The following is a 142,120-nucleotide window of genomic DNA, read 5'->3' as shown; positions in this document are numbered from 1 at the left end:
CTTTATGAAATGCAAGAATAAAGACAATGGCTGGGTTTTGTGATTAAGAAACAAAGATCCGTCCTCCCTCCTCCCCCCTTACCCCACCAGATCATCCTGAGGCAATAAGAAGGGAAGATTGGTTAGGAGAAAGTACTCAAAGAAGAGGGAAAAAATACAGTATAATCACACCTTGGTATAAGGCAAAAGATGGTTGAGAAAAATATCAACTAGAAGACGAAGAGCAAAATCTTAGCAAGTTAGAACTTGGAATCAAAATAAGGAAGATGCTGGTTACTGTAAGAAAATGGACATATTAAGGAATAGCTGCATTGTGGAGTTACATTTGCATTCATTGGGTGGTTTAGAAACCAAATGGCAACATTCTAAACTGCAAATAAATGAGGTTTTGGAATAATCACTGCAGACTGTACACACATGTAGACACTTACTATTTGTGCTGTCTTGCCAAGTGATTTTACCTTGCTCTGATAGGTGTCCCTTTCGCTTAGGTTTCCCCTGGAAAACAGGCATCATTTGTATTCAACAGGTCATGAACAATGAAACACAATAGGCACTTACATTTCATTCAGAGTATGAGAATGCATGGTAATTTCTCAAAGGAATGATCTCAAGTTTTTAAAAATATTTATTTGCAAGGCATAGTTATAGAGGGATGTGGAGGGGGGAGGTGAAAGATGGGGGAAGGGAAGGAGAAAGAATTTTCTCTCTCTACTGATTCACAAAATGGATATAATGGTCAAGGCTGGGTCAGGCTGAAGCCAGGAACCGGAACTCCTCCTGAGTCTCCCATGTGCGTGGCAGGGCCTAAGCACTTGGGTCATCACCCACTGCCTTCCCACGCACATTAGCATGGAGCTGGATCAGAAGCAGAGCAGCTGGGACTCAAACCAGTACTCTGATGGGATGTTTGTATCACAGATAATGGCTTAACCCACTATACCACAATGCTACTATAACCCTAAGGGTTTGTTTTCAAGAAAAAGCATCCCTTTGGTTCATTTACACAGAGCATGGATGTCAATTACTCCGTACTGAAAACAAGTAAAAAAAAAAACTGAGAAGCAACCAGGGAACTTTGGTCAAGGGCTTCTCTTCCCTGTGTAGTGGAAAGATAGACGTGAAGGAGAGAGCTAAGAAGAGCTAGGAAGAGACGTGCAAGGGAGTTTTAAACCCCCTTAACATAGAAGCTGAAGTGGGGGGTCGCTTTGGCTCTTGTAGGATGGGGAATATTGGTTTGTGTCTGCCACTGGTGCGGCAGTGACCCCGTTACCTGAGGGGCGCGCCAGAATTCCACTGTCCCTTCCGGGTGGTAGCTGGAGACCGGGCTAGAAGCGAGCTCCGCCCTCCTTAGGTAACGGTGACAACCATCACAGTCAGCTCTAGCCTTCCAGCTGGCAGAAGAGAAATACCTAACTGTGTTCCACTCAAGCCCTCGTTTCCCACCTAAGGCAGGAAAAGAGACCCACTGACAGAGCCACACCTGTTATCACGTGCTGAAGAGTCTGCTTAATCTGATATGGCCATCAAGTAAAAAAACCATGAAGGAACCACAAAGGTAAAGAAACAAATGCCACCAGAATCTGCAGAGATTACACAAACATCAGAACCAGACCTGGCAAACAAATTAGAGTTACCCAACCAGAAACTGAGCAGAACTTTGATGAATCAGTTAAAAGGGCTCCTATAGCTTTTCAAAAGGAAAACTAGAAACAAGTTTCACAGATTTGCATGGTGCACAGAATAGTTCTCATATTAGAAACAAATGGGGCCCAGCAGGGTAGCCTGGTGGCTCAAGTCCTCACCTGCATGCCTTATGGGTGCCAGTTCGTATCCTGGCTGTTCCACTTCCCTTCCAGCTTCCTACCTGTGCCCTGGGAAAACCATAGAGAACGGGCCAAAACCTTGGGACCCTGGACCCGTGTGCGAAACCTGGAAGAAGCTCCAGGCTTCAGATCAGCCCAGCTCCAGCCATTCCGGTCATGTGGAGAGTAAACCAGTGGATAGAAGATCTTTGTCTCTCCTCTGTAAATCTGACTTTCCAATAAAAATAAGGAAGGAAGGAAGGACAAACAGAAGAGATTCAGAGGATCTGGGGATGTAAACCAGGCATCCCTGATGGATGGAAAATAAAAATGAGGGGCAGAGACAGCTTTGATGGGTTACACCTCAGTTTATGTCATTTGAACAATACGTTATGAGTGGCTGAAGTTCAGCTGTTTGGTACGAAAGTATGTGACTAAGCTAGTCTGTATGTATAATGCATTACAATCCAACTAAAAAAATCGTATCAATTGGTTTAAGAACCATTCAACAAAAAATCCTTTAGGGCCCTGTATGGTAGCGTAGTGGCTGAAGTCCTTGCCTTGCATGCACTGGGATTCCATATGGGCATCAGTTCTAATCCCAGTGACCCCACTTTCAATTCAGCTCCCTGCTTGTGGCCTGGGAAAGCAGTCAAGGATAGCCCAAAGCCCTGGGACCCTGCAACGGTGTGAGAGACCTGGAAAAGGCTTCAGGCTAATGGCTTTGGATCAGCACAGCACCGGCCATTGTGACCACTTGGGGAGTGAATCAACAAATGGAAGATCTTCCTGTCTCTCCTTCTCCCTGTATATCTGACTTTCCAATTAAAAAAAAAAAATCAATCTTAAAAAATCTGACCCTTGGGCCCGGCGCGGTGGCGCAAGTTGGTTAAAGGTCCTCACCTTGCACGCCCGGGATCCCATATGGGCGCCGGTTCTAATCCCTGCAGCCCCGCTTCCCTTCCAGCTCCCTGCCTGTGGCCTGGGAAGGCAGTCGAGGACGGCCCAGGGCTTTGGGGCCCTGCCCCCGCGTGGGAGACCCAGAAGAGGCTCCTGGCTTCGGATCGGCATAGTATCGGCCCGTTGCGCTCACTTGGGGAGTGAATCATCGGACAGAAGATCTTCCTCTCTGTCTCTCCTCTCTGTGTATCTGCCTTTCCAATGAAAAAATAATAAAAATAAATCTCTTAAAAAAAAATCTGACCCTTATTTACGATGAAAAAATATTCTCAGGTAAATAGGAGTAGAGAAAAACCTCCTTGAGACACAGAATCTAAAAATCTACAGCTCAAACTTGATGGTGAAAAACTTCAAACTTTCCCAGTAACAAGGTAATGCCAGGGTATTCCCTTCATCAGTTGTTATTGTACCAACAGTCCTTATTTATGCTATTATGAAAGAAAATGAATAAAAGGCTACATAGATTAGGAATGACAGAAAGCTTTTTGCTTACAGGTGACATGACTGGAAAATCTAAAGTTAAAAAAAAACACAATAAAGTGATTGTAGCAAGGTTATAAGTTTCAAGATGAACATGAAAAGTTACTGCTTCTCTATATCGGCAATGAACAAGTAGAGAACTAGAATTACTAATTTATATCAGTACTTCCCTCCCAAATGATGTATTTCTGTATAAATCTAACACATCAGTATGAGCATAAGTCTAAGAAAACATAGGGAAGAAATCAAAGAACTAAAAAAATGAAGAGGTTTTTCACAATACCTACAAGATTCAAGTTCTTTCCAACTTAACCTATAGATTCAATAACAGTACACTTTTTTTTTGCGAATATTAATTCCAAAGGCTATCTTTGCTCCACTGTGTTGCCCAATTTGAATCCCAACCACTCTGCTTCTTATCCAACTTTCTATTGATGCATTCCTGGCAGGCATCACATGATGGCTCAAGTACTTGGGTCGCTGTCACTCATCTGGGAGGCCCAGACAGAATTCCATGCTCCTGGTTTGGGTTTGGCCCAGCCCTGGCCATTGTAGGTATTTGGGGACTGAGCCAGAGGATGGAGAGGCAGACAGAAGCATTTTCAATTAAAATAAATTTAAGAAATAGTTATTTTTTAAAAGCACAAGCGAACATGCTCTATGCTGTATTTTAGGGAAATACACAATAAAACATCTCTATTAGAATAGCCAAAATCCAGGACATAGGTAACAGCGAATGCTGGCATGGGTACAAACATAGAAATGCCCATTGAGGACAGACAGGGATGCGAAACCATACGGCCATTATCATGACAATTTGTTTATAAACATTTACATACATTTAATCATGTGATACAGCCATCAAACTCCTTGAAATTCACACAGAAGTGAAAAACCTGTGTCTACATAAAAAGTCTACATCATAAAAACCTTGCATTAGCTTTGTTCATCATCACCCAAACTTGAAGCAGCCAAGAGATTCTCCAAAAAGCAATTGCATAAACTGTAAAAATATCCAGAGGGACTCTTTTTTTTTTTTAGGGATTCATAGAAGTAAGCTCCCAAGCCTTGAAAAGTCAGAACAATCTGAAATACATCCGACTAAGTTAAGAGTGCCACTCAGAAAACTGTACATGCTGTTCGAGTCAAGGACATGAGTTTCTAGAAAATTCAAAGCTGTGGGTTTGAGTGGTGTTAATGGGAAGAAATGATAAAAGAGCACAGATTTTTTTTTAGGACAGTGAAGCCTCTGTGGGATACCATCACGACGGATGACATGCCACATACATGGAACCAAATCCCAAGGATGGACCATACCAAGAAAGGGCCTTGGCGTCAATTACGGAATGTCACTTTTTTGGGGTTTTTTTTTTGTTTGTTTTTAATGCAGGTTCATTCGTTGTAATGAGTTTATCTGGTGGAGAATGCCAGTCAGGGAGTACATGGAAAATATTTGTATGCCTTCTTACTAATATTTTGAACCCATAACTTTTCTGAGTAAAATAAACTCTCCTCAAAAGACAAGTGAATTTTTGGAATCCTGAATGGGAACTAGCTCTTCATATCCCCCAGGGATCATATAAAGTTGTTGATTCCTGTGCCTACTTCCATAGCTACTCCCAAAGCCATAAATAAGGTCTTACAGCAGCCTGTCTTTAATACAGGTGACAGAGAACAGCCAATCCCTGCATTAGAGTATTTCTGAAGCTCCCCTTTCATATTGTTGACTAATTTTCAAGTTGAAGTCCACACTTGATCTTAGTCAAAAGGCTGAGAAGCGATCAAGATGGAGTCCATTTTGCTATACTTACATTGTTGGTGCCTCTACCGTCATACCCATTTGAGATGCAACATTAATTAGTCTAGCAGATAAATAATTGGCTAGAGATTCACAGCTTGCAGCATACACTATTGCCCAATGCCTCATTTTTTTCGCACTAAGTAATGTTACGTTTTTCGACCATTCTGCATGTTTTCTTTTAGCTTCACACTGGAAAAGAATTAGGCATAGTTAAAAGTTTATACCTTAAAAAAGGTCACTTTCATTCAAGGTCCTTTTCACTGTAATTTTGTGCCATTTCCTATTTGATTATTTTGTGCCATTTCCTATTTGATTATTTTAAAATTTTAAGTAATGGCTGAATCATATCTTTTTATTAAAAAAAAAAAAATAAGCAGAGAGCTGGATCAGAAGTGGAACAGCTAGGTCACGAACCAGCTCCCATATGGGATGCTGGGTGAAGGATTAGCCTGCTGGGCCATGACACTGCCCTCCAATTCTGTCCTGAGTCTTTTTATTTTTAATGTGAGATTGGAATTGTGCCATAAGCTTTTTTATTTTTAGTTCAGTGATGGGCCCTTGACCTAGCAATTAAGATGCCAGCCCACATCCCATACTGGATGCCTCAGTCTGAGTCCTGTTGTACTCCAGGGTTCATGTTTCTGCTAACATGTACCATAAAAGGCAGAGGTAATGCTCCAGGAGTTTGGTTTCCTGTCACCCACAGAAGGCTTGGGTGGAGTTCCTACATCCAGGCCTGGCCCAGCTCCAGCTGGCATAGGCATCTGGGGAGGGAATGAGTGGTTAGGAGCTCTAGCCATCTGCTTCTCTGCCTCTCGTGAGACTGGGAATGGCTCTAGACATTCAGGTTCTTAAAACCTAGCATGGGGACTGGTGCTACGGCTCAGTGTGAATGGAAGGTCCAGGTTGAGGTCTGGCTGTTCCACTTCTAGTCCAGCACCCTAATGTGCCTGAGAAAGCACAGATAGCTCAAAGGCTTAGGCCCTTGCTACCTTCATGGGAGGCCACGATAGAGTCCCAGGCTTCAGATTCCAACCTGGCCCAGCCATGGTTATTGCGGTCATTTGGAGACTGAAGCAGCAAACTTCCTTTCAGTTAAATATGTAAACAAAAAAATGAAACTAGAAATTATCAATAAGAAATGCTGACAGACCTCCAGCTAGGGTCTTTTCACCCATATAACATTTTTCATCTTCCTTCTACATCATCTTATAGATGTTCGCTGCTCTTCCTGTTGCAACCTTGCCTCCAGCGGTTCTAGAGACTGCACAATTCAGGACTTGTTCCTTGCTTAAATGTATCCTGAATTTTACATTCTCTTAATTTTTTCTTTCAACCTTGGTTCCTCTGGATAATTCTTACTCTGAGAGATCGCTTTAAAAGAGCTTTCAAATTGACCCTGGAGGCCATGAGCACTTGTCCACGATATTAATAACATTAACTAAACATTTACATGAGTTCTTATGGGATGTCTGCATCTCCTCTTCTATGGGAAAAGCCAACAGCTGGCTAAGAGTGTTGCCATCATGAACACGGGCTGCTTTTCGTGTTATTTCTTTTTTACCACACTAAGAAATGAAAATGTTGACACTTATCTCACCCATGTTTTGCCTCGGAAGATTTTAGTATCCTCCAGAATTCTTGCTGGGACTTTCAATAAATTGCAATCAAATTTCATATCCCACATTTTAAACTCCTCTTGCACACACCGATATCTGCAAGTGAAAATATTTCCAACATGATCAAAACCAAAGAAAATAAGCAAATACTAGTTAATTCATTTGCCCAACACAGGGCACTCGCATTTCCTCTAATCCCAAGTTCAGGACTGTGTTGTCCTCAGTCCATGCTGGGATGCTGCAGAGATCCCCACTGTGTTGCTGAAATCATCTTGTCTTGGCTCTCACATATATATAGGCAAGTCAGAGTCTTCCCGTAAAGACTTACATATTTTTATGTGAAAGGCAGAGAGAGGAGAAGAAGAGAGTGAGCAAAAGAGCGCCATTCAATCTGTTGGCTCATTTGCCAAATGGCTACAACAGCTGGAGCTAGGACAGTCTAAGGCCAGGAGCCAGCAGCATTCTCTGGATCTCCCACGTGGGTTCAGGGGCACAAAGACTTGGGCCTTTCCTCTGCCACCTTCCCAGACTTGTTAGCAGGGAACTGGATCAGAAATGGAGCAGCCAGATTTGAACTTGTGCCCAGAGCAATGCTAGAACTGCAGGTGGATGCTTAGTTTGCAATGCTACATCACTGCCCACCCCCCTATCTCAGTCCTTTTTTTTAAAGCTTTGGACCATCCTTGACTGGCCCCCAGGACACAAGAAGAGATCCAGATGGGAAGCAGGGCCACTGGGACACGAACCGGCACCCATATGTGATCATGGTACGTGCAAGGTGAGGAATTTAGCTGCTAGGCTACTTGCGCTGGACTCCAGAGTCTCTTTATCTCATTCTTCCCCCAACCCCTCCTTGGCCTCAAAACATCAACAGTGACCAAAATATAAGAGATACTCCTCCAAAAATACCATTTTATTACTATTTTTCTTCTTGGAAAGGTAGAGCTAGATGGAAACATAGACTGATCTCCCATCTACTGATTCACGTCCCAAATGGCTGTCCAGCCTGGGGCTGGGCCAGGTCATAAAACTCAATCCAGGCCTCCCATTGGGTTACAGGGATCCAAGTGGTTCAGCCACCCCATGCTGCCTCCTAGGGTTGACATTAGCAGGAAGCTGGAATTGGAAATGGAATCGAGACCTGAATGGAGGTATTCTGATCTAGGATCCTGGCACCCCAAGGGTTATCTAAACTACTGAACCTCCAATTGTCAGGTTCAAAGGGAAGAATCTTCCAGTGTCCCTGGCTCTTCCCTGTGGGTGCTGGGGCAAGTAGGAGGCTGGGGGTGTGGGGCTTCATCTCACGCTTGGTGGGTGATGTAGAAAGTTCTCTGTCCTGCCAGGAATGCACTTAGAAAGTTCTCTGAATGAAAAAAAAAAAATTTTTTTTAAGTGGTGGTGGGGGGAGAATCTGAGGTGCTATGGGACACATAGGGATCTCCACTTCGGTGCCAAATTACACACATGCAGAGAGACTTAGAAAATTCAGCACTCACCTTCTTAGATCAGAAATGAAGTTTCTCACTTTATTCCACCTAGTCTGTGGACTCAAACGTGTGTATGCCGAGAGGTTTTGCATCACAAGGCGGTTTCTGCGCACCCATTCTGCTATACCTTAAAAAAATTCAAATGATACAGCTGCAACAAAAGCAAGGATCAACCCATATTAGAGAAGACTCGGTTGTGGTCTTTAGCTGGTCAACAGCGATCTGGGGAATGCGATGCTAGGTTCTCCGTGAACCTTGTTGTACAACACTACCACATCCACTTTCTGAGAGGGCTTTTCTTCTCTGGGGACTGTGGAGGTGAGCAGTACCTGTGAGGGCGCACAGCTGAGGGATGAGCTTTATACGTTCACATTGTGTTTTTTCTTTCCCCTTTTTCCATTTTCCAAAGCTCACCAGCATCGGCTGTTCGAAGTCCGTGACAATTTGTTTATAACGCTGCTCAACAGAAGCAAGAAAGATGAGCGGGACTATTGGCAAAACCAAAGGAATTTCATATGAAAACAGGGATGAAAGCACTTGTTCTCAATCAGATGAGGCTTTGAGGCATGCTGCTGACGACCTTCCCCCAAGTGCACGAAAGCATTATACTCTTAATTCTGATCCAGAGCTCATATCATCTCTAGAACATCAGAATTATGTGGGAGTAGGACTCCCAAAAAACATTGCATCAGAGCCTTTGTGATACTTCTAAGAAAACTTTGTGTATATTTGAGGGAGAGGCCAAGTAGTCTCTACCAGTCATGCCTTTAAAATTCTTGAGTCGAGCCCGGCGTGGTAGCCTAGTGGCTAAAGTCCTCACCTCAAGTGCACTGGGATCCCATATGGGTGCTGGTTCTAATCCTGGCAGCCCTGTTTCCCATCCAGTTTCCTGCCTGTGGCCTGGGAAAGCAGGCGAAGATGATCCAAAGGCTTGGGACCATGCACCCATGTGGGAGACTTGGAAGAGGCTCCTGGCTCAGGCCATTGCGGTCACTTGGGGAGTGAATCATCGGACAGAAGATCTTCCAGTCTGTCTCTCCTCTTCTGTACATCTGACTTTGTAATAAAAATAAATCAATCTTTAAAATTCTTGAATCATCTGGGAAAAAAAATTTACTGTTTTATTTATTTGAAAGAATTGCAGCAGGGAGGAAGTGAGATGGGGAAGAGAGAGATTCACCTTCCATCTACTGGCTTACTCCCCAAATGATTACAACAGGCAGGGCTGATTCACGGGGAAGCTAGGAGCCTAGAATACTTGTCTAGGTCTCCTATGTAGATGGCAGCGACCTCAAGTACTGGGGTCATCTTCTACTGCTTTCCCAGGTGTATCAGCAGGGAGCTGGAGCAGCCAGGACTTGCCACCTTTCCTCTTACCCAATCTGGCAAAGCCTTTGGATCTGCTGTTCTTCCTGTACAACGTACAGGAACTTTGTACATGGTATTCCTCATTTGTTACAGCTTTTGGGTAATACCCTATAAGGTCCCTGATAACACGAACATCTAAATAAGAATCAGTTCTGTTGTTGCTTATTTGGTCAATAGATCTTTTGAAGGCCAGGTTCAAGCTTCTCTAACCATACATGGCATGAATTCAATTACTTTTCTGGGTCTCATGATAATGCAAAATGTCAATGGTTACCTTTTATTAATTTGAATCCCCAGTGAGCCAGTTCTGAAAATAGTCTGAAATATCTGAGTGATAAAGTATTTAATTTTTTCCCCCAAGACTACTACCAGTCAACACACACCAGGAAAGTAGTTTGCCTCAGTACACCAAGCTCTTATTCTCAACGTAGCTCCCAACTGCAGTACTCTGGGCTGCTGGCATGCACAAATCAATGACTACAGCCTATAGAGGAGCTGCTACGTTGTACCAGGCACAAGGTGAGGCATGAGAGATGTGACAAAAAATAAACAAACAAAAACAAAAAAAACAATGCTGTCCTGTCCCTCTGGCAATTCATTAGCTACTGGGGAGAACAACAATCAAATAAACAACCCAACATGTAGTTACAGGGGCTGGTGCAGTGGCTCAATAGGTGAATCCTCCACCTTGCAGTGCTGGCATCCCATTTGGGCATTGGTTCTAGTCCCTGCTCTTCTGCTTTCAATCCAGCTCCCTGCTTACGACCTGTGAAAGCAACAGAGTCCTTGGGGCTCCATACCCACGTGGGAGACCCAGAAGCAACTCCCAGCTCCAGGCTTCAGATCAGCTCAACTTCAGCCATTGCTGCCATCTGGGGAGTGAACCAGTGGATGGAAGATCTTTGATTTCCTCTTTGTAAAGCTGCGTTCCCAATAAAAATAAAGGAATCTCAAAAGAAGAAGAAGAAAGAAAGAAAGAAAGAAAGAAAGAAAGAAAGAAAGAAAGAAAGAAAGAAAGAAAGAAAGAAAGAAAGAAAGAAAGAAAGAAGGAAAGAAAAACCAGCACAAAAGTGCCAATATGTTTTGTAGAAGTCCTACTCTTTGTTTTTCTTAAAGCACACACATGGTCAAAGGATGACTTAAATAAACTTTAAAATTAAACCTGTAGTTGCAGATTGGGATGCAGGAGATAAAAACAAGGTATGTAGCAGAATAATATTGACTTCTTGGGGGTCTGGGGTTACAGATTAGCATCTGTGTTGCGTGTATGTGTGTGGTGAGGTCTGGGGATGGTTCGAATATCCAGAATGTCTACCGATTCAGTGACCTTGGAGACAATAATTACAGGACACACAGATATCAGCCAGGTACAAGAGTCAGGAAATTTAGGAGGCAGGAGCAGCGGGGAGGCCCTATGTTACATCCCAAGCTTGTATTTCCTGACTAGCTGTAATCACTTCTTCATGCATGTTATTAACTCCTTACTACTCTATGCCTTTATCAAATGATGTTGACCAGTCTCTAATCCTGGTAAACCTACCTGCCTGGTCCATGCCTGAAACCAACCACCAAATGTGGCTAAGGCTGCTAACAGAGTTAGTCTTTGCCACAAGTTAAAATGATTCCCTCTTTGCAGTAAATGATGCCATATCATTTTATACCAGAACCACACCATTGCCGAGCCTTGACCATTTCCATTCACTTCTCCAAACTGAATGCAGGCCACAGCATCAGCATTGATCTGAACTCCTTCAACAGCCTCCTCTCCCATCTTTTCTGCCTTTACGTCCATCACCACACAGCCCACACTCTTTTCACTAAGGTAGTCCAGACAAACAATACTTTGTCTACATGAGACCCTTTAAGGGAAGTGTCATCCCACGTTTTTGTCCTTGTATACAAAACTTTTCAGAAGGTGGCTCCTGCACCACTGTTCAATAATGGTACAACCCCAGCCTGTTCATGTAATCTCCACTGCATTCTCACCTTATTTAAGGGACACAGCTATCTGATATATGAATATAGCAGGCTCATTCTAAAAAGGGTGCCCTTGCACAATGCCTGCGGTTCTCCTTTCCCTGATGTGTGCACAGCTCATTCTATTCTGACATTCACATGCCTTCATGATCATCTGATCTGATTGGCCACCAGATACCTGCCTTAATACTTCCACAGTCTGAACGACCCGCATGCTCACCTTCTTCGTCTCTAAGTTCCTGGAGATCAGGAACTCAACTGTCCTGCTTATGGATGCCCAGGCTAACTTAATAGGCACTTCCCAAGTGCTTTACAGCTTGATGAACAAGCAGAAAATGTGGTGTACACACAAAGTATGGCGTACAGATGAGGGTCAAACTGCAGTTGAAACATCCCCTTGGAAGTCAGCCAGATTCTGTAGACCCTTAGAACTTTCTAGTAACTAGGTGTCAAATTCTCACATGAAGATGTAACAGCCATCCACTTTTGTTTCTAGTAGCCACAAACAGGAATCATTTTAGTAATTTAAGTCTTTACCATATTTTAATTTCTACCTAGCCATTCATTTACATATTTGAAACCAATACAGTCACTTTTAAGCCTGATAAAACAGGACTTATTAGTTATGTAAGACTGCCCTATATAAAAGGCATTTAAAGACATGGACAATAGAAATATTCTCTTTGGGAATTTGACTTTACTTGTATTCATTATTATGTATTATATTTCTATATAGAACAGGAGTATATACACACACATTCGGGCATTCAAATTCATCTTTAGAATTATCTATATAAATAACATGAAAAAAGCTTTTAAGTTCTGTATTTTAAGAAATAAAATTTCATACCTCTTTGCAATGGTCAGCAAAGCTGATGAAGCTGCCATCTGATTTCATAAACTTATGTCTAGGATTTTCATCCCAACTAATTTCATTTATTCTGTAGGTCCTGTTGTTGAATCTGTGGAATAATAGTCACACCTGGAATTATGCCAGACTGCAGTCATTGCATGAAACCATGTAGGAAAAAAGCTGTTGAAAAGCCTACAAAGATACATATTTTTTTAATGATGTAAATCAAGGACTATGTAACTTACCTACTTGTATAATCCAAGCAGTTTTAGTATGGCCACAAAGTTGTGTATCAGTTTTAGAGCATGCTCATCATACAAGGAAGAAATATTAACCTAAGTAATCCCTCTATTTCTACCCTAATTGTCTAGTAACCAATTCTATGTATTTACCTACTGATCAACTTCATAGAAATTAAGCTACACAGTATGGGATCTTTCCCAACTGACTCCTTCCATAATATTTTAAGTCCCTCCATTTAACAGCAAATGTTGGCGCTTAATGCCTGTGAATTTCCGAGTCCTAATATTTCATTATATAGATAATTTGCCAACTGATAGCATTACCATTGGTTATACTTCTGGCAAAATATTTATGTTCTACTTTTGGTGGACAAATCTCTTCATTTCTCTTGGGTGTATAGCTCAGAGTGGAGTGCATCCCTTGGTCATGCCTTTTTTGGGGTTGGAAGGGAGTAAGCAACTGTCATTTCCACCAGTAGTGCATGTAGATTGGTTTTGATTTGGCCACATCCCAAACCTGTTAACAAGTCTTTGCTTTAGCTGTCCTAGTTGCTATGTGGTGGTATCTCATTGGGGGTCATCATTTACTTGAAAACTTTGTGTATTCATCATTAGCACATTTCCTTAGGAAAACTATCTTGAAATGTCTCCAATTTGAAGAACTGGACTGTCTCAAAGCAACAACTAATAAATGTTGAATGTTTTTACCTTTAAAAGAACGTTTTATACTTGAGGAGACATGTTCCACCTGAGTGGGTATTGCACAATACCCATAGCAAAACATCACATGGAAACCCTTACACACATGTTTTTATGCAGCCATTAAATTTAAAAGTAAATCCTGTCATCTCAATTGTTGCCCTATACATGTGTCATGTGTTCTAGATGCAACTTTTTTCTAATAAGTTGCAATTCGACCTTTGGTCAGCTTTCTTTTGAAAAAAAGTATTTTGACAAATGTTTAATTTGGAGAAGTCCAGTTGGTTAATTTTTATTATTACTTATGCTTTTTGTTTCCTATTTTATTTTTTTTTATGCAGGTTTCACCTGAAGACTTACCACTACTTCCCACCACCTGACTCCTTGCTAAGAATGATACTTTAAGCTTTCACATTTGGAGTTATTGAGTTTGAGTTCATTCTTGAGTTAAATTTGAGTCTGTATTGTGCATGAGGAAGAGGGTAGGTGAACACTAAGTTGCCCCAGCAACATCACTGAAGTGACTATTACTCCTCATTACAATCATCTTGACATCCTTGTCAAAAGTGACTGGGTGTGAGGCTTAAGCCAGGGCCTCTCAACTATCCTGCTGAGCTGTATGTCTCTTACACGAGTAGAGCCCACCTGAACTACTACAGAATTATCACTAGTTTCAAAGTTGGGCAACGTGAGTTCTCCAACTTCATTAAAATTTTTGCCAAGCCACTGGTTCTTGGAATTCATTCTCTTACTGAATTAATATCTTTTACATAGAAGTTAAAAATGCAACTATTTTCAAATGAAAGTTATTGATGGGTCACAAGTCAGCTACACCCTGTTATGAAACCTGGGAGAAGAGACGTTCTGTTATATGCCAATAGCGGGTTACAGCAAGTCACATTAGGGGCTGTAAGGACAGCAGCATCTATATCCAGGTAGTGCAACCAGAGCAGAGTGTTGGATGACGCTATGATCATACCAGGTTCCTGCACCTTTGACTCCCAGACTGCAGCGGCACTTAATGATTACAAAGCCTTAGGGCCTTCTCCTGTGAGGAAGCAATCCAAGTGGTTTGGACTTACCTTGTGATTACAACACATCCCACTAGTTCTTCCTCCACTTTACCCCTTACTCTATCCGGTGGCAAGGAATGACGTAACCGGCATATTACATCGTAAGCAGTTTCAAATCGGACAACTTTGTGACATGCATCAACACACAGGGTAAGGCCGTTTTCATATGGAAGAACAGAGGTGCTATAACCAGGCCAGATTTCCATTCTGTAAACCACAAATGAGAAGACTGGCTTCATATTGTAAACTTGGACTTGAACGCTAACATTGGAGGGGCCTGAGCTCTCTATTCTAAGGAAGAATTGGTCTTTCAAGAAGCGTTTAAAGATTGACCAGATATGATCTTTCTAAGGTTTCATCCTTGTTAGATCATTTTTATTACTTTTTACAGGTTTAAATCTGTCTGTAAAAAAAAATTAAACTTTTATATTTAATCTATCTTTATACATCCATGCGGAACACAGATACACATCAATTTAATTGCTATGATGGAAAATATCTTCAAGAAATTTATTATCTAGGCTTTTCATTCAGGCTACCCATGATGTTTATAGGACAATTAGATGCCTTATGGTTCACAACTAACTTATCATGCCAAGATTTTTTAAGCCTGTCTTTTTACTTTACTTGAAACGTATATGAAACTGAAAACTTAATTGTTGTTCATGTTTTGTGGGTACCATTTAAAAGGCTGCTTTTAAGCTACACCACTTTACAAGAGTAGCTTCCCAAAGTATAGGTTTGGGACTGGAACCATAGCACAGTAGTATGCACTTCATTTGCAAGCACTGGCATTCCTAAATGAGTGCTGGTTTACATTCTGGCTGTTCCATTTCTGATCCAGCTCCCTGATAATGACCTGAGAAAGCAGAATAGGATGGCTCCAGTTCTTGGGCCCCTACACCCACTTGAGAGAACCCACATGAAGCTCCTGGTTCCTGACTTTGGATTGGCTCAGCTCTAGCCATTGCAGCCATTTGGGGAACAAACCAGCGAATGGTACATCTTTCTCTCCCTGCCTCTTTCTGTAAATCTGCTTTCAGAAAAAAAACTTTAGAGAGAAAAGCATATGCCCAAAATCTGTGTGACGTGAGATTTTTCCATTCTATACGAACCCATATTCCTGGAACACACAGCCATGATTATGGTCGAAATAGTTGCGACCAATCTGTTCAAAATTCATCAATTTCAGAACTCTAGAAATGTAAAGAATACGTCTTGTTGGAAACATCTTCATTATGAAGCACACATAAGAGTACACTAGGAAAAATAATCTCCCCGTGAGTTCGCTGTTACTTCCATTAACACTACATATTAGAGAAGTACACTACATGAGGTATTTTCATTTGCTCTCAGAACTTTCTGTCCTTTCATGATAAAATCTTACGTTCATGTCATCAAGACATCCTTCCTAGCAGGAACTGACTATAACATCTCCTACAAACTGTCTCACATTTTAATCCTGAGCATTTGGTCATCACAATGAGTCACAGCACAGGAAACCAAAAATGTAGTTGCACCATAGAGAAAATATGAACAGATGTACACAGTTGGTGCCCAGCCACTCCCTCTAGCTAAGTACCAGACACAGGAAAAGAGGATGAGAAAGGATCAAGTACATATCTGGGAGAAGCTGCTGAACCTGCACATTCTACTGAACTCTCAAGGATCATTTGCATCACAAACAACTTTACTCACAATACAGGAGCACTGTTAGCAATAGAAACTGTAGAGCTGGCATGGTGGCATAGAAGCCTAAACCTCCACCTGTGGTGCTGGCACCCTTATCTAGACACTGTTTCAAGTCCTGGTTGTTCCACTTAAATCCAGCTCCCTGAGAAAGGCCAAGAAAAAATACAGAGGACGGCCCAATGCCTTGGGACCCTGCACCCATGTGGGAGACCCAGAGAAAGCTCCGGGTTTGGACCAGCCCAGTTTTATTAACTGTGGCTATTGTGGCTCTCCTCTATTTATGCCTTTCAAATAAAAATAAAAATTGATCTTAAAATGTAAATGTTAAAAGGCAATGGCCTCTTCCCTCCTCACCGGCACACATCAACACGACACCATCCCACAGAAATGGACTATGGTGAACGTACCTTCTCATGATGATATTGTGGTAGCGGATGTAATCGACAGAGGTGGGCGGGACTTCTGCGTTAAACGTGAGTGTAATCTCCACGAAGCTGCCGTCCTCATTCCGGCTGATTAAATTCATGTTCTGAGATGCAGAAAAACCAATGTCCACATGTCCTTCCACACATCGCAGTTTCCATTGCATGACAAGCCACACATCAGTTGGCCATCCAACACACCACATAGCACAATTATTTTTCACATAGAGACACATGCTCAGAGAACCCATGTTTCACAAAGCATGTGTACCTAATACTCATAATGAGAAACATCTCCCAATCCTGCAAGTTATTGATGTTGCAGAAGAATCAATTGGAGAAGATAAATCCTATGAATGTGGTGTGGTTTTTTTTTTTTTTTGAGGGGGATGGCTAAAGTTTGAGGAAATATGAAAATAGCCAAAATGATTTAGCATCACACAGTGCTCAAAAATTCTAAAATTTCATAGAAGCATTGAAAATTGAGACATTCAGTATCAGGGATGACCAAATATGGCGTGTTGCCTTTGTTGCAAGCTACATGGGTAAAAGGCCTTCAGGACATCTGTACAAACTATTGTAGAGAAACAGTGTTGTTACATACTATACATTCAATATATAAGCACAAATGGAAAAGCAAGTAAGGCCAATGAGAAATAGTGTTACTTAACCCTGTTATCCAGTTTCTGGAATACCACTAATGAGTTTCCATCCAGCAGAAAATGCTTTCCAATCTTCGTCTTCTGCTGACTCAGTAAAATCATCTGCGCAGCTGCACCTTCTACTTTTGGGTGGTAATACACATGGTATGTATAGGCAAGTTTCCGGAGCTGCGATGTCACACGGATATGGTTTGTACAAACCTCTGTAGATTCACCTGCTGAACCTGAAAAATTGGTCTAGATTGCAACCATGAAACAAGACGACTGATTCAACACTCCCTACCCCACCTCACATCACCATTTCCCAAGAATCTTGACACAATTCTCTGGGCAGTTGAAGTTACCTGTAGCAAGGATCTTGGTAAACCAGTCAGTGTAACGAGATTCAACTACTTAACAATGAAGACAAATCAAAAACAAAGGCTTTTGCGCCTTCCAAAAGGCCAAACTGAAAGCTAACATGTATAACAAATTTTTTAAAAAAATGCATACTACATGTATAACAATTACTAATCTATTATGATTATACAAAATGCAGTATAATTTATGATTATACAATGCATGTTATATATAATTAAAATATATATATATCATGTAGTATGTTAAATATATACATCAGCACAAAGAACTAGCCATTCTATTTAAGTGGAGAATTCATTCAAGACCTTGCAAAAGTCATTCCCGCACAAATGCTCTGACAAGCAGGTGCACAGTGAGGGTATGCCTCCATTCACTCACAGGAAGTGCTGGAGAATCTGTTACCCACTGGTGTTCCTGTTTGTGACCCCATGCTTACAATGAACAGCTCCAAGGAATTAAGCGGCCATTGGCCAGCTTACCTGCTTTTGACTGCCACACATGTTCCAAGTTCTGCATAGTATTCAACGAGTAGTCGTCATACAGCCCTGAAGTCTTCCCATCAGTCTCCTTCAAATCCTTGGAGTCTCCTATGGGGAAAGCAGGGTGAACTCCACGGATCCCAGTGAGGAGGGATCCCGAATCAGGAGCATGATAGTCATCACCCCCAGCTACCTGGGCAGCCCAGGTTGTTTGAATCAGCAGCAGAGAGCTTGATCTTGGTCTGTCTTACAAAATAAGCATTTGAAATCTGCACCGTTTCCATCATACACATTCCCATAAACTCTAGGACTTTTGAACACGCATTTTTTTTTAATTTGCTAACTTAAGATTCTTCTGGAGAACGTTTTGAAGTACCCTGTTTCATGTCTTAATCTGATGTATTCAAGTGTGTAACTTCATTGTAAGGGTTCTAGATTGTGTACTGTTCTAGTTTCATGATTAGAAGCCATATTGCTGCGAGCAGCAGAAAACTAGTTCTAGCTGTGTCATCACCTTGGACATATCCTCAGCAAGCAACAATGCCAGAGCCTGTCTTCTCACTTGTATCAGCAGGATGAGGCTCACCTGTGACCCAAGAGGATGCTACACAGCAGGTGAAATACCCAGAAAGGCAAGGAGCGGGTCAGCTTTTCAAATACAGCAATTTAAGAAGCCAAGGAAAGGATGTACCTAGAATTCTTAACAGTTACCGCAAAGATGTGACCCAAGTGGGAACAGCAATTCTATTGAGTTGGCTTATGAAAAATAACCTCTTTTCCCTAAGCTTTCAGGTCAAAGGCAAATCAAACACTGACAGCCCGATAATTCGCTGCAGGATGGGGGAAGAATTGCCAACCGTAACTTGTCCATTCTGCCAAGACTCAGGAGAGTAGTGAGGCTGTCTGTCCAGAACTTTCTTCCACTGGAGTGCATCTGCTTGCATGAAGTGTTTCCCTGCCCCTGCCTCCACTCCCACCTGGAGCTGCAGCTTCTCCTTCTGCTCCTTGTGGTTTCTCCTCCGCAGTCACTGGACCACTCTCTGGTTCAGGGGCTTTGGCTTCCTCTTGTGGTGGCTGGTGTTCACGCTGGGGCTGTACGTTTTTTCAGAGATCAAATTAACAGCTAGCGCTGTCCGTACATCCATTCACCCTCCCAAAGGCATTCACGATCAGCCAAGCACCTTTTTGGGAAGGGCGCACATTCCCAGGATAGAAGTCAGTTTGATAACTAGTGCATAGAGTGCCATGCGCCTGAACTGCTAGGGAAATGCAGAGAGCAGCACCACATGCAGTGAGGAGTGTCAGGAGGTACAGGGTTACGGAGAGGAATTGGTAAAGGGGCAGGTGGCACTAGTTCAAGGGTACCAAAGGAAGCTGACATTGAACCAAAGGCTTGAAGCAGGTGATGCACTAGCAAAGTTACACAAACCATACGTGGGGGGCGGGGAAAGCAAGTAAGAAATGTCTCAGGTGGGAACATTGAAGCAAGGAGGTCCATGGCTGGAAGATGAATGAAGGGGGCTTAGCAGGAGAAGCCAGCAAAGTGAAGGGAAAGTAGAAATCTTCGCAGGGTGATAATGCGGGGACATGGAAAGAGAAGCTGCTTAAACTGATTTGTCTGGTCTGCCTTAAAGATTTAGTTGAAAGGTTATGAAACACAGGGGAGACCGATGGAATGGGGGTCAGACATCTACCAGTTGGTTCACTTCCCAAATGGTCACTATGGCCAGGGCTGGGTCAGGTCAAAGCCACAAGGGCTGGGTCAGGCCAAAGCCACAAGTCCAGAATTCCATCTGGGTCTTCCACTTGGGTAGCACGAACCTAAGCACTTGGGCCATCTTCTGCTGCTTTGTATCAGCAGGGAGTTGGGCTGGAAGAAGAATAGCCAGGACCATGTTCATAGGGGATCCAGCATTTCAGGTGACAGCTGCACCCCAACATCAGCCCCTCTCACGTTCTAATTTGGAGCACACTCAGAGGTGGGGACAGAAGCAAAAGCCAGGAAACCACAGGAGGCCACAGCATGTCTGCAAAGGTAGATGTGGTCTGGACCAGAAAGTAGGAGTATAGGTTATAAGAGGGCACCAGCTATTGGATAGTTCTTGAGAAAAAAAAAAAGATTAAGATAACAGTATTCCCTGGTTGTTTATGCAAAAGCTTACAGGGGACTTTGAGATTAATTCAGAGACTTGGATCAGAGCAAACAAAAAGATGCAATTCCTTGCAATGCAACAGAGTTAAACAGGGAAACTGGGAATGCAAGGCATCAGGTAGACATCTGGGGGCTGCTGAGTAGTACATGAGAGCAGCTGGCTGGAGACTTAGGCAGGGGGCCTTGTCCACCACATTCAAGACAGCATCTGAAACCATGGCACCAGGTGATAGTGCTGAGGGAGAGGCTATGCACAAGAAACCCATGGGCTGGATCCAGGGCAGAGAGCCAGGAGAACCTAGCCAAGCAAAGAGAAAGCGTGGTCAGCAGGAGGCCAATCAACGAGGAAAGAGGGCTCCATTCTCCCGAACACAGGGTTAGAGGAGGAAGGAACTCATCTGTGGATTTGGGAATAGTGTGTGTGATGGGGGATGGTACAGGAGTCTAACAAGAGCAATCGTAGAGGAGTCACATGGAGAGAGGAGAAGAGAAGGGATGACGAATCAGAGCAGACAGAAGACTTCAGCCACAGGAAGCAAGCAAAGCCAACAACAAGCCTCAGTCACTAGAAAGGAAATGGAATCCAGGGAAGGTTCCCATGCGAATAGGACAAAGCTTGGCAGGTTTGTAGGACAATGCCCACCATCCAGGTCAGCAGGCTCAGGCAGGAGAGAGAAAGGACCTGTTCAAAAACCGATGTTTTTCTCCAGGCCAGGGCACAAATTGGTGCCCTAGGGCCTCAGCAGAGGACTTGTGGTCAGATGCTTTACCTGTCACAGGTGTTGAGGTAGGAGTCGCTGTCAAAAGCTCAGGATTAAGAGCAGGGAAGATGGGGTTGAGCTTTCAAGGCAGAAGCGAAGGAGAAAGGAGCAAAATCAGCAGAGAAGGGCTGGGATGACGACACAGATCCCATTAGGGGTTGGCAGGCAGGACCCCAGGAACAGACAAAAGGCAGACAGAAGGAACTCCGAGTTTTAAACACAACCAGAAATCTCATCTACTTGAGGCTGTGCAAGTTCCAAGGACACTGCAATCATTTTGTGGAACATGGAATCGGCACGTGTATTTTGGTGTCAACATTTTTTTTAAGTCTATGCAGATCAGGGCTCTGCCACAAGCTCATGAAAAATGTATAACAGAAAAGCAGAGGGACTTTTTTTTAAAAGGCATTGATCACCGTAAGAAACACATGTTTTAATTCCATTTCCCTGGCGAACTTGTTGAGATACCCTTTTTCCTTTAGTGAGCTTGTTTTTAAAAACACTTCCCACGAGGAATTATTAGCTGAAAGCAAGACACGGGAAGAAACTACGGCCACCAAGCTGGGTGGAAAGCAAGCTTGTTTGCAAACGAGAGCAGGAAGCCACGAAGGAGGACCCAGGTGGGTGAGCCCTCCCCCCTGGCCAGCTTTGATGGAATTCCGACTTTCCTTGGGAAGGTTTATGATCGCCAGCCAGTAGGCGATCCTGTGTCTGAACTGTACTAGCTCAACAATAGGTTCCATGTTCCTTGCTGTTCCTAGCACAAAGGAAGCAGTAAACATTACAACACTTACCAAAGCCATAGCGGATGTCGTGGGTTGATTGGGTGACCTGTTTTGGGCGTGTTTCCTGGCCTTGCCCCTTTTCCTGCCCGACATTGCGGTCCTCAAGAGGATGTTCCTGCAGTCAGAAAACCCCAGTAGACATCCTTCTAAATCAACCCACACTCCTCCCAGTCCCTGACTACTTAGACTCAGATAAAGGTGTGGGTTTTGTTTTTCTTCCAACCTGGTGCTTCAAGCAGAAAAGATTCCTGTAGCAAAAGCTAGCGAACTTGGTCAAAACAACCTCAGGAACTTAAGAAGTGCGTTGGTTGCGATTTTCTTCCCTCTACGCACTGCGCTTGCCTGGAGGTCTCCGGTGGGTATGCCTCCAAGTTCTCTTTTCTCAGGCACCCAAGCCTTGGGTTCCCAGCTCTTCCCTTACACCAGGATGGGTTCTCCCCCTTTGTTCTATCTCCTTGGGCCTTCAGGCTCTCGGGTCACAACAGCTCACCTATTTTCTCAGGAAATCAAGCTGACAACCACGCCGTGCACGCGGCGACGCCTAGCAGCAACGCCTGAGCACCGGTGTTCACCAAGCCCGAGCCGCCAAAGCTCCTTTTCTGGGGGTCTGCAGTACTCCACGAAGGGGCTGCCGGGCACTGAAGTGCCGAGCAGCCCAGCTTTCCAGCGAGACGTACCGCACACAGGTGCCGGGCTCTCAATCTCGGCCCAATTTGAATTTAACACGGCCGGCCTGGCCCTTTGCTGGCACCGCCTACCTCTCCGCCCTCCTCCTGCCTCCGCACATCTTCTCTATTAACCATCACGGATTTCTGTGCCAGGTGGCCCTGTAAAGCGCAGAGATTGGAACCCTGGAATTGCAGTGGTTACTGCGGAACAGCTGCTCGGACTTTCTTTGGAGTCTATTGGTGAGGTCCGTTTAGCACCGGGCTGGGCAAGTGGATTCGCTGTGCTTTGTAAACCGATAACGTATTTTGAATATTTTTTAAATTTTCAAATGATCTTTTACTTATTACTTCGATTGAGTTGGCGCAATGGCTAAATTGGTTAATTCTCTGCCTGCAAGCAACTCATGTACCAGCTCCCCGGCCAGCTTGTGGCCTGGGAAAGCAGTGGAGGATGGCCCAAAGCTTTGGGACCCTGGATCCGTGTGGGAGACCCGGGAGAAACTCCTGATTCCTGGCTTTGGATCAGCTCAGCTCCCGACATTGCAGCCACTTGGGGAGTGAACCAGCGGATGGAAGCTCTTTCTGTTGCTCCTTCTCTCTGTAAACATGTCTCTTTAAAAAAAAAAAAAAATTTTTTTTAAGTCCATCAAGACTCCGAGAAACTCAGGGATATGAATAAATGAAAGAATGAAGGGCTCTGCAATTATTAGGGTTCTCCAACTACTTCCTTCTTACCCAACATTGTTTTTTATTTTTATTTTTATTGGAAAGGGATGCCGAATAGATGACACCAGTCCGAAAAGCTACTCCCGTGAATGCTTTTCTCATCAAGGATGGGAGAGTTCTCATTGAACACACTTGTACTTAAGAGGCAGCCAAGATGTATAAAACATCAGCAATGTGTTCAAGTTCACAGGTGCAGAAGCAAAGGGCAGTGACTCCCTGGGTCATCGGTAAAGACAAGGACTTCAACATAAAGGGGCATCAGGGCTTCTCTAGGCTGGCTACTCCCCTTCTTTTCTTGTGAAAAGATACCAATCCCCAGTGCCAGCTCTGGAATTTCTTGCTTTAACTGGCCTAAACGGGAGACAAGCCAGCCACCTGGATTTATGAAATCCCACAGGTAACTCTGAAGCCAGATGAGGTCAGATCGCTGACCATGAGTCCTGATCCACTGGTACAGACAGGACTTAACACCTGTGGTTAAAGACCTGCCAGAACATCTGCCACGAGCTTCCCTCCAGACCTCACCATTTGATGGAGCTCAGGCCATTCTGAGCACAGGAAGGTGGGGTAGCTCTCCCACTTGAACAGGCACCAGAGTTATTCAGTAGAGCTTCTTTCAGTGCAGATCCCCAGACCTGGCTCTCCCCAGCCTCTAATGAAGCGGGTTGAGATCTTACAACAGAGATCAACAAAATGAAGAGATGCATCTGCAGCATTTTTTGTTTGTTTTGTTTTTTTAAATAACTTAATCTCAGAAGCTATACACCATCACTTCTTCTGTACTATGTACCTCCCAGCCAACCCTGGTATGATGTAAGAGGGGACCATAGAAGGATGATTCTTGAGGGGATATTTAGGAAACGGGATCCCCATCAATGTTCCTGTGCTCTGTTTTTATTATGGTTCTCCAACTATTTCCTTCTTTTCCAACATTGTTTTATTTTATTTTTATTGGCAAGGCAGGTCAGATTTATGGAGAGAAGGAGAGACAAAGATCTTCCCTCTGTTGGTTTACTCCCCAATTGCCTTCAACAACCAGAGCTGAGCTGAGCTGAAGCCAGCAGATAGGAGCCTCTTCTGGGTCTCCCACATGGATGCAGGGTTCTAAGGCTTTGGGCCATCTTAGGCTGCTTTCCCAGGCCTCAAGTAAGGAAGTGGAGCATCCAGAACATGAACCGGCACCCATATGAGATCCCTGTGCTTGCAAAGTGAGGATTTAGCTAATTGAGCCATTGCACAGGGGCCCTCAACCTTGTTTTCATGACTTGGGATCTCTTGATATTCCTGAGGGAGTAAAGGAAGGGTTTGTTCATGTCTGCAAAACACATGGGGACTCTGACAGGCATCGACTGTAGATTATTTTGGGAAGAGGGAAAGGAAACAAACATTAACTCTGGGCTCATCCCCCAGGGAACAACCAGCTGGATAAAACACACAGCAACAGTATTTGAGGAGCCAGCAAGTCTGCCCCTGCTGCACCAGGGAATGGGGCATGATACGCAGGTGAACGAAGCCATCACATGGTTCTCTCTCTTAAACCAAGGTTCCTTGGGCCCCAATACCCAGCCCTGCTTGCCTGCTGACCCAGCACCCTCCTTCACTGTGACTCACGTCGTCCCTCCCACTCCTTCTGTCTCAAACAGGCCGTCTGCCCCTTCCCCACATCCCTAAGGGACATGACTGCAGTCCCTGATAGGTTCACCTCTCCAAGGAGAATGAGGAAGAAAAAGATAGTTTCCAGCAGTTCTTGAGAATACAAACATTTGGAAATCATGCACTTTGTAAGAACACACAGGAGATGGTGTCAATTCAGGGAGGCCTATAAAGTATTACGCCTTCTCCTCCCCAGTACCATCCTATTTGATCCTCCCTAGAAAACAGCCTCAGATTATCCTGCAGAAATGGAAAGCAATGGTCTCAGGTAGTCTGCTCCAAAGCCTGCCAGACTACAGGGTTTCCATAGTGACCGGTGGATTCCACAACGAGGCAAATGGCTCCTTAGTGGTGGGGAGATGTTGATGATGATGTCTTCGATGGGAAGGGCCCAGCTTGAGCATGCAGGCACGCAGCTGGCGAAGAGGATCAACAGAGCGATAGATTTGCTGGTGGAGAAGGCACAGCCTGGCCCGCAGCCCAGGAGTTGGGACCGTGTTTCAGCAGTTATTATTCACTGATGCCTGTGTGCTAAGGGTGTGATACACATTATGCCAAATGTTCCAGATGTAGCAGGTGAGAACCTGTTTCTGAGATGAGCAACCTGAGACCCACAGAGGCCAGACACCAGGTGATGGGGGCAGAAGTTCAGACACCACCCTGCTGCCAGAGGGTCCTTCCTTCCATGAGTCATGGAATCTGTTCCTATGGGAACCTTCATCCATCCCCTGGCCAGAGAGCAAGCTCAGGTTGTTTCCTGTGTGTTGGGATTGCCCGGCAGCTCCCTTGCAGTCAAGGTCTCACGTGAAAGCCCCCTGTGTCAAGCATGGGTACCTGAAGTGATCACCATCCACCTCAGTGGAGGTGGTGGGAACGGGCAGCCACGCTGTGTATGCAGGCAAGCCCTGAATCCACATGCTCTCACTCCTGACATTTGAGTTCTGAGGGTCTCGTCTCCCCAGTGCATGAAGAACTGGTATAACAAGACAACAAAAAGACAAACACTCCCATTTAAAAATGGGCAAAGGACTCCAGAGAAGACAAATGACTCACAGCCATGTAAAAAGATGTTCAACACAATTAGTCACCAGGAGAATACAAACCACAAGGAGAGACCATTTCACACTGACTAAGAAGACAGATTTTTAAAATGAGAGTTTGTGGTTTGTTTGTTTGTTTGTTTGTCAGTAGCATGGAGAAATAAAGCCAGACCCCAAAGGACAAACATCACATGTCTTTAGTTCTCTTATTTGTGATGGTTAATAGAGAAACAGCACAAAATGTGTGGATGTAGGACCTTTGGTATATAGCTATAAATGGTGTTTCACTGAATCATACTATGAAAATGACAAAATACTCTTATGTTACATGTTAAAAAATGAAAGAAATGGAGAAGAGAGGAATAGTGGGGAATCTTGGGGTACTACAAATGCTTTGTCCTTTTTTGAAGATTTGTTTTTTAAAGGGCAGATGAGGAAAAGGAGAAGGAGGAGGAGAGAGAGGGAGGGAGGAAGAGAGAGAGAGAGAAAATCTTTCTTCTGGTTTATTCCCTCAAATGGCCACAATGGCTGGAGTTGGACCAGTTTGAAGCCTGGAGCTTCTTTCAAGTCTTCTCTTGATGGACGCAGCGGCCCAAGGACTTGGGTCATTTTTCTCTGTTTTCCCTGCACATTAGCAGGGAGCTGGATTGGAAATGGAGTAAGGGACTCAAACCAGCACCCATATGGAAATGCTAGCACCACAGATGAGGCTAAACGTATGATGCCACAGTGCCAACCCCAGTGCTTTGTTCTTAATTGGGGCATTGGTTATGTGTGTGATCAGATGACAAGACAACCTCGCTTATCTGTACATTTGTGTACATTTCTTGGTGTGCAAATTATATTTCAATAGACTGGTAAAAAAAATATGGCACATAAAACTCCACATTTAAAAACACTGTTGGTAGGGTACAAAATGGTGTGGTCCCTTTGGGAAAGAATTAAGAGTGCTCAACATGGAGCCAGCATATCACGCACCGGTGCTACTCCTAGGTAGATACCTGGGCTAAATACACAAGCGTGTTTACTTAGCGTGTTTAGTATATTCACAAAGGACCTGCACCCAGGTGCCCATCACAGCAACATTCACATCAATGAGAATGTCTAAAAGCATGCTGCCTTTTTTTCCTTGTTTATGTGCGTGGAAGCAGGCATACATTACAAAGCCCTGTTGCATCAATAAGATGATTTCAACTGCATGGCAGAGAAAAACTCTAGCCCAAAGACTTCACAGTGAGAAAAATATTTTCTGAGATCAGTGTTGTGGCTTAGCGGTGAAGCTGTCACCTGTAGTGCCAGTATTCCATATGGTACCAGTACCTGTTCTGGCTGCTCCACTTCCAATCCAGCTCCCTGCTAATGCACCTGGGAAAGCAGCAGGAAGATACCTAGGCCCCTCCTGCACCTGTTATGGGAGACCCAGCAGTTTCTGACTCCTGACTTTAGCTGGGCTTAGCCCTGGCTATTGTTGTCACTCACAGAGTGATTTGGTGGATGAAAGGTGCGTTTCTCTGTAATTCTGACTTTCAAATAAGTAAAATACATACTTTTTTTTTTAAAAAGGCATTTTCTAATATAACAAGAAATTCAGAAAACATGGACAACTCAGTAGAGCTGAGAATGCAGAAGTAAGTTCAATCATCTGTATCAATTACTTTTCAAGGGATTGGCAAGACCAGTGAGGGTATTCAGGCGCTGGTGGTCTGTGATGCTCCTGGTTCTATCAGCCATGTCCTTGCACTCTCAGATGAGCACAAGTACATCGTGTGTCAATGTCCAGATGCAGGGGTTCTCTTCCCCCTCCTCCAAGAGTAGAGAGAATGTTTGCCCGCCTCTCATTGGCCAGCAAGGCATCAGATGCTCCCGTCTAAACCAATCACAGATAAAGGAAGCAGGGCCATCTTGGTGGGCCTGGATCTTCCCTGGGAAGGGAAGGACTTCCTTCAAGATGTGTGGCCAAGGGGAGGAAGGTGGATTTCTGGACAAACCCGCTGTTACTAGGAAGAGGGGGAAGGGAACAGATGCTGAGGTTGCAAGGGTAGCAGGGTTCTCAGGAGAAACAACAAGAATTCTGTGTGTGTGCACATGAATCAAGAGTCATCCCTTGCTGCCCGTGGGGAGTTTGTTTCAGGATCCTATGCAGACACCTATGCAGATACACAGGTGCTCAAATCCTTCATATAAAATACATAGTATTTGCACAGAAGCTATGCATACCCACCCTCAGAAATTTAGGATAAACTCTGGCTGTCTTATAATCCCTAATTACAATGTAAATTGTTGCCAGCCGCATCTGTATGTACTGGCCACATGCCGTACCCAAAATGGCGCCGGCCAGAGAGGCTACATCTTGGTGTCTGGTGGAGAGTCACGTAGCTTTCGCGGTACTGCGCAGGCGCCAGTGAGCTGCGGCGTGGCCGGCGCATGAACACTGGGACTGACGAATCCAGTCGCCCAGGACCCTGCATAATCATGACGCCGACCTATCATCGGCGGAGGCGGGGCCAGTCAGCACATAAGAGCAGACAGCCTGCCGGGGTCAGGGCCCTTTCCTCCTCATCTTGGTGTGCACAATAAATTTTACCGCAGAAGGCTTCACTCGCGTCTGCCTCTTATTGTGGGGCGATAAGACACGTGGGCGCGACAGTAAATGCTATGCAAATTGTTGCTATACTGTGTTGCTTAGGGGACAGGGACAAGGGGGAAAAAAGTCTGTACAAGTACAGATGTAAAATTCAACAGTTGGTTGAATCCATGGATGTAGAACCAGAGGATCAAGTGCACACACCTACACACATGCGCACACACGAGGACATGCAATTGGCTGTAAACATGGTTCATGCAAGAGCATCTTCGAAGAAGTTCCAAGATTTGTAGTCAACAAACTAGAGACCCAGCGAGATGGATGCCTTCTCTGAGTCCGATAGCCTAAGGCCTCGGAAGAGTCAAAGTTTCAAGTCAGGTTCCAAACCAAGAACAGAATTTCAAACCACCAGGCACTTAGTCTACTCAGATCTTCAGATGACTTGGTCACAGCTCAATCATATCGGGCAAGACCACCTGCTTCACTGCTATCCATGCCATCTAGAAACAGCCTCACAGCATACCCAGAATGTGGCCAAATATCTGGGTGCTTCATAACCTAGGCAAGTGGATGCACACAACTAAGTTTCATAACCACAGGGCCCTCTGCTGCAAAGTACCCACAATGCAACACTGACTAGGGGTCCTCCGATAAGAGCGCCCAGCTTTGGATGTTGTCTCTCTCTCATGCGTGCTCTTTTTTCTTTTTTTCTAGATGCATGTCTTTGTTCAGACTATTTAAATTCTCCAAGTCTCTGCTCCAAAATGCAGATTACAGGCAAATCCTATGTGACAAGGCTCTCTGGTATAAAGAACTGAACAAGATATCACATGCAATGTTTTTAGCATACATTAAGTGCTCAATAAATTGTAGCTATTATTGTTAATTATTCTTTGGGAGGCCATGTGCTGTGCCAGTTATCCATGCCTCTTTGCTCCAAAGTAATTCTTTCATGTTGGCGTCTTTGTAAATAAAGTAAACCGGTTCTTTCCAAGACTCATTGATGATGAGTGCAAAGCTGAGCTTTCCCAGTAGAGGGAACCAGAGGGACAAGGTAGGAGAATGCAGACTTACTGCTGTTGGCTATGGTCAACCAACAAGGGCTGAGTTGCAGCCAAAAGGGTAGCATGGCCCAGGTGACACAATTCCCAGACCCTGGGGAAGGCTTTGGGACTCACTCAGGTGCGTTTTCTGGATCTGGAATAAAGGAGGATCCAGGCCTTTGAAAGCTGCTTTTAGGTAAACATACCATAGTGTTGAATGCTCCAGGGTACCAGGCCCTGGACTCAGAATCATGGCACTGTGTGGGAGCCCAGTCAGGCCCACCTTGCTGTCGCTGCTGAGTGCTGTCAGGCCCTTTATCCTGGAAGCAAAGTTCCAGACGTCCCAGGAGGCATAGTATAGGTCAATGGCTGTCACTCAGTGATTGGGATGGAAAGAAAAAAATAAAACCCCACCAATTTCAAAGATTGACTTGCTAAGAGCAATTGCAGCCAAGGGGGGGGGTGGGGGGTGGAACTCCAGGCAGGACAAGGCTTTGTACTGTGGCGTTTGCTCCCTGCTACCCAGTCTCCAAAGGAAGAAGGAAGACAAGTGCATCCTACTGAGGCCAATCTCCTGGGAGGATTCCATGCACCCCAACGACCAGCACGAAGGGGAAGAGGTCCTTGACCTGTGGCCTCTCCTGGATGACAGCTGGTGTATCTTGAAAGCAACACAACAATTAACAATGATAACAATAGTCGTAACCATGGCAGCCGCCATCCATAGCGTCGGCCCCTGGTTCCCGGGTCTGCGTCCCATGCTTGATACCCCAGTATTTCATTTTACACCACGTCATATCCATTCTAAAGAGGCAAAAAGTGACAGTTCTCTCGTCTCTTCCTACGGCCTGGCCTAGAGGTTCCAAGTCTGATGTCCCCAGGCAGGGAGAAAGATAGCTCCAGGGGCTGAGGGCGCGCAGGATCTACCTAGCCACGCCTGGGCTGCCCAGGGGTGGGGCGGTCGCGGCCGGGCTTGACGTCGTGCGCCCTCCGGCCGTCACTCGGTGCCCGGCCCCGCCCCGCCCGCCGCACCGGCAGCAGCAGCAGCAGGAGGAGCAGCAGCAGGAGCTGCCGCCGTCGCCATCGCCGCGCCAAGCCCGGGAGCCGGAGCCTCCGCGCCGCGCGCAGCCATGGCTTTGACCCCCGCCGGTGAGGGCCGTGGGCGCCGGGGGTGCGGGAGCGGCGGCAGCGGGGTCGCCCCGGGCTCAGCTCCTGCTCCTCGACTGACCTCGCTCTCGTGTCTTCTCCCTCAGAGGCCGAGACCCGCCAGAGGCTGCTGCGCACGGTCAAGAAAGAGGTAGGCGCCACCGGGCTAGGGGTAACGGGCCGCCATCCACGGGGAGGCCACCGGAGCTGAGAAACAGCGCAAGAGGGGACAGGGTGGCGCAGGGAGGGTGACCCCTGGCGGTGGGGCGGGGCGGTGACGTTTACCTCAGGTGCAGGGTTGGAGGGGTGGGTGGAGTGGTGAGCTGGCGCGGGAGGGTCGGCAGGGCTGGGGGGGATGTTTTTCAGAGCTGTGTGCCCAAGTAGGTGCTGCAGCTTGTGCTCACCTCCGGGTGGGAGTTGGGGGCAAAGCCTGCCGCATCTGAGCAGGACCCCTCTTGGGTAGGAGGGGGGGAGTTGTGTGCGTCAGAGAGGGACGTGCTGGGGGCTGGAGTTGAGGAGGGGGGCACGAGCAGGCTGCGTGGAGGTGATGGGGGAGGCGGATGAGGCTGTAGAAGAGGAAAGCAGTGGGAAAGCGGGGGCTTCCATTTGGGAAAACAAAACCTTCTCCCCCCTCCCCCCGCCCCCCGCCATCCCTGCGACCGCCAAGAATCAGGGGCCTTTGGCCTCCCTGCCAGCCCCTGGGGCAGCCGTGCCTCAACCAGAAGGCAGTGTCCCCTCAGCACCCTGTCCTCTGCTGCTCCCCAGCCCCCAACATACACGCAGGAAGGTGAGAATCAGAGGGACACTGCCTGCCCCCCCCACCCCACCCGGGACCTTTAAGGTTAACAGCAGCAGCCTCGCAAGAGGGGAGTGCATGGCATCCGGATGCCTGGAGGGTGTGTGGTGTGTGTTTGGGTGTGTGCACGTGTGTGTGCATGTGTATGTGTGCGCCTACACACGCCCACGCCTGTGTGGGGAGGACCTGAGGCGGTGAGTCTGTGAGAACAGGTCCGTGTATTGAGTGTCTGCCTGTCTGTGGTGAATCTAGGTCTGTGTGTGATGCGTGAGTTTGTGTAAATAAGATGGTGGTTGTGTGTGTGTGTGTGTGTTGGTAGATTTCTTAAGCTCTGTTACTCATTCCCCACCACATCGCTCAGCTGCCTCTGAACCTGAATCCTAAAGATCTCATGAGCCAGCCTGACCCCTGGGCCTCACTTGCACACATGCATGTGTGTTGAAAGTGGGGGTGTCTGCATGGGGTGGCAACACCTAGTACCCTCGGAGGAGCCCTTCTCTATGTGGTGGCAGCTGCCAAGGGCAGCCTGGAGGCAGGCACCTGTTGCTGCCCCACCCTCTGGTGTGTGTGTGTGTGTGTGTGTGTGTGTGTGTGTAGCAGGTCCTTTTGTGTTCAGTCTGTCAGCCCAGGGCTAGATGCACAGGCTAGAGTTTTCAAGTAGGAAATGCGCAGGATATGCAGGGTCCCTTTCCAGACCTGCTCAAGAGACCCCCGTGGGAGACACAAAGATCGCTGTCTAGTCCCCGTTTCCATCAGAACTTTCAGAGCCCTCCCCACCCTCCCGTGCTCAAGATTGCGACAGGTCGGTGTGGATCCTGGAAAAATTATTTGATTTAAAATAAAACAACACTGCCTATGTTTATCACTAGAGATGGCATGGCTGTTAATTAGCTGATTCCCCTCTTCTGCATAGCAGTCACTTGTGAGGTGGGTGGAGTTGTTCCCACTTTATAGACAAGGAACCCAAGGCTTTGGTGGGGTGGAGCAACTTGCTCAAGAGTAGCCAGCTGGCAAAGGGCTCACCAAATCTCAGGTTGATCCAACGTCAGGGCCAAATTCTCACTATCTCCTTTCCAGAAACATGTCCATCTGTGTCTACCACAAAGTGGGTGGTACTAGTCTCATGGTGCGTATGACAAAATTGTATGGTCCAAAGAAAGGACTGGATGTTTTGGAGCCAGTGAAGGGGAGTGGGTTCGAGTCTTTGGGCATTGAGCCCCCTGTTCAGCCAGGGTGACAAGTTCATGCCCTTTGCTTGCTTCCTTCTCTCCCCGCAGTGGGAGCGAGCCTGTGTGCAGAGAAACAGGAGGGAGAGCATTTTGTCTGAAATCCGGAGGGTCAGATCTGCCCTCTCCCCGTCCCTGGCTCACAGCCTACTGAAGGTGCCTCCTAGCCTTCCAGAGGGCTGCCTTCCCCTTTTGTAAGGCTGCAGCCACCGCGACGCTGAGAGCTCTATCCAGTGCTGACCTGGGAAGCCAGTAGGACCCAGCATCCAGCAGACAGGGGGGGAAGCAGCACCGAGCCGAACCAGAGCTGGTTTCCAATCCCAGACACTGAATATCAGACACTGGGTTAGGGTCTGTGGGTATAGTGGTAAACAACACAGGCCTGCTGCATGACCCGCAGGGGCTGGCACACCCACTTGGGAAGATATGGAAGATAAATACAGAGGTCTGAGGGGGGGAGGTGCTGAATGGAGACAGCTGAGCAGGTGCAGAATGAGATGTTAAAGGAGATCTGTGGAAGATGAGCAAGTTTTTAGGGGAAGGCTTGGGGCCGGGCGGGAGAGAAGGAATTGGAGCAGGGAAAGGGAGAATGGTGCCGGGTGCAGAAGGGCTAGCATCAGGTCATAGCCCACAATGAAGGGCGGGTGTTGGGGAGGACGGGGGTGGGGGATTGGGATAAGGAGAGACTGCAGCTGGACTTGTTTAGCGGCACCACCTTGGAGACGAGGCAGTCTTACTTACACGTGTCTGCATGGCAGGGTATTCATAGAGAGAGATGACGATTACTCACCTGGCAGAGTAAGCCGTGTGGAGACACCCACCACCTTAGCCTGAGCTTCTCCGGGGCGGGGGGCATGCATCTTTTTTATTTTCTTTCTGTCCCCCAAACGCCACTGGGGAACAGCATGGCCACTGCGATATTTCCTCCAGTGAAACCCAGCTGACTCTATCCTGGCTCTCGCTGCCCTCTCAGCTACCTCTTAATTTTGTTTTGGTTTCCAGAGCTAGCAGGAGCTGACTTCCTGTTGCCATGACAACTTCCATTAAAAGGAGCTGGCCACGTGATGCCAGTGGATAACGGAAGCAAAGTGACTAACTGCCTTGTTTTCCTGCCTCTGGCTGGGGCCTTGGAGGTCTCTTCATTGGAAAGGGTGCGGGCAGGGGCCTGTGGGTGGCAGATGAGACCCTGGGAAGGAGGCGGGGGGCAAGGTGGGGGAGTGATGAGGCACATCCTGGAGGGGAAGCTGCATTTAGCTGTGCAAATGGGAGCTGATGTCACAGCTGCTGGGCACAGTCTGGGGAAGTGGGTCCGCCAGCCTCCAGGTTGGGGAGATGAGGAAACAGCAAGGTGGATTGCACTGAGAAGGTCAGAGGAAGCTGAGAGAGACACCTGCTATTACTATGACTTCATTGTAACCCAGAATTTTTCATTCAGGAGGGGCCAGGTGGGTTTTCTCCCACCAGATTGAGTTCGAATAGGCTGGATGTCATCCAGTTACATCTGTCACCACAGAGAAGGAGCCAACCCAGAACCGACTGTAATACCCCTAATCCAAAATGCGTGGCACCCAGAGGTGCTTTGGGTTTGAGATTTGGGATACTTACATCTGCGTAAATATAGTGTCTTGAGGGTGGGACCTGAGTCTAAGCATGAAATTAATTTATGTTTCATAATCGCTTTATGCACATAGTATGGAGGTCATTGTATATGATATTTGTAGTGCACCTGTAGTTTTAAAAAACATCTCTAGACACCACTTGGGTTGGGTGCAGTTAGGGGAAGCCTGAGGAGGCAGGGAAGGTCTGTGCACCCCAGCGTGTGCAGGCCAGGCTGTGGCACTTGGCCTTGCCGCTGTCAGAGTGGGGAACTCTGGAAGATACAGATTAAAGAGGGTTCTGCTTAGAACTGTACTTGACGCTGTCTCAACTGAGGAACCCTCCCTGCCTGCTGTCCTTTCCTGCCCGAACAGCTCAGCACCTGCCCTTGCCCGAGGTCCCGCTTCAGAGGCTGTATCACATGAGGTCATATTTGGTCAGAACCTGAAGGAAAAGAGGGCGGGATAGCGACATTGGCAGGAAGGCTGTGCCAGACAGAGGGAATAGCAGCATATGCAAAGGTTTAGAGTTGAACAGAGAGTAGCCAAGTAGAGGCTGGCATGCAGTGAGCAAGAATGGAGATCCTGGGGGCTGGCATGATAACTTGATAGGCTAATCCTCCACCTTGCAGCACCGTCATCCCATTTGGTTGCCGGTTCTAGTCCTGGCTGCTGCACTTCCAACCCAGCTCCCTGTTTATGATCTGGAAAAGCAGAGGAGGATGGCTTAGATCCTTAGGTCATTGCACCTACATGGGAAACCTGGAAGAAGCTCCTGGCTTCAGATCAGCACAGCTCTGACTGTTGTGGCTATTTGGAGAGTGAACCAGTGGATGGAAGACCTCTCTGTCTCTTCTCCTCTCTGTAAATCTGCCTTTGCAATGAAAATAAATACATTTTTTAAAAAAGGGAATAGCCAGCCTGAGGAAGAACAAGAGGCCCATTGTGCCTGTGACAGCTTTGACTTTTACTGCAGATGAGGGGACAGCAGGGGAGGAAGCTAAGATACCACTCCAACAGGTCAAATCAGGAAGGAGAAACCCTTCTTGCTCTTTGTGGAGCTTCCAGTTCTTGACCTGGAAATTACACTGCCTCCAGCTCCCACTGTGCCTAGTAGAGGTTTCAAAGGAAAAAAAAAAAGTGTTTGCTGATCAGATGCTAGGTGGGATATTTTTGGGCTTTCTGTTGCCCTGTAGGGTCAACTCCAATCGGTGGGTGTGTGACCTATTTGCAGACAGAAGTTCTGATTGGAAATAACCCAGTACTGTCTGCCTGGTGGGTTTGATTGCTTTTTTACGTCCCTGGCTTCCAGCGGGAACTTTTGAAGGTGGTGGACATCTGTGGCAGACTCGGGTGTCCTCGGGTTGCATGGGACAAGGGTGACAGGAGGACCCCGGTTGTCTCACTCCTTTTCCTGGTTAGGGTCTCTCCTGCCAAGAACCTCTGTGGCTGAGGCTAGCCAGGCCGAAGCCAGGAGCTGGGGAACTCAATCCAGGTCTCCCACTTGGGTGACAGACACTTGCATACTTGAGCTGTTACCTGCTACCTCGGGGCTGCGCAGGAAGCTGGACCTGAACTCAGGGGCTCTGATGCAGCATGCCCACGTCTTAACTGCCAAGTCCAGATGCCTACCCCAGGTCTCGTCTTGTGGTCTCATTCTCCTTGCTCTCTGAGTGGATGAGGCTGATCAGTTAGTTCCAGGATTCTAAGAACCTCCGCTGATCTAATTTTGGCTGGCGCCACTTCCTGGGAGCCAAGTCGCCCCTATTTTCTCTGAGTTTGCCAAGTCTGTGTTTAAGACTCCTGAAAACTAAGTAGCTGACAAAACATTTTGTAAAAACCAAGGTTCAGTCAGAGTCATTCTACTGAGATAAGAATTTAAAAATGCAAAACAACCCAGTGTGTAAAGAGCTTGTTTTAAAGATGATCCCATTTGATTATCTCCATGAAGTGGATCAGTCACTCTCATGGACAAGCAAAGGGAGGCACAGGAGATGACAGTGAACTTGGCTAAGGTCATGGAGAGTATCATTATTAGGTACAGCCTGGAATTTGGCCACCAAGCTCGCATAGACATTACTCTACAGCTAAGCCCAGTGCCACACACTTACTTAGTTAACAGTTGCTTTGACAGTGTGGAGCTGGGGAGAGAGCCAAGCTTTGGGGTCTCACCGCCCTGGGTTTGAACTGTGGTCTTGTCCATGAGTAGCTGTGTGAACCTCTGTGTCCAGCAGTGAAGGCAGCATCCATCCCACAGCAGGGCTGCCGGGCTCCCCACTGCACCATTTATCCTCTGGCTTCTGAGCGAGGCTAATCTGTTTGGAGCACTCTGCACCCTGTTAGATGGGTAAATTTAAGCACAGAGAAGGGATATGAACTTGCTTAAGATCACACAGCCCTAAGAGGAGGAAATAGGACGTGAAGCCAGTGATTTAGACACAGTCTGGGATGCTTTTCCTCCTAAGATCAGAAAGAGGTGCTAAGTCCATTTTATAATCTGCTTGTGTACATTAAAAAAAAAAAAGATTTATCTATTTGAGAGGCAGAGTAACAGAGAGATTGATCTTCCATCTGCTGGTTCACTTTCCAAATGGCTGCAACAGATGGGGCCTGGGACAGGCCAAAGCCGGGAGCCAGCATATCCATCTGGGTCTCTGACATGGGTGGTAGCGGGGGGGTTAAGCACTTGGTCATCATCTTCTGCTTCCAAAGGGCATGAGTAAAGAACTGGATCCTAAGAGAAGCAGCTGGGACTCGAACTGATCACTCATGTGGGATCCTGCCATCATAGTTGGTGGTTTAACCCACTGCATCACCATGCCAACCTCCCACACTCCCACCCCCATCACCACCACACACACCCACCTGCATGCATTCAGTTCTTATTTCTGAGAATTTCAGTTCTTATTTTCCCAGAGCTGCCAGCCTCTCCAAGCTGTGGGCAGTTTTACAGAGAGGCAAGGCTTACTCTAGAGCCAGCATGCCCCTGTGGAGCCAGGGTATGTTGCCAGGGGGATCCCAGGGGAGCCACGTGCGACAGGCAGGGCAGCCAGGGGAGGAAGTGGGCTGGTTTCCAGGGCGTGGGCTGGGAATGTGCACTGTGGTGGCCAGTTTTCCTGGGAATGGAAGGAGACCTTGATGCCAAGATTGGTCCTTGGGGCAGGGGGTAGGGGGGTGGCCCTTGTTGTGAAGGGGGTCTGAACAGGGCAGGCAGGAGCCCCAGGGCTTGTCCTGGCCACATGCCTCCTTCCTTCCTGGTTGGGCCAGGCTGATGCACCCCACAGCGCTGGATAACAGTAGCTGGCACCTGTTTTATAGCGAGTCCGTCAACGATTAACTGGAGCCAGGTTGGCAGCTGCTCCAGGAGACGCATTTGCTTCTCCTGGAAGCTCTGACAGCCAGGTGAGGGGAGGGGAGTGGGGAGGAGGCTGGCCACAGGGCTTTACTGGGGCTGTAGAGCCGTGTGCCACAGCCTTTGTCGTTTCTGATCCCCAGTCCCTACTTACACCCAGACTCTGCAATGTGGGACCCACCATCCTTCCCCTTCTGAGCTCTGCCTTTATCAAAGCCTGTGCTAGGTGAAGGGGCTGGGGAGCAGGGTGTGGGGTGGGGACAGGGTTGTCCTGGCACTGCAGGTTAGAGTTGGTCTAGGCCTGGAAGCGTTGAGCTGCTGGCCCCTGCGGTATGCTAGGCTCCATGCCAGATGCTGGGGCAGTTAGCAGCACAGTGGAGGCCTCTGCTCCCCTGGGGCAGACGGTCTCAGCACCAAACAGCAGACTCGCAAGTTAAGAATCATGAGGGATTCAGAAATGGATGGAGAAACAGCACTGCGGGGTGTGGTAAGGGTAGACCAGGGTGGCAGTCAGGGTGAGCTTCTTTGAGGAGGTGGCATCTGAGCTGATCCTTTAAGGATGAAGAGGAGTGGCTGGGCTCCAGCCTTGGTGGCAGGAAGGAAAGAGGAAGAGGTGGAAGGAGAGGGACAGAGACGGAGTGGGGAAGGTCTCCCAGAGTGTCCCCTCTGGAGGTGGCAGGGAGGCCTTCTGATCAAACAGCCTCTCCTTTGCGGCAGCCCTGGAGGCCCTTGCGGCAGAGTAGACTGCTTGGAGGAAGGCACCGAGCCCTGACGGCAGGTGGCTCAGGATGTTTATCCTTGACGACAGAGCGGGGGGAGGCCATTCCCCCTTCCTTTGCTTCCACTGGCGAACCTGCGTGGGCACATAGTTACCAGGCAGGGTCTTCTGTGTGCGTAGTCTCACAGAATGCCTGCACTGCCCTCAAAACCATCTGTGCCCTCTCTGCTCATCTCTTCCTCCCCAAACCCACCCCAAACCTCTGGCAGCCACTGCAGTTTTCCCCCAAATCTCTTTCTTTTAAGATTTGTTCATTTTTTTTTGAAAGGCAGAGTGACAGAAAGAGAGAGAGAAAGACAGAGATCTTCCACCTGGTGGTTCACCCCCTAAATCGCCACAGTGGTTCAGGGCTGAACCGATGTGTAGCCAGGAGCCTGGAACTTCATCTCTCATAGGTGCAGGGTCCCAAGCACTTGGGCCCATCTAACACTGCTTTCCCAGACACATCAACAGGGAGCTGTGTTGGAAGTGGAGCAGTTGAGGCTCCAACCAGTGTTTAGATGGGATGCTAGTGTTACAGGCTTAACCCACTGTGCTACAATGCTGGCCTCTCTTCCCAATATTTCTGACTTGACATCTGTTTGGGACATTTGTAGGTGGGGGAGGGCCTTCAGATGATCCTATGTCACCAAGGCAGATATTGCTCATACCCATTTCACTGACGGCAGCTTTGAGGTTCCAAAAAGGGACCTGATTTGCCTAGGATCAGGGAGGCGTACTTGGAATTCTAAAGCCCGTCCTTTTCCAGTGCCTTGAGCTGTGTGGCAAGCATCACCCTAGTGGTCTGGGAGAGGAGTAACTGCCTCATCTTGCCGTGGAAACCAAGAAGGAAAAGAGGAGCAGGTGCATAACTTAGCCCTGGAGGATGGGGGCTTTCCCAGAGCTTAGATGGGTGGGGATGGCAAGCGGAGGGGCTCCCCAGTGGTGGGAGTCACAGGGTGGCACAGGAGAGGCACGCGGGGCCCTGAGCTCCAGGTGCAGGGCCAGAAATGACAGGATTCAGCAGGAAAGGGAGGATGAGCATGGCAGCGAAGGGAAGAAATACCTGGCAGAAGGCACCGGATGTACATAGGCACCAGGGTGATCTGGGGCAGCGGTCCTGGTGAGGCTGGAGCTGCGGGCACCTGCGTGTTGTCTGTGAGTCAGCGACAGGGGCCTGCAGAAGAGGCACGGAAGTGCCCCTTGGCTGCAGCGGTGGCTAAGGGGGCTTTGAGTCACCCCCTCTCATCTCCTGCTTGCCTTTTTGAGTCACTTGCAGAGGCCTTGCAGGCATCTTGGTTTACCAGTGCTCTCCAGCGTGGGGTTTTTATACAGGTTCAAGTCCACAGACCTGGGGGACTACACGCCGGCTCAGACCAGCGCTGCACATCACCACCAGCATTCTTCTCTCATGGGTAGCATGCCAACACCCCAGGACACATGCAGGAGGCAGGATGCCTTGGAGGAGGAGCAAGAGGCTACGCCAACTATTTTTTTTTTTAAAAAAGAAGTCTTTACCAAGACTGGTGCTATAGCCTAGTGGCTAAATCCTTACCTTGCATCCACTGGGATCCCATATGGGCATCAGTTCATATCCCAGCTGCTCCACCTCCCATCCAGCTCCCTGCTTGTGGCCTGGGAGAACAGTACAGGATGGTTCAAGACCTTGAGACCCTGCACTCATGTGGGAGACCTAGAAGGAGCTCTTGGACCCTGGCTTCAGATCGCCTCAGCTCCTGCTGTTGCAGCCATTTGGGGAGTAAACCAGGGATTGGGAGGTGTTTCTCTGTGTCTCTCCTCTCTGTTTATCTTCCTTTCCAAAAATAATAATAAATAAAATAATTCTTTAAAAAATATTTACTTATTTGAGAGATCCAGAGAGTATGAATGTGCAGGCTAACATTTCCTGGGTGCTTGAAATAGCCCTGCCAAGGCCAATGCAGTCTGGGCTGTAACTGCCTGAGCTTTCTCTGCTGATTCCCATGGGCTGTGTTAGCGGGAAGTTGGAGTCAGGAACTGGAACTGGGCATCGAACCCAGGTATGTGTGGTATGTGGGTGTTGTAACTAAGAAGCTCCATGCCAATTTTGAGGTGAGTGATTTTTTTAACCACTGGGTACCACAGATGTTGCTTTAGCCAATGGCCCATGTTGACCACATCCAAAGGGAATACATTGGTGCTCCACCCAAGAGATGAAAATATTTTTAAAATCAGTTTTGAGGAGAGGTTCTATGCAAACGAAAGGAGAGGTTATGAATCTACACTGTATGGAGTCTGCAAATGGGTTTTCCAGATTTATCAAATGAAGATGAGCAAATCACTCACCAGATATAGCCAATGGGACTTCAGAATACCTAGTCACATTGGAATCGCAGAGGAATAACCAAGAATCCACATACAGAAACATATGTAGTATTTGGGCCCTTGTCCTGTAAAAGCAGTGCCCGGAAGTTAGGCATACCTGGACTTGATGGTCCTCCCCTGAGCCCTGAACTAGCTCACTCTTTGCAGGAAGGAGCTTGCTAGCTTTGCTCTTGAACTCTACAGCGTGATTAGGAGTGCCTGGAGCTCGGTGAGCATTCACTACCGCGTTCCCAGCATTAACATAACCGGGATGTTTACCAGCGTATACTGGGCACCTGCTGGTGTGCTGAGGCAGTAGGTCTTTGTAGGAGACACTAGCCGGGTCCACATGCAGGTATATAGTGAGAGGCCAAGGCAGGGTACAACCAGGGAAAAGGGTCAAGCAGAGCAGAGGACCAGACATTGCCTGCAAGGTCATATTTAGATAGGGTGGTCAAAGGGGTCCCTCCAAGGAGATGAGCTGACCTAGCCTGGATGATAGAGTGGGAGGTGCGGCTAGGGGGGAATCCACAGCGCTCATGGTATGCCCAGGCTCATTCTGAACATGGTGTCTGTCTGGTTCATGGAATTCTCACACCCATCCCCATTTCACAGATGAGGAAACCTGAGACCACCTGGCAAATGGCTGGGTTGCAGCTGCTGGCTCTTCTTCCAAGGGTTGTGTTTCTTAGCTTTTGTCACTAGAATGCCTGCCTCATCTTGACACCTGCTGTGTGCAGGCAGGGAGAGGAGGTTTCCCTTTGAGATCTTTGCCTGTAATTTCCAAGATCCCCAAGGCATCCCTGAATGCTGAAGCACAGGGCTGTGGGCACAGTCTACTGTGAGGAAGGCAGGCAGGGACTGGTTCAGGTGAGCGGTCTGAGGGTCCCTGGCCCTGTACAGGTGGCAGGTATGAGAATGGGAGGAAAATAGCATTGACCCCAAAGCCCTTTTCTGGCTCTCTGGACTGGTTCAAGTGTCCCTGCTGAGATCAGCGCTGGCTCCCTCTGGTGATTAATCCTTCTGTTATTGCTGTTTAAATATTTGCAGGTGAAGGGAGAGAAGGAGGGAGAGCGGGGCTGGTTTCTGAGTGGCTGCAGGGTGGGGCGGGAGGTGGAGAGAGACAGGTGCGTGGAGACCTGACGTGGAAGGGGCGGGGCTGGGTCTGCCTCGTGGTTGAGAGGCTCTGGGAAGGTGGATCCGAGCTGAAGAGTTCCTGGCTGGCTCACCTGCTGCCAAGTACCTGCTGTGGATCAGTCTTTGTCATCTCAGCTTCTGCTGAGTCCCTGTACCATGTCAGGAAGGAGGGAGCTATGAGCATGATGGCCCTTCTTTCGCAGAAGATGCTGGAAACTTGTTCAGCTTACATAGAGTGGTGAAGGAGCGGACCCAAGGCCAGTGACTCAGCATGCTGGGCTCAGAATGAGGGCTCTGCCGCCTCCTGACACCTGACCTTCATGCCGATAAGCCAATTCCAAACGGAGTAAGCTCCTCATCATGCCTGGATGTCACAGCGCCCGTGAGAATGGACGGTCACTGTGTCCTTGGTTACTGTGACCATTTAGGGGGTCCCTCTTATAAAAGCCCCCCACCAGGTTGGCAGAATCTTGTCTAGGCCACCCAGGGCTCCTGATCCTTTTTTGGGTTTCCGAGTTGGGACAGGCCGAGGAAGCCTCTTCTCACAAATTTCCCAGCACCTGGGGTTTCCAGATGAGCAGGACTGGATAGGGTTGAGGTCATGGGACAGACCCAGGTCCAGGTCCTCTTTCCTGGGTCCTGTGACCCTGAGAAAATGCCACAAACTCTTTGAACCTTTGCACGTCTTTAAGATGGGAGTAACAGTACTCGGTGTGGAATGGTTCATTTATTCTCTTCCTAGCACCCGGCATACAGTAGGTGCTGAGTGAACATCCTCTGGGCCTTTAAGTGGGGGGTTAACAATGTCTTGGGTTAGAAATGGCCCTTCAAATTCTGCCCTTGAGAGAAGGAATCTGTGAGAACAAGGGCCCCTGGCTCTGACCCCTGCTGCCTCTTTATGACCTTGGGCTGCTTGCCTATTTGCCCCTACACCTTAGTGTCCCCACCTGTAAAATGGGACCATTTGAGCACTTAACCCTACTTGGACTAACCTGACTTAGCAGGTGCTCCAGAAAGCGAGCAGCAAGTTTTCTCACTCTAATGCTCCTACTGTGCACGAGGCCTGCCGGTCACCCATCACATCTGTGTGATCTGCTACTGCAGCCTCAAAGGGTGGCAGGCTCTACTGCCCAGGAGGAAAGAGGGAGGCGCCAGTGGGCACAGGACACAGGGAGGTTATCCTCACAGGCTGGGATGGGTGCCCAGATTCACCCAGCTCCCAGGTGTTTGTACCAACCACAGTGACTCCCCTTGGTACTCCCCAAACCAGGCAAGAATCTGGGAAGCAGCTTAGAAAGTCACACAGGCCCAGGCCTGTTCTCCCCCACCAACAACCCCACCCTAAGAATGGCGCCCTCCCACCCTGCCCCAATGAGTGGACAGTGTCCTGCTTACAGATGGTGCCCTTGGCTGAGGGAAGCTTCCAGTTTCACTCCAGTGCTAAAGCACTGACCTTTTTCATTTCCTCTCCTGGCTTCAGGCTGTCAGCCTGTTATTAGCTTCTGAGGGTGGATTTTCTAGCTGATGGTTGGGAGCCAGTGGGATGGGGCATCTCCACCAACAGGGAGTCCCAGGCTCCTCCTGGCTGTGTGACATCGGGAGAGGCTTTTGCCCTCTCTGAGTATCAAAAGCCACTGCCGTGTACAGACAACCTTCTCCACACCGAGGGCTTGCACTTGAGACTGCAACCTGTGCCCTTTCTCGTGCCACACACGTTCCACTCTCTTCCCTTCCCCACCTGCCAAGCTCTCTAATCAACTCGTCTTGCCCGAGAGTCACCCGCAGGGCTTGAGAACGTCCAAATTTCAGATTCGGTCATTCTAGAGAGGGGTCCAGAAGTGTCTAACCAGCTGTAAGTGGTGCTGCCTTTGCTACGTCACACAGCCTTGGATGTGGAGCCCCTGGCAAACAGCACTGACTAACCGCCCCATCTCTCTTTGCACCTTGCACTCAGCATCCCATAACCAACAAGAGGGGGCTGGCCTCTGCCTCCTGCCCAGCTGAATTCGCCATCATTTGCGCCGTTTGCGTTGGGTCCCTCTTCATGGCTGCTGCGATAGGTCTTTGCTCAGTCATGCTGGTGGACAGGCAGCAGTCAGGAGGTGAGGAGGAGAGAACAGCGAGGGAGAAGAGAAGCCACTCCCAGGGTACCAGGGGAAGCCTCAGCCAGGCGTGTGGGGAGTTCTAAGGGAGAACTTGGGATGCTCTTCAGATGCATCCAGCATTACTAACCCTGGGAAGGATTTGATCACTTCTGCCGAGGTTCAGAGGTGTAGGGAATTCTAACGCAGCTCAGCCTGTAACAGTGGGAGAGGTGAGGAGGCCACGGGACCTGCTGCCCAAGGGTGAGAGAGGAAAGATGAGAGGAAAGCAGGTGCAAGAGGTGGTGACATCTTAGAAGTGGGAGTGTAGCAGGGCAGGTCATAGGGGGTCAAATGGGGTCTTGAGGGGCATTTGCTGGTTGGTGGCAGAGCTAGAGCTGCCTGAGGCTGGCTTCCCTGCCCCCTGCCCGAGTTGAGAGAGAGCATGTTCAGACTTTACCATGTATCCTAAGGAAGTGTACGGCTTCCTTTTATGGACACAGAGCAGATGGGGCCTTGCGGTGGCCATGCTCACTGCGGGAGAGGACATGGGCAGGTGGCCAGGCCCCTGTGTCAGAGCATCTGTCTCCCATGTGGGTGGCAGGGACCCAAAGACTTCAACCAGGGTCTGATGCCTCCCCAAGGGAGCACATTAGCATGCAAGTGGAACTTGAACCCAGTCACTGTGATGGGGATGCAGGTGTCATGAGTAGCATTCCTAACAATCTCTGACTCCTGCGTATACTTGAAATCGTCTGAGTGGCTACAATGTCAACTCCATGTAAAGAGTCGCTGTGTTAGGTCAAAGTCAGCTCATGTCCATTATAGATGTAATTTTCCTCCAAATATCGTCCATCCAAAGTTGGTGGGACCCAGGGGTACAGGACCTACAGGTTCTGAGAGCCAAGTGTCTCTTGTCTGCATTTTTGTGCCGCCATCCAGTGTTTCAAGGGCATACTCCTTTAGGTCGCCCGGGAAGGTACCATTTCCCATGGAAGGCTCATTTTTGTGTATTTCTTTTTCAGCAGAATTCACCTGCAAAACAATGCCTGATGTGCAGGGAGGTGGGCCAGGAATGACTTCCGTCCAGGGCAGCAGGGGCCATTGTCCTGGATTTGGTCTGGCCCAGGCTGGAATCTGAATCCACTTGTGCTGGATTTCAGGGCTGATTTTTAACACAGTCCTTACTGGATTCCTTGATCCGCCTGATCCACTCATTCATTTGCTCATTTGGAAGGTGTTTCTTGTGGTGAGACCTTGGCCTTCATGGGGTTCCTAGAAAGAAGGGAGGGAGTAAGAGACAGATGACCAGTCGTTAACATGAGAAGGGTGATAGATATTCGAATGAGCTGCAATAGGGAATGGTGTGGGCAGGGCTGCTTCTGAGAACGTGGGCAGCAAAAGAGATGGTGTTTGTGTGACATCGGAAGAAAGCAGGGTTCCACCATGCAGAAGAACCAAATGGATGATGAAGTGGGAAATGGGTACCCACTGAGTCCCAGGCGTCCTGACAAAAAAGCTCATTGGGGGGCAGCCCAGCCCTTGTGGGGCATGTGCAGCCCAGGCCACGTCCATCCTCTTCCCCTCTCCCTGCCTCTGTCTGACTTCCAGGTGAAACAGATCATGGAGGAGGCCGTGACACGCAAGTTTGTGCATGAGGACAGCAGCCACATCATCTCCTTCTGTGGTGAGTCCGTGACAGGGGAAGCTCCTCCTGCCCCCATCCTTCTCTCTCTCTCCCTCTCTCTTTCTCTCTCTCTGTGTCAAGGTGGGGCTGCCTCGGGGAAGTCCTGGCTGTCTCACCATCGCGTTTGGCTTTGACACCATCAAGTTCATTTCTGATGGCAAAGGGACTTTGTGGGTGACTGTGGAGCCAGGGGAGGGTACAGAGACGCAGTGAGCACCATTACAATGGCTTGCTTGGGGCCAGTTTGCCCGGAAAGGCGCGCTGCAGCCCAGAGAGGCAAAGTCGTAAGCCTGAGGCCCTAGACTACAACCCAAGTCTCTTTTCTTCTGGAAAACACTGGGCAGAACCTCCAGGAGAAAACCCAGAAATGGGAAGTCCTTGTAGCAAGTGCACGTGTTAGGTGGGCTCAGAACTGGGCTTGAATCCCAGCGCCCTCCATGGTGGAGTAACCCTAGAAAATGCACTTTCCCCCTCTGAGCCTCAGGATACACGTCTGATCAATGGGTATGGTTTTTCTTTGTCCCCTGTCAGGGCAGAGTCAGAATGGCAGTCATAGGTGCCAGTCTTTCCTTTAATAATGATGTGACTCTTCCACCCAGAGAAAGCCCAGCAGTCACATGGCCCTGTCTCCCCTCTGTCCTTGCCACTGTGCATTCATAAAACATTCGCTGAGTGTCAGGCTTTGTTCTAAGCAATTTTCCCTGTGGATTTCCCACCTTACCCTGGCAGTAATCCTAGAAGATTAATGCACCTGCTGTCCCCAGTTTGCATATGCAGAAGCTGGGGCCCAGAGAGGGGAAGTCGCTGTCCACAGTCACACAGCTGCTAAGTGGCTGGGCGAGAGCGTGGGAACGGGGAGAGACTGACCTTAAGCCTTATCTGTGCGTTCAAAGCTCCCTCTCACTTTTGCGGCAAATACGGCAGATACGGAAGCATCCATGCTTTTCCCCTATGAAGCTTGTAATTCTGGGAGGGTTTCCCCAACTCTTCAAGGTGTTCCCCCATCAGATGGAAGTCCCCAGGGCCAGCTCGGTTACCCCAGGGGTGGGTGGGCAGGGCAGAGCCTGCGGATGCTCATGTCCCCTGCAGCGGCCGTGGAGGCGTGTGTGTTGCACGGGCTGCGGCGACGGGCGGCCGGCTTCCTGCGCAGCAACAAGATTGCAGCACTCTTCATGAAGGTGGGCAAGAGCTTCCCGCCGGCTGAGGAGCTGAGCCGCAAGGTGCAGGACCTGGAGCAGCTGATCGAGAACGCGTGAGTGTGCGCTGGGGAGGGGTGGGGGAGGGCCGGGGGACAGGCCTCGAGGTCCCTCCCCAGGCTCTGCGAGAGCTCCAACCTCTGCTCCTGCAAGAGCACTCTCCTCGCAGGTCATCTGCTCACCCCAGGGCCTTTGCACAGGCTGTGCCCGCCACCAGACTTGTCATTGTGAGTCAAAGACCTCCCTTTAGAAATCTTTGTAATAAGCAGTCCAAGGTTGGTTCCTTGTTACCATTCAGGTCTTCGCCCTGCACAGCAAATCCAACTTTCAACCCACCTCTCTTTCATTTTTCTCTTTCTTTCTTCCTTTCTTTCTTTCTTCCTTTCTTCCTTTCTTCCTTTCTTTCCTTCTTTCTTTTTAAATTATTATTATTATTTTTATTTTGACAATCTTTACATAGTTAATTTGGGTAAAAAGATTCAAGGGCTACAGGAAAGTGGGTAAGATTATTATTTCCATATTGTTTCCTTCATATATCTGAGGTAAAGGGGGATATTGAGGGAGAAGCCCCACCCAGTTTTCCACCCACCCCAAGTCCCACATGTGGGGCATACTCCGAGATATTTGCTCAAGTGGTTTAGATAGTTCACCAGTTGTTTGTGGTTTGCTTGACCAAGGTCCCACTGCTGCATCTAACCATGACATCCAGATGAGCAGGCCGCTGCATTATCCCCATCCCATGCCCAGCATTGGGGGTGGTATTGAGCACTATGTAAATACCTGAGAGGCAGTGACCAAGCCCTGTTTTAAGTGCACGTGGTCAAAGCCGTGTGGTCTCTCCTGCATGGACCAGAAGCCAGGACCTCTGGCTAAATCCCACCTGGAGGTACCCACTAAGTGGGAGGGTTTGATTTTGCCTATTCGTCTTGGTTGGTCTGCGTGGATGACCATGAGTCTTCCATCAGAGCTAAGTCCCGAAACCCTGACTGCACAGCCAAACCCCGACTACCTGGAGCCTGCTCAGAGATAGCAGATGAGTTTCCACTCCAGCAGGTGCTCCCAGGGACCGTGTTGTGAAATAACACCATACTCGGGCATCCTGGGGCACTGCGTGGATCGATTGCTCATGTCTTTCACAGGCAAGAGGAGAGAGACAGGCACGACCTGTGTGTGCCGTCTTGGATGGGTGCTATTTCAGGCTCTGTCTGCTCAGGGCTGCTGGCCAGAACTGCACGGCTTCAGATTTAGCTCTGCCAACTCCCGTGGGGCACAACCTCACTTGCTCACGAACACACATACCGAGCTTTGTCCGTAGGCCAGGCCCTGCGTGATGCCTTGGAGATGCAGGCAGGGGGAAGGTCCATGCTTACCACTGCGTGAACTGAAAGAGAACACACATTAATTGGTTTGTACCCACCAAGATCACACTGTGGAGGGGCGGACTGAAAGGTGAGCAGAAGTTCAATGCCAGAGGTTGGAGGGAACACACTCCAGCTTTGGCTGATCTGAGAGGGCTTCGTATAGGAGGGGGTACCTTGGATGAGACCTGGAGTGTGAGAAAGGCTCAGCTTACTGCAGGGAAAGGAGGGGAAGGCTGTAGGGGGTTGCTTCACCACCAGCTGTGTGCAGGTGGGTCCTACAGTGAGAGCAGTCAGTGGTCAGCAAAGGAGAATGGAGGCATGGTCATGGGAGCCCCCGAGCTGGGAAGGATATGCGTGCAGAGGGAGATATTGTGAGTCTGACTCACTCACCAGCAGTATAGGACTGTTTGTCTGACCACGTCTTCTCACCCACTGGGCATTACGATTTTTTTGTTTTGTTTTGTTTTACCCCTGAGCTCATTAGCTGACAGCCTCTCTTCTCCTTGATTGATCTTGCAGACGGAACCAGATGCAGGGCCTTCAGGAGAACGTACGGAAGTTGCCCAAGCTGCCCAACCTGTCACCGCTCGCCATCAAGCACCTGTGGATCCGCACGGCCTTGTTTGAGAAGGTCCTGGACAAAATTGTGCATTACCTTGTGGAAAACAGCAGGTGAGCCAGGAGGAAGGTTGGGGGTGTGCTCTGCTGCCGCCCGCTGGTCCCATGGGGATTGCATGCTCTTGTACAACTGCACCAAGTTGCTTTTTTTTCTTCCTTGACATGCACTTCCGCTTGGCTGTGATTTAAAAGATGCCCCCTGGATGTTTGATCCTGGTCCAGGCTTTTTTCCAAGCTTGGAAAGATGCAGGGGCTTATTATTCATGCAGGGTCTTCATATTTAGGCTGGGATAGGGGCATCTTGGATTTCTTCTTTTCTGCATGGATCAATCTACGCGATAATGGTATGGTCCTGGGAGGCTCGCTGTGTGTCTCTTTCAGCAAGGGAGATAGAAATCGATGGTATTCTAGAGAAGTAGTGAGGGGAGAATTTTATGAGAACACAGCATTTTAAAAGCACAAAGAAATTACATTTTCTCCCTTTGCTCAGCTTAATCTGATGTGGAGGTTTTAGAGTATGACTCTTGTTGACTAAGCATCTATCCATACATTTGCTCATCCAAAAACAATTTTTCATGAGAATCTGTTGTGTGCCAGGCGTTCACCTAGATGTTGAGGATACAGTGGCCAGGGCTGCCATGCTAGAGAGCTTGGGCAGTGTTAGCATGAGAGCAGTGGGGAGCCAGAGAAGACTCTATAGCTCCTCATGTCCAGAGTGTGTTTCCAGCTCCTGAGAGGAAGAAGAGAGAGGGAATGGAGAGAGATAGAGACAGGGAAAGAGCAGTGTTGGAGGATTTCCCCATCTTTCAGTGTAACAAGGGCTTGTTTATCTTCACACACGGATGGGAGAATTATTTAATACATTGGCCCCTTTGCTGGCACATACAATGAAAACACAGAATGGAAGGCCTGAAACTCACGCTCCAGCCAGAAAGGTGTCAAGCAGTTAGGATGATAGTGAGTGTTCTAAGAGGGTGTTCATCTCTGCCAGGTGGCTGGGGGAAAGGGCCCGGAAGGTGTCACAGTTACACTTCCCTTGGGAGGACATGAGGAATCAGCCAGATGAATTGGGATGAAGCAAGAACATTCCCAGGGGCGGGCTTGCAGGTAGAAGAGAAAATATAAGAAATCCAAGTTCTGTTAACCAGGCCTCCAGTGAACTTCTTCCTTACTGGCAAATTACAGGTTAATTCGCTTTTTTTTTTTTTTCATGACAACGATGAACTAGCCAAGGCCACTAACTTTATCAAAAGATTATTTAGTTCAAGGCTCTGGAGATTCAAGTCCAAGGTTACCCAGCCCTGTTGGTTAAGGATCTCGTGAGGCAGGTGGAGAGCAAAGGCAGCGCGTGTGCTGAGGACCCATTCTAACTCCACAGCCTGTGCCCTTCACCTCCCACTCTTAGATGGCAAGGGCCAAGCCCTTGATGGAGCCTGGCACCGTGCATGCCCTGCGCATGCCTGCTGTGTGGTCAGTGCCCCTTTCTGAGCCTGAGATCATTGGGAAGTCAGAAAGGCCTTGAAATTCTTGTTGCTTCTAGAATACACGAATTTTCAATGAGTTAGCAACCGCAAGACCAAAACAAACAACCGACCCACCCCCAAATCATTCAGCACCAACTGTAGGGGTAGCTTTCATGACTTACTTTGCCGCTTTTGTAAAGCTAGTATCAAGACCAAGGATTCAGCAGGTGCTTCCCAAGCGCTGTGATAAATGCTCTTTAATCTCTTGTTTCTCTCTAAAGTCCTTCAGATAGCCCTATAAACAAAGGTGCTCACCATCGTCATCATCATTCCCACTTTACAGATGGGGCAACTGAGGCTGTGAGGTGTCCCTGGGGTTGCCCCCAGTGTGTCCACTCACTGTGGGATCTCTGCTAGTCTCCGTCCACACCTGCATACCCTTTCCTATTTTGCTAGCAAATACTATGAGAAGGATGCTCTCCTGATGGACCCTGTGGACGGCCCTATCCTTGCATCTCTGTTGGGTAAGTGGTTGGTGCTCAGCTAGACTTCAGCACTGGGGTCTTTTCCTGCCCCAGCAGCTTACCTGTTGCTGCTTCGTGCACCCTTGTTCTGGCCTCTTCTTGGAGAGACTTTGGAGTTGTCCAGGCTGTGTGGATGGGAGGGGTCATGAGAGGTCCAGCTGGTGGTAGAGGAAAGGGGAGGAGAGCTATGATTCCCAGCTGCCACATGTCCTACAGTGGGGCCCTGTGCCCTGGAATATACCAAGATGAAGACTGCCGATCACTTCTGGACGGACCCCTCGGCTGACGAGCTGGTCCAGAGACACCGCATCCACAGCTCGCACCTGCGCCAGGACTCGCCCACCAAGCGTCCAGCCCTTTGTGTGAGTGGTGGTAGTCAGGGGAGCCATGGGGTGGACTTAGGTCAAGGCATGGACTTGGCCTGAGGGGTGCAGAACTGGGTAGGAACCCTAAATGCTTCAGGACTTGTCCCTGCTCCCCCATTGGTACCCAGATCCAGAAGAGACATTCAAGTGGCAGCATGGACGACCGGCCATCCCTCTCCGCCCGCGACTACGTGGAGTCCCTGCATCAGAACTCCCGGGCCACTCTGCTTTATGGCAAGAACAATGTCCTGGTGCAGCCGGTGAGAGTTTATGGGGGCCTGGGCCTTGCCCTGAGGGTCTGGCACCAGGTCTTATAACCTGAGTTTCCTCTGACTCCAGGCTATCCATTTATCTATCTTCCCCTCCACCTACTCATCCATCCATCCATCTATCTGTCTGCTAATATCCACCTACACAGCCGTCTGTTCACTCATCTGCTGATATCCACACATTCATGCATCCATTCGTTTGTCAGCCAACATCTCCATTCATCTTCTGATGCATCTGTTGGCATCTTCTTCCCTTTCCTTCACCCACCCATCCATTCATCAGCTCTTTTTCATTCTCTATAGCTTCCATCCCTCTATTCTTGCATCCATCCGTTGTTCATTCACCCACATGTCTACGTGTTTATCCATCCCCTGTCATCCATTCATCTGTTGGCCAATATCTCCACCTATCCATTCACTCATCAGTCATTATCTTCCTTGCTTCCTTGCTTCTTTCCTCCCTTCCTTCTTCCCTTCCTTCCTTCTTCCCTTCCTTCCTTCCTCCCTTCCTTCTTCCCTTCCTTCCTTCCTTCCTTCCTTCCTTCCTTCCTTCCTTCCTTCCTTCCTTCCTTCCTTCCTGTGAGGCACCTGCAGCCCACCACTCACACAGTCTTCTCTGACTATCCCTTTCCTTAGTCCTTGGGTCACAGGGTCAGTGTGGGGGCTGGGCTCAGCTGTGAGGAGGCAGAGGGAGTCAGCTGCTCCAGCTGTGGCCAGTCAGCTTCAGTAGCCAGCTGACCCCAGCAGCTGTTCTCCTCTGGGCCTCAGTGCAGAGCAAGCCCCATTTCCACAGGTCTAAGGAGTTGAAAGTGTACCATTTTTCAATGTAACCATCTAGAAGTGAAAAACTGTGTTTCAGTGCTGCAGTTTTTTCACTACTTAGAAATTTGAGCCCCAGTTTTTGGAAAGAGTTCTTTGAGACTTCTTTAGACAAACGGAGAATCTTCCAAAAGTTTGTAGAAATTATGAGATACCACTGCCTAGGTTTCCTTTTTTTTTTCCCCTCCAACTTACTTGCTTTCTTCATGAACTTTTTCTGAAGTACCCTTCATTTTTTCTTATTTTTATCTTTTTAAAGATTTGTTTCTTGAGTTGAAGTTCAGGGTTACAGAGAGAGAGGGAGACAGAAAGAGAGCGATTGATCTTCCTGCCCTGGAGGGGTGGCTGCAAAAGGCCACCTGGACAGAGGTTTAAGATCCTCCCCTTGACCGTGACTTTGAAAAGAATAGCCCACCCTCTTCGTCCGATTATCCATCCTTGGCTCAAATGATCTAGAGCCTGTGCGCACTGGGACTCCAACACGATGGCCAGATCTAAGTCCTCCTCTCTCTGCAGAGAGACGACATGGAGGCTGTGCCAGGGTACCTGTCCCTGCACCAGACGGCTGATGTCATGACCTTGAAGTGGACACCCAACCAGCTGATGAATGGGTCTGTGGGGGATCTGGACTATGAGAAGAGGTAAGCACCGAGTCTGTCCTGTGTCCCCTGTGCTCTCCTCTCCTCTCCTCTGCCTGGTTGGTTGGTTGTGTGGCCACTTACTATGGCTTCAAGGGTCAGCCAAATATTCAGAAATACCCAGAAGCCAACTGGAAGCATCTTGGCACTTGGGATTTAGGTGGGATTTACCCTGTGTGCTCTCTTAAGAACAAAAAGTTGTTGTGATGAAGAATTTTTCACGTAGCAACAGATCTTGGTTCCCTGTCACTCACCCCCTTCCCTCTTGTGCATAATCTTGAAGTATCCTGCAGATAAAATTTAATAGTACTAATATGATTTAATACTATATACTTTAACAGAAAAGTATATAGGCATGCATTTGGACTCTTTTCAAGGAAGAGTTGTTGTGTTCAGTAGTAGCATCAGTAGGGGAGTGATTGATGGTGCTTTCTCAGCTGCTAGGAGATGTCGTTAGTCCCAACTCCTGCCAGACTCATGTCAGGGGGTCCTCCTGGAGGGACAGCATAGGTGCCAAGAAGGTGCCCTTCACCTGCAGGATGGAAGGGAGGCAGGAAAGGAGGGAGGGACGGAGGAAGGGAGAGAGAGAGAAAGAGAGAGAGAGAGAATTCCTATCTGCTTGCTCACTCCCCAAATGCTTGTCATGTCCAAGGCTGCACCAAAGCCAAAGCTAGGAACCAGGAGTTCTGAGTTGCCCACATGGGTGACAGGGGCCTAATCACTTGAGCCACCACCCCCGCCTGCCAGGATCTACATAAATAGGAAGCTGGAGTCAGGGTCTGGAGCTGGGTATCAAAGCTGGGTTCTCCACTGTGGCACATGGACATCCTAATCAATATCTTATCCTCTGGGCCAAGTGCCTACCCAAGAAAAGGTGAATCTGTAAGTCAGAAAGCAGAGTGCTCATTGCCTACGGTAACATAAGGCATGATCCAAGAGCACTGATTGAATAATGAATAACAAAGGGATCTTTTGGGGTTGATATAAATGTTCTAAAATTGGAGTGTGGTGATGGTTGCCTCCATCTATAAATTAATGCATCCAACTCATCAAGTGGCATATTTACCATGAGTGAGTGTTGTGGTTTTAAAAAAAAAAAATCAAACCTCAATAAAGCTATTCAACATGAAAACCAAGATAGAGTTCCAGTTCTTGCTCCTACCCATTGAGTGACTTGGATGATTCATGTTGGTCTTCTTTTCTTTAAGATTTATTTATTTCTATTGGAGAGGCAGATTTTACATAGAGAAAAGGAGAGACAGAGAGATCTCTCCCATCTGCTGGTTCACTCTCCAAATGGATAAAACAGCCAGAGCTGAGCTGATCTGAAGCCAGGAGTCAGGATCTGCTTCTGGTCTTCAACATAGGTGCGAGGTCCCAAGGACTTGGAGCATCCTCGGCTGCTTTCCCAGGTCCTAAACAGGGAGCTGGATAGAAAGTGAAGGAGCTGGGACACGAACCAACACCCACATGGGATGCCATTGCAACACAGCTCTAAACTATTTGGCTAGATTTATTGGAGCCACTGGTTGACTGTTAGGAGTTCTTTCTCCTGCAGCCCTCCTACACTCAGTACTGGCTTAGAGCAGCCTAAGAGAAGCATGGCCCTTGCACAAACACAGTGACCCAAGCAGGCAAGCAGCCTCTGGGGCTGTCCGTCCATCCCACCCTCCCGCAGGGTCCTCTGGTGGAGATCCAAGTTACCCCAGAGCCCAAGTGCAAGGGGAAGGGGTCTCCACCTACCTCCGTGTTCTCATGATCAGGGAAGCAGCAGGTTGTGAGCTAGAAACAGAACCAGTCGATACCAGAACCATTTCCCACCCACTCCGGAATGCTTCGGTTCTGTGCTAAGCCCTTGGGATGATGTAGTTGACATTATGAGATGGGCGTTGTGACTACATCCATTTTATAGAGGAAGAGGCTGGAGTTAGGATCTGAGTTGTCCAAGTCTGTTAGATGCTGGTTATAGAAAAAATGAACTCAGGAAGACATAAGCACTGGCTCATACACAGCTTTAGGCATGGCTGCACACAGGCACTCACACGATGGGGAATCGAATTGTGTCTGGCCCTGCTTTTCTGTCAGCACCATTCTCAGGCAGGCTTTCTCTTGCCATGCATCTTGACATTGTCAGTCTTCTTCGCTCTCCTCACCCAGTGATTCATACACAGATCTTGCAGTTGAGTCTCATTGGTTCTGCTCTAGTCCGTGAGCTCCCTCTAAACCAATCACTATGTCTGGGATTGTGACACGGGCTGATGGACCAGATCTTAGTCACGTGACCCTTTTGGAAGTCTTGGGTGGGATAGGAAGTTGGTGGGGTTGGTTTCACCTTAGCTCTGTGGGTGAAAAAGTGTGGTGGTCTAAAAACATTGAGGTGCTAGGACCAGGAAAAGATAAAGAGACTGGATTGGCCTGTGATAGGAAGGTTGTGGTAGAAGGACAGAGGAACCTGTGGTTGTGACCTTCTGCCCGCAAGCCCTTCCCCAGCGTGACGTAGACAGGTGTCCCTCAAGCCTCACTCTCTTTCCCCTTCCAGTGTCTACTGGGACTATGCCATGACCATCCGCTTGGAGGAGATTGTCTACCTGCACTGCCACCAGCAAGGTAGAGACTGTGGGGACAGCAGGGGTGTGCCAAGGGTCTTTTTAGATCTCCTGCCCACCTCCATTTCTGCCCTCTTATTAGCATATGAAACAACTGTGCTGGGCATCTCACATGACCTGTGCAACCACAGGCAAGTGCCTTCACAACTCTGAGCTTTGGTTTCCCCACCATCTGTAAAATGGGTATTCTGATGGCCACCTAGTCAGCATAAGACTATGCTACTTGAGGGGGCAAGTAAGGTATGAACTCCAATGGGGTTAAACCTTTGCAATGAGACAGACTTGGATTCGCATGCAGGCCTTGCCCCTCATCAGCTGGGTGACCCTGGAGAAGTTCCTCAACTTTTCTGGGCCTCAGGTTCATTATTGGTAAAGTAGGCCTCACAGGGATATTATAGTATAGTAAGATGGTGCGTCCACTGTGTACTGTGCTGGTACCTGCTAACCAGAGTCAACCAGTGCCCTAAGAAGGGAAAAAAATATCTGGAAACCTCTGTATATGTAAAAGCAGAGATGCTACGTAGATCCATAGAATAGTCTTGGGAGTGTCTGGTCCCTTTTGTGCTTACGATGGGGAGACTACCCAGGTCCCGCTTGACCCTGTCCTGTATGCTTCACTCTCTGCCCTGATCTGACACCCAGGCCTTCCCCAGGGCCACCCGGGGTGGAGAGGTGGGGGAGCAATGTGCTTGCAGGGAGGGTCCTGTCACCATGCCTCCTAGTGACTTCCCACTGGGTCTCCTCTGGCCGGTGGCGGCGGCAGTGGACAGCGGTGGCACGGTGGTGTTGGTCAGCCAGGATGGCATCCAGAGGCCGCCCTTCCGCTTCCCCAAGGGCGGGCACCTCCTGCAGTTCCTCTCATGCCTGGAGAATGGGCTGCTCCCCCATGGGCAGCTGGACCCACCACTGTGGTCCCAGCGAGGGAAGGTGAGTGTTTCCGGAAGAGACTGGGCTGGAGGTGGCAGGGGGACAGGCAGTTGTGTAGCCTCTGAGCCTTTGTGCTGCTTTTGGGACCCTGCACACCTGGGCAAACCTCCCCCGCAACACTTCCTGCCAGACTGGGTGGGTCACATGGTAGGTGCATGTTCCGAGTTCCATGCACCGGAATGTGTACTTTCAGGGCAAAGTGTTCCCCAAGCTGCGCAAGCGAAGCCCTCAGAGCTCAGCTGAGTCCACGTCTTCAGACAAGGAGGATGATGAGGCCACAGATTATGTGTTCAGAATCATCTACCCCGGCATGCAGTCAGAATTTGGTAAGCTGTCCTGTCCCCAGGGCCCGGGACCCACTTGTACCTGCAACTTGAAGCCAACTGCAGGTGTATGGAACTAGAAAATGAGAGGTCTGGATTCTGGGACCAGAGTGGGGGCATGATGGGTTTCTGGAATCAAGAAGTTTGCGTCTGGACAGCCTCAGTTCCCCTCACCGTGCTCCCTAAACAAGACCACATGACCACTTCTTACTTGGCTAGACAAGGGGTTTCATGGAGTGGTGGCCTTGGCATGGGTTCTGAGTCTTGAGTGATCTTGGACAAGTCATTTCCCTGGCAATACCTTGGTTTCCCCATCTGGAAAATGAGGGTGCTTGTAGTGCTTACTTTATGGAGTTGTGAGGGTTAAGTGAGAGAAGGCATCTGCACTTTGAGAAACCTCAAATGCCAGCTGCTAGCGCAGAGTTTCTGCTGTTAAGATTCTGTGAAGGCTGGCTGTTGCGAGGATCCAAAGGGATGGTGAAGGGACAGTGTCAAGTTCTTGGGGTAAGCCTGCACACAGTGTGCCCTGTCAGTGGTAGTAGAAACAGCAGAGGGAGCAGCAACACGCTGGACATTGGCATACCAGGTAGTATCAGGCATCAAACAGCTTGCCTGGGACTGTGTGAGATAGATAGATGGGGCCACCATGACCAGCAGAGAAAGCTGAGAAGGTGGTTCAGTGTTTAGGAAATGCTGCCAGGCTGTCTAGTAAATCAATGTCAAGGCATAGGCTCTTCTGTGACCTTTGTTTCATTTCACCCTCTGTACCCTGTTGCACCGCCCACCCACCCCCTGCCCCCATGCACCAGAGCCTCACTTTGCTTATGTGACCATGTGTTGGGCAGCCAGAGGTTCTTAGGAAAGCAGATATCCTGTGCCAGCAAGGGCAGATGAGTGGTATCAGGCTGTAACCTGTGGCTGAGTCAGATCTGGGACATGGAGTAGGCTCAGGGTTGGGTCTCAGTGTTAACTCAGGTGAGCCCGGACTTTCTTCCCCCATGTTGTCCCTTTATAGCCAGTCAGTCACAGAGCCTCATGTTCGTGTATTACTTAAGTGCCCCAGGGAATTAGGAGTATTTCTTATCAATGTCTGTTCCTTATAATGGTATAGTGTCCCCTGACCTCTCCCTCTGTATTACTGGTGCTCACACAGCCCCAGTCCTACACCAAGGCCGCCTTGCTGCAGGTGCAATCCCCCAGGATGCTGAGCTGCATTCTGTTCTGTCCCCTAAGAGCCTGAGCCTGCCACCCACCCCACCTAGTGCAGCCCAAGGTCCACTAAGATGCCTCACAAGAGAACTGCTCACCATAATGGGCCAGACCGCTAGAACTTCCTTCCCAACAGCCTTTCCATGAATTTCCTTCCTTGGTCCTGTGTATGCGCATGCCAGGAGCCAGGCTGGGCACCAGAGATTTTCCTTGTTTAGGGAATGCCCTGTCTGTTATCCAGGGGCTAGCTGCATGGCCTTTGACGGGGGCCAGCAGAAGACACATCTGCTGTGCCCACCCATACTCTTCAGCATTTCCTGCTCCTGTGTGGCATTTGACTGCCGGGCCTCCTGCTTCACTCTCTCCTCATGCCCTTAAGGATTCCTCGGGATCCCTGCTTCCTCTGGGCTGGGCAGCTGGAAGCACCAAAGAATCAGGGCCTCGCTGGAGCAGCTCCCAGCCCATGATTGACAGGGGCTGGTGTATGAATGCCCCAGCTCTCTCCCTCCTTGCGTGAGCCAACTCTGACACACATATGTCACACAGATTCCCATGACCCTCTAGCAGACGAAGCCCTGATTGTCCTACGGGTGACTTGTTACTCATTGCCCTCTTCTTTGCCTTGTCTTCCCCTGTCATATCTCATCTCCTCTCACTCCTGGTAGTTGCTGGGAACCCTTTCCCAGGAACCGACTTGCCTATGAATCCTGTCTGCTGTTGAGGAAACCCCAGCTAAGTCTTTTGAACGGGGCTTCTCCACAGCACTGCTGTGTTGGACACATTCGTTCTCCTAAGCTTCGTAGGGTTGAACAGCATCTCTGATCTCTACCTAGAAGCGATTAAGTGGCAAACCCAACAGCTCTCCAAGGTGAAATCTTGAGAGGGAGAAATGCCTCCAGATAATGCCAAGTGTCCTCTAGGGTGTCAAGTGCCAACTTGCCCCCCATTAGGAACTTTTCAATATGCAGTTCTGCCTTGGCACTAGGCTTTTAGGATGAGTTTACTTCTGATCTCATTTTCTTCTTGTGTGTAGAAGGAAGGTAATAAGATTCTCCATCCCAGGTCGGATCCCAAGGGGTCAGTGTGCTGATTCATGGGACAACTGGCCACCTGGTGTGGGGCCTGGCGCTTGGCAGGTGCTCTGTGAGTGATCATAGGCGTCATGTAACCAGTCCCAGATGCCGCTGCTGCTTCTGTATGCTCTCCATTGCCTGAATCCATTCCATCCCCACTGTAGGCCTCTCAGATGGGTGCCTCAGTCATCATCACCACCTACTTTTCAGAAGAAGAAACTGGGGCTCAGAAAGAAGGAGCAGCTGGTCCAGGCTCACCCAACTGATTGCAGCACATGACTGGGATGCGAAGGCGTATGCCTCTAGCTGCCACACCATGCATTTTGTCCTGGCCCCTGGGGGAGAGTTTCACTGTCTCCAAAGTCAGGTTCAACCCATGTCCACAGGTTGACCCATCCTAGGTTGGCTTTCTCAGGGGCCTGAGAGAGGCATGAAGACCTTCATGGGACAGTGCCTACATCAGAAATCAACAAAGCCCTGCCTACCAGCCAGATTCAACCCCTTGTCTGTTGTGTCGATAAAGTTTTACTGGCACATCCTTCATTTATTTTTTCTGCAGTAGCAGAGGCGTTGAAACATTATGACAGAGGTTGGATGGCCCCCGAAATCAAAAGTACTGACTCAACTGTCTTTGGAAAGGGATTTCACCCAGCGAGAGAGAGGCTGTGACATTTGAGGTTCTGCAGTGCTCCCCAGGGTTTTGTCACCCCTTGTGCTGTCTGCCTGTTCCTTATGTGCTAAGGAGACACAAATTCAAAACCAGTTGCAGGCTCACAGTCCCTATGAGTGCGTATGCAGAATCCTACTGCTGAGGTCATCCTGGCCTAAGTTGGCAGCCCCAAGCTCTCCTGAGATGCCACCAGCACATAGTGGCATGTGCTGTGAGTGCAAGATGCACGTGAGAGTTTGAAAACTTTTTGCAAAATGAATGGAGAAAGCTTATGTTTTTATAGTGAGTAGATGTTGAAGGGATGGTGTGTTTGATACATTGAGTTAGGCACTGCTAAGCTGGAGCAGTGCTTCTCACCATTAGACCTGCTGATGGATGGGACCAAATCATCCTCTGTGTGTGTCAGGTTGTCTTGTACTTTGTAGGATATGGATCAGCATCTCGCTGATCCCCAAGTTAGGAACCGATGATGTAGAAGAGACAACTGCTGATGGGAAAACTGTTGAGTGGCTCAGGGCCAAAATTCGTGGGCTGGATTCTGAGCATTGCTTATTAGCTGGGTGGTGCTTTAGGGCTTGCTTAAACTCCCCACGCCTTGGTTTTTGACCTGTAAGAGGGACAGATGATGGGAATTGTACGCAGTAAGTGATAGGTATTGTTATTGGAAAGGGAAGGAAGCCTGCCATCAGAAGGCCAAATGTGCCAGTTACTAGCCGGTGGGACTCTAGCGGATGAGGTTGGGTCAAACTTCTGAGTGTTGGTTTCTTCTACAAAATAGGAAAAGGAATGCATCCCCTATGGGGCACTAAGGACAGTTGGCCAACATCTGACTTGCACAGCCCCAGACACATGAGAGGCACTTTTCAATACCAGCATTTATACTCTACTGAAACAGTTTGCCATGGGAACCACATGGAGCAGTGTGGAGGAAGGGTTTGAGTCCTGGGAGTTGGTTCTTGTAACCCTGTCAGTGTTTAGTCTGCCTCACCTCCTGCTTCACTGATTCTCATTGTTTTGTGTCTCAAGTTTTCCCCGACCACTCAGGCAGCTCTTGCTCCATCTCCGTGGGTCCTGCCTGGATGATGGTTCCTGCAGGCCACTCCATGCTGGTGGTGGCCAGGGGCGCTCAGTGGGCATACAGCAGACGGGACGCCACCCTTCCTACACCAGGCCTGAAGGAGCAGCCTCCCAGTAATGTTCAGGCTCCCTCCTCCCCCGCCCACTTCCCCTGGGGCTGAGGGACAGCCACCTCTGCCATGTTGTCATTTGAATCTTGACCTTGAGGGAGATGAAAGCAAGAGATAGTAGATGCCCTCACACTGTCCAGCTCTTGTCCTCTTGTGAAGTGTCGGCAATGAAGAGATCCATTGGTGATGTCTGCATGGGTAGGAGGAATTGGGAGGAAGGCATAGTTGCCACAGCTGGGCTAAACAGATCAGTGTTTCCCCAGGAACTGGGTTGGGGAGGGGTTTTTTTCTAGGCTATTTCACAGAGAATGGGGAGTTTTCCTTGGTCAACTTGTTGATGAGTCTGCATGGGGAGGGGGCTTGTAACAATCACACTGAGTAACTGTAAGAACTACTTCCTGCAGGCAGTTGCCCACTCTGCTGAATGGTAGGTGATGGCCTGGTCAGCTGCTGAGCTATGATGAAATAAGGGCAGGGCCACAACCCCCGCTTCCTTTACATGCAAGAGAAGAGGCAGGATGTTACCAGGTCTCATGTTGGGACCAGGGAGTGTCAAGAAAATGTGCCTTTCATTTCATTTCATAGAGCAGGAGTTAGAAAACCATGGCTTATGACCAAATCCGGCCTCTTCCTGGATAGACCCAGAGCTGAAAAATGATTTTTATATTCTTAGATAATGGGGAAAGACTAAAGAATGCCAAGTTCGCATTTCAACATCTGCAAACAAATGTTTTATTGGAACATGTTCATGCTCACTGCTTTTATTTTGTATGTGGCTACTTTTGCACCAGCACCATGACTATAGAATAGAGCAGTTATGGTGGAGACAAAATGGCTCACAAGCCATAAATGTTTACTACTTAGCTTTTTATAAGAAATATTTACTATACGCCCTATCCTAGGGAAAACGAATCTCTTGCATCTCTCTAGAGCTGCCAACAGGCCAGGACTTTGACTACAGAAATTATAAGATCAACACTGTGCCCATTTTGCAGTTATGTAAATACTAATGTTTTTCTAAAAAACTGGGGAAAGCTAAAAACAAGAGAAAATCTTTGGAGTAGTTCATCAGGAACCCTTAATGAATAGATTTACAAGATTAGGAACTCTTGGGGATTGCTGTCAGATTGTTTTCAAAACACAACTTTGAGGGAGGTGTCTCCAGCTGACATATAGGAAGTCTCCATTCTGTGGTCCAGGGATGCAGCAGGTGCAGATGGCTTTTTAGCGAGTCCCCAAATAAGACTCCAGAGTTGCTGATCTGTTTGAGATATGTTCAGTTGAACAGTTTTGGGCATCAGAACCACGGACAGCACCAATGATCTCCAGGAATCCACAGGGTCTTCTTCGTTTGGGTGCCCTGCCTCATCTATTTAGACAGCCTCTCTCCCATGTTCCCATTAGGGACTCTCTGTGAGGGTTAGCTCTGGGGAGCCATAACCATGTGCCTTCCCCAAAAGCACCTAAAGAGTCCCCTGTCTTCCCTGCCACTGCCCTGTGAACAAAACTCAATGACAACATGGCAAGTCTTGGCTGCCTGCTCAGGGATTCAGCCTGTTTCCTTGGCTCTGATTTCCATGTTCTCATTCTCTCTTGTCAGCTGCCATCAGCTCTTTCATCTTCTGGGACACCAGATCACGGTGGTGGGTTTCTTGGAATCAAGTGGGCTCAAGGATTTGGGTCAACTATGGGATCACTGTTTCCTATCCTCTAACATTCAGGGTCTTGTCCTATCCTTGTGCTGGCCTGATAATGGAGCCGCTTGCCTGGGGGTGAGATCTCTGAGATCTGTGTAACATCACCAGCACTCTTCTCTGTCCCTTTTCCATGCTACAGTCCCCCAGGATCTGATGGATGTCTCTGTAAACAACCTGCCATCACTATGGCAACCCAGTGCTCGGAAATCCTCCTGCTCATCTTGTTCACAGAGTGGCTCGGGCGATGGTAGCTCAACCAATGGCTGCAACCATGAGAGGTAGGAGAGTTGGAACTATAAATGCAGGAGATGAGGGTTTACCAAAATTTGGGAAAGGGAGGGGGCATGTCTTGCCCCAACTAGCATAGTCTGTGGAATTAACCAGATCTAGGTAAGATTCTTGCTTTGCCAAGTTCGAGCTGTTGGAGGTTACTCACCTGCATCAGTCAGGATAAGAGCATCAGTCATGATTGCTCTTCAGGAACACACAGTCCCAAAACCTCAGAGGCTTTCTGCGACTGCAGTTCATATATTTGCTGTGCTCTGAGTCTCCTTGTGGGTACTTACAGCAAAAGAGGAGGGTGGTGATGCTGTGTGGGAAAAACTGATAGTGGTCGTCTTTATAGCCCCCTGTGACTGGCTAATTCCAGTCTTCTGTCTTCAGATAACAAGTTGGCTACTCTCCAGAAAAGCCGGGACTGTGTGTAAAGCTCTTCTAAGCGTCTCCCTCTTTCTCCATCTACAGGGCACCTTTGAAACTTCTCTGTGACAATATGAAATACCAGATCCTTTCCAGAGCCTTCTATGGGTGTACGTATCAGTCCTTCATTGCCAGTGGGGTCTCTGGGGAGCATTTATTGAGTACCTGCTTCCACCACCATGTAGGTATTCTGATTATTCCATTCACCACATGGGGCACAGCAAGGCAAAATTGTTTGCCCTGGGTTATGCAGCTAGCAAGTAGCAGTGCTAGGGCTCAGACCCTGGTTGGCCTGCCTCCAAAGGCTTTGTTTTTCCCTCATCTGTTCACCCTTAGCATGTTTTGTTTCCCAACCGTGTAGCCCAAATTGCATAGATTAAAATGTGTGCATTTTCAGAGTTTGCAGAGAAGTCTTCCTACTGCCCACGTGGGCCTGTGCAGTAGCAGTACAGGACTCATCTTGAATGCTGAGGAGGCAGGAAGAACATGAGTTGCACTGGGATAAGGGCTCTGCCTGTTCTGTTCCTGCCCATCCCAGTGTTTGATGTATCTGGCGTGGTGCAGACACTGGGCAAATATTTGTTGAATCCAAGGGTAGGCCTTCCTGGAGGTGGAGGAATGGGTGTTGAGGTGCCTCCAGAGCAGTGTCACCTGCTGGGGATTTGGCTCACTCCTGGGAGTGGCTTGAGAGCCCAACTCTGGAGTCAGGTAGGCTGGGGTCAAGCCCCAACTCCGCATTCTCTAGTGATGTGGCTTGGACAAAACATAGACCCAGTGTGCTTCAGTTTACCTCATCTGGAAGATGGAGATAATGTGTGCTTCATAGGGATATAGGAATAATTACATGAGTTTAGTTAGGCAGTTCTAGCAACAGTCTGGTGGTGTATGGTATATGCTATCTTAAATGCTGGTGACATCATTATCATCATCATCACCATCCTGTTTTTGGCATGGGGTGAGTCCAGACTGAAGGTCGTCCAGGGTTCTCTCTAACAATTGGGAATGAGAAAGCCAGGAGGAGGGGACATGGCCACAGCTAAAAGCACACACTAATAAATGCTGAGTGCTTCTGAGAACACACCCAACTGCTGGTTTACGCCACGCCCCTAGATACCTGCAACATGTAAGACTGAACCAGGCCAAGCTAGGAGCTGGGAACTCAGTCTTGGTCTCCCACATGGGTGACAGGGTCTCTGGTTCTAAAGCCCAAGGAGAACATTAGCAGGAAGCTGGAGTCAGAAGTTACACTGGCGTTTAAGCCCAGGCACTGCAATATGGGATCCAGGTTTCCCAACCAGCATCTTAACCGCTGTGCCCAATGGCCATCCCAACTCTCTGAGAGCTAGCTATGTGCCTTCAGTGTGTTCTAGTGACTGACTCACCAGGCCTTTACATGGCTGAAACAGAAATAGGAGCCATCTGTGTCTCTTTCTCCCTGAGGGGATTAAGGCACAGTGAGCGTGAGGAATCCCTACCTCCCCCCTTCCTGCCCCTTTTCTGCCACCAGCCTGTGAATTACATGTGTTGGGTGGTCCCACTCTGTGGAAGCTGGTCCCAGATGAAGCTGGTGCCATCCTGTCCCAGGCTGCGGCTCACATAGCTTTTAAGCAGGCAAGTGAGCAAACAATGTCACTCTTCTAAGGCTCATGTTCTTTACCTAGAAAATGGGGCTGATGCGGATTCTCTGGGTTGTGTGTGCTCAGTAGGATAGGAAGGCAAGGCCAGCGGTACTGGATGGTGGATAGTAATACCTTCCTTCCCTTCCCATCCAGGGCTGGCCTACTGCAGACACCTGTCCACTGTGAGGACTCACCTGTCGGCCTTGGTCAATCACATGATTGTGTCTCCAGATTTGCCTTGTGATGCTGGACAGGGGCTGACGGCTGGGATCTGGGAGCAGTACCTGCAGGACAGCACAGTAAGGCTTGGCCTGGCTTGGTTTACCTGTGGACCGAGACTGTAGGGGAGGCTGCTTTGTCACCTGAGAAATAAGCTCACCCGCTCAGGGGCTCGAGTTGATATGTTTGGCTTCTGCACCTGGAAATTGGTCTTTTTTTTTTTTTTGAACCTGCGTAAGTGGAGAATGAGGGAAATGAAAAACATACAGGTTGAACAGCCGTAAGGGAAAAATCCACAGTCCCAAATGTTCCAAACACCAGAGCTTTCTGTGCACCCATCTGAACCCACACCTGAGCTCAGGTGACAGGCTGCAGTCAAAAGGCAGGTGCAGGGAAAATATATCGGGTTATATGTGTAAGGAGCAAATGAAACTTAAAGGAATTCATGTTAGACTTGGATCCCAATCCCAAGATATCTCATTATACATAGGCAAATATCCCAAAATAAGGAAAAAATCTCTGATCAGAAATACTGCTGGTCCCAAACATGTCAGATAAGGAATACTCATCTGTTTGGGTACAGGATAAAACAGTTGATAAGCAATTATTAAACACCAGTTGTATACTTGACCCCGGATCAAATGCTATAACTTGGCTCTGCCAGGAATGACTTTGCAGCCAGCCAAAACCACCTAGGGTGATGAGAATGGCTGGGCATGCAAGGCAGCTGGCCCAGGCCCTCATTCTCTACCCCTGTTTGAAATTGTCTGCCGTCTCTATCTTGGGGCCTGGAGTTCTGCTGTTGCATAGTATAGCTGGAGAGGGTCACTCCTTGAATATGTTCTGGAATTTTCTTATCAGGCTTTCTGCAGGGATATACTTGGGTTTGAAAAAATGTTTTCCAGATGATTGGGGAAGCTCCTGGTTAGATGGTCTTCTGACTTCTACAGGGCTTCTTGGAGCCCTGTCACTCTTAAGAAATCAGAAGCACGTGGGGGGAGACAAAGCGGACAGTCCTCTAGATGGATTTGGCCATAGACACCATCGCTGGTGGTCCCTCAGCTAGTGGAAAGTGGAAACTATGTTGAGAACCACTGGTTTATTTCTGCCACAAAATGGTTCAAAGTGGCTAAGCAGCACATGGTATCTGGAGCAGGGTGACGATCAGACCATAATGCTGCTGCCTTGGATAAAGTGGTATCAGAAATGATCTTCAGATCTTTAGGTAAAATACTGAATGTTCACATTTTGATGTTGATTGCTCATGTGTTTTTCAGATCTTCCTCTTAATAACAGACACCTTTGTTCTTTATTTAAAAAAATAGCAGAAGAAAGGATCTTTCTCCTACTGGTGTTTTTCTTTCGAGAGGAAATTCCTAGAAGTAATATAATATTGATCAGTGTGAATTTAAGATTTAAGCAGCTGTGCTGAGCTGTTTTTCTCATAAGGCCGTGGTGTTTGTAATCCCCAGCCATCTCTCAGCCTGCATGTTTCCTGAGTACTTCGGAAGTACTGGGCTTGGCTCCAGCTTTTCTGATTTGGCATGTCTGGGAGTAGAGCCCAAGACTTAGTTTTTTTGAAAGCCCCCTAAAGATTTATTACCTTCCCAATGTGGGAAGCAATCACCTATGAACAAATGTGTTGAAATGATAAATTTGTCAAAAAAAAAAATCTTCATCTTAGCCTTTCTCAAGCTTTGTAGTCATGTCTTCATCCCATTTAGTTGCATGGTTGTCTTTGAGTAGACGGAGCCCCCTTACCAAGTAATCCCTACTGGCTCAGGTGCCTGACACCAGAGGTGTTCCTTTCTCACTTTCTATGCCCAGGTGAGTCAGTTAAGATGAGTGGGCATCTTCCCTGCCCACTAGAAGTTTGAATCTTCCAGTCCTGTGGTTCTGCCATCTTGCACTTGTCTGTTTGCGATCAGTGTAAGGGGTAATAGAGAATGCAGAGGAAACGGGCCTGCTCCTCTCTGGCCCAGACCTGGAAATGCCTTACATCACTTCCTGTCACATCACATTGGCCAGAATGCAACACGTGGCCATGACCTATCTGTGACAAAGACTGGGAGATGGAGTCTAGCAATGGGTTCTTGGAGAAAAGGATTGATAATTTTTTTTCAAGATTTATTTGTTTGCAAGAGTTACAGAGTTAGAAGGAGAAACACACAGAGAAAGGTCTTCCATCTGCTGATTCATGCCCCAAATGGCCATAATTACCAGAGTTAGGCCAAGGGAAGTACACAAGCCAGGATCTCCATCTGGGTCTCCTACATGGATTCAGAGACCCAAGCACTTGGACCATCCTATGCTGCTTTCCCAAGCACATCAACAGGGAGCTGCATTGGAAACAGAGCAGCCCAGACTCAAACTGGCACCCATGTGGGACGCTGGTACTACAGGCAGCAGCTTAACCCACTGAGCCTCTACACATGCCAGAAGATATGTAGTTTTGAAGAATTCACATAGCTGTTGTCACAAACAGTTCTCTGAATATTAAACAATGCTGATAAAGCTGTAACAATTTCCAACAGGGACAAAAGAAATGCTGATTAACTACCAGAATGTCAGATAAGGACGTGAGAGGAAATAGGGCTGCACTGCTGCTCAGAGAAGCTTTCCTGCAGTCTTGGTGTTTTCCTTAAGTACAGAAAGTCATATATCACATAACCACAGGGGTCCATTGTGAACTGTATCCCCAGCTAATTCACCCTTGTACTAACATCATAGAGAGTGTTTACGCAAATGCCGATGACTACACAATCATTGGGTGCTAAAACCATGTGGGACCACCATCACATATGGGGATATTTCAAGGAGGTTATTGAAAATGTGCATTTATCTTTTCATTCCATTTCCCAGGAAGTTCTCTTGCAATGGTAAGTGATGTGTGACTGTATAAGCAGTCAGGGCCTCATGGACTGATTGATTTTTGGATGACATACTTTCTGTTTGCTTCATAACCACTAGCATAATCCTCCACTGAATAAAGAGTTCAACAAGTAGAAAGACCGCCTGCCGTTGCGCAGGAGAATAGATGAGGGCTATAAAGTGTAATCAAGTCTCAAGACGTCAAGTTCACCCTGCGTCTTTCTGTACTGCCTATACTAAAGCGATTCTGCAATGCAGCAAACAAAGTGATAGAATTATCCCAGTGTGCACAGAAATTCTTAGTAGGTGAAGCTACAGCTGGAAACCTTCCTTTCGGAGTGGTTAACTTTGGGGAAATTTTTTTTAGAGTCAAGGTCAGTAACCACTAGATAATATCTCCTACTAGCTGCAATGTGAAAAACTGACTGAAAAACTAAATAGAAATGTTGATTATTACACTGGCCTACCTTTCTGTTTCAAAGGGAATTCACCCTAGACATGTTTGCATCCCTGTGCTCTGCACCTTGTGTCACGTGGGCTACATTGCATCCTGTCCCATAAATCACCATGGGGTGAGCCCAAGGAGAGATGCATGACTTGCCACAGTTGGCAAGTTGAGGAGGTTTTGCTCTTTCCTTTTCAGAGCATAATGAATGTCCACGGTAAATGCTTCTGGCTTTGTCACTCCTTGCAGACCCGCTGGGGACTGAGTGCACAGAGCAGGACTGCTGGACCGCAGGGTCCTCCCCTGCTGTTCCATTGACCCAACCCTGTGTTTCTTCTTGCCTTGCCCAGAGGTACGAAGAGCAGGAGCTGCTGCGCCTGATCTACTATGGGGGCATCCAACCAGCCATCCGCAAGGCCGTGTGGCCCTTCCTACTGGGCCACTACCAGTTCGGGATGACGGAAATTGAGAGGAAGGAGGTCAGTCACCTGCTGTGAGTGAGGGTGGCGGTGTCCTCAGCTACATAAGGAGCTGGATGCCGTGAAGCTGGGAGAGCTGTGGCTTCATGTCGGATGGCCACGGGGATCTCAGTGCCATCTATAGGTGGCTCAGGCACATACGGAAAGCCTTCAGTGAGCTGTGTGATTGCGAAATCAGGATGGATTTGCGTGCAGTTGTAGTGGAGAGATATTATATATCGTTTACTCGATTTTCCCCAAAGGTCACACCTTAACAAAAACTATAGTGTGATGTTACAACTGGATTATTGCATTGATATTGGTGCAATATACTGATCTGATTGAGGTTTCCTTGGGTACATATAATATCACTCATGGGCTATGCAAAATGATCAATTAGCTTGCCTTCTATTTGTTGAATTTGAAGTCCCCTCTGGTGTTGTGCTTATTGAATCAAACCAATTGATTTCATCTATCTTATCTGGTCCAAGGACTAGATGTTTCCCTCTGCCAAATAGTTCTTAATCATATGTGTGGTTTGTAAAAATTTTCGCCTGGACTAAATTGTGTGCTTTCATCTTCTGTAGTCTTTTTCAAATTAAATTTTTAAATTTCTGATGAGATTTAGTTTACCAGGTTTTTCAGAGAGTTACAGAGAGAGGGAAAGAGACAGAGCTTCTACCCACTGGCTCATTCCCTAGATGTCTGCAATAGCCAGGTCTAGTCCAGGAGACAGAACTTCATCCGGGTCTCCCATGTGGCCATCTTCCCGCTGCCCTCCCAGGCACACCATCAAGGAGCTGGGTCCAAAGTGAAGCAGCCAGGACTCGAACCAGCCCCCATATGGAAGCTGGTGTTGCAAGTTATCAGCTTACCCCATCAGACCATAATGTTGGCCCCTGTGTTTTTCATTTTACAAAATGTACTTTTGGGGCATGGCTTGATAGCCTTAGTGGCTAAATCCTTGCCTTATAACCACTAGATCCCATATGGGTGCTGGTTCGTGTCCCGGCTGCTTCACTTCCCATCCAGCTCCCTGCTTGTGGCCTGGGAAAGCAGTGGAGGACGGCCCAAAACCTTGGGAGGGACCCTGCACCCACAAGGGAGACCCGGAAGAAGCTCCTGACTCCTGAGTTTGGATGGGTTCAGCTCTGGGCATTGCAGCTATTTGGGGAGTGAACCAGCGGATGGAAGATCTTTCTCTCTTGTCTCTCCTTCTCTCTATAAATCTGCTTTTCTAATAAAAATTTAAAATCTTAAAAAAAACTTATAAGAACCAGAGAGGAGATGGAGGCTGGGTAGAGCAGCCCCCTCACCCCTTCACCTCCCATCAAAGAGCTGATTGTACCTGCTGCTCTAAAGGAATTGCTTTCCAGGCCAAGAAGGTGAGGCAGGGCTTGCTAGAAGCAGGGTCAGCAGGAGGAAAAGCCTGGAGGGGAGGCCACGAGGATACAAGGAGCTAGGCAGGAGGGCACAGGCTGTTAAGGTGGGTAGAGGCAGGGGCAGCAGGGAGAAGTGAGGCTGCTGAGAGGTACTTGAGGAGGAGGGGCTGGCCTGGGACTAGCAGGACACTGGGAGGAAGGAGGATGGTGAGGGGTCCTGGCAGCCAAGGATGGCAGTGGGAGTTGAGAGGTTGCAGGATTTGTGGGAATGTTAGGGAAGTGCATAGGAGGGCACCACTCAGGCCCCTCCCCCAGCTGCCCTGAGTGCCCACAGTACAAAGTGCCTGTGCCCATTGCTTTCTCTCCACACAGCAGGCGCTGTCAGCATGGTGGGGGATAGCTGAGGGGTGGGGTTTGGGTCAGAGATGCTATCTTCCAGCGGGGCTGGCTGGACCCAGAGGTCCTGGCACCCCGGGTGACCTCGACATATGTCCCTGCAGGTGGATGAGCAGATCCATGCCTGCTATGCACAAACTATGTCTGAGTGGTTGGGCTGTGAGGCCATCGTGCGGCAGAGGGAGCGGGAGTCCCACGCGGCTGCCCTGGCCAAATGCTCATCGGGGGCCAGCCTGGACAGCCACCTGCACCGGATGATGCACCGGGACTCCACCATCAGCAACGAGGTGACGGGCAGCTGGCTCAGGGGATCTGGGTGGATGGGGGTGAAGGCCAGGCCTGCTCCATCAGCCAAGGCATGGTAAGGGCTGGCTGTCAGGATCCCTGGGACAGCGTCGCTCCTAGCCTAGTTGGTTTTCTGAGGAAGGGATAACTTGGGGATCAGACCCTGGCTCCAACTTGAGCCACACTCTTTGAAGATCCAGGAGTGTCTTTGCTTCTGAACCTCAGTGTCTCTGTCAATACAATGGGTGTAATCATGCATCTAGATGAGATTTGTATGTAGCACAGGTAAGATCTGAAGCAGCAAATGGCATGGGATCTCATGTCCATGGATTCAACAAATGGTTATTGAGTAGTTATTGACACTGCTAGGTGTCAAGCGTGTCCTTGAAATGTCCAGAATGTTCCATCAGTCAAGGTAGATGTGCCTGCTCTCCCAGAACTTCTGGATTATTAACAACCTTAAGCAGGAGCTCAGCTCCAAGTTAAATCTCTTCCTTGAGCTTGGCTGGTGGGGCTCACTTTGATGGCAGCTGTCAGTGACCCATCAGTGAAAAAGTTTTTATTGCTCTTCAGTGGGCTTTCTCACCTGTTTGCTGTCATTTACTCCTGCTTCATCTGCTGCATCTGCCCAGCAGGCCAACCTGGCCATGTTCTTGTGGTGAGGGCATATGCTAAGAGCAGAAATACCCCAGCACTAAGCCTCTGCTGCGTCAAGTGAGTTGGAAGTCCTGGACCAAAGAGAGCCTCTCAGTCAAACCTGGTGTCAGAGTGAGCAGAGACAGGGCAGGAGGGAGTGGGACCAGAACCAAGTTACAGGTGCAAGCGGGTGGGTGGAACTAGACTATCAGCCAGCAGTCTTCAATACAGAGCAGTTTGAAATGGGGCACTGTGAGGTGGGATTGGAAGCCCAGAGGGCAAAGTGAGGAGATTCAGGGGAGCAGAGTGGAGTTCCCCTTCTCTCTCCCCACAGATTAGAAGCACAGTCTTTGAGTGGGGACTTGTCCAGGGTGGCAGTAGAACTGGAGCCAGACTCCCCGGCTCGCAGCCCAGTAGCCTCTCAGGAGCCAGGCCAGCCTACAGCCTCACCGCCTCTCCCTCTTGCCCTTCTCTCCCACAGTCATCCCAGAGCTGCAGTTCCGGCCGCCAGAACATCCGCCTGCAGAGCGACTCCAGCAGCAGCACCCAGGTGACCTGCCCAGGGGCCACCCCCCCACCCAGCCATGCCCCTCCCTCCCAGCTGGTAGATGTCTGTCATCAACCAATTGCTTTCTGGGTTGTGTTCTAGCTTTTTTCTATGAACCTTGAGACTGGATTGTTGTTGTTGTTTAGCGACTCCTGTAATACAGCTGTCCCTTGTTATCCACAGGGGATTGGTTCCAGAACCCTCCCAAGGCTACCAAAGATGAAGCTCGTGTCTGTTGTGCAAAATGGTGCAGGCATTTGCCTGTAACCTGTGCACTAACTTCCATGGGCTTTAGTTTATATAAAATGAAGGCCACATAAATGGTTCCTGGATGGTGTTGTTTAGGGAATAATGACAGGAAAAAAATAACTCTGGGTGTGTGTAGTACAAACTCATTCCCCTGGATATTTTTTAATCTGCAATTGGGTGAGTCTATGGATGTGACTATAGTGGATAAGAAATCTGTTCTCCCTGTAAAAAAAAAAAATAAGAGGTTGCAGAGAAAATTAAATTCTGCTTTGATCCTCTAACCCCAGCCTGCCCTCCCTGACACAGGAATAATATCTAGCAGGGGTTGGTGCTTTTAGAATTTCTTCATAAATACTGTTATAATTATTGTTGGGCAGCTCCCCCATCTTATTAGGGATAAACTCAGTCTCCTTCAATATTAAAGAAAAACGCAGAGAATGTGCATAGAATCCTTTTATGAGCAAAGAGGAAATATTAGCTGGTGTATCGTTATGCAACTAAGAAAATAGTGGTGATAATTAGAACAATTACCAAGGCAGGAAGGAGAAAGAAAGAAGCTACTTTTCTCAGAATTTGTCTTATTTTCTCATTTTAACTTTGGAATCAAGAATCTCTATTATATATTATAGCTATTAAATGTATACATATATATATATTCATAATTGAAGTCAATAGGATAAAAAAGAAATTTTAAAATAGAAGCTCATGAAATTAATCCTAAATCAAGTTGGTAATATCATTACACCGAAGAGGAATCTTCTAAGAGACTTGGGGCACAGGCTTGTGTCTGTGATAAGACGTGATTTAAGGACACAGGGAGCTGCAATTGAATCTTTCAAATGTACTCAAGATAATTTTTTCTTATATTTTTTTATATATCTAACCACTTTTGCAAATTGAACCATATTTAGCAACTACATGACCATGGTATGCTTTTTTTTCCCAGTCCCTTCCTTATGTTAACTTGTGTTTTTTCTACTTGAAAGAATTACATTCATGTGGTGTAAGTGTGTACAATAAAAAGGCTATGCTCTCATCTCAGGTCCCCAGCCTACCTTCCTCAGTACCCACTTCAGTCCTTTTGTTGTTTCATTCTGGATTATTCTACGCGTGCATGGACTCAGAGAGGACTCTTGTTCGCTTCTACTTGCCCTGTCTCACTCTTCTCTGAGGAACGCAGCAGGTTCCATGTTTAAACTGACCAGTGGCTGTTGGATACTTAGTTTGCTATCCTAAGCAGTATAAACATCCTAGTCCGTTGTCCTTGTGCACTTGTCTGCAGGTGTTTGAGTCAGTGGATGAGGTGGAGCAAGTGGAGGTAGAAGGCAGGTTGGAGGAGAAACAGCCCAAGATCCCCAATGGGAACGTGGTCAACGGCACTTGTTCCCCGGACTCTGGTCATCCTTCTTCCCACAACTTCTCCTCTGGCCTCTCGGAGCACTCGGAGCCCAGCCTGAGCACAGAGGACAGTGTCTTGGATGCCCAGAGGAATGTTCTCCCAGCACTCCGCCCTGGGGACAGCAGCATGGATGACGGACAGAGCAGCGAGGCCACCACTTCCCGGGACGAGGCCCCCCGCGAGGAGTTGGCTGTGCAGGACAGCCTGGAGAGCGACCTCCTGGCCAACGAGAGCATGGACGAGTTCATGTCCATCTCTGGCAGCATAGACGTGGCCCTGCCTGACAAGGATGGTGCCATGATAGAGAGCTGGCAGGTCAGCGAGGCGGAGAAGCACAGCCGGGCAGACAGTGAGGACAACCTGTCCGAGGAGCCCGAGATGGAAAGTCTTTTTCCTGCCCTGGCCTCGCTGGCCGTGGCCACTTCTGCCAACAGTGAAGCGTCCCCTGTGTCATCCAGTGGCGTCACCTACTCTGTAAGTCACCTAGGCTCTCTCTCCTCCTCTCTGTTGTGTTAGCTGCAGGGGACGGGGTGGCTGGAGGGCAGGGACTGGGCCACCAATTTCAGTGGTACAATGCAATCCAAGAATGAGACTCCTGGTACATAGCATTTTCTCCACCAACAAGGACCCACTTGGGAGAGAGGATGATAGTGGTTGAGCATCCCTAATCTAAAACTCTGAGACCAGAAATGCTCCAAAATCCTCAACATGATAAATGCCAGCATGCTGCCCCAAGTAGAGACTCCCACACCTGATCTCATGGGATCGGTCACTTTTACAGCAGGTGCTCTAAGGGTGTTGCATGATATTGCCTCACCTTTATGTAGAAGATGTACACAAGGCATAGAAGAATTTCAAGTATAGACTTGGGTCTATCCCCCAACTGGGCCATTGCGTAAATATACAAATAGACCACCCCAAATAATTCCATACATGTCTGTCCTTAAGCATTTGGGATAATGGCTGGAAGAGTCCAAGAATGTGACCTTGATGTGAACAGTCCTGGGGTAAAATCTCAGTTTCACTGAATCCCTTTGTGTTTCTGGATGCTGGCTTCTCTGTGCAGAACTTTCCTGCCTGAGTTGCCCACAGAATTCACAAGGCCACGTCCTGTGCAGCTGGCACGGGGGGAAGCACTTGAGGGAAAGTGGCCTTGACTGTGTTGACTCAGGTGCAATGTCTGTCAAGTGTTCAAGTTCACTTACTTGCTGCAAAATTCAAATCCAAGACACTCTTCTGGGTCTCCCATGATCCAAGTATTTAGATCCAGACCCATCAAATCCAAGGTGAAAAGAGGGATCTTTGGAATCAGGTCCTACGCATCCATCTTCTTGATAAGGACTCGTTATTTTCTATCAAAGAGATCCAAGCCCGAGGTTTGAGGAGTTCAGACATGGAGATAAGGCTTCATGCAGAACCCAGAAGGTCCCTTCTCTCCCATCCCTCCCCTGAAACACTCAGACTTGGGTTTACTTTCTGTCAAGAGATGAGTCAGTTGTGACCTCTGTGTTGCTAACACACCTGCAGCACAGCTTTTCAGTCTTGTTTTTAGTTATCTGTTAACTCCCTGGAGTGGAAGAGAAGGCTTTAGCTTCCAATTCTTCCTCCATTGCAAACCCTTGCCAAGCAAGTGACATTGTCCCATTCCCATCCTTGCAGTATACTCATAGAATCTTTGGGGTAGATGCCTGTTCAGTGTATGCCTGGCTATAGTGTGTGAGTCATGTCTTTGGCAGTGTTTATTGTTTCTTAGCAAAAAAAAAAACAAAACAAAACATTCTCCTCCCTAGGTGTGTTTTCATTTTTGTGTCTCTTCCTTTTTTAGAAGTTTTAAATTTATTTTTAAAAAATTTATTTTTAAATTTATATTTGAAAGGTACACACACACACACACACACACACACACACACACACACACAGGTGTTTCCTCCATTGGTTCATTCCCCAATGCCCACAGAAGCCAGGGCTGAGCCAGACTGAAGCCAAGAGCCAGGAACTCCATCCGGGTCTCCCAAAGGAGTGGCAAGTATCCATCTATTTGAGCCTTTGCCTGTTGCTTCCCGGGGTGTGCGTGAGCCAGACGTTGTATCAGGAGCACTCTGATCCGGGGCATCCCATGTAGCAGCTTCATTGCTATGTGGACCAGACACCTGCCCTCATGTTACGTGCCCTGGGTTTGCTGTAGGTTTATCATCAGCTTACCCACACCCAAGAGTTCTTGGCCAGTTTCCTTCGGTTAATAATTTATTTGAGATGGAGAGATCCTCTACACAGTGTTCATTCTCTCAGTGCCTGTAAGAACCAGGGACTAAGCCAGGCCAAAGCACAGAGCCTTGGAACTCCATCTGGGTCTCCCATGAGGGTGGCAGGGACTGGACTGCTTGAACAAATCTTTGGGCCCAGTGCAGTTCCTAGCCCCTGGCTGGGCCTCACACACACACTTAGCTGCTGTGGCTGTTGGGGGAGTGAACCAGCAGATGAAAGATTTCCCTTCTTCCCCCTGTCTCCTCCCCTCCTTATCTCTCTTCTTCTCTCCCTCTCTCCTGGTTTCTCCTGTGTCCATCTCTCCCTCCTTCCCTCTTCTTTTCAAATAAATAAATCTTTTTTTAAAAAAAGTGATTTGGTAGCTTCTCCCAAGGTTAAAAGGGAGCTTCTCTGTTTTCTTACCTCTCTAGATTAATATCTGGTCCTTAAATATTCCTTATCCCCTTTTTTTCTTGGGCTGTATCATAGAACTGTCTCATCACAGTTGTTGGCTAAGGTGTCTAGTCTAATGCATTACCACAACTGGAATTCTCTTCTTTCTCCTTGTTCAGTGTTCATGAAAGAGGACTGGCTCCTTTTTTTTTTATTAATTATTGTTATTTTTATGATTTTTACATAGTTGATTAGAGTGATGACAGTCAAGGGCTGCTGGAAGGTGGGTGAAATCACCATTTTCACAGTCTTTTTTTCCTTCCTGTATCTGAGTGGAAGGAGGAAGAAAAGGGGAGAAGCCACACCCAGCGTGCCAACCATCTCAGGGTCCCTGATGTGAGGCATGCTCTGAGGGTCCTGCGCAAGAGGTTTTGATAGTTCAACAGTTCTGAATTACTGGACTGGCTCCATTTTTAGTTCTGAGACTCAGTTTCCTTATTTTTAAAATGGGAATGTTAGTTGTATTCTCTTCATGGGAGTGTCTCATTTTCTAAAGGAATAAGCAAGATTTTCCATCATAGATGGATGGCAAAAGAGGCTTTGCTAGGAAACATAGAGGAAGCCTGGAAATGAGCGAACAGTGAACACTCTTCCGAGTGGCAGGTGCTCATGTCAGTGAAAGCAGAAGGGGCTGGGAGGGACAGAGAGGCATTCTACTTCCCAGTGGGAGAATTCAGTGGGATCTTTCTCTTCTTTTCCTCATCCCCTGCTGCTGGGGGCTACAGCCAGAACTGCTGGACCTGTACACGGTGAACCTGCACCGCATTGAGAAGGACGTGCAGAGATGCGATCGCAACTACTGGTACTTCACGCCCGCCAACCTGGAGAAGCTGCGCAACGTCATGTGCAGGTGGCTGGGGTCGGGCACGGCCTCTGGAGAGAAGGAGGAAGAGGTCAAAGGGCATAGGGGTGGCAAGGCAGGGGCTGCTGGGAGCCTGGCCATAACTGCTTTCTGTCTCTGCAGTTGGCATGATGCCCACCTGGTATCATATCTCAGTCTACCCCACAATTAATAACAATGGCATCGGACATTTAGTAAGCACTTGCTGTATACCAGACGCCTCCCTGAGCATGTACTATCATCTCATTGTCCGCAAACAACCCTATGAGGTAACTGCCATCCCCTTTTGTGGGTGAGGCTGTGGAGGTCCAGATGGGACCCCCCCAAACACACACTGCTCAAAACTCCCCAGCTCAACAGAGGCTGAGCCAGCAGGAGCTCATGACCTTGTCTCTTTGGCTGTCCATCCATTGGTTCACTTTCCAAATGACCATAATGGCCAGGCCTAGGAGGCTGAATCTCCATCCGGGTCTCCCACCTGGGTGGCCGGAGTCCAAACACTCGAGCCATCAGATACTGTCCTTCCACATGCAGTGGCAGAAAGTTAACTTGGAAGTGAAGCAGCCAGGATTCAAACTAGCCTTCTGATATAGAATGCAAGCTGCACCTTAACCCACTGTGTTAGGACCCTAGTCCCAATTTCTTTTTAATCCAAGATTAATTGGTGTATTGGTGTTTTCTAAAATATGGAAGTAACCTCCGTTTGGGGCTGATGGCAGTGGTGTAACACATTAATCCTCTGCCTGCAGTGCTGGCATCCTGTATGAGTGCTAGTTCAAGTCCTGGTTACTCCACTTCTGAGCCAGCTCCCTGCTTATGGCTTGGGAACGCAGCAGAGGATGGGCCAAGTCCTTGGGCCCTTTCCCCCACATGGGAGTCTCAGAAGAAACTCCTGGACCCTGGCTTGAGATTGGCTCAGCTCTGGTTGTTGTGGGCATGTGGGGGAGTCAACTAGTGCATGGTAGATACTGCTCTGTCTCTCCTTCTCTCTCTGTGAATCTTTAATTTTACAAATTAAAGTAAATCCTTGAAGAAAAAAGTAGCTCCTGCTTATGAAGGCTCTAAACCAATTTAGGAAATCAGAAAATCATGATACAGAAGGATGAAGTTCTCTTTCCATGGCCACTCAGCAGTGTCACTGACACAGAACTAGTGAGTGACTGCTGACAGTTTAGTAAATATCCCCTAAAGTCATATGGATATCTTAATCCAATAACCAATTGATTGTGTATTATATAATATATTGCATAACATATGTATTTTTTTTATTAAAAGATTCACTTGTTTTTCTTGAAAGACTAAATTACAGAGAGAAAATGGGACAAAGAAAGCTGGTGGTGTGACAAAATTAAGGAAAACCGAGGCCAGTTCCTGGCTCCTGGCTTTGGTTCAGCTCAGCTGTAGACATTGCAGCCATTTGGGAAGTGAACCAGAAGATCTTCATCTCTCTGTCTCTCCCCTTGCTCCTCTCTCCCTCCTTTTTTCTCTCTGTAACTGTTTCAAGTAAAAATAACTAAGTCTTAAAAATTGAGGAAAACTGAAGATCCCATTTAGCGTAGAGGGTTAAGATCACATACCTTCAAGTAAGGCCTCCTGGGTTCCCACGCTGCTTCTGTAAGGTATACAGTTCTGGGCATGTCATTGATCTCTTGCAGCCTCAGTCTCCTCATCTGTGCAATGGGACACTGATGCAACTTATGGGATTACTTTGAAAATTAAAAGACGCAATGCATGTCTTGTGGGCCAAATGCTCATTAGATACAAGTTGTCACGAATCAAGGGGCAGATCAGAATGTCACAGGGACCTGCCAGGCTAGAGACAGACGTGATGTGTGCTATGTTTGTACAAAGTACTTCCATGTGAATAGAGAAAAAGCTGTCCTACTAAGTCACATGTGAGACAGTGAAGGTGATGTGTGGGGCGCCAAGCATACCATGTTGAACCTCATCACATCAGGTGGCTGAGAACCTGGGGAGTTCTCGGGGCCTGGAAGTGGAGTCTGTGAACTGTGCTTCTGAAAGATCGACCTGATGGCTGCCTCTCCCATGGCTGCTTGCAGGGAGTGAAGCTGAGGCTGGGGGTGCAAGCAGGAGGTTGAGGGAGTAGTCTGGGTGGGGAATGGGGGAGCAGATGTGGGGCTGGGGAGGGGGAGGGTTGTGGGTGCCATCTCTGAGTCCTTTGTTCTCTCGCAGCTACATCTGGCAGCACATTGAGATCGGCTACGTGCAGGGCATGTGTGACCTCCTGGCCCCACTGCTGGTCATCCTGGATGACGGTGAGTGTGCGGCCTGCCTCTCCACTAGGGGGCAGGGTAGTTCCTGGGTCAGGACGGGTGCTTGGAATACCCACCTGTGAACAGCCTAGTGAAATCAGAATTCCTGTGTTCCACAGTGCCCAACATGAACGCCCTGCCAGGCCTTTGTCAGGCAAACATCAGCCAAGGAGGGAGTGATTTCTACTCACTGTGGGAGCCCGGGCCTCCCATAAGGGTGCTGGCCTGCATGGCGCCCTCACGCCAACACCAGACAAAGACATTGCAAGAAAACTTATAGACCTGTGTCCTCTGTGAAAGTAAATGTGAAAATCTTCACCAAAATACCAACATACAGACACCAACTAGATATATAAAGGTCTTACCCCTGGCCATGGGGGATTTATCCTGAGAAAGCAAAGGTGATTTCATGTAACAAAAACATCAGGATGGTTTACCATGTGAAAAAAAAAAAAATCAGGAGTAAAACCATACAGTCATATCAATTGATCACCCCATCATCTGGTTCACTCCCAAATGGCCAGAATGAGCAGGACTGAGCCAGGCGGAAGCCCAAGATCTGACATTCCATCTGGGTCTGGGTCTTCCATGTGGGTGACAGGAGTCCAAGGACATAGGCAATCTTCTGTCACCTTCCCAGGTGGATTATCCAGGAACTGGACTGGAAGTAGAACACCTAGGATGTGAAACAATACATAGTGGCTTACCCTCCTGTACCACCATCCCTGTATAGATTTATATTTAAGATTTTCATTTTATCTGAAAGGGAGTCCAAGACAGGGGGAGAGATCTTTTATCTACTGCTCCACTCCCCACATGCTCACACAATCAGGGCTCGGCCAGGTCAAAACCAGGAACCCAGAACTCGACCTGGGTGTCCTGCATGGGTGACAGGAGACTCAAGTCCTTGAGCCGTCAGTCCCCTGACATCTTCCAGGGTGTATGTTAGCAAGAAGCTGGGGCACAAGCAGAGGAGCCAGGACTTGAACCGGCACTCTGATGGGGGATGCAGGCTCCCAAGTGGAACCTTGACTGTTGAGCCAGATGCCTGCGAGGCCAGGAGGGACCTTTAAAAAGGAACAACTTGTGTAACGTTGGTTTCCTGAGTCAGCACCACTGAAAAGACTTGTGTGGCCGACTAGCGCCCCCTGGCGATGCAGTACCCTTGGCCCTCCACTGCCCTGGTGCTGGGCAGTGATCTGACCTCGGGCATGACCCTCTGACTGTGCTGCTTTCACAGAGGCCCTGGCCTTCAGCTGCTTCACAGAGCTCATGAAAAGAATGAACCAGAACTTCCCACACGGAGGCGCCATGGACACACACTTTGCCAACATGAGGTCGCTGATCCAGGTACACGCCTGCCTTCAGTTCTGCTTTGGAGTGCAGTGGGAGGCAGTACGTAGAGCTTGGTCATGAAAAACAAGCGTGGTGTGGAGGCAGTCTGCCTGGGAATCCTGTTCCTGCTGTTTGCTAGCTGTGTAACTTTGGCCTTGGGTCTTGTTTCTTCATCTAGAAAATGGGCCATTTTCTCTTTCGTATGATTCCCAGTAAATGTCTACAGTTACTGTGGCCTGCCAGTGCCTCTCAGAGTATATTAGCTCTCTAGATTTCAAAAAATGTTTTTATGCTTGTTTATTTGTTTTGAAAGGCAGAGAGAGAGAGAGAGAGAATGAGGGAGTGTATTATCTTCTGTCTGTTGGTTCACTCTCCCAAATGGCTACAATAGCCAGAGCTGGGCCAGAAGGAAGTCAAGAACCAGGAATTTCTTTTGGGTCTGCCACATGAGTGCAGGACCCTAAGCATGTGGTCCAGACTCCACTGCTTTTTCAGGTGCATTAGCAGAACGTTGGATGAGAAGCCAAGCAACTGGGATTCATACTGGTACTCCAATATGGGATGCAAGTGATGGATGTACCCACCATGCCACAACGCCAGGCCTTGACCTGATGCTAGCGCAATAGCATCCCTAGGAGTTAATATTTCTGCCTCTCCAGGGAAGTGAAACGCTCACCACTTTGAGTGGAAGGAATGGAAATATATTAACCCGGGGATATGTTACTATCTGCGCACAGCAACGGAGCTATAGTAGTCATCAAGTTAGCTCTGTTAAAAAATAGATATGGAATCTTTTGGGTGGAGTAAAAACTAATGTAAAATATAGAACGATGTAACCAACGCCCATGTGTCTGTTACTGTCTGCTCATGAAATGAAACATTAACCACAGATTTCCAGCCTTCTTGTCTGCCTCCCGTGGTTGCATTTCCTCCACTTTTACCTTCTTAGTAGTAATTGCTTTCCAGAATTTGAGGTATATCATTACAATGCATTAAGAAGCCTTTATTACATAAAAGAGAGATCTTTAAAATGTTCGTGGAAAGAGCATATGGAAAAATTACACACAATTTTCAAAGATGTTTGCACCAAAGTAAATCTTTTAATTTTAGTTTCCCATGAGCCTTTAATTACCCATGTGCATATGTCCCTGAAAACATATCATTTGACTTCTCCAGCTCCCCTACTTGACAGAAATAGTTTCCAAAAGTCTGAATTCCCCTGCAGCTTGTCTTGATCCTTGGTCCCACATCAGGGTTTGTAATCTCATCCATTCCTCCACTGTGTGGTATCTCATTTGCATCTGCTGATGAATATTTATGTCATATCCATTTGGGTTTAGTTAGTTTTGCTCCAGGGGGATTAGAGTTCCTTGTTTTTGTGCTTTTTTTTTTTTTTCTAGTTTTATTTTGTTTTGGTTTTTGGCCTTCACAAACCGTGCTGTGCTGAAATTCACATGCACAGCTTCTCATGTGTACATGAAGTGACATAGCTGGACCAGAGAATGCGAGCAGTTTCAGGTCATTTGACGTGGCAGGATCAACTGTGTCATTGTCGCATTGAACCCTGTGCTTAATTGCGGTGTCCAGAAGCTCTTCAGGAGGTTTGTGGGCAAGTGGTATTGAAGGTTCAACTTATTTCGGTGCAAAGAATTTTGAAATCCATGCATACAAGAGATTGCCAGAAAGTTTTGCTTGTTAGGGAAAAACTATGTGGAATCTACTTTTTTTTTTTTTGCACTAAAATAAGCATATATTTTTCATCCTCCATGACCTTTTCTAAAAGATAGAGAGAGAGAGAGTCTGTTCACTGGTTCCCCGCCCCCCACAAATGGCAAAAGGCTGCAGTGGATGGGTCTGGGCCAGCTAAAACCAGAAACCTAGCACTCCATTTGGGTCTGCCCTATGGGATCATCTTATGCTGCTTTCCCTGGTGCATTAGCGGGGAGCTGGACCAGAAGTGGAGCAGTAGTACTGGTGTGGTGGCACAGCCCATGGGCTACCACGCCAGCATCCCATGTGGGCACCACTTCGAGTCCTGGCTATTTCACTTCTTGCTAATTCCCTGTTAATGCCCTGGAAAAGTAGTTGGAAATGGCTCAAGTGCTTGGAATCCTGTCATCCACATGGGAGAGCCAGATGATGCTTCCGGCTCCTGGCTTCAGCCTGGCTTAGCCATGGCCATTGTGGCTATCTGGAGGGTGAACCAGCAGAAGAAAGATTCCCTCTCTCTTTCTCCCTTTGTCTCTGTAATTCACTTTCACATAAATGGATAAATTTTAGGGGGGAAAAAAAGGAAGTGGAGCAGCCAGGACTCAAAGCAGCACTCGGTGTCTTAGGTATTGGCTTAACCTGCTGTGCCACAATGCTGGCTCCTCCTTAAACTTTTGAAATCTCCTTCGAGGGGCCCAGTGTGATGATCTAGTGGTTAGATCCTTGCCTTGCATGCACTGGGAACCTATATGGGTGCTGGTTCATAGCCTGGCTGCTCCACTTCCCATCCAGCTCCCTGCTTGTGGCCTGGAAAGGCAGTGGAAGATGGCCCAGAGCCTTGGGACCCTGTGCCCACATGGGAAACCCGGAAGAGGCTCCTGGCTCCTGGCTTTGGATCAGCTCAGCTCTGGCTGTTGCAGCCACATAAGGAGTGAACCAATGGACAGAATTTTCTCTCTATATCTCTTTCTCTATATATACCTGCGTTTCCAGTAAAAAATAAAACACGTCTTTAAAAAAGAAGAAGAAGAAGAAGAAACCCCCTCGGTTAGTGGTTTTCAGCAAACTCCATTCTTACTGCATCAATGCCACACTTCATTTTTGCCAATCTCTTAGATCTGACTGGCGCATCCCATTGTGACTTTGTGTTTTATTAAAAAAATATGACTGAATGGCTTGCTTTCTTTCTTATCTTTTCTTATAGCTTACTTAGGTTGGTTTCCCCCTGTATTGCCTGTTCATATGTTTTACCCATTGCAAGTGCTCATTTTCCACAGTTAGAATCAGGCAGTACACATCTTGCCTTTCTTTGTGTGTGTCCTAAGACCTGCTTTCTTCCCACCTGCCACCTGCCAGTGTAGTAAGTGATAGTTGTCGCTGCTGCTTGTTTTCACAACAATTCTAACGAGATAGCATTCAGGCAGTGTAGCATTTTGCAAATTGAGTCATCTGCGAGTTGTGCAATCATCACTGATTTCACAATATTTTCATTGCCCCCCACAAACGCAGCTCTGTACCCTTGAGCAGACACTTCCCCATCCCTCCTCTGCCCTCAGCCCTTGGAAACTGGGCTCTGTAGGTTTGGCTTCTTTCACCCTCCCGTGTTTCTAAGGCAAATCTGCATTATCACATGTACATATCAAAGCTTGATTAACTTATATTGCCCAGTAATATTCTGTTCTGTGGATATGCCAGCTTTGTGTGTCCGTTCCTCTCTGGGTAGACAGTCTGGTTGTTTCCCGCTGTCAGCTGTTAGGGACAGTGCCACAGAGCACGTTTGTGCAGTCTTCTCATGCTTCCATTTCTCTTGGAGTGGATGTGTGTGTGGTGCTGCTGAGTCAGGTGAGAACTCTGTGTTTAAGTCTTTGAGAGGCTGCACCACTGTTTCCCACAGCAGGTGCATGATGATCCATCTTCAGGAGCAGTGAATGAGGGCTCCAGTTGCTCTAAATCTTCACCAACACTTGCTACTGTCGGCTTTGATTTTAACCATCCTAGTGTGTGTAAAAAGGTATCTGGAGGCTCTGATTTGCCCAGCAAATAATACTGATGGCCATCTGTACAGAGATAGGCATTTGTGCCCTCTGCTCAGTTTTTCTCACTCACTCTGGGGGCTCAGGCATTGGGGTGTCCTTACTATGGCAACCTTCTCCCAGGCAGTGGATGCCCCGTTTCTTTCCTCTGACAGATCCTGGACTCTGAGCTGTTTGAGCTGATGCACCAGAATGGGGACTACACTCACTTCTACTTCTGCTACCGCTGGTTCCTCCTGGACTTCAAGCGAGGTACAGAATTCACAAGGAGGCTTTTTGCTTGTCTCTTTGTCACAGATCCTCGGGGGAGAAGCTACTGAAGAGCTGAGGCTGAGGTTGTGTTGGGTCAAAGACAAGAGATAAATCTAACACATGTATACCTATTGGGTGCAAACTCAGTGCACCTGCCTCATCTTGCACCAACACTACACAGCACGTGCTATTAAGATACCCATTTTACAGATGAGGGAAATAATTAGACAATAACTGGATTCAGAGCCAAGAATAGAAGTAGAGCCAGGACCAAGCTCATCTTCTCCACTTCCACAGCCCAGTTCCCTTGCATTCTAGTAAGCTACTTGCCGGAGGCCAAGAATTCCAGTGACCTCGAGAGGGATGGTTTATGTGTTTCAACAATGATTTAGAAGTGATGTGTACCACAGCACCTTGCCTTTGTGTGCATCTGATCGATGTTTATGACACGTAAAGTGTCTGGAGGCAGTCATTCAGTGTGGCGCACCAGGCTGCTACTCCTTCACAGCAGTCAGCATCACTCGCTTCACCCCACTACATGAGAAAAACAGCCAGCTCCAGTGCTCCCTACTGATCAGGGATGGAGCTGGGGTACAAACTACGTTGATTGGGCTGGAGGCAGGGACAGGGCAGGTGCAGAGGCACGTCACTCAAACCCCCACATGCTCAGTACCTCCATCTGCAGTTGTCAGACCCAGAGGGACCCTAACCCCCACTAGTGGGGTAAATTGGGGCTTCTGCAGCCCAATGGCTGAGTCTACATCTCTTGCCACCTGGCCTGAGCTATGTCTACTGCACCAGGGCGGTGGAAGCCTGGGATGGTCCCAGAGGGATTTCTACAAGCGGGGGGGGGGGGGGGTGAGAGGGGAGCAGCCCCGGGAACCTCACCCCTGACTCTCTCCATTCATCCGTCCGTCTGTCTGTCCCTCTCTGTTTCTCTCACCACCCCTCTTCAACCTGCCACCCTTAGAACTGGTCTATGATGACGTCTTCTCGGTCTGGGAGACCATCTGGGCAGCCAAGCATGTGTCATCTGCCCACTATGTGCTGTTCATCGCACTGGCCCTGGTGGAAGTCTACCGGGATATCATCCTGGAGAACAACATGGACTTCACGGACATCATCAAGTTCTTTAATGGTACCATACAGCCGGGATCCCATCTCAGGGGTATGGGCTTCTGGGGGATCCCGTCCTGGGCTCTTGAGAGGGCCGAGCCTTTGCTCTGACCTAGGATGCTGTTATTTAGCTAGAGTTTTGACATGCTGCAGCACAACAGGAGCCCTGTGGCTTCACTTAAAACAAACAAAAAATTTTTTTCAATTTATTATTTAAAAGGGAGAACTGGAGAGAGAGAGGTCTTCCATCTGCTGGTTCACTCCCCAGATGGCTGCAATGGCTGGGGCTGGGCCAGGCTGGAGCCAAAAGCCCTGTCCTGGTCTCCCATGTGAATGGTAGGGACTCAGCCCCTTCTGCTTTTCCAGGTGCTTTAGCAGGGGATGGGATCGGAAACAGAGCAGTGGGGACTTGAACCAGTGCCCCTGTGGAAGGGTGGAAGGTGTGTCTGCACCTCTTGAACTGGCAGCATCTCAGTTGAACTCCCGAATAGCCTTCTGCAGTGGCACAATGGAGACATTGGGGGCTGGATTTCACGTCCCCCCCATCCCCAGCCACTCCCAGGATCTCTCCTTCCAGAGCCGTCCTGTGATGGGAGGGCCTTGGGGATGGGACATCTCTGAAAGAGAAGACTCACTGGCTTTTGTCTTGGGCTCTTCCAGAAATGGCCGAGCGACACAATGCCAAGCAGGTTCTGAAGCTGGCCCGGGACCTTGTGTACAAGGTGCAGACGCTGATCGAGAACAAGTGAGCAGCCCTCGCCAGGAGACATCAGCCAAGCTGCCACCCGCCTGCCCGTCCCTCTGCCCACGTATCCTCCCAGCTGAAAGCCACTCTGGGAGTGGGAGCAGGGTCCCGGTGTCCATCCACAAGCAAGGACGTCTGTGCCCAGGGAAACCACCTTGACTTTGGCCGCTGCACAGGTGGTGGCCAAGGGGTGTCCCCTTGGGTTCAGCCTTACGTTTTCCTATTTGACCAAAGATGGCCAAGTCTGCAGGTTCTCCCATGTGGGAGCTAGAGATTGTTGGTGGATAAGGACGGGGAGTGCTTCTTCATTCCTGATCCTCTTCCCTGCCTCCCCATTCCTTACCCTCCACTTGGCAGATGACCCCTGGGGAGAGAAGGTTCTGGGGACTAGTCCAGGAGCTATGCCTGGGCTCCCACCTGCTAGGAAAGAGGCCTCTGAGCAGAAGTTCTCTGAGATGGCTGGACAGTTAGCTGAGGGTGGGGTCTTGGCAACCTGGCCAAGGGTCAGCTTGGTAAAGGGGGTCTGCCCTGCGCATTGCGGGACATTGTGTGGCACCCCTGGCTTGTTACCCAGGAAGCATGGCGCTGGTGGCACTGTCCCATCACGCCTACTTTCAAGGATGACAGCTCATACATGGTCACTTGTGCCCTGCCGTGCAAACTGTCTCCACTTGAGAACTGTCGTAGAGAAGGGGCCACTAGTGGGACCTACTCCCTGACTCTCTCGCTGATGCCCTGAGGCCCGAGGCCTCACCCCGTTTCCTGAAGACCCTGTCTTCACTCAGAGTTGTATTCGCTCAATCCCACCTGTCCCCAGAAGTGGAGCTGCTTCCTGTCTTCTGGTCAGAAAAGCAGCTCCCTCTAAGTGCCATGGGGCCCTGGGAAGAAGGATTGGTAGGTGTGGAACGGCCCCTGACTCCTCAGGGTCCTGCTCAGAGCACCGCAGGGTAGGACAGAGCTACAGCCATCTCCCCAGGGGGACCTCATTCACCTCTCCTCCCACGGATTGGGTCTGGGGTCCCTGAGGCCTGGAGAGGTGTCATTGGTGAATGCCTCTGGATCCGGAGGCTGGCTTTCTTCTAAGTGTCCTTGCTCACTCAGGCTCAGGGGGAGGGGAGAATCTTGGCCAGGATAGTAGGTGTTGTGTGTTTGCTTTGGGAAATATTTGTGGGTGAACTGGGGCCAGACCTGGGGAAAGGTCTCAGAATGGCTCACTGTATGTCCACAGGTAGACCCCAGATGGGTTAGGGCAGCACCTGCCCACAGGAGGAACTGTCTACAAGCTCTGCCCTCCTGAGGGTGCCCCTGGAATGGAATAGGAATGGAGGGAGGAGGGAGGCAATGAGAACCACGGAGGAAGGCTCTTCCCAGCGATGCCACCCCCACATAGCTCGGGAATAACAGCCAGCATTTTTGGAGGGGGCCACATCTCCTCACATGCCATGAAAAGGCTTCTAGCCCTTGGCCTGTACCCACATTTGCACTTGAGTGGGGCGGGATGGACAGAGGTCCTTACTGGCCCTTGGTTCTGCAGAGAACTCTGTGGGAGATTGAAAGCCTTCCCCAGTCTCAGCTGGGACACCCCCATCCGCACCGGCTTCCCCCTTACCAAAACAGGAAACAACAGCAACATTGTGGGGACCATCACAGTCCCCTCCCCAACCTGGTCCCTCAGCATCCCAAGACTGGTTGCAAATGTTCAAAAGGCCCCTCTGCAGAAAAGTATATTTTGTCACTCAGCCATCTCCTCCCACCCCGCACCGCCCCCCCCCCCCACCACCAGAGGATGCTATTTTAGCAAACCCAGGTCACAGATCTCCCTGAGGCATATTTATTTTTGTAACAGACTAGTTGCGAAGTACAGCGCCCCATCTCTCCTCTGCCTTCTCTCTCTCTGAGCGTTCCAGAGAGCATCATCCGTGGTTGTGATGTGGACGCGGCATAGCTCCTGCTGATCCGGCTGGCCGTGTGGTTGAGATCCCTGTCCGCCCCGTGTGTCTCTGTGTCCTGGAGTGGGAGTGAGTGGAGTCTGCCTGTGGAGTGTTCTCTCTCGTTGTCAGTGTTGTCCGTGTATCTCGTGTTTACTGAAGATTTGTGTCTGCATATGAGGAAAATATATATGAACGGAGAAACCCATGAATCTATGTCATGCTTGTTCTGGGGCATTTTTTTTTTAAAACCACCACAGGATGCATGGGCCAACGGTCTGGGTTTTGTTTTTGCTTTTAAGGATTTACATGTTTATATATTTGAAAGGAACAGTGACACAGACAAAGAAATCTTCCATCTGCTGGTTTACTCTCCAAATGGCCACAATAGCCAGGGCTGGGCCAGGTCAAGGCCAGGAGCCAGGAGCTTTACCTGGCTCTTACATGTGGGTGTCGGAGCACCCAAGTGTTAGGCTCATCTTCTGCTGTCTTCTTGGGTGCATTAGCAGGGAGCTGGATTGGAAGTGGAGCAGCTGGGACTTGAACTGGAGCTTGGATATGGGATGCTAATGTCAAAGGCAGTAGTTTCACCTGTTGCACCACAATGCCGGGTCCTCAGAGCCTGACTTATAAAGAAGGAGGTTGCGGGCCCGACATGGTGGCCAAGCGGCTAAAGTCCTCGCCTTGAATGTGCTGGGATCCCATATTGGTGCCGATTCTAATCCCAGCAGCTCCACTTCCCAACCAGCTCCCTGCTTGTGGCCTGGGAAAGAAGAGGAAGTGAGCTGGCCAGCCAGTACTTCCAGGCTCTGGGACCAGCACCTTCCCCTACTGTATGTGAGGCAAGATAGATCCTTACCTCCCCACCCTCCACTCTGGCACAAGATCTCGTCCCTCACAGTGAGTCACTGAATATCTGATGGAAAAATGAGTAACTAAAATTCTAAAGGCAGGGGAGAGGAAGAACATGCAAACATTCCCTAGTATTCATGAAGAGACGTACCGTCTGCACACCAGCTATGTATTCAGAATTGTCTCAGGCACTTTTTAAAAAAGATCTAGTTATTTTTATTTGAAAAGCAAAGAGAAAGGAGGAGGCAGAGATCATTCATCTGCTGGCTCACTCCCCAAATCGCCACAACGGCCAGAACTGAGCTGACCTGAGCCCAGGAGCCCCTTCTGGAGTCTCCCACGCAGGTGCAGAGGCCCAAGGACTTGAGTCATCCTCCACTGCTCTCCCAAGCCGTAAGCAGGGAGCTGGATCAGACTTGGAGCAGCGGGACATGAATCAGCGCCCATCACGGGTGGAGGCTTAGCCGGCCACACTACAACACCAGCCCTGGCACTTTTCTTAGTACATTTAATCCCCCCGCCCACCATCCTCTGATGACACAGATAGTTGATGTTGATTGAGCATTATATGTCAGGCATGATTCAATGTGCTCTATGTACAGAAATGTCTCCGATGAACTCTCCCAACAGCCCTATGAGGTAGGCACCTTTCACCTTCCAGGTTATGAAAGAAAAAGAAATGTGTCCCAAGAAGGGAAGCAACTCTCGTGAGGTCACACAGCAAGGAAGAGGTGATGGCAGTGGGGATGGACGTGGCTGTGTGGTGATCTCATGTAACGTGGGCTCGTCCTGCTCTTCTGGGGGATTTTCATGTGTTCATTTCTGGCATAAGGACGATTCTCTCTGAGTCTCTGGAGAAGACAATGACCCTTCCCTGGACCGTGGTCTTTTGGGGCCATCTCATCATGGGCAGAAGGCTGGAGAGGACTGCGTTGAGGATCGCTGTCACATAGCCCCAGCCCAGCTGGCACTTCCCTGCGTAGTAGAGGGAGGAGGTCTCGCAGGCTTCCTTGGCAAACGGGGAGGCCAGGCTGATGGGGAAAACCAGCAGGCCCAGAATGGTGCTGGCTGCTGGAAACAGACCATCCGTTTGTCAGTTTAGGAACATGGGGCTCACCTTCTTCCCAGGAGTCATCTACCTCTCCATCCCTTCCTCCCTCTCCACCCATCTATCCATCTCCCCACTCAGCCATCTGCCCCTCCCACTCACCCATCCTTTCTCCAACCATCCAGTTCACCTTTTTCCCCCAATGTCCTTCCATTCACTTATCCAGCAGTTCACCCATCCACATATCCACTTAACTCATTCATCCTTTCACCTGCCCATTGCTCCATGCTTGCGTTCATTCATCAGAATTGTCAGAGGCAGATACAGTCATGAGAAAGAAAATCAGAGTCCAATGGGATGCCACCTCCTACCCTTTAGAACAATTACTGCTAAACAAAATGAACCTGCAAATAAATGTTGGGAAGGATGTGGAGAAACTGGAGGTCTGGGCACCACTGGGAGAGTGACCAGAGGACATACCCACACATACATGCTCCCTGTCACGTCCTGTGATGCCCTGCACTGCCCTGGGGACTCTGCCAGGAAGAAGAACCACTACCAACTGCAAGCCCTTGACCTTGAACCTCTAGGACTATGCGCTGAAGAAACCTCTCTTCTTTGTAAGATGACCCAGTTTCAGATCCTTCGCTATAGTAACACAAACTGGACAAAGAAATGCTGGATGGACCAATGAGAATCAACCCTCCCTCAGCGAGATGTGTGCAAGCCAGCCAGCCAGAACAGGGGCTGTGTTTTCACCCAATGATCCTGCAGCTATCTTGGGGCACCTGTTAGGCGTGCAGCACCATACCACAGGTGGGCAATCTCAAGGTCATGCACATGGCCTCACCTATGGCGAGCCATGTTGTAGTGCATGGAGGAGGCCAGTGACGCAGGGACTGGATGAGAAGTCTCAGGTGTATGACCTCATGCTGTGAAATACACAAACCCAAGGCAGAGAATGGAGATGTTAGGGAGAGGGGACTGCAGGCAGGGAGAGAGAGATGACGCATGTGAGCCACTACCACCAGCCAGCCCAGGGGCCTGGGCACACCGATGTGGCAGGGCAGGGAGAACAGGTGCCAGGCAAGGGAGTGGGGCTGGGGTCGGGTGCAGCCTCTGACGCCACAGTAAGGAGTTTAGATTTTCCTCTGAGTGTGACAGGAAGCCACTGGAGGATGGATAAGCCAGTGGTGGCAGCGATGGCTTAGCACAGTAATCCAGGGGAGAGGTGGTGGAGAGTTCACTGGATGACAGCTGCGATCAGCAGCTGGGCTAAGCATCCAGAGGCCATGTGTGACTTAGAGAGGGGCAGCCTGGCAATGCACAGCTTTGCGAGCAGAGCGTGGGCTGGATGTTGGCTCTCAGCTCTTATCCTGACACCTTTGCGCAGTGTACAACCTCCCCAATTGAGCATGGTGATCCCAATAAAGATGCCACAAAGGGAACAGATGAGAAAGAAGCAAAGAGGGACAGACTGTGGGAGTGGGCTGGCAAAGGGCAGGGGTGCATGGCATTAAAATGCCATCTCTCCTTCCCCTCAACTTGTGCCTTGCTGAAGGAACACTATTTATCTCTAAGATCTTGACCCAGGAAGCCAGACTCGACTCATAGACTCATTCGTGCCTTCCTTCATTCACTGCATACATCTGCCCAGAGAATTGCTAGGTTGCCAGTGGATTTACCTGCCGCTGCCTGCACTCCTGGCATGGGGCCACCGCCCCTTCTGTGGCACAGCCCCTTGGGAGCAAGGGCCCAGGACAGGAGGAGAAGGGCATTGAAGGCCAACAGGAGCCAGCCTCCAAGGAGCATCACGACCGAGACCTGCCGGGAAGACAGCAGGGGAGGAGCTGGGATGGGGGTAGGTCCACGGTCCCTCTGCTGGACAGCTACAGCCCCTCCTGCATCCCCCACCATGGTGCCATTGCCAGGGGGAGGCAAACAGAAGGCCAGGAAATGAGCCATTTGCCCGAGGACACACAACTACTACCAGGTTAGAGCCAGAATTCAGCTCCAGGGCCCCTGAGCCCCCTGAGCACTGTATCCCACCTTTATGAAGCCCTGTCACCTGTCAGAGTCACCCGGAGAGGTGCCTGCTGGGCGCTGCTGGGTGCTGCCGGGCACTGTGACAGCATTCTGGAGAAGTTCAGGCTTGTCTGTGTACTTCCCTCCACGCCCCAACACCCTGCTCAACCCCGCCACTTTAGCTACCATGTGAGCAGCCAGCACTTGAAAAAAAAAATACTTATCTGGAAAACAGAGATGGAGAGAGAAACTCCGAATGTTGGTCCACTCTCCAAAATGCCTACAAGAGCCTAGGCTGAGCCAAGGAGAAGCCAAGAGCCAGGAGCTCCTTCCAGGCCCACCTTGTGTGTGGTAGACTCAGTGATTGGACCTGCTAGGTGCATCAGCAAAATGCTAGAATGGGAAACGAGACAGACTCGAATCCCTAGTTTCTCGGTAAGGGAGGAGAGTGTCCCAGGTGGTGTGTTAACTGTGGCCTCAAACACTCATCCCTCTGAAGTTCAGTTCTAAAGGGTTCTATCGTCTTCCTGAGAGGTGCTGGACTGGCGGGAGGGTGCTCCTTATTCATTGTCTTCCTTGTGGATTTTAATGATGTTCGTTGTTATATGCCCTTTAACACCTCAGCTCTCAGTTTCACACCCAGCATGCTGGGAGGCTGGCCACGTAAGCATGTTCAGGTTGTTCACTGCACAGCTGCAGGAGACGCCCTTAGGGAGGTCTAGGAGCTGGAGTCACCGGATTTGCTCAATAGTTACAAGACGTGACCAGCAGAGGGCGGTGTAGCGCAATGAGGAAGGGGCACCTTTTTTTTTTTTTTTTTTTTAATTCCACGAAGGTGCAATTAAGGGCTTGCAGGTGTTGTTGGCATCCCAGGCATTTGCAAAAGAAAAAAAAAAAAATCCCAGGCAGGCAGACCTCACCCCTCACCTGGAGAGTAAACGTCTCTGAGGAGGGGTCAGGGGAAGCTCAGAACTTGGCAGGTCTGCAGAGTTCCGCAGGTGTTCCTGAGCGGCCGGTAAGTATAAGAACTTCTTACGGAGACCAGTGCTGGGCTCCTGGCACTGGAACTCCCCGGCGGGGGGCGAGCAAAGGCCCCCCAGTGCCCATTCTGCAGAGCCAACCAGTCCTGTGCCCAGGGAGCCCAAGTCTTACCTTCCAGGCAAAGTCAGGAATATCCTGCAGGGACCCAAAAGTCTCACAGCTCTGGTTCCAGCTGTCGTCCTGAGGTGAGGAGCAGTAGGTGAGGATGCCAAAGGAGAAACTGGGGGTCTGCAGCCATGCCGGGGAGACAAGGCTGAGAGCGGAGATGCAGGTCAGGGTGAGCCCCAGAGCTGCCCACACGCTGCCCACCATGAGGACGTGCCAGCACCCTAGGGGTCAAGGGCAGGGTTAAGTGGTAGAGACTGGCAAAGCAGAGAAGCAGAGGCAGGCAGAGGTGCTCCGCAACCCGGAGTGTGCTCCTGTGGCCTGAGCCCAGGGCAGTGGCCACTTCCGCCAGGCTCTGCTCGGAGCAGTGGGAGGGGCAGGGCACCTTGTCCTGTCTCACGAGTTCAGGACGCAGAAGTCCCAAGTTCTAGAATAAATATTAGCACTTCAACAGAGCCAGCTTTGCTGCCCACTCCTCTGTCCGTTCTTGGTCCATGCTTCATGCCCTCAGCCCAACAAGCCCTCTCTGTCCCAAAGCAGGTGCTTCTATCCAAAGGCTGTGCTTCTGGCAGTCGCCCTGCCTGTGAACTAACTGTCCCCAGACAGCAAAGCATCCAAACTGCCTGATGCTCACACCTTGGCTGGAGAGGGCTTCTTGCAAAATGAGGAGTGAGGTGTGTGAGTGCTTCTCATTTAAGCCAATGGTATTAGTTTTTGTAAAGATGTGTTTATTTTTATTAGAAAGTCAGATATACGGAGAGGAGAAGAGACAGAGAGGAAGATCTTTTGTCAGCTGATTCACTCTCCAAGTGACCACAAGGGCCTGTGCTGAGCCGATCCAAAGGCAGGAGCCAGGAGCTTCCTGCGGGTCTCCCATACAGGTGCGGGTTCCCTCCCAAGGCTTTGGGCTGTCCTCTACTGCTTTCCCAAGCCACAGGCAGAGAACTGGATGGGAAGTGGAGCAGCCGGGATATGAACCAATCCTATATGGTATCCTGGAGCGTGCAAGGAGAGGACTTTAGCCACTAGGTTATCATGCTGGGCCCAATGGTATTACTTTCAAGGTTGCATCCTGTATCCTACTTCTGGCACTATGTGTAACAGGTGTAAGGTTCACTGGTGGTGCTGTCTGCACCTGTTCTGTGGGTCTTGATTTGGGTTTTCCTAGGGACAGACCCTACCTCCTAATATCATTGCATCATATTTATGCGTGCGTGTGTTGGGGTGGGGTGGTAAAGATTTCACTATATATATTTTGGAATGACACACAATTTCAATCCAGGGGTGGGTGTTTGACCTAGTGGTGGTTCTGATGCCAATGAAGACACCCTCATCTCCCAACTCCAGCTCTTGGCTCCCTCCTCCTGCCAATTCACACCCTGGCACCAGGCGATGACTCGAGTGGCTGGGTTCCATGTGGAAGATCTGGACCAAGTTCCTGGCTCCTGACTTCCGGTCAGCTGTGCCCTGGCTATTGTGGGCCTCTGGGGGAGGGAACTGGTAGATCAGGGAGCTGGGTGTGTGTAAATGCACCTGTATCTTTTTGTCACTCTGCTGAGAAGAAGCCAAAACCTACAGAGTCCATAGCAAGAGTCTAAGCAGTCGGTGAAAGGGGTTATGTTTGTGTCTTTTGGCCTTGTTTGTGCTGCCACACTACTGCCTGGATGACACAGAAAGAACATCTTGCAGAGGGGAAGCTAAAAGTTTCACAGCATCTGGCAATGACACCTGCTTGGCATGCCCTGGCACCTCCCCCCAGGGGACACACTGCAAGGCACATGCCTGCTTCCACTTCTCTTTCTCCCCTTAGGAATCCATAGGGGTGGGGGCCCACCTCCCAAACATCATCCAAACTCTAATTCTCTCCAAGCGCCCTGCCTCCAAGCATCATTCCCAGAGAGATTGAGGATTCAGCAACAACCCCCACCCCACCCCGCCCTGCCACCAGCAGCATGCTGCTATTTTTCTAATGAAAGGTACCATAATAGTGATAATAACAAAAGCAAGCCAAAGCAAGTTTTACCCAGGTGAAAACAGAGTAGGCTGCATGGTGGGCTGAGGTGGGAAGATGGCATGCTACCAACCAACCCCACACAGGAGGGAGACCTAGAAGGGTCACCCTGCCCAAGGACATGAAGGGTCAAAAGCTGCTGAGCTGCCCGTCAAGCAGGACAGAGACTCCCTGGGGCCACTGTGCTATGACCTTGCCTTTCACTTTGGCATGAAAAGTCTGGACAGCCCTTTCCACCATGGCCAGAATCCCAGCCATCCTAGGATTTCCCATCTGAGGGAGCTGGGGCAAGGTAGCCAATGGCCTGCCTCAGTTTCTCTGTCTGAACCAGAATAGGAGAACTCTCCTGGGATGAGGGTAGTGGTGGGCTCTGTCCTTCAGCATGGTGAAGTGATAGAGACTCAGAGGCCTGGATTTTCCCCCTTTCCAGCTATCTGAGCTTGAGGAGGGGTCCACCTCACTGGGACACAGGGTTGGGAGATCTCACGAAGTCCAAGGTTAAAGTGTGTGTGTGTGTGTGTGTGTGTGTGTGTGTGTGTGTGCACGCGCACATCTCTGTGTATGTGTGTTGGGAGAAGGGGTGTGTAGGACAAAATCAAATTGCACTGGCTTTTGATTCCCGGATTAGACAACCCTCCAGGCTGCTGGGCAGCAACAGAGATGTTGATCTCACTCTTTCTTTTTCCCCACTCTGCCCCAGTCAGTCTCACCTGCGGGTTGGCAGGGCTCCAGGGGGGTAACTGCTGCTGGGGAGCTGGCCTCTCTCTGGTTGCACTTGTGGCCTCTTCTCCTCCCACCCCCACCCTGTCGTGTTTCTGACCTTGAAAGGAGTTTTGTTCTCCAGATAATGCTCAATGTCACCTGGGAAAATCACGCCAACTGTGCAGGTGCCCAGAAACCTAAATGAAGGCTAACAATCTGAAACCACATCCGGCCAAGGTTGCACTTGGCTGAAATCCACCTAGGGGAAACTCAAAACGGACAGAATATGTTTTCATTCCACTTGATACTGAACTTCTTAATAGTAGTCACCAACCCACCCATCCATGTATCCTTTCATCCATCCACCCATTCATCCATTTACTGATCCTCCCTCAACCATCCTTCATCCTCCATCCATTCACCCACGCACCCACGCACCCATGCACCCACCCATCCTCCACTTACCCATCCATCCACCCATCCTCCCACTCATTCATCTACCCATTCACCCAACCATCCATCCACCTATCCTTCTTTCTTTCCTTCCTTCTTTCCTTTCTTCCTCCTTCCCTCCCTTCTCCCTCCCTCCCTCGTTCCCTCCTCCCATCCAGCAACAAATATTTACTGAGCATCTACTATGTTCCAGGAACTGTCCTAGGTGCTGGGATGTAGGAGAACATTGTGACCCTAGAAGGTCAACGAACACAGGATTACAATTGTTTGGATGACATTTGTATGAGAACAACCGAATGGATACTTTTTGTATAACTGATTGGATATTATTTGTATGAGAACAGCTGAGTGACAGCATGTGAATGAGAACACTTGGAATATACAAGAGTTCCAAACAAAAGTATAGAAACAGTTGATGGGTTTGTTGATGAGCTCAATACCATCTCCCTTATCCTATATGATCCTCTGTGTATAAAGTCTGATGCCACTCATAAACTTCAGCTATTGACAGTCGGTCAGAATCCATGCGTGTGATTATTGGCTCCATGCACCAAGTCCATCGCTGCAGGACAGTGACAAGTGGTGCCACAATCAATTGTAATCCTGTGCTCGCTGACCTTCTAGGGTCACAATGTCCTTCTACACTGGGGTACAGAAAACAGACAAATCCCCTCCTTAAGGAATTCTAGGGAGGACGGGGAGAGAACAAGGAAAGAAGTTAGTCACCATTTAGTCAGCAGGTGTTAGCATGTGTCATAGATGTGACTGGGGGAATGTCATAGAAAACCTCCTGAGGGCCCAGCATGACAGCACAGTGGTTAAAGTCCTCGCTTTGAATGTGCCAGGATCCCATATGGACACCGGTTCTAATCCTGGCATCCCTGCTTCCCAACCAGCTCCCTGCCTGTGGCCTGGGAAAGCTATCGAGGATGGCCCAAAACCTTGGGATTCTGCATCCCTGTGGGAGACCCAGAAGTTGACTCAGGGCTCCTGGCTTCGGCTCAGCTCAGCTCCAGCTGTGGCAGGCACATGGGGAGTGAATCAACAGACGGAAGATCTTCCTCTCTGTATATCTTTCCAATAAAAATAAATAAGTAGATAAATAGCAGCAGTGTGTGATCTGGGAAAACGTCTCCTTCCCGTAGAAGGGTACATTCCAGCTGGTGAAAGAACAGGGCCACCAGAAGCTGCCTGCACAGAGGTGTGTGGATTTCCCTTCCCAGTTTCTTAAAACCAGGGCCTTGCACTCTGGGGCTGCCAGGGCGGCCTGGGCTAGGAGGGAAATGCCAGCTGCGGGTGGGGCTGAGTGAGGGTGTGGTGTCCCTTGGGGACAAGAGAGAGGCACAGGTGCGGATTAACTGGGCTACAATTAGACGCCAGGTGTGGGAAGCTTTCAGCTTGAGCTCCCTCCCCTTCCAACCGGCGGAATTCGAGTCCACGGATTTCTCACGGGAGACACCCTGTGTCTTAAACAGCTCTGTCTCTAGCAACTAGCAAAAGACATGGCGCACAGTAGGGGCAGCCTTTTGCTGCAAGTGACCGATGTGTGAACTCAAGCTGTATCAAGGCGGAAATAAATCACCTTTGTTTTGGGCTCACATAACTGAAAATTCCATGGGACAGCTTCAGGAACAGCTAGACCCAGGTAAATGAGCCAGGCCTCTCCTTGCTGCACCTCTTAGCTCTGTTTTTGGCTTGGCCGGCTCCAGGCTGCCACACCCTGGGGCTCAGCAACCTCAGAGGAGAGAAAGCTCCTCCCCACAGTGAGTGAAGCCGTGAAGCCAAGTGCTGTGATTGCCTTTCTCTGGACAAAATCAGGTCACATGGACACCCACCAACCAATCACAGAAGGGTCAGGCACATGCAATGCTCAGATTGGCCAGACTTGGGTCCTGGAGGTTGGGAACTGAAGTGTGGACATTGGAGATGGGGCTAGGATGGTGTGAGCATCATTCCTTGCAAGTTCACGGGTGGAGCTTGGGATGTGCATGACAGCAAAGGAGGGACAGATGGGACTAGGGGTGGCCTCAAATGTCCAGGGGACACTGGCAGAAAAAGATAGCCGCAACCCTTGATGTGGAGGGAACAGAGGCCCGGCCTCTGCAGGAAGTGCAGGCCATAGCTGGGGGCTTCCTGCCTCTGTGTCCCTGCTTCTCTTGTGTTATACAAGGACTCGTGGGAGTTAGGTGATGGCCAGAGGGTTTTCCTACTTACTCCGTTGCCGAAGCTAACTTAAACTTTCTGAGCTTCAAGTCAACGAAGCTTTCTTACAGCATGGCTGTGACCTGGAAGGAGATGGCACGGGCAGAGAGTTCCTTGGCTTAATGACTGACCACTCTGGTTAATAGCATCATGGTGACTCAGGCACTGGAGCGTGGCACCTGCCACCAGCTTTGAGCTCCGTGAACAGGCACCCAGTATTTGCACCGTGCCAGGTCCATCGTGGGTCTCTGAGGACAGCGCCCTCACTGCCTAAACAGAGGAAGACTTAACCTGGCGACCAATGCTCTTTTGAGACGGGCCACAAGCCCCTCAGCGGCTGTGGCAACTCCTTCGGGAGGGCTTTCTGAAGGAGGAACTGAGATGAAAGTGAAGATCCGAGGATATGTGTAATTGTTAACCAGGTGCCAGGCATGCTGAGGGCAAAGTCTTCCTGGCAGGGCCCCCTCTGCGTAGGTGACCGGCTTGCTGGGTGTCCCCCTGGAGAGACAGGGACACTGAATGGATAGGACTCCACCGAAGGGCACGCGCTGCTGCCCAGGGCAGCGACTACTTCCTCTGCATTCCAACGAGATCCAAGGGAAACTCCACTTGCAGTCCCACAGGCTTCCCGTGTCATCCTGGGTGGCAGACACTGGACGGGGCACACTGGCCAGCTCTCCCTCGCCGGGCAGCCAAATCACAACAGACTTCCTAGAGGAGGCCGAACACAGTAGGAAAAGGGTTTTGGAAAAGTCCCAGGGGAGCAGGGTCTGGGGGTTGTGATAACAACGTCCTCAGCCGCCACCCCTCAGGTGCCAGGCTGTGTGTCCGCTGCCCGCCCGCCACTCGCCCGGGCATGCCCGGGAGCCACAGAAGCGGCACTGAATCAGGAAGTCCGGCCCCTTCTGAAGACCTGGAGGATTCTGGGACTTGTAGTCCGGCACTTTCTCGCTAGCCCTATCCAGGGCTGTTTGGTCCCCTTCCATGCCTCTGTCCTGGGATGCACAGCAGATGTTAAGGTGGAGGACTGAGTGGCTGGGGGCCTACAGCAACAATACTGAACTAATCACAGAGTCCGCAGTTGGCTCGTTGTTAGCCGACCAGAAATTCCTGCCAGGTTAGGGACACGGGGAGGCAGCAGACCATGCACAGTCAGCTGCTGGCCATTCACGCAGTCAGTATTTATTCACCGAGCTTCTGCTACGTGCTAGGCCCTGCTCCAACAATCAGACATGAGGCGTGGGCCAAAGTTCCAACATCCTTGCCCAGAGGAGTTGACAAAATGGAAACCTCTCTGAGCCGATTCAGGCACCTGCTGAGTGGAAAGTCATCATTTCCTCGTCCCTCTGGGAAAGCCTGATTTGATCCCATTAGCACCTGGCCTCGAGAGCCTTCCGGGATTCCAGGCCTCAGGGGTCTCGGTCCTGCTCCACTTCTGAGATCTGTCACTGAGGGTGACCTCTGGTGATGCCAACTTCAAAACCGCTGTAGTGCCGGTGTAGGGGGCAGTTGGCCAGCAGTTACAATGCTGTGTAAGTGGTGCGGTACAAAGCGTGGTCCAACAAGACTGCCCCTGGCTGCGGCGCACCCAAGCCCGTATTCACACACACGCCTGTCGTCCAGTGTCGTGGAAGGGCACAGGTCCGTGTGAGCTTCACTCTCAGTCCTTGCTCCTCAACAGCACGTGTCACAAACGCCTCCCAGTATCTGTAAGCTCCCCCAAACCCTGAATCTGGCCCGCGGGATTCAAACGAGAGGTGCTTAATAAAGAAAACCTGGGTGACCCGAGTGTAAATATTTTCTTCCAGGGGCGCCTTCAGGAGTTCTTCAACATGTCCACTCATCTCTGAACCCATGACCCCCAAATTCCTGGCTCTAAGCTAGTACCAGCATCGCGGGTGCGGGCTCCCAGGGGTGACCCCGGCCCAGCCGCCGTCTCGGGTGCAGGGTGTCCACAGGGCCGCGAGGAGGCGCCAGCGCCCCGCGCAAGCCCCGTCCGCATCTTCCTCAGGGCCTCGACCCGGCGCCCGCCCAACTTTCGGGCTGCCTCAGGCTCCGGGGCGGGAGGGGGACGGCGCGGACGCAGCGGTCAGGGCCTGGGGATCGTTCCCGAGAGCCTGGCGGGCACGTGAGCCATGTTTCCAGGCGGACGCTCCGGAATGAGCGCTCGCGGCGCGGAAAGGAGGACCCGAGTCCGCTCGCGGCCTCTGACTCACCGGTGCGGTTCCCCTCAGGGACTCGAGTCCGGCGGGCCGCGCTCCGCCCCGGACTTCTGCGCGCAGGCGCCGCCGGCCGCGGTTCCCATGGCGACGGGGGCGCGTCCCCGCTCCAGGCCCCGCCCCCAGCAGGCTAGGCTGCGCGGGGCCGCGCGCGGGCGGGCGGGCAGGTGCGGCGAGCTGCGGGCAGGTGGCGGCGCGGGCCGGCGGCGGCTCCAGGGTAGGTTGTGCGGTGGCCGCGGGGTCTGGGCGGGGGGCGGGCCAGCCGTGCACCCCGGGTCCATGGTCCGGCCACGGGGGTCGGACGGCCGGGGGGCGGGGGGTGCGGCGGCGGGAGAGGGCCGCCAAGTTTCTGCTCAGTCGAGGCCCCGGGAGAAAAAGTTGGCAAAGTTGGCCGGAGAGGAGGCTGGGACCCAGCGGCTCGCCTTGCCCCACCCAGCTACGGGTCTGTGCTGAGGAGGGGGAGTCACTGGTTTGGGAGCCGAAGGCTCTTTCTCCCAAGACTTGGGAGTGGATCCTGCGGGAAGATCCCGCACCGGGCAACCGACGAATCCCGCGCCGACCCGGCTGGCGACTTAGGAGTCGATCCCAAGGAAGAACCGAGCGCTGACGGCCTTGGGTCGCCAATAGATCTTCATTGGGGGCTTGACGACAGAGGGTGGCCGGGGCTGGGAGCAAGTGGATTCCTGTTCTCCCACGCCTGTCTGAGCCCTGGGAGTGGATTCGGAGAAGGGGTCTGGTGGCTGGAGCTGGGGTTGGTGGTGGTGGTGGTGGTGGAGAACGGTGCGCGTCGTTGGAGATCCGGGGTACCTAGCTTGGAGCTGCTCGGATCTGGACGTTGGCGTGGGCTGGAGGCCATGGAGGTGCCTGGGGTGGGGAAGCGGGGGCGCCGAGCGAGGCTGAGCATGAGGACGGTGGCAAGCTGGTGGCTCCGGGGCTTCGGACGCGTCCTGCCCGCCCAGGCCCGGGGCTTCCCGCTGCAGAGACGCTCAGATGGGATTAAGACTCAGCCGGGTCCCTTTCGGTCCCCGTCCCCGGTGGCGGTGCTGCTGGTGCCGCTCCAGGGTCACGGGTGGAGCTCGGAGTGTGGAGTGCGGTGGGCGGGAGAGCAGCGGTTCATTGCCCCCTGCCCCAGTCCGACCGGCCCACACCCTCCTGGCTCACCCTGGCCGCGGCGCCCGGAAGCCCGGAGTGTGGGGCGTGTGACCTCGCTGGCGCTGGCGCACCACCGCCTGGGTGCCCGGGGCTGTGTGTGGGGCTGTGAACTTTCTCACAGCCCTAGCAGCACTAGCAGCAGCTGCAGCAGCCATTACCTTTGGGGAAGGGCCCCCCAGCTGTACCTGTTGCGCCCAGACACGGTGTGTTCTTTGCAGCCTGTTTATGACCTTGGACCGAACCCCCAACCTGCCGCAGCCTAGGCTCCCCCCTCGAGATAAAACTCCCGGGGGTGGGGTGGTGTGTGTGGGGAGGGGGATGGCTTTGATCTCCCTGGGTGGGGCGGGGGAGGGGGCTGGCAATGGGGTGACTCGGCTTGGTGACGCGCCAGAGTGTCTCCGGTGCTCTGTGCCCACTCTTTACTCTTCGCTGCATCCAGTGGGGGATCGGGTCCCCTGCGCTTGCTTTACAGTATCTGAAAGCTGATCCTGGGGACCCAGCTGATCCCCAGGATTTAAGCTGCAGCGTTCGGAAGAGATTTGGATGTGGCCTCTTTTCCAGTTGGGCTAATTGTCCCTCAGATGCCCACTGCTTGTGGAGAGCGGCTCTGGGGTTTGGCTAATCAGTAACTAGGAAAAGTGGACCAGCCCCTGTGAGGGCCAACTTTCCCTTTGCAAACCCCTCCAGGCTACTGGCTCAGTCTCAGAGCCTGGAGCACCTCCCCACGCCCCCTTCCCCAAGGGAGGGAGGGAGCTGTGTAGACCGGAGCCCCAGGGTCTTGGTGGGGACTGGGGGCGGGAATCCTTTTGAGAGGATCCACATGCTTGGCAAGGGTGCAGTTCCCCAGGAGAAGTGCGCAGTCTCCCTCCCGAGTGTGTCCTGACAGAGTGGTGAACTGCCTGGCTCGGGGTAAACCTGTGTGTGCAGCACCTGTTATGGGGGCTGCTGTGGCTCATCGCCCACCTCCCGCCCCGGGGCAGGCTAGAATCTGCTTCCAGCTGCGGGGCCATCAACTTGCCCTGCTCTCTAGAGCTGGTTCTTGGGGTGCCATCCTCACCCCAGATTCTGAGGTGGGAGGACCCACCCCCTCAAGCCCCAGGGAGGCTCCAGGCACCGGCTTTTGGGGGAGGTTGACTTAGAATGAAATGACCAGCTCTTGGGTCTGAAACATTTTTCTCCCCTTAGCATCACAAAATAGTTCTCATTTTCTCTGGGACCAACTCAGAGAAAAGGACCCTGCTCCCCATTTCCCCTGTTGGTGTTGGGGGAAGAGGCATATGTTCTTTTGAGGGGTATCAAGGTCCAGGGCACTGAAGGACAGAAGTCTTTAGGAAAACAAGCAGTGTGGTCCAGAAGGCAGCAAGAGGGGAGGCATTTGTTTTGATGCAGGGATGTAGGGAGGGAGGTCACAGAGTTAATTCCTAGACAGTACACAGGTTGATTGATGAATCCATGAAGTGGCGCGTCCCACGGAGCTGGTCAGCCCTGCTTAGTGGTTTGGACTTCATTCTGGGACCCTGTGGTGGGGTCTCTGCAGCCAGCTTGCTCTGTGGCAGGCTAGGGGTGGGGAGGAGGCTGGCAGGGGCTAGGCCAGGAGGCTGGGTGGGGGGTGTCTGCGGGGGGTGGGTAGGAAGGAGACAGCTGGGAGGGAAAACCTAAGCAGGTATGTGGCTGCGGCAGACTGCATTTGGGTGGAGAAGCGTGATGGTGTTGACCTTGACCTGGCCAACGTCCTGCCTAGAGAGCCACTCACTAGAGAAGGAAGCCCCATGGCACGTGGCCTGAGGGACTAAGAGTTGTGGAGGTCAAGCTCGATGCAGGGACCAGTCTGGGTGCTCGCCATCTGCCTTCCTAGGCACCATCAGAAACAGCCCCCACCCGCTTCCTCAGGGGCTTCCCGTGAGTGAGTAATGCAGTGTGCAGGTACAGCGCTCGGTGGTACAGTGGGCTGGCACTGGCTGACCGGGGATTTGAACTCACACACACCTTGCACCTACAGGGTGTTTGCGTTCAGTGAGGATGAGTCCTAGGGAAATGCTGAGGCTGATGAGACTGACTTTGGGCTCAAGCCAGGGAGGCTTCCAGGAGGAGGCAGAAAGAAGGAAGCCAACCAAGGGGACCTGAGGCCCAGCACTGACCTCGGGTTGATTTGAGATACAGCTTTCCTCTCTGTAAAATGGGCTCATGACCACACCCACCTACCCACTCTGGGTCAGTGGTTGTGTAAGTAGGTACCAGGCATGAAGCCTGCCCAGGCTGTGGCTTTGAAGGTAGCGGGGAGGGGAGGACAACGTATGGCCGTTATCAGAGTGGTCTGTCATCAGAATATGTACCGGGCAGGCGGTACTTTGCCCGGCCTGGGCTGTGCAGGAAGCGGGGGGTGACCAAAGGTGAGTTGCAGGAGGTAGGGAAGCAGGGTGGGATGTTGGCATCCTAGGCAGAAAGGGCAGCTTGGTTCCTTTAGCGCCCTGCCTGCTAATGGCTATACTCAGAACCTAACGTGTGTTGAGTGACTAAGACAGTGGGCCACCAAGATTCTCTTTGCAAACCCCCTGCCACTCCCTGAGGTCCCAGACACAAAGGTTGTGGCAGGTTGGGGACAGACAGTAGGATAGAGGCCCCAGAGTAGGCACGTACCTCTTGGAACCTCGTTGCTTTTCTCCATTGAGTGGGGAGATTGGGATGAGAACAGGTCAGGCTCATGAGCAGTTTACCTAAGGAATGGGGACTTAGGCTGCTCCCACTACTCAGACTGCCATTTCAAAGGAAGCTCATGGCTGGGTGCACACTCCCACAGACATACGTAGGTCATTTTTGATACGGTACTGAGTGTCTTAAGTGCAAATGGCTTGGAAAGGATCCCGGAGCTCCTGTGCCTTCTGGAATCCTCTGGTTAATTGTATGGAGGGAGGGGGGAAGGATGCAGCGAGGTGGAGGGAGATGAGCCCGCACGCACATCATTAGGGACTTGGTTTCAGGTGGGAGGAGGGGTTACCGGTGCAGAGGTTCATTACGCAGTAGAGCGACCTTTGAAACGTTCCATAGCCTCACCTGCATCAGGAATATAAAATACGTGCCCAAAGCGTGATCTTTGGAAGTAGACATCGCTGAGTCAGGAATGATAAACGCCTATCCATCATCTATATTTGGCATTATGAAAATACCACATAGTTGGGGCTGGCGCCATGGTGTGGTAAGCAGAGCCTCCACCTGCAGCGTCAGCATCCCATGCCAGCACCGGGTTTGTGTCCTGGCTGCTCCGCTTCCAATCCAGCTGCCTGCTGATGCACCTGGGCAAAGCAGCAGAAGATGGCTCAAGTGTTTGTGTCCCTGCACGCATGGGGAAGACCCGGAAGAAGCTCCTGGCTTCTGGCTTCCACCTGGCCCAGCCTCTGGTTGTTGTGGCCCTCTGAAGAGTGAACTAGAGAACGGAAGATCTCTCTTTCTCTCTCTCTCTCTCTCTCTCTGTTTGTGTCTGTCTCTCCTTCTCTCTAACTCTGACCTTCAAATAAATAAATCAGTCTTTTAAAAAGGAAAAAAAAATGACCTCTAAAATGGCAAAATGGAACAGTGACAAGGGAGGCTCACACTCCAGACGCCCACATGTACGTCTGTTCCTCCTGTGCTTCCTTCTCTGTCGCACAGACAGACACACATACAGATACACACACACACACCCCTCTGTTTACTTCCTTGCCAGCTCTCGCCACACTGAACCAATGATCAGAGTTCTTACTTATTTATTTTTATTGGAAAGGCATATTTACAGAGAGATGGAGAGACAAAGAATTTCCATCCGCTGGTTTACTCCCCAGGTGGCCGCAATGTCAAAAACTGAGCCAATCCAAAGCCAGGAGCCAGGAGCTTCTACCAAGTCTCCCGCATGGAGGCAGGGTCCCAACGCTTTGGACCATCCTCTACTGTTTTCCCAGGCTACAGGCAGGGAGCTGGATGGGAAGTGGAGCAGCTGGGCACAAACTGGCACCCCTACGGGATCCTGGTGTATTGCAAGGCGAGGATTTAGCCATTGAACCGTCATGCTGGGCCCTTATCAGAGTTATTTTTATGCCTGTTCTGGAACTGGAGCAAACGAGTTGGGTCCTGGTCATTTGTATGATCCTGAACAGGTGACTGCCCCTTCTTTTATCCTGACCCTTACAAGGGACCAAGGATGGTCTCCTGCCCCACCTCTGAGGGTTGTCATGAGGAGCTGATGAGGACAGATGGGATGTGCCCACATGTCCAAACATGGATACGTATCAATCTTACTGCTTTAATTTTACTGTAGCTGTAAGTGGTGGTGGTCAAGGTTCTTTTGCTTCCTGTCTCTTAGCTCCCCTAAGACAGAACCAGTGTTTGTCTTCCTGCCATTTGTCGTGCTTCTCGCGATGCTGCCCTGCTAGCACCTAGTAGGTGCTGTTAGTAGTTGTGGCACACGCACATGGACCCGTGTGTGCTGATGGCCTTTTATTACTTCACAGCAAGAGCTGAAACGATAATAATATAGAATGTGATCTGTAAATTAAAAATAGGTTTGCATGATTTTCCATTTTGGAATGTGTCAACTTATCCCTTTTTTTTTTTTTCCAATTTCTGGATTCTTTTGAGAGGTGGAGAGACAGACGGCAAATTCTCTTCTGCTGATTCATTCCCCAGATGCTTGACCTGAATGGCCAAGACTGGGCTAGGCTGGGAGCTCTGTGCAGGTCTCCCACCTGGCTGGCAGGCACCCAGTCGCTTGAGCCATTGCCACTGCCTCCCAGGGTCTCCATTAAGCCAGAAGCCAGAGTTAGGAACCAGAACTGGATGTCAGACCTAGGCATGCCCAAGAGAGATGCAGGCCTCTTCATTGCTCGGCTAAACACCTGCTCCTCTACTCCGTTATTTTTTAATGATTTATTTTGCTGAAAAAGAGTTGGGAAGGAGAGGCAGGTAGCAAGACAGAGAGATCTTCCATCCACTGGTTTATTCCCTAAATAGCCACAATGGCTGGCTGGTCCAAAGCTGGGAGCCAGGAGCTACTTCCAGGACTCCCACATGGATGCAGAAGCTTTGGCCATCCTCCACTGCTTTCTCAGACCAATAACAGGGAGCTGGATTGGAAGTGGAGCAGCAGGGATTCAAACCGGTGCCCATGTGCGATGTTGGTATTGTAGTCAGTGGTTTACCCTGCTATGCCATGACACTAGTCCTGGCCTTTGAGTTTTAATCTTGCCCATGTGCACACAAGACTCTTTGGAAGTACAGGGCCCTTGTATCAGCTAAGTTGTTCTGCGATTAGAGTGTATAACACACATCTTCCGTCTTGCCGTCGCCCTTGATAGCAATCATTTGCTGCTGCTGGTCAGCAGGTGGTTTGCCTGACCTTGACTAACCTTGGCCAAGCTTGGCTGGCGTTGGGTTGGTTGTGGGTCTTCTCTGTGTGTTGTCTTTGTGTAGATGACCAGGCTGTGGGACAGTGGGCATCAGGGCACCTGTTCTGAGCCAGATAACAGGTGAGCAGGCGGTATAGCCAAACCTGACATCACTGTGTATTGTACATAATGCTTGCATGCGTAAACGTAACATATACTTGGAAGCCAAGTAAAGAATTGCTGAGTGGAGGATGAAGGAGTGGGGGGCATCTGGTGCTGTGGCTAAGATACCTTCTTTGGAGCTGGTGCTGTGGCATGGCAAGCTAGGCTGCTGCTGCCTGCCAAGGTGTCATCCCATATCAGAGTGCTGCTTTGAGTCCTAGCCGCTCTGCTTCTGTTACAGCTCCCTGACTTGGCGAGTAAACCAACAAGTGGAAGATAACCCTCTCCTTCTCTCCCCCTCTCTTCCAGTAAATAAATAAATCTTTTTTTTAAAAAAAAAATTATTCCTTTTTATTGGAAAGACAAATTTATAGAGAGGAGAAATTGGTCTTCTATCCCCTGGTTCATTCCCCAAATGTTTGCAAGCGCCAGAGCTGAGCTGATTCAAAGCCTGGAGCTAGGAGTCAGGAGCCCCCTTGGGGTATCCCATGCAGGTGCAGGGTCTGAGGCTTTGGGCCATTCACTGCTTTCCCAGGCTGCAAGCAGGAAGCTGTATGGGAAATGGAGCAGCTGGGACAGGAACTGATGCCCATATGGGATGTTGGTGTTTACAGGTGGAGGATTAGCCAATTGAGCAAATTGTGCCAGCCCTTAAATAAACAACAACAACAACAAAATATATGTATATATATATATATATATATTTTTTTTTAAGATGACCACATCCCATATCAAAGTGTCTGTTCAATTCCCTACTCTGTTTATGGTCCAGCTTCCTGCTGATACACATTCTAGGAGGCAGCAGGTAATGGCGTGGGAACTTGGTTCCCCATTATCTGTGTGGCAGATCTAATGGAATTCCAGGCTCCTGTCACTGGCCTGGCCCAACACTGCTGTTCCTTGCATTTTAGAGAGTGAACCTAGTAGACTGGAAGGTCTCTTTCCCTCTGTCTCTCTCGCTCTGCCTTCCATATAAATGAAGATAAATAAGAAAGCCTGGAAAGTCGTTGGGCAGTAGCACAGTCTTGTTTCTGATAGACATGAATGCTAGCAGGAATGAAGGGCTCCACGTGGAGTGCACTGAAAAATCAAGGCTCAGGGTTTGCATCTGTCTGAGCCAGTTCAGAGCAGGTGCTGTGAGCCAGGAGCCTCAGCGTGGGTTGCTCAACCAGCCCCGATGGCTCTCCAACCTGAGCTCCCTGAAAAAACGGAAGTGCATGTCTCTGTCTGGCAGAGCTGCTGTGAAACTTGAGCCCGGTGTTGGCTTCCAAGGCGTTTGCACCTGTGCTGGGAGGATGTGCGGGAGCAGGATACACGTCTGGATGTGCAATTTTTGTCCTGAGCCTGCTTGACAAGTCCTTGGGTTGGGTGCCCTGTAAGAACGTGTAGCAGGGTCCAGAGGTGGCTGGCTGTAGAGGGAGGCAGGTCAGGGTTCAGATGCCAGCTGTGCTCTACTGGCCGGCCACATGACCTTGGACCAGACTAATTGCTGTCTCTCAGCTTCAGCTTGCTTGTGTGTGTGTGTGTGTGTCCCTCCTTGGAGGGCCTGGGTTCACATATCTGGCTCCACCTGCTGACTCCAACTTCCTGCTAGTGCTGAGCCTGGGATGCAACAGTGATGGCTCATGTTATATTATAATGTTCCTACCACTCATACAGACGGCCTGGATTGAGAGTTTTTTGTTTGTTGATTTGTTTATTTGAGAGACAGAGAGAAAGAGATTTTCCCACCTGTGGTTCCTTCACCAAATGCCTGCAGCAATTACAGCCAGGCCTGGCTGGAACCAAGAGCCAGAAACTCCCTCTGGGTCTCCTATGTGGGTGGCGGGACCCAGGCACTTGGATTGTCTTCCTTTATCTTCTCAGTTGCATTAGCAAAGATCTCGATTGGAAGTAGAGCAGCTGGGACTTGAACTAGGCATTCCAATGAGGGATGCTAGTGTCCCCCATTCCCTCCGCAAGTGATGGCTTAACCTGTTGTGCCCACATGCCTGCTCGTTTATGTCCTTCTTTACAGACTTGGATACAGGCTTGGAGAAGGATTCATGCAGGGTCCTACCCCTGGGAGTGGGGTGCAGGGACTCTTGCAGACTGACTCCAGCTCCCAGGCCTGGAGCTGCTTCCCTGTGGGAATCCTGCTGGTAAAGCAGGGGACCAGGATCCAGAAATCCCTGTGTGGATGTTGTCTCTCCACCTGCCAGTGCTGTGTGTCTCTCTGAGCCTCAGTTCATCTGCAGAAAAAGAAGCTAAGGTTGTCCTGCAGGGAGTCCTCATAGGATTCATTGAGATCATCTACATACACACATATCTGCACATAGTAGGTTTTTTTTTTTTTTTTTTTTTTTGAGGAGGTGTGTAGATGGGAGGGCATTTGACCTAGCAATTAAGCCATTGCCTAAGACAACTGCATCCTATACTGGAGTGCCTGAGTTTGAGTCCCTGCTCCACTCCAATGCCAGCTGTCTCAGAATGGGCACCCTGGGACGCAGCAGGGTATAGCTCAAGTGCCAGGGTTCCTGCCACCTACCCAGAAGACCTAGGTTGAATTCCTGGCTCAACCCTGGCTCTTGGGGGAGTCTGTGGGATGAACCAAGAGGTGGTAGATCTGTCTTTTCTGCCATGGATGAATTAATTTTTAAAATATGTATAATAATCCCAAAGAGTTCGTTTATAAATCATCCCATTGATTTATTTGTGGTCATAATAGACATAGTAATAGTAGCAGTAATTAAAAAAAAAGCTAATTAACCCTGACTCTTAAATTTCACCCCTTCCGTTTTTGTACGGTTTTTTGTTTGTTTTGTTTTAAGATTTGTTTATTTGATGAGGGAGAGAGAGAGAGAGAGAGATCTTCTGTCTACTAGTTCATTCCCCAAGTGGCTGCAGTGGCCAGGGCTGAACCAGGACAAAGCATCTGGAGTTTGTTCCAGGCCTCGCATATAGATGGCAGGAGCCCAAGCACTTGGCCCATCTTCTGCTGTTTCTCCCAGGTGCAGCAGCAGGGAGAGGATTGGCAAGCAGACAGCAGCCGAGACATGATTCTGTATTCGGATACAGGATGCAGGGGCCGCAGGCAGCAGCTCTACTCACTGCTCCCTGTGCGCTATTTTATTTGAATTCTCATAGCAACTGATGGAGAGGTGCCAGTACATACCCATCTTACAGATGAGGACACTGAGGCTGGGGGAGAACAGAGGCTGGAAGCCAAAGAGAGTGCTGAACAGCAGTAGGGAGGATGGCAGACCTGTACAGGAGGTACTGACTGGCTGTGTGGGGCTGTGCCCATTGTACACACTCGTGTTTGCACACACACACAGAGCTGTGTTTTCAGAGGTCTCAGATCAGATCATGGCTGCCGCAGCCACTGTGGGTATCTGTTTGTTGTTCGGCGTCCCCAGTAACAACCCTGTCTGAGACCTACCCTTTCCACCTGTGACCTGGTGAGGCACTACTGGGGACGGGGCAGGAGAAACTGGGATGGGGGTCCTCACTGCACGAGACGAGGCAGCCGGTGTGTGGCAAGGTACCAGGGTCGCTCCGTGGACTCGTGCTGGGTCAGGAGGGCCCAGTCTGCCCTGTGCCCTGGGTGAGGCAGGGGAATGACTCAGCCGGGGTTCTCTAATGATCCTTTGACCTGGAAGCTGTCCAGGGTTGTGGTCTCAGCTTTCACTTTAGGCCCCTGCCCTTGGGGACTTCCGTGTTTGCTGTGAGGACCAAACAGCAGCACACCAGGTGCCCTGCATGGAGCATGTGGGAGTCCTGCTGGACTATGGGGGCATCAGAAGGGGTTCCGGACCAGGAACAAGGCCTCCCAGGAGGCTACTACTGGCATCCCTGCTGTGTGTCTTTTGGAGAGCTGCTTGCCCTCTCTGGGCCTCTCCCATGGGCAGAAGGGGAGTAGATCCAAGGCCTGTGGTTCTTCTGGCTGCATTTTCTGGGAGGAATCCACACCAGCCCCTTTGCAACAGTCTGGTGTGGTAAAAAACGAACCCAGTGAGGCCCTACTGTGTGTTGGATCCCTTGCTGTGTCAGACATGGTGCCTTCTTAGCTCGTCTGTGCACTGATGCAGGCAGCTGGCCGTGAGGACCCCCCACCCCAGGGCAACAAGCAGGAAGTTGGCTGTGTGGACCCCCACCCCAGGGCAGCAAGCAGGAAGCTGGCCATGTGGACCCCCCACCCCAGGGCAGCAAGCAGGAAGCTGGCCATGTGGACCCCTCACCCCAGCGCAGCAAGTAGGAAGCTGGTCGTGTGGACCCCTCACCCCAGTGCAGCATGCAGATGAGTCTCTGTGTCCCCCCAGCTTGGAGCCACAAATAGCAGATGCTGGATCTCCTGCAAGGTCCTGACCCCGTTGCAAATACGGTCTCTTCTCCATCGGCCTTTCCCATGCCGTGTATCCTCCCCCGCCCCCCGCCCTTGAGGTATGTGGTCATCTTCATTTTCACTACTTATTGAGCGCCTACTGTATACGCATCTCTCTACTGTTGGTTTTTCTGGTGCAGTGAATGACCACCCCCATTCTCGCGATATGAGATCATTTCCTCTTTGTTACTTAGGAATGCCTGCTATATACCTGGGCCTCAGAACTGCGGAGGGCACGGCCCCCTTCCCTCTCTCATGGAGGAAGGAGAGGAGGGGTCAGAGAGCAGTGGAAGCCAGTGCTCTTGGCCTCAGCCTCACTTGTCTACAACCCGGCAGTGCCACGGTTGGCCTTCACACCCCAGGGACCTGGGTGATCCAGTAGCTAAGGCTGAAGCCATACTACCTTTTTGGCTATGTGCCTACCAGTCAGGGGCTGTCACTCCAGACACGTGGCCACGGTGACCATGACTTCCTCATAAGCCGTTTGCCTTTTCCATGAATCGAAATTCATGGTCAGAGGATGTGGCTGGCAGAAAGCAAAAGCAGCCAGGTGGAGGAATTGCTGGAATGCCCAGAATGCTGGCTGGCCCAGCCGAGCAGGTGTGAGCCAGCCTCCCTGGCTTGAGCTGGGGGTCAGCCTGGTCTGACCCCGGTTCCTGAGTCACCCCCGGGCTGGTGGCCACGGAGGACAGCAGCCCTGGGATCCCAGCCTGGCCCTGTGGGAGTGGCTTCCACTGGGGGCGGAATGCTGATGTCTGTTGGGCAGCCTGGCCAGGAGCCCCCAGGGAGGTCACGGCATGAACTTTGGGGAGCACAGCCAGGCAGCGTGTGTGTACATGGTGGTGGGAGGAGAAGCTAGTTAGAGCTCCTCCCTGTGCAGGGCTGTGGGCTCCCCGGACTGTTTGTGTTGACGCTCCCTGATCCCTTGGCGGGGCCCGGCTGCCTGCCCAGGCTGTGCTGTGTGGCCTCACAATGACCCCTGTCGTTTTCTGGGTTGCTCATGTGCTTGCTCTTTTTGTTGCTCTGAACCATGAAGGCTTCTTATTGTTGAACATTTAGAAATATAGGGGCTAGGTGGTGGCTCCACAGGTTAATTCCCTGCCTGCTAATGCTGGCATCCCATATAGGTGCTAGTTCTAATCCTGGCTGCTCTACTTCCCATCTAGCTCCCTTCTATAGCCTGGGAGAACAGAGGAAAATGGCTCAGGTCCTTGGGCCCTGCACCCACATGGGGGACCCAGAGGAAGCTCCTGGCTCCTGGCTTTAGATAAGCTCAGCTCCGGCCATTGTGGCTATTTGGAGTGAACCAGCAGATGTAAAACCTTTCTGACTCTGTGTGTGTCTCTCATCTCTCTTAAGACCTGCCTTTTTAATAAAAGTAAATCAATCTTCAAAAAATCAAACCAAACCAAAACAAAAACAACCAAAGAAATACAGGACGAAGAAACAGTGCCACTATGTGAAAATGACCAGGGCACTCTGAGCTGTTTGGGCTGTACTGTCTGCATCTGGTATCATGCACTCCACACTTGGTGTCATGCTGCACATGTGGACATGCTGGTTGATATTGGCAGCTCTCTGTTATCCTGGGGGTGTGGAAGGTGGGTGTGGTTCTCGGTTTTGTATTATATCTTGGGGCTGTGGAGGGTGGGCTTGGTTCACTCTGTGCTATCCTGGGCTGTGGAAGGTGGGCTTGGTTCTCTGGTGAGCTCTGTGTTACCCTGAGGGTGTGGAAGATGGGTATGGTTCTCGGGCAGTGTGGGTTCTGGCCCCAGCTCTGGGACTGCTCAGCTGGGTGTGGCTTTGTCAGTGACCTCCCTTTCTCTGAGTTCTTTTCTCAGTACATTTTTATTTATTTTCCATTTTCCTTTCATTTGAAAGGCAGATTGATACAGATGTAGATACATAGATAAATGTGCATATAGATATAGATGTAGATACAGTCAGATATAAATATCTGCATTCACATAGATGTATGTAGATAGCTCTTATTATTTCTAGATATCTATATCTGTATCTATATATACAAAGACAGATCTGCAGATATATACAGAAATATGCCTCTCTGTCATCTATGTATGTATCTAGAGAGAGAGAGACACAGAGAGAGAGAGCAAGTTCCTGTCCACCGGTTCATTCCCTAAATGCCTGTGACAGTTAGGACACGGCCAGGCCACAGTCTGGCGTTTGGGACCACGTCCAGATCTGCTAGGTGGCTGGCAGTCACCAAGGTACTTGAGCCATCACCTGCAGCCTCCCAGGGCGTGCATCAGCAGGAAGCTGCAGTCAGAAGTGGAGCCGGATCTTGGAACCAGTGAACATCCTAAGCAGTGTCTTTCCTGCCTCCCCCTCTCCTTTATGCAGTGAGTGGCTGTGACAGTCACATGGCTCCGTGTCTCAGCAGTGCTTAGAGAGACATTTGGCACCCAGCACACACCCAGGTCCTTTTTGCTGTCATGTCACACACAGCCGTCCTTTGCCCTGTTTGGGGAGACAGCCTTTTCTGTCTAGCACGCTGTGATTGACATGAGGCTGGGAGGGCATCCCAGATCAAGGCCTCCAAGCACCACCTAGTGCCTGGGGCTTGCTCAGAATGGGTTTGGGACCAGGCGCCTGGCAGCCTGGATCACTTCCTCTGGATGCTGCAGCAGAATCCTCTTCCAGGGAGCAAGCTTCCCCACTTCCAGGAGAGAGGGTGGAGTTGGCGGTCCCTGCCAGAAGCTACTAATTTCCTGGATGGCCATGGCAGCTGAGGGTCCAGAGAGAGAAAGGAGTTTGGGGGGGTCCTGCTTCCTGTGGGCTTCCTCAGCAACGTGGGGTGTGTCAGTCGCACTGTCTGGCCCAGCCTCAGTTTCTTGCTCTGTGAAATGGGACTGATATTAGATGTCATTCGTAACATTGCCATAGCAAAAGCTCCTAGTGCAGTCAGCACTTCCTCCTCCTCCTCCTCCTCTTCCTCATCTGCTGTTGCCAGCACCACTACTGCCCTCACCACCAAGAGCATTCATAGAACCAGGCCCAGTGCTGAGTACTTGCTATGCCTTTTGTCGCTCAATCTATGTAATAGATTATAGTCTATGTAGTCTATAGATTATAGTTGCTATTCATGTTATTTCTTTGAGAGACTGGGAGACAAGAAGATCCAGAGAGCTCCCACCTGCTGGTTCACCCACCCAGGTGTCCTCAGCCACCCCTTGACCAGACTCAAAGTCGAGAGTTGGGAACCCCATCCGGGTCTGCTGCATGACTGGCAGGGACCCATCACCAGCACCTGCCAGGCTCAAAGCTGGAGTCAGGAGCCCGAGCGGGGACTTGATCCCCGGCACTGGCATATGGGATGTGGTTGCTGGGGCTAATACCCTGGGAGTGTTTGCAGCCCTGGCGTCTTGTCTTTGAGTGTGTGATGAGACACCTGGCCCATGATCTGAGAAGCTGGCCATGGTGGTGGTGGTGATTGTGTCAGTGGTACAGGCCAGAGGTGCATGTTGGGAAGCGGCACCCCCCCCCCAGGCCGGTCCAATATGTGTGATGTAGAGCGTCTGTACCCTGAGTTGATCTTGGAAACCCTGCTTGCTTTTCTTCTCTGTCACATTAATGCTCTGCCTGCCTCCCCTTCTCCAAGTTCCCTCCACGAGCCCTCTCTTGGCCCTGTTGTTTGGTTTAGCTGCTCTAATGGAAACTGCCCATTCTTGGGGTTCTTCTTGAGACCCCCCTGAGCAAGTATTGTGTCCATGCTGGAGTACTTCCCTTATACATCTCTCAACTGTGAGTGGTCCTTACTGGCTCTTGTGGGAATTTGCACCAGGATTTTGAGACCTAATTTATACCCCAGAAGTGCATTCTGGGTGAGGGGGTCATTCAGGAAGGACTTCGGCTTGTGCTTGGAGAGCTGGCAGATGCTTGAGCTTCTCTTCCTGTGCTGTTGGCATGGGTTACCTCCTGGAAATGTCTGGAATCTTCTAGAAGCTTCTGGAATCTTTAAATGCCACTGCTTCTAGAATCTAAGCTTCTTCAACAAGCTTCCAAAGGGAGAGTGGTCAGGGAGGGTAGGGTGGGACTTTCAGCCTCTGGAGTGGCTGGTGTGGGGGCTGGGTGTCGAGCTGGTGCTGGAATGAACAGGCCCTGAGCTAGTCACTGGCTTCCCCTCCTGTCTGGATAGGGCTTTGAAGTCCAAGATGGTGCTAGGACACAATATGACACTTTACATTCTTCCGGTGTTCTTATTTCAAAAGCAACCATTGCAGAACACAGAGGGACAAAAAAAAAAAAAAAAGTAAAAAACATCTGAAATGTAACTGAAATGTAACCACTTGAAAGTTAGTTGTTAACAGCGAAAGTAATAAACCTAGGTGGGGTCTATGGAGCACTCACCAAATGCTATACATTGTTTCCTTTCATCTATTCAGAGAACTGTGCTCATGAGTAAACCTTAAGCTCTAGCCTAGTGACTAAAGTCCTGGCCTTGCATGCGCCAGGATCCCATATGGGTGCAGGTTCGTGTCTCGGTCGCCCCACTTCCCATCCAGCTCCCTGCTTGTGGCCTGGGAGAGCACTTAAGGATGGCCCAAAGCCTTGGGAACCTGTACCGGTATGGGAGACCCGGAAGAAGCTCTTGGCTCCTGGCTTCGGATCGGCTCAGCGGATTGGCTCAGCTCTGGCTGTTGCAGCCATTTGAGGAGTCAACAAATGAAAGATCATCTACCCATAATATATGCTTGTCCATGAATCTATACCTGAATGCATGCCTCCGTTCACCTTTCCTTACAGCCAGTTACCCATTCAGGTATAGACAAGTATAGACAAGGTACGGACAAGTGACCGTGGTGGCAAGCTGATGTGGAGCACCTGGGTTGGCCTCCCACCTGCCCCTCTGGCCCACAACCCTCTGTGTCGTCCTCTGCCTCCCGCGCTGGCTGGGCTGGCCAGCTCTGGCAGGCCCGGCCAGCAGATCCTATGCTGCTTTTCAGGTTGTGTTCGCTTTGGGGAAAGGATTAATCCGCCGGACCTGGGTCTGGGTGGGGCAGGTTTGGGTGAGGCCGGTTAAGTGCGTGGGAAGTAGGTTTTGGATGGATGGATGCAGTTGAGGACTGAACTTCAGGTTTCTAGCCTGATTTTCCCTTGTGACCCTGGGCAGGCCCTGTGCCCTCCAAGAGCCTGTTTGTCTGCTCAGTGTTGGTGATAAGTAGCAATGATGCTGCTGCTGACGACACACTGCTTATTGACCCCTTAGGGTATACAGGCACTGTGCTATAACTCCAGGCACTGTGCTACCTCCTAGGTCTCCTGGTGACCACATCTGGTGGAACTATTGTTGTTCCCATTTTCCAGATAAGGAAACTGAGGTCAAGTGAGGTTGAGTCATTAGCCCTTGGTTATTCGGAAGGTGGTGGAGCTGGGATTATTTTTTTAAAGGGCAAACTTATGTATTTATTTGAAAAGCAGAGTTATTGAGAGAGATCCGTTCTCTGGTTCAGCTCCTCATATGGCTGCAATGACTGGAGCTGGACCAGGCCACAGCTAGGAGTCTGAACTTCCTTCTGGGTGGCAGGAGATGACTGGGCTGCCTTCTCAGGTGCCTTATCAGGGAGCTGGTTCAGAAGTGGAGCAGCCAGGACATGAACTGATGCTTATGTGAGATGCTTCTTACAGAAGCTTAACTTGCTGTGCTACAGTGCTGGTCCCTGGACTGACGCATACATTCACTGTTTCCATAGTGCTTGTCATTCACACTTCACTTTGAATTTTTTCAAAGATTTTTCATTTATTTATTTGAAAGAGTTGCAGAGAGTGGGAGAAACAGAGAAAGGGACGGTCCATCCACTCATTGACTCAAATGACCACAACAGACAGAGCTGGGCAGATCCGAAGTCAGGAGCTTCTTCTGGGTCTCCTATGTGGGTGCAGGAACCCAGTACTTGGTTGCAGGCACCCAGCCATCCTCCGCTGCTTTTTTTCAGGCCATTAGCAGGGAGCTGGATCAGAAGCAGAGAAGTTGGGACTGAAATCAGGTGCCCCTATAGGATGTTGATGTCACAGGTGGCAGCTTAACTTGCTACGCCACAATGCCGGTCCCCAAGGATTCCAGTATCGATCCCCTTTTCCACATGTGAAAGCTGAGCCCTCATAGGGGGAGGGGATTTCACTAGGGGCGCACAGCCAAGGCAGAGCATAGCTGGGAGCCACATTCCCTGCTCTCCTCATCTTGTTTCCTAGGCCTCCTTTTGCACTTGGCACTGTGGGCTGCTGACTCACCGGCAGGGGATGGGAGCTTTTGGCTTCCTGGTCCCGCGGTGGGGATGGGCTTCCTACCCCATCCGCGCTCTCCTCCATTCGGTGTGGGCTTCCTGCACAGCTCCCTGGAGCCTCAGAAGCATTGGCAAGTGGTTGCCAAGCTGGGGTTTGAGCAAGTTCACGGGTCTCTGGGGGACTCAGACCACCTGTTTCCTGCCCACTCCCCCCCTTCCCACCACCCCACTCTGAACTAGCAGCGGTGCTCCAGGCCCCACTGTAGCCAGGAATGCTGCGCCAGGCCCATCCTCCACTCCCCCGGGAGAGACTTGCTCTACATTCGGCAATTCCCGGCTTAGGGAGCAGAATCCCCCGGGGCGGGCATTGGATCCCAGCCCTAACAAGGCTGTCTGGATTTTTGTGTGTGTGTGTGCCTTTCTTTTTGGCTGCTTTCCCCTTCCAGGGGAGGAAACAAAAGGCTTGGTGGAGAGGATACCGGTTTTGCTTAAGGTCACACATAGCCGGCTGGGAGCTGAGCCGGGAAGAGATACCAGGAGTCCCGCTTCCTGTTTCAGGCTTCTTCTACCTGACACCCCTCTGGGCCTCCCTCCCTGCTCCTTGCTGCTCGCCTCCAGCAGGTGTGAACTGCCTGGGGCGCACAAGCCTGTGTGTGGGATACACATTCACCTGCCAGCCCTGGGCTTCCCCTTCACTCTCACTACTGCCCCCTCCCCCACCCAGACCATGCGATGATGCACTGTGCATTTAGCACCCCTGGTGAGAGGAGCAACAGGTTTGTGCCTTTTCCCCAGCTGCTCAACCCAGGGGTGCCTGCCTGTGGCCAGGCTCCAAGATGACGTTGGAATGCCCAGGCTGCAAATTGCATTGAAGAGCTGGGAATGCGATGGTGGGGAGTGGGAAAATGGGGGTGGGGGTAGGACCTGAGCTTGCTTGAGGATGATGGTAGCTGCCCTGGATGAAACAGACCCAGTTCCCATCTTGCCATTACACAGTCACATCTTCTCTGCGTTTCAGTGTTGCTGTCTGTAGGGGGGTCATGAGGATGATAGCTATTTTAAGGGAAGCGGGTGCCCAGGAAGTGACTAGGGGAGGAGGAGGGATACAGCAGAGCAGTTGGGCCCTGATTCTGTCTAGGTCTCCCCTATGGATGGCAGGGGACCCAGTGCCTGGGCTGTCCTCTGCTGCTTTCCCAGGTGCATAAACAGGGTTGAAGTGGAGCAGCCAAGACTTGAAGCAGCTCTCTCAGATAGGGTGTGCCAGCATCCCAGCCTGTGGCTTAACCATCTATGCCGTCTATTGCTGGTACCACCCACGGAGGTCTTAGCTGAGTCTGGGGGTTGCTCTTCTGACTGTGACCAAGGCAACCCAAAGGCTCCTATGGTGACAGTGTTGCCACCATTGTCAACATCAGACTTACCTGTGACCTGTCCCTGGGTAACCATCCAGTTGTATTTCTTGATTAAAGGGGTTGGCAGAGAGTGATTGGCTAATGTGACTCACCCCCACCTTTGCCTCACCTCCCCACGACTCTTCCTGGCCAAGGATCCTGGATGAAGTGTTTGGCCCAAGTCCCCAGGGACTCTCTCTTTTTTTGCCATCCCTCTTGAAGGACAGGGCTAGTGGATGGTTGGGGGGATGTCAGAGGCTGCTGTGATGTCCATCTTCCTCCTTGGAAGCAGGTCCCTGGTGTGGCCTCGTGGGGCCTGTGAGTCAGGGAACATGTCCAAGAGTCCCATGTTGCAGTCCCCTGAAGGTACCACCTTCCCAACACCATCCAATGTGGCCTGCTCCATTCTGACAGGCACCTCTTAGTCTCCCAAGGGTTCCAGGAAGGCTGGGTTGTTTCTGTTTATATCCATTTTGCAGATGGTGAAACTGAGGTACAGAGAAACAAAGAAACATTGAGACTAGTTGGTATGGGGTCAGCGCTATGGTGCAGTGGGAAAAGTTGGCACTATCTGAGATGCCAGCATCCCCTGTTGGCACTGGCTCATGAGCCAGCGACTCCATTTCTAATCCAGCTCCCTGCTAATGACTTGGGAAGGGTAGTGGAGGATGCCTCAAGTGTTTGGGTCTGTACTACTCACGTGGAAGACCTGGATGAAGCTCCTGGCTCTTGGTTTCAAGCCTGGTCTAACTAGGATTGGGGGTGGGTACTGTGGCACAGAGGGTTAAAATGCTGCGTGTGTTGCTGCCTCCCTAACAGAGTACCTGGGGGTTTGAGTTTTGGCTACTCCCTACTTCTGATCCAGCTTCCTACTAATGTGCCTGAGAGACAGCAGGTTATGGCTCGGACACTTGAGCTCCTGCCATCCCCACGAGGACCTTTATTATTTTATATTGCCTAGCTTGTTTTACAAAATTTGTTAAATTGTTGGTGTAATTCATATGACATGCAATTGAATTACCATTCAACCGTTATTTAAAAAAAATATTTATTTCCATTTTTTTTTTTTAATTTGAAAGGCAGAGTGACAGAGTGAGAAAACAAGAGTGAAAGAATCAGAGGAGAAAAATTTTTCATCTGCTGGTTCACTTTCTGAATGTTCATACCAGCTAGTACTGGGCCAGGCCAAAGCCAGGAGCCAGGAACTCCATCTGGGTCTCTTGTAAGCGTTTGGACCACCATCTGCTGCCTTCCTGGGAGTATGTTAGTAAAACGCTGGAAGCCAGCTTGGAGCCAGTTCTCGCTCCCAAGCACCCTGATGTGGGACATGGACCTCCGAAGTGGCACCTTTATTTATTTGTGCACCTGACACCGTCTTCCCTCCCCCTCCCTGCTGGCAGCTCATATTTGAAAGTCACGCCACTTGGGTTCACGCCAACAACACTGTGTATTGCTACTGTAAACTGAAATAGCCAGGCATGCTGACTGGGAATGCAAGGTTACTTTCAAAAGACAAGCAAAGGAAGCTCATGGTCTGGCCTGTCAGAGGTCTCCCTGCCCTGGTGTGTACGTGGTTGGAAAGGTACTGAGGGTTGCAGTTGGGCCAGCGCCCCATGGACGCTCTTTCCTGGCCACCTCTGTGTTTCCTCTGTGAGTCGGTGCTCTTACTGTTTAGCCCTCCCCCAACCATGCTCACAGGGGAGGGAAGGGCTGGGGATGAGAGAGAGCCAGCTGAGGCCCAGGCTTCTTGACCCGAGGCTGCCATTTGGCCTACAGGTGTTGGGGTAACTGGAGTCTGGGGTATTTCTTGCCGCCACAAAACCTCAGGAAGACTAAAGAGGCTTTTGTCTACAAGGTCACTGAGCTGGGTTGGGTCCCTGGCCAAAGTCAGGTTCTTGGCTGGGTACAGAATCCAGAGGGCACAGGCTTGGCAGTCAGGAACCAGATACGAGAGGGAGATTGCACTGCAGGGTTCTTGCAGGGGTGAGTGATGGTGTCCTGGATCCTTGCCCTGGCATAGAGGTCCATGGCCCAGCTACTGGTCCCTCCTCACCTATGTCCGGCATACTGCCTATGTCCTGCTGGGTCCCTCCTTGCCTGTGTCTGTCATACCGCTTATGTCCTGCTGAGTGACCTTGCATGAATCCTTTGTCCCCCTCTCCCCTGAGCTTCCCTTGAACACCTGTCTAATAAACTCACTCGGGAAGGACTCCTTTGGCCTCTGCCGTGGGCCAGGTTCTGTGCAGATGGCTGCAGGGAACCCCCTGCAGCCAAGACCCCTTCTGTCTTGGGATTTATAGGCTGGAGGGAAGGGTGGATGCTAGACTTTGGTCGGTGTTCAAATAAGTTTCAAGAAGAGAAAGAATGCCTTGAATACCTCCTGGATGGTGAACCTTAGGGGAGGGGTTGGCTCAGGTCTTTTTTTCCTTCCTTTTTTTTTTCTTACTTTCTTTCAATTTCTTTAGTTGAAGAGTTACAGTGAGAGGAAAGAGAGACAGAAGGATTTCCAGTCATTGATTTCTTCCTTTTATGGCTGCAGTGACCTGGCTGGGCCAGGCTGAAGCCCAGGAGCTTCATTCAGGTCTCCCACTGGGGTGCAATGTCCCAACAACTTGGGGCCATCTTCTGCTGCCTTCCCAGGTCCCTAGCAGGGAGCTGGATGGGAAGTGGACCATCTGGGACTCAAATCATATGGGGTGCCGGCGTTTCAGGCGGCGGCTTTTACCGGCTACACCACAGCATCTGTTTCCACTCTTCTCTCCCCGCCTGCCAGTTTAAAACTCAGGTTTTTCTGAGTCCTTGATAACAAATGACCATGGTCTGGGTAGTTTAAAATAATTGAGATTGACTGTTGCAGTGTCTGGGGAGTGGAAGTGCTCATGGGGCCACACACTAGGAAGCTTGAAAGGAGAGCCCTTGGCTTCCTCTTCCTGCTCCTGATGGCTCCAGGCAGTCCTTGGTGTCCCTTGGTCTGCGGGTGACTGTCTCCTCCATTTCTCGCAAGGATGCCTGGATTAGGGTTGACCTTGATCTGGGATGACCTCACGGAGGCAGACACGCAGTGGTCACATTCTGCGAGCATTGACACATGTGAGTTTTGGTGGATTAGGGAGCACCTTTCAAGCCCTCTCCTGAGGAGGGGCTGCTGCAGTGGGTGTTGGGGCGTTGGTGGGGGCAGGGTTGTTCCAGGCAACAGGGAACAGCCTGTGTGAAGGCTCGCTGGCAAGAGGCCCAGGTGCCTGGAGAAGGTTCAACAGAGGGGCTGGTGGAGACTGGAGGGGGCAGGCCTGGGGACCTGAGGAACGAAGCCTTGGAAAGAGTTTTGGACCTCATTATATGACCTGACCAAGTTTTCTTTTAGGGAAGTGTCATTCTAGCTGGGAAGGGCCATGCCAGTGACTGAGATTTGCTTTGAGCTCTTCATCCCCGCCCCCACCCGGCTGATTGAGTTCCCTCCCATGTCTGCATTCTGAGACCCCTTGTAGGCGAGGAGGGCAATACTGTTAGCCCTGGAGGAGAAGGAGGCTCGGAGAGGGTCAGCAGTTTTCCCAGGGTCACACAGCAGGGGTGAAGGGAGCTCCAGGCCACATCTGCTGTGTCATGAACACTCAGCACACCTGCAGATGGAGGCCACCTTCAAGGATGCCTGGGTTCCCATGGAAACGCTCTGGGATGGGGAAGCAGTTGGCTTGACACCTGCTCAGAGCTGGTAGAGGGACTGGGGGAGGGACCCAGGAGCTGCAGCCACTTAGTGAGTGACCTGCTCTGAGTGGTCCTGGAGGGTTGGGGCAGAGTCTCCCCTCCCCCTCCCCGAGGAGAAGTAGCAGGCAGAGAGCCTTCAGTGCTGCCTTGTCTGAGGATTTCCAAGGATTATGGTCGAATCCCCGGCCCCAGGCCCACAGGAAGTGACAGAGTCACCGTGGCTGCTCCAGCTCTTCAGGGGTGGCTTCCTGCACTGAGATGGGCTTGGCAATAAACCGTCTTCCTGTCAGGAAGTCACAATGCGAATGTGTCAGGGGAAAATGTTCCAGAGCATGAGCAGATCAATTTTCCCACCCACGGGACGGCCAGTGTGAATTGGGTGCCCTCTGGGAGGCACTGAGGATGCTAATGGCCTCCCAGGAGAGCAGCCTGCCGGCTGCATCTGACACTCCCAGGGCAGCCAGAGCGTGCTCACTTCCTGCTCTGTCTCTGGTTTCTTTGGGTCTTTGTCTCCTTGCCCGGAAGGAGAGACGGAGACAGACACGAGAAGGAGGGTGGACATGGAGAAAGAGGAAAAGGAGATGGGGGAAGGGGAGGAAGAGGAGGAGGAGAGAGTGAATGGGAGGAAGAGGTAAGGAGAGGGAGAAGTAGGGGCAGAGGGAGAGGCAGGAGCACCATGCTTTCCCACAAACAGGTGCCACTCCCTCCGGATGACCCCTTGCTCTGGAGGGTTTTTTCTCCATCTGTGTTCTGAGAGGGTGTAGGGCTGTGTTTTGGGGAGGAAGTTGAGCTGGGAACTGCTGACTCTCTTCCGCCACCCTGCCTGCTGGCACAGACTCTCCCGCAGCCGTGGGGAGAGGCGGCTTGCATGCCTGTATGAATGTGCGTACGTGTGAGTGTGGGTGTGTGCATATGTGAATAGATATGTGCAGGTGTGAGTGTGAGCATGTGTGTGTGAGTCAAGGTGTGCATGGGGTACCTGTGTGAGTGAAGGCACCTGTGTGTGTGAGAGGGTGTGTATGTACACATGTGTGAATGTATGTAAATGAGAAAGTGTGAGTGAGGATGTGTGTGTATAATGAGGAGGGGTGTGCCATGGAGAACCTGAGTGAAATCTGATTGGGATCTGACCACTGTTTATTCTTCCTCCCGGGGTGAAGGGCTCTGAGAAGCGTCATCTTCTCTATAGAACCCTGGGCCCTCTGAACTTCAAGGTCAGGTGGGTGCCGTCGCAGAAGTTTGGCCTCTGGTTTAGGATGCTGTGGTGGGGGGACCCTGAGCCTGTGCTGGGAGGTGGCTCTGTAGCTTCATTTGCAGCTTCCTTGGCCGTCGGTATCCTCGGGCTCGGAATCTGTGCATACAGCTGATTGTGGGTTGCAGGCACTCAAGGAAGCAGCTGTGCGTGTGCTGAGCATGTAGAAACTTCCTTCCCTAAACAGAGCAGCATCACGGAGCTTAGGCTGCCCTGGCTGCTGCAAGTCATCCAGAGGGGATTCAGAGTACACGGGGCGTATGCACAGGTTCTGGGCAAACACCAGGCAGGTTTTTGTGAGGGACTGCAGTATTCAAGGAGTATCCTCAGGAGGACTGGAACCCATCTCTGTGGTTATTAAAAGACTACTCTGTAAGTGTATTCATTTCATCCTTCCATCCATCCACCTATCCATCTATCCATCCATCCATCCACTTATCTGCCTATCCATCTGTCCATTCATCCACCTATCCATCCATCCATCCATGGCAAGCCCAGATGATGTTCAACCTCATGTGGGTGGGGTGTCATGCTAATCATCCACTTTTTGTTACTTGAGCACCTGCCATTAGCTGGGTCCTACTCAGGCTCCAGAGATCGTCCGTGAAAGGGAAGGCAACTGTCTCTTACCCTACAGAGCAGAGGTCAACCAGCTTCCATCAAGGACTAGGTAGGAAGGGGTTTTGCTTTGCCCACCACGAGAGTTCCAGTAAACTGAAGTCCTGGGCCTCATTCATGGGCCCCTCAATTTGATTTTCATGTGTTGTGAAATGTGAAATTAAAAAAATCCAAAACCATCCTTAGCCCATAGGTAGGCCCTATAAAACCAGGAGCCATTCCATAGCTCATAGTTTGCCAAACCCTATTCTAGGACGAGAATATGGTCAGTGACCTAAGAAAGAAGGTAATTTCTCCCAGGAGAAAGCATTGTGGAGCTCCATCAAGTCTCCCCTGAGGGGGGCAGGGATGACGTCCTTGAGCTGTCACATGCTACCTCCCAGCGTCAGCATTGGTTAGCAACAGAACCAGGGCTCAAATCCAAACCCTCCAGTATGGAATGGGGTGCAAGGGTCCATTGCAAGAGGCATGCTAACCATAGTGCAGATGAAAGATTCTGCAATTCAAAGACCCAGGAATTCAGGGCTGTACTGGGCTCTGGGGGCGCCCTGGCCCAAGGCAAGAGTGTGGGAGGAGAGCTGGGTGGGGAAGCAACTATTTGGGATGCATTCCTGAAGCGTGGCCAGAGCCCCCTTCCCCAGGCTGCAGCAGAAAACACACCCTGTTGTGTCAGCGCCAGTGTCCATGGTGCCAGGAGTGTGTGCGGGGACCTCCGCCAAAGTACTTCTGGTTGTTTTTGAGATGTGAACAAAAAGAAAAACATTTTTTTTTTTTTTAAAGAGCTATCCTCTGAAAGCCACAGCCCTGGGACCCGGGTGAATCTTTGCTGGGGTTTTGGGATCCTGGCAGGGAACTTTCCCAGCTTTTTGTTAACCACTGAAAAACATTTTGTGAGAAAATGTTGGACACCAGGCAGCGGGCAGAAGAAATGTCATGGAGAAGCCTCCTGGCTCTTGGACCCCACACTGGGAGACACTGGTCAGGGAGCCAGGGGGTGTGTGACCTCTGTTTTGTTCTTGTTTGTGTTTTTGCTTTGATCAAAGCACAGATATGTAAAGCTCTGTCGTTTCCTTTGTGTGTGTGTGTTTTCTCCCCCCACTTAAGAAAACCAGGCCACTCGTTGGATAGTAAACTTCCTGTCACCAGGTTTAGGTATCTCAAGAGAGGGGACCAGAGTTGTCCCAGGGTGGAATATCAAGATCTATTCAACCAGGACCCAGTTTTTGGGCATTTGGGATGTCTGTTTCTGATAAAGCCCCCATGTTACAGATGAGGCAACGGACAGCTCCTGGAGACATGGTCCTTTGTTCCACCTGGGATGGCACAGCTTCTAAGTGACTGGGGAGGGTGGAAGTCCAGGTGTCTGTGCCCTGCCTTCTTTTTTTTTTTTTTTTTTTAAGATTTATCCATTTTTATTGGAAAGTCAGATATACAGAGAGGAGGAGAGACAGAAAGGAAGATCTTCCGTTCGATGACTCACTCCCCAAGTGACCACGATGGCTGGTGCTGCGCCGATCAGAAGCTGGGAACCAGGAACCTCTTCCAGGTCTCCCGTGCAGGTGCAGGGTCCCAAAGCCTTGGGCCGTCCTCGACTGCTTTCCCAGGCCACAAGCAGGGAGCTGGATGGGGAGTGGGGCGTCTGGGATTAGAACCGGCACCCATATGGGATCCCAGGACGTTCAAGATGAGGACTTTAACCACTAGGCCATGCCGCCGGGCCCTGTGCCCTGCCTTCTTACTTGACAAATGCACACACATGCCTTTCTGTGCCCACAGATCTACGCTCACCAGTTGGCTCAATGGCCCCTGCACCTGTTCTGCTCACCACCCCATGCCCTGCTGTCACTGTCTTCCTCACCATCCCATGGTTGCCATGCTCCTCTGGTGTTCAACTCCCAGCCATGCTGCATGTACACATATGTGCCATTGTACCTGTGCGCATCTCTCAGTGTCACACACACAACCAGATGCCTCTAACCACACCTGTACAATTATTCACCAAGCCAGCCACCTGGAAACATGCTCCCCCACCATCCATCATGTACACTTTGTGTGCTGGGGTGTGTGTGAGTTTGTGTTCACACTGGGACAAGCCTCACTCTGTTAAATTGGAGTGAGGCTGTGGCACTCTGGTGTGTTAACAAGTGTGGCACAGCAGGTGCTGGCTGGCGCCTGGCCGTGCCTGGCCCGACACTGAATTTAAGGTGGAGTGATGGTGGCCTGTGTTGACCTGGTCTTGGACTTCTGCCATGGGCTTGCATGTCTGCTTCTCGTCTTGGGCAGGGCCCCGGGATGATGGGTGAGCCAGGTGCTGAGCTGGACTCTTGGGGCTCAGCCGTGAGGTCACCAGACCAAGGTCATGAGTTAGGGTCGAAGGTCCCAGCCTTAACTGCAGTGCCATGCTACCTAAAACGGGCAGCCCTCTGTCACCTCAAGCTGCCTTTGAGGACCCCTAAAACTGCCGCCTTCTTTTGGAGGCTGGTTCCCTTTCTTCAATCCTTCCAGCCCCACCAAGCAGTTAAGCCTTTTGGGGCCTGGTGTCTGACAAGCTGCGTGACCTTGGACCAGACACTTAGTCCTGTTAAGCCTCAATTTCCTCTTTCCTCATGTGGGAAAAATAACAATACTTGCAGTCACCAGGGGATGGAGGGGGTTCAGGGAGAAGTTCATGGACAGGTTATTTTAGGGCCGGGACGTGCATGACCTTGGAGCGAGGCCTGGCTTCGCTGCCAGGGTTATTTTCTCTATGTCTGTATGTAGGGGGATATTGGGCACAGGGTGTCTCCCTACCATCTCCTGTCTGCTCTTGTCTCCTCTTGGGCATGGTGACATCAGCATTTTGGAGGTTGGGTGTGGCGAACCCCCTCCTCTTGCCTTTGTGGTCTGGGCAGGGCGTGGTTCATGCTGGCACCAGTGAACCCCACCCTAGGCATGAATAGCTGCACCCGAGGCTTGCGTGCCCAGCCAAAAAGTCATCTCTGAGGTTTAAAGAGTGGGGGACAGGGGGCTTGGGCCCTGCAGGGACTGAAAGGGTTATCTCTGAAGCGCTGGATTCTTTCAGGGGGCTCTGCCATGAGGCTGAAGTCTTCATGCACAGGGGCCCTGGAGTTGTTGGTAGTCTCTGGACTTTTGTTTATTTGTTTGTTTATTTATTTATTGCAAGTCAGATATACAGAGAGGAGGAGAGACAGAGAGGAAGATCTGTCCACTGATTCACTCCCCAAGTGGCAGCAAAGGCCGGAGCTGAGCCGACCTGAAGCCAGGAGCCAGGAGTTTCTTCCAGGTCTCCTACATGGGTGCAGGGTCCCACGGCTTTGGGCTGTCCTCAACTGCTTTCCCAGGCCACAAGCAGGGAGCTGGATGGGAAGTGGAGCCGCCGGGATTAGAACCGGCACCCATATGGGATCCTGGCACGTTCAAGGCAAGGACTTTAGTCGCTAAGCTACTGTGATGAGCCTGGTTCTGGACTTTTTATCCTGGGACAGAAGGAGGGAACTACACCTACTGTGTGCCAGTGCAGTTTTGTAACCGTTGTAATTGATTTCTGTAAACATTGGGTTCCAACCCCTAGTGCCTGTAGTAGCAGACTGGCAACCACTGGATTGAAATATAACCAGTATTAGGGAATTTCTCACCGAAGTTCTTAGCATACCTCTCAGCTCCTGTGAAATAAGTAGACTCATTATTTGTATTTGTTTATCTTTTTTTTTCTGAACAACAGAGATCTTCTTTCTACTGGCTCACTCCCCAGATTGTCCCCAACAGCCAAAGCCTGGATCCTTGAACTTGAGTGAGGTCTCCCATGTGGGCTGGTGGAGAGGAGGAGTGGTCCCAGGTCTTCAAGCCACCATCTGCTGCCCCTCAGGTGCAAATTGGCAGGAGGCTAGATTGGAAGAGGAGAAGCCAGGACTCCAACTGGGTACTCGGGTGTAGGATGTGGGTGTGCCGAGCAGGGGCTTAACTGCTGGGTCTTGTAGATTGGATTATGAGCCCTTTGGACAGGCAGAGAAACTCAGGGTCAGGGAGTGACGCCACTTGCCTACAGCTGCCCGACAAAAGTGGGGCTAGAAACTGAGCTGTGCCATGCAAGCTGCTCCCCAAAGCTCTCTCCTGACTCCCACACCTCCCGCCAGGAACGGCTGGACCTTTTGAAGCCCTGTCTGCCGTTCCTGCCACCTGCCTCCCAGCCAGCTTTTCTCACCTGCACGCACACGCCTACACTTGGGGATGCTGACATGTGAGATGTGCTCCCCTGGGAGTGGGGAATTCAGGGGAAGCTCCTGGCAGGCGGGCAGTAACTCCACCTTCTCCACACAGGGAAGCAGATCAGACTTACAGGGGGAGGCGAAGGGTGGGGAGAACCTCAGACGAGCTCTCACAGGTGACCTGAGCCCCGCAAGGTCTGCCCACACTCAACACACTCCAACCGTACCCGCAGAAAGTTCCCAAGCTCTTTCCTCACTCCAGACTTTAGGATCTTTCTCTGTGTCAGCTCCCTCTGGTCCTTTAGGGCATGCCATTGAAGTGTCACCTCTTCCCGGAAGCCTTCTTTGATCACTCAGTTTGTGGAGCCCTCCGTGGTTCATGTCACAGCCTGCTCCAGTCACCTCCCTTGTCACATGCGGTCACCCCTTGTCTCGCTACTTTGATGTCTCTCTCACACACTGCTTGGATTCTGAGCTCCGTGTCAATGGGGACCTCGGCCCTTTGAGTTCAGCACCATCTCCCCATTATTGAACATAGGGTCTGACACACACTAGGTCACACAATCTCTTTGATAAAATAAGAAAAATGAAATAAAAAAGAATAAATAATAAAAATCTGCAGCCTCACACCATGGTGGTGCTGAGCGGGTGTTGGGCCTGCTTCATGGTAGGTGGGCGTGTCTTGCCGTGGTGTGTCTGGATACAATCAGGGAAGAGCTGAAATTCTGAGCAGGTGTGAGTCAGAGGTTCTAGGAAAGCAGGTGTCCTGAGCAAAACCAGAGGAAGGAGGCCAGAATATGGCAGGGTACCACCAGAGTGTGCTAGTGAGCCTCCTTTGCCCCTCAGTGGTGGGCAGCTGGAGCCCACCTGTGCTAGGAACACGTGGGTCAGAGGCTGTTGTCCCACATGGGCCTGAGGTTGTTGGCATGTTTTATCCCCTGGCAGCAGACAGTGGTCTACCAGTGCGGAGGGGTTCTTGGTGGGCCAGATGGTCATTTGCTATGACCCTAGTATGTGGCACAGGGTGGCACACACTGCTTGGGAGGGCCTGGCCAACTCCCCAGGGTGGCTGCGGTGTAGAGGAGCCACAGCTCAGAGGCCGTGACATGCCAGTGCTGTCCCCATTTCTGCACTGGCCTGCCCAGACCTAGGTGGGCACGAGAGGGTCTTTGAGCCCAGCAAGTTCATCTTCTCAGGTTTCCCTTTTATGGCCATCAGAGCTCCTCTCTTTTCTGAGCACCTGCTGTATACACTCTGCAGACTTCTCTGCTTCTTTGGCAGGGAGCTGGGGCACTAAACCAGTCCCTCCTCTGGTTCCCTTGACACTTTCTTCGCTTGGGTGGCAGCTGACAGCCTGGCTCCGTGGGCTCCCACCTCCTCGCAGTGTCTCTAAATGATTAATAATTGCACGGGTGATGAGGCCCGTGAGGCTGGCAGCGGTCGCTGGCACTGTGCATGGCTCTTTGCATCTGTGAGCTCTCTGACGCCTCATCAAAGCACGTGAAATACATCTCCTTGGTTCTGTCTTATTTTTAAAAAGTTACTTGACAGGGATAGAGACAGAGCATTCCTATCTGCTGGTTCACTCCCTAAGTGCCTCTAACAGTCACAGCTGAGGCTGGGAAACCAGGAACTCCATCCTGGTCTCTTGGGGGAGGCACAGACTACTTGAACCACTACCTGCAGCCTCCCAGGGTGTACCTGAGCAGGAAGCTGTAATCAGGGCAAACCTGGGATTCGAACCCACGCACTTGGAGAGGGGACGTGAGTAAACCAGGCAGCAATTTCTGTTGTGTTGGTGCTGTTTTATTGCAATGAAGGCTCAAGAGAGGGGGTGGGGAATGAGCTGCCCAAGGCTGCGGAGAAGGTCAAGTTTGGAAAGTTCTACAGAGGCATAGAGGCAGGGTGAAGAGTCCCGGGGTTCCCGGCAGACACGTGTGCATCCCTTGGGCTTTAGTAACCGGTGATTATGCCGGGCCAAAGGAGGGTCTGAGAGAACGGAGAACAGCTGGTATTTATCTGACTGGAGTGGGCTGCGCAGTGGTTTTTGTCATATAAGGTCTGAGGCTCTTGCATTCAGAGTCACTCTCTTGACAGTGGGTAGCGACCGGACAGGAGGTCCCCATGGACGAGGGGGACATTGGAGAGCTTTCTGCTGGTGGTTGAAAGGCAAGGATGCCACGATTGTGTTCTGGCGTGCGTCTGTTAGAGATTCAATTAGGGGTGTTGGGAGGGAGCGAGTGGACCCTCCCCCAGCCTGTGCACCCGGGGCATTTTGCTTTGCCATGCAGCAGGCTCCTGGCACGTGGTTGTGAGCTCCTCAGTGGGATTATCATTCACTTAAGACGGACACAAGAGCGTTTTTTTTTTTAAAGAAGTTTATTTCAGTGCAAAAGCCTTTGAAATCCAAGTGTAGTTCTTGCATAATGGGCATTTTCCTTGAAATATTTCAAGACCGTTTATATGCATGGATTTCACAAATATTTTGCACCCAAGTGAATTTATCTTTTTTTGAAAAAAAGTAATAGTTTTGCTTTAGCTTTTTTTTTTAAGATTTATTTTTTTGAAGGTTGGAGTTCAGAGAGAGAGAAAAGGTGAGACAGGATGAAAAAGATTTTCCATTTGCTGATTCATCCCTCAATTGGCTGCTATGATCAGGTCTCAGCTGAGCCAGGAGCCAGGAGCTTCTTGTAAGTCTTCCATGTGAGTGGTAGAGACCCAAACGGTTGGGATGCCCTCCAATGCTTTTCCTGGGCTATTAGCAGAGAGCTGGATCAGAAGTGGAGCAGCCAGGACTCAAACCATTGCCCATGTGGGATGCTGGAATTGCAGGCGACAGCTTTACCCGTTCTGCCACAATACACACTCCAGTTTTCATTTTATTTTAAAAGGCAGAGACTGACAGATCTTTCATTTGCTGGTTCACTCCCTAAATCCCTGTAAAAGCTAGGACCGGGCCACATCAACACCAGGAGAGCCCCACATGGATGTCAAGGTCCCCACTCCTTGCTGCCTTCCAAGGCACACATCAGCAGGACGCTGGAAATGGGGTAGAGCCAGACTCGAAGCAGACACTCTGAAATGGGGTGTAGGCATCCCAAGAGGTGCCTTAAACTGCTGCATTGTGTAAACAAGGGCAGGTTGTTCAGGCAGGGCCTTTCAGCTCCATGCCTCCTCTGGGAAGCCCTCCACCTTTCTCACCCCTGCTGAGTGAAGCTGTGTGTTAACTTTCCTCTGATGGCTGCTGTGACAATCCACAAGTAGTGGCTTCAACCAGGCCAGTTTGGCACTTGAGGGCTCCGGAGGTCGGAAGTCTATTATGGGTGTGTCCCTTTGGTGGCTTGAGGGCCCAGTGGAGGCATCTGTGGGCCTTGACTTGTAGCTGCTTCATTCTGAGCTCTGGTATCACGGGCTTGGTGCCAGACCGTTATTTGTAAGGCCTCTTGTGGTACCGCTGGGCATATGTGGATCTCCCGGTCTCAAGGGCCTTCGTTAATGCTCCTTTTGCAAAATCCCCTTAAAATGTCTGAATGTGTTTTGAGAATTAGGACCTGGGTGTGTTCATAATTTTAAGGGGTATCATTCTCTCTAAGATCCTTTTCCTCGGGGGAGGAGGGGTGTCTCAGCCATAATTCTCAACTTCCAAACTGCCTGTGGCCAGGCCCGCCTCTCGCTGCAGTCCACAGTCTGCCCCAAACATGCCAGAAACTGTGCTCGGAGCCTGGTGGAGGGGGGTAGAGCCAGGCAGAGGGGGGTGAAAGACAGAAGGCAAAAGGGCTACCTCTCTGCTGTTGGAAGTCCTGCTAATTTCCTCAGCGGTTGACCTTTGTAAATCACTGTGCCTTCCCGAACTTCTGTTTACCCACCCCTACAAGGTGTTTTAGTAAGAACACGCTGGAGGAACATGTCCTAGGAACTCGCTGCGGAAGTTAATGCGCATGGAGTGTGTAGAGCCATTGGCGTGTGGCTGGTGTCGGTAACAGCACCTGCGGATGCTGAGGTGCAGGTGGGGCCACCTGAGCTCAAATCCTGCTTGGGCAACCTGCGAGACTTCCCTTAGTGGTTGTTATCCTTCGTGGGGGCTCAGTTATACCATTCACCCCAGAGTAGGCCTCCACTATGACAGCAGCTTGTGGCTTGAGCAGGGTCAGCGCCACTGCCAGGCTTTCTCAGGGGACCAAGCACTGAGTGAGGCGGAAGACAAAGCAACTGTACACAAAGCGGTTTGCCAGGCCCCCTTCTTGGCCATTGGGGCAGGTGTCTTTGTCCACCTTCCCAGAGACCCAGATCCTGTGCCTCTTACCCGAGGCTAGCTGTGCCACGAAGCCCTGGCTGGTTCACAGGGGCCCTGGAATGTCAGGGCAAGAGGAGAAGTTAGGAGAGAGAGGTGCCAGCTGCTTGTCTGTAGGGTGTGGGAGGCATGGTGATCCTCTTGGGGAATTGGAAGAGCACATGTCAGCCCTCACCCTGGGCTGACTGGCGTGGATGGTAGAGAAGTGGACACAGCCAGGTGGCCAGAGGTGTGCTGGCAGAGGATCAGACCCAGTCTCCACACCCCTCCCAGGCCCCGGGTAAAGGGGAGGCTGGTGCCGTTGGCATTCTTGGGCACTCGTTGCCCCTGTCTGTGGAGGAGGTGGCCTGCAGTGACTGCAGCCCAACCTTGCTGGTCCGCTCGGGGTATCCTTCTCTCCCCTTTCTCCCTAGCCAGGAGGCTTGGGGTACAGTTTAGGAGTAGAGAAGAAGTGATGGCCTCAGGCCCGGCGGCGTGGCCTAGCGACTAAAGTCCTTGCCTTGAACATGCCTGGATCACTATGGGTGCCGGTTCTAATCCCAGCAGCTCCACTTCCCATCCAGTTCCCTGCTTGGGGCCTGGGAGGGCAGTTGAGGACGGCCCAAAGCCTTGGGATCCTGCACCACTGCTTGGAGGTTGCTGGTTCCCAGCTTTGGATCGGTGCAGCACCGGCCATTGTGGTCACTTGGGGAGTGGGTCATCGGACGGAGGATGTTTACCTGTGAAGAAAGGTTCCGCCTCCATGTAGAGCAAGTGATTCTGAGTGAACTGGGTGGCCCCACTAGGCCATCAAGGTCTCTTCCATGTTGTGTTATTCTGGTGGAGTTAACGTGAGGTCCTGTGGTCTGGAGCTGGTTGCCATGGTTTCAGGCATCACATCCTGTTCCAGGCAGGAAAAAGGGAGAGGCAGGTGCCACTTGTGTTTATCAGCAATGGAAATGCCTCCCTAGGCGTCTTCTTTGTTTCTTCGTCTGTTGGGATGTATGGGAAAGAGGGGGGCTCCAGCAGATCATGGGGCAGAGGAAGCCGAGGAAGAGAGCCAACAGCAAAATGCAAGTTCCTTCGTGGCCGAGTTGATAGTCTTAAGGAAGGAAGTTCCTGTAGTCTTTCCACTCGCCCAGTGATTTCCCCACTTCACATTCAACAAGCAAACAAAAGCAGGCACTTTTACCAAGTCCACATCGCCCCGGGGCCATTGTCTTTCAGCTTTTCCATTTGCTGAGAAAGTTAAATCAGTGTATTTAAGAAGGGCCTTTTTAGAAAACTCTCTGTTGTAAACAGAAAACCAATGTCACTGGCCTTAAATAGACAATAGCTGCAAAAATCAAATACTAGGAAAATAAAATGAAGTTTTTAAGTCTTCTGATGTTCTTAGACTACTCGTCTGAGCTGAAGGTTATTATTATTTTTTAAAGATTTATTTATTTATTTATTTATTGAAAGGCAGATTTTACAGAGAGAAGGAGAGACAGAAAGATCTTCCATCTGCTGGTTCACTCTCCAAGTGGCTGCAAAAAGGCTGGAGCTGAGCCAATCCGAAGCCAGGAGCCAGGAGCTTCTTCAGGTCTCCCAAATCAGCACAGGGTTCCAAGCTTTTGGGCTGTCCCCTACTGCTTTCCCAGGCCACAAGCAGGGAGTTGGATTGGAAGTGGAGCAGCCAGGATTAGAACCGGCGTCTATATGGGATCCTAGTGCATATGAGGGTGAGGATTCAGCCACTGAGCCATTGTGTTAGGTCCTGGAGGTTTTTTTTTTTTTTCCCCTATTAATTTTTACTTATATTTTATTTGAAAGGTAGAGAAAAAGAGCCTCCATCTGCTGGTTTGTGTTCCAAATGTCCACAACAAGCAGGGCTGGGCCAGGCCAAACCCATGAGCCAAGAACTCTGAGTCTCCCAGGTGGGTGGCAGGGCCAACCTCTTGAGCCTTCCTAGGTACACATTAGCGGGGAGTTGAATTGGAACCAGAGGTGTGCCTTGAACCCAGGTATTCTAACCTGGGACTGCCAGAGGCATATTTTTTCTGGGTCCCACAGGAGCTGAGCAGGTGGAGGAGATGCAAATATTAAGGTGACAGTAGCACCCCCAGGGGCTGCTCAGGGCTCCCCAGAGAACAGGTGTGGAAACAGCTTTCCCACAATGCCTCACGGCCGTGCCTGAGAGTCAGCACTTCCCAAGGTAATCTGATGCTGTCCTGAGTCCCTGGGTGGCATCTCCCACTCGCTGTCCCCATTAACCTCTCCATAGCCTAGGTATCCAGTCTGGGATGGGAAGGGGGAACTCAGGGTGGAGTCTGTACCTGGAGAAGATAGATCTTGCAAGTGAGGGAGCTTCAGGTATTCTTGTTTTGATCAGGTGACTTGCTAGGGGAGAGTTGGAAGTGACTTTGGCCTAGGAAATCACCATGGGCTTCCTGGAAGAGGTATCAACATGGTCTAAAAAGGTTGGCTGGGATTCAGGCAGATGAAAACTATGCTGGAGGCAAAGGGTTGTGGAGAGGGAAAAGGATGCAAAGAATGCTTATGTCAAGAGACCCGTTGCAGGACCAGTGAGTACTGTTAGGACGCGTGTATAGGCAGAGTTAACTCTGGCAATAGAGGCCTTGAATACCATACTCTGCCCAGGGCAGTAGACAGGAGTGTGGATTTCGGGTTGGATTCCCATTTACCGGGTGCTTCTGTGTGTGTGCTGGCCAACTCGACTTGCATGTGGCACTTCCTCTGGCCTCAGACATCGGACATCATTCAGGTCTGAGTCTTCCTTTGTGGTCCCTCTTAAAGATGCTGGGCAGGACACTGCCTCCAGGCTGGCCGCAGATTCACTTAACCTCAGAGAGCTGTCAGATCCTTTGAGCCCCGGGTGGGGAGCAGGGCTGGGCCTTGAGTCAGTCAGGGTCATACTCCCCAGGGTGTAACTACATCTCGCCAGTGTACATCCTTTGAACCTCCAGCCAGCCCACTTCGAGGCCAGATTTTCCTTGGGAAAATCACTTTGTGTTGGTATTCTTCACAGTGCTGCTTTTCTTGTTGCCCAATGAGAAAAGCTGACCATGAAAGATTTGGGGTGGAAATGGGAGATGGGTCATCTACTGGCAAGATAAGGTTAGAAGCTGCCGCATTTCTCGTCTACAGTAGTTGAGAGTTCTTTGTGTCTGTTGACACAAAAGATGTTCATGACCAATTTCAAAATGAACAACAGCAAAAAGCAAGGTCGTCAATATATAGCAGGTGCTAAGTGTCTAGCATCTAGCTCCGAGATACCCTGCAAAGCCCCTATGGCTGTACAGTTGAGAGCTAGGAGGTGCTGTTGGCACTGGGTGATGGCGTTTTGGGTGAGTCAAAATGCTGTTGCTCATGTGTCTTTAAAAAAAAAAAAAGGCACTATTTATGTGAAAGGCAAAGAAACAGAGATTTTCCAATTGCCTGTCCATTCCCCCAGGGCTGCGACAGCCAGGGCTGGCTGGCCTGGACCAAAGCTAGGCACCTGGAACTTAGTCTGGGTCTCCCATGTGGGTGGCGGGGACTCAGGGACTTCAGCTATCACTTGCTGCCTACCAGGAGTGGAGCTGGAACTCAGAGTCACGTCCGCCATTGACTTGATGCAGGATGTAAGATTCGTCAACCACCAGGAAAGGAATACATCGGCCGAACATGTAAAAGAATTTAGATGGCTGTAATTCCACGAAGGGCAGACGTGAAGCAGGGAGCTACAGAGGTTAGAAAAGCCAGGAAGAGATGTGTAAGGGAGTTTTAAACCCCTCTTGACAGGAAAACTGAAGCGGGGTTGGCGTTGGCCCTTATTTGATGTGGAATATTGGCTTGTATTCGTCGTTGGTGTACCACTGATTTCACTGCCTCAGGGGCCCACTAGAATTCTGTCCTCCCTTCCAGGTCCCAGCCTGAGGAGAGAGTGAGCACCCGCTCAGAACAAGCTCCTCCCTCCTCCGGTAACCATGGCAACCATTCCCAGGCATCCCATGCAGAACAAATGCCTGCTCCCTTACCTGCATTTTGTGATTGTTGGGGAGTAGGGAGGCACCTGTAGACATCTGCTGAAAGGTGAGGTTCAGCCAGAATATAGCAAGGACTTGGGGTGCTTCCAAGAGGAGGTGCCACACCCATCAGGGAGTCTGTTGTTTAGGGAGTCTGTTGAGTTCTGCACAGTGAGAGCTGGGGTCAGCCGACCACAGCTACACTCGGTCACGGGCTTTCTGGGATGTCTGGCCCTGGTCTGAATCCTGCATCCCTGAGACCAAGCCACAGACCACACTGCTCCTGAAAGATACCATGACCAGGCATGTGCACAAATAGATGTGGCTGTGTTCTAATAAAACTTTATTCGCACAAGCAGGCAGTGGGCTGCATCTGGCCCCTGGATCTTAGTCTACTATCTCCTAATCTAGAGAAAAACAAGAGAAGATGGGGAAAAAAAAGAAAGGGGTGGAGCAGCTTGATGAATGGTTTCAGTGAGTGGTCAGCAAGTCCCAAAATAGCACAAATTGTAGGAAGGAACCGGCCAGGGAACATTGAAAAGGCGGATGTTTGTGGAGAAGGGAGAGATAAGCTGCTGCATCCCTTCTCCAATCAGCAATGGCACCTGGCCCTGTAAGGGCTGGAGAAGAGGGGGAGAGGGGACAAGGAAATGCAGTTTGTGCTTTGCGGGGAGGGGCCCGAAAGGCATCAGCTTTTATTAAAGGTGCTGAGGATATTTCCTGGTGGCACCCAGCTTTCTCCAAACTTGTTTTGAAGCATTGATTTGTTTATTTGATAGGCAGAGTGAGAGCCAGAGAGAGAGAGAGAGAGAGCACACGTGGAGTGACATCCCATTCTTTAGTTCACTCTCCAAATGCCCTCAACAGGCAAGTCTGGGCCTGGCTGAACCAGGAGCTGGCAACTTCGTCCATATCTGCCCCATGGCTGGCAGGGAGTCATCCACCTGCTGCCTCCCAGGATGTGACCTTAGCTGGGAAGTGAAGCCAGGGCTTGGTCCCTGGTACTCCAGTGTGGGACCCAGACATCCCAGCCTTCAGTGTCACTGTGTGTGTCCACGTTGTTGTGCAGCCATCTCTAGGATGTTTGCTTCTCCCTCCTCACAGTGAAACTCTGGTACTGGCATAGCAGGTTAAGTCGCTGCTGGGCCACAGGCATCCCACCTCGGAATGCTGGTTGGAATCCTGGCTGCTCTGCTTCTGATCCAGCTTCCTGCTAATGCACCTGGAAAGCCAGTAGAGGATGACCCAAGTGCTTGGTCCTCTGGCATCTATGTGGGAAACCTGTGCCATTTGGAGTGTAAGCCAGCAAATGGAGGATCTCTCTGTGTTGCTCTGCTTTTCAAATATTGTGAATAAAGTGTAATGGCTCAATTGGCTAATCCTCTGCCTTTAAGTGCTGGCACCGCACATGGGCACTGGTTCATGTCCGGCTGCTCCACTTCCCATTTAGCTCCCTGCTTGTGGCCTGGGGAAGCAATGGAGGATGACTCAAAGTGTTGGGACCCTGCACCCAGGTGGGTGATCCAGAGGAAGCATCTGGCTTCAGATTGGCTCAGCTGCAGCCATTGCGGCCTTTTAGGGGAATGAACCAGTGGATAGAAGATCTTTCTCTGTGTCTCTCCTCTCTGTAAGTCGGTCTTTCCAATTAAAATGAGTAGATTTTTTTTTTAAAGAAATTTGAAATTAAAAAAAAAAAATGAAGCTCCTTTCCCATTAAACATTAACCTCCACTGCCCGTCCTAAGCCCCGGGCAGTCATCATCAAATTCTCTATCTTTATGGATGCGATGACTCTGCGTGGCTCAGGTGACTCTGGGTGGCTCATCACAGTGAAATCCTGCAGCCTTTGTCCCTTTGTGACCGACTGTGTCCTCGATGTGGTGGCAGGTGTCAGAACCCTCTTCTTCTCTAAGGCTAAGTGACCTCTGCCATATAGAGCTCCACCACAGCGTGTTGACCTGTTTGCTGGTCATAGGCACTTGTGTGGTCCCCACTTCCTGGTTGCTGGGATTCTAATGGCATCGTGCATGGCTGGGTAAACAGCTGCTGGGGTCTTTTGGGGTGTGGGCTGGTGCGGTGGCCCAGGGGTAGACTTGCTGGGCTCTGTGTTTGGTTGTTCAAGGAACTTCCACACTGCTTTCTGTGGTGGCTGCCACTTCTACTGTCACACCAGTGACGGCAGCAGTGACAGGGAAAGGGCCAATGTCTTCATAGCCATGCTGCTCTCTCTCTTTTTTTTTCTTTTTCCTTTCTTCTTTTCCTTCCCTTTCCCTCTTTCTTCTTTGCTCCTTTTCTCTCTTCTCTCTCCTCCTCCCCTCCCCTCTCACCTCTCGCCTCTCTTCCCCTTCCTTTTTCTCTCCTTCCTTCCCCTCATCTCTCCTCCTCCCCTCTCATCTCTCTTCTCTTCTGCTCTCATCCCCATTTTTCTCCCATCCCCTTCCTTTCTGTTTCTCTTTGTCCTCCCCCGCTATGGGAACCACCTGATGGGTGTGACTTGCCTTGGACCTGTGCACATCATAAAAAGCAGTAATTCAAGTCAAGCCCGTGTGGACTTTGGCAGAAATGAGATGGAGGAGGGGAAGGAGGGTGGGGTCCATAACTCCAGCCACCCGTGGACATGAGGTACCACTCCTCCAGCCCCGGTTTCCTCATCTGTCAGATGGTGGACTCCCTGATGGGTGTGGCACCTCCTCTTGGAAGCACCCTCCAACCCTGGTTTCCTCATCTGTCAGATGGGGATCGTAGCTAACCTCTGTGGGTGGCTGAAGGGCAGACACAGAAATCTTGAGAAGCTGGCAGCAGGTGCACAGGCCATGGTGCCTTCTGTGTAACAGCCGGTGTTTCCCCTCTGGGCTCCCTTAGTGGTCGGGGGGCAGTGGGGGGGCGGTGGAGGAGGTGGGGGCTCAGCACTTGGATCCTCAACAGGTGGAGAGAACGTGGCTCCGAGGGAGACTGCTGGTGCTGAGGCCCCAAACCACGCTCCTGGGAATCAAAAGTTCTAAAATTTGCCAGCAATCCTACCCCATGACTTTTGCTTGCCAACGTATGTGTGTGTGTGTGTTGTTGCTGTCACAACCTGAATACCAAAGCTGTCCTGTCTGCTCCTTCCCCATGTCACCACCAGCACATCCTACCTTACAGTGTAGACCACCTACCCTTGCCTCCCATGTAACAGCCTGGGGCTGGAACGTTTTTTTTTTTTTAAAGGATTTATTCTTTTATTTGAAAGGCAGAGTTACAGAGATAGGTAGAGAGAGAGATTGAGAGAGAGATATTGAGCTTTTCCATTCACTGGTTCACTCCCCAAATGGCTACAATGCCCCAGGTTGGGTCAGATCAAAGGCATGAGCCAGGAAGTCCATCCTGATCTCCCATGTGGGTGCAGGGGTCCCAAGGGCTTTAGCTGCTGTCCTAGGTTCATTAGCAGGGAACTGGGTCTAAAGTGGAGTACCTGGCACTCGAACTGGTGCTCTGCTTGGGCGTGCCTGTGTGACTGGAGGCAGCTTACCCTGCAGGACCACCATACCAGCCCCAGTCACTGAGCATGTTTTGTTTCTAAGATTTTGTGCTGTTGACATGGTGACTACCTTCTGACCTCAAGCCCGGGACCCGGTCACGGGAGGAAAGGGAACATAATTTTGGTGCTGTGCGTTGGAGGCCCGCACACACCCCTTCCCCGTGCAATGCTGCATCTGTGATGTTGTCAGATGACCGAGGAGTCAAGATTATTATCAGGTAGTGGTTATCACAGGGGTGGATTCCTACTGCTTTTATAGATACCTCTGGAGCCACTTTATAGGTCATGCTGCAAAGGACACCTTTTGTGTATATGATTTTTCCTTTTAGGTTTATTTCCATAAGATAAGATTTTAAATGTGGGATTACTGGGGTCAACATTGTGTTATAGCAGGTAAAGCCTGTGGTGCCAGCATCGCACAGGGGTGCTGGTTCGAGTCCCGGCTGCTCTACTTCTAATCTAGCTTCCTGCTAATGCACCTGGGAAGGCAACAAAAGATAGCCCACATCCTTGGGGCCCTGCACCCATGTGGGAGATCCAGAAGGAGCTCCTGGCTTCAGAGCAGCCCAGCTCTGGTCATTGTAGACATCTGGGGACTGGACCAGTGGATGGAAGCTTGCTCTTTGTCTCT

The 142,120-nt window shown here is 50.2% G+C and overlaps 2 protein-coding genes across 2 annotated transcripts; one reads left to right on the top strand and one right to left on the bottom strand.

Annotated features, from left to right (window-relative positions):
- Window positions 1–30,644: 30,644 nt before the first annotated feature.
- Window positions 30,645–86,667, top strand: SGSM1 (small G protein signaling modulator 1). Its single transcript, XM_041003619.1, has 24 exons — window positions 30,645–30,688; window positions 45,436–45,511; window positions 46,601–46,763; window positions 48,588–48,740; window positions 50,606–50,673; window positions 50,890–51,035; window positions 51,167–51,298; window positions 52,643–52,767; window positions 55,304–55,371; window positions 56,134–56,297; window positions 56,491–56,623; window positions 62,596–62,734; window positions 63,201–63,265; window positions 64,928–65,073; window positions 68,660–68,788; window positions 70,650–70,832; window positions 71,948–72,016; window positions 73,545–74,135; window positions 77,084–77,208; window positions 79,393–79,475; window positions 80,713–80,822; window positions 84,706–84,802; window positions 85,773–85,940; window positions 86,579–86,667. Exons 2-24 carry the CDS (start codon window positions 45,448–45,450, stop codon window positions 86,665–86,667), a joined length of 3,210 nt encoding a protein of 1,069 aa, XP_040859553.1. The 5' UTR covers window positions 30,645–30,688; window positions 45,436–45,447.
- A 3,437-nt stretch (window positions 86,668–90,104) lies between these two features.
- On the bottom strand, window positions 90,105–93,904 carry TMEM211 (transmembrane protein 211). Its single transcript, XM_041003937.1, has 3 exons — window positions 93,669–93,904; window positions 92,177–92,315; window positions 90,105–90,514 (listed from the first exon to the last, which is right to left on the bottom strand). Exons 1-3 carry the CDS (start codon window positions 93,867–93,869, stop codon window positions 90,252–90,254), a joined length of 603 nt encoding a protein of 200 aa, XP_040859871.1. The 5' UTR covers window positions 93,870–93,904; the 3' UTR covers window positions 90,105–90,251.
- Between the last annotated feature and the right edge of the window lie 48,216 nt (window positions 93,905–142,120).

Source organism: Ochotona curzoniae, unplaced genomic scaffold (assembly GCF_017591425.1).
Source record: "Ochotona curzoniae isolate NIBS_2020 unplaced genomic scaffold, NIBS_Ocur_1.0 scaffold_274, whole genome shotgun sequence".
In the NCBI taxonomy this organism is placed as follows: Eukaryota; Metazoa; Chordata; class Mammalia; order Lagomorpha; family Ochotonidae; genus Ochotona; species Ochotona curzoniae.
The sequence above is the reverse complement of the archived record's forward strand: the minus strand, read 5'-3'. Positions and strand labels throughout refer to the sequence as shown.

Coding starts and splice junctions, on each gene's coding strand:
- SGSM1 (XM_041003619.1), top strand. CDS start 45,448: ATGGAGGAGGCCGTGACACGCAAGTTTGTGCATGAGGACAGCAGCCAC. Junction 46,764..48,587: donor GAGCAGCTGATCGAGAACGC/GTGAGTGTGCGC, acceptor TTGATCTTGCAG/ACGGAACCAGATGCAGGGCC. Junction 65,074..68,659: donor AGTACCTGCAGGACAGCACA/GTAAGGCTTGGC, acceptor TGCCTTGCCCAG/AGGTACGAAGAGCAGGAGCT.
- TMEM211 (XM_041003937.1), bottom strand. CDS start 93,869: ATGGTGGGCAGCGTGTGGGCAGCTCTGGGGCTCACCCTGACCTGCATC. Junction 92,316..93,668: donor TTCCTGACTTTGCCTGGAAG/GTAAGACTTGGG, acceptor TCTTCCCGGCAG/GTCTCGGTCGTGATGCTCCT. Junction 90,515..92,176: donor AGGAGTGCAGGCAGCGGCAG/GTAAATCCACTG, acceptor GTCTGTTTCCAG/CAGCCAGCACCATTCTGGGC.